Source organism: Anolis sagrei, chromosome 1, assembly GCF_037176765.1.
Source record: "Anolis sagrei isolate rAnoSag1 chromosome 1, rAnoSag1.mat, whole genome shotgun sequence".
Classification (NCBI taxonomy): Eukaryota; Metazoa; Chordata; class Lepidosauria; order Squamata; family Dactyloidae; genus Anolis; species Anolis sagrei.
Window position 1 is genome coordinate 40,514,700 of NC_090021.1, and position 104,850 is coordinate 40,619,549.

At 39.4% G+C, this 104,850-nt stretch overlaps 3 protein-coding genes across 3 annotated transcripts; 1 reads left to right on the plus strand and 2 right to left on the minus strand.

Moving 5' to 3' along the window:
• Nucleotides 1-514: 514 nt before the first annotated feature.
• Nucleotides 515-63,151, plus strand: XDH (xanthine dehydrogenase). The gene is made up of 37 exons (XM_060754145.2): nucleotides 515-745; nucleotides 9,995-10,052; nucleotides 10,846-10,942; nucleotides 12,261-12,369; nucleotides 14,604-14,730; nucleotides 15,441-15,502; nucleotides 16,912-16,989; nucleotides 19,641-19,709; nucleotides 20,723-20,809; nucleotides 24,573-24,714; nucleotides 26,083-26,175; nucleotides 27,771-27,922; nucleotides 30,748-30,841; nucleotides 31,840-31,949; nucleotides 36,308-36,492; nucleotides 36,746-36,920; nucleotides 37,907-37,996; nucleotides 38,817-38,986; nucleotides 40,496-40,619; nucleotides 40,980-41,099; nucleotides 42,194-42,290; nucleotides 43,028-43,152; nucleotides 43,399-43,532; nucleotides 45,376-45,463; nucleotides 46,164-46,250; nucleotides 47,188-47,379; nucleotides 47,507-47,652; nucleotides 48,114-48,195; nucleotides 49,630-49,725; nucleotides 50,604-50,732; nucleotides 52,061-52,135; nucleotides 54,001-54,053; nucleotides 55,254-55,368; nucleotides 55,572-55,637; nucleotides 56,150-56,338; nucleotides 58,237-58,404; nucleotides 59,909-63,151. Exons 1-37 carry the CDS (start codon nucleotides 695-697, stop codon nucleotides 59,957-59,959), a joined length of 4,086 nt encoding a protein of 1,361 aa, XP_060610128.2. The 5' UTR covers nucleotides 515-694; the 3' UTR covers nucleotides 59,960-63,151.
• A 2,563-nt stretch (nucleotides 63,152-65,714) lies between these two features.
• LOC132761356 (carbohydrate sulfotransferase 9-like) lies at nucleotides 65,715-70,097 on the minus strand. Its single transcript, XM_060754146.2, has 2 exons — nucleotides 69,966-70,097; nucleotides 65,715-68,169 (listed from the first exon to the last, which is right to left on the minus strand). The coding sequence occupies exons 1-2, from the start codon at nucleotides 70,054-70,056 to the stop codon at nucleotides 67,358-67,360; spliced, it is 903 nt and encodes a 300-aa protein (XP_060610129.2). The 5' UTR covers nucleotides 70,057-70,097; the 3' UTR covers nucleotides 65,715-67,357.
• A 4,224-nt stretch (nucleotides 70,098-74,321) lies between these two features.
• EHD3 (EH domain containing 3) lies at nucleotides 74,322-94,652 on the minus strand. Its single transcript, XM_060754144.2, has 6 exons — nucleotides 93,842-94,652; nucleotides 86,143-86,319; nucleotides 81,511-81,608; nucleotides 78,980-79,392; nucleotides 76,213-76,377; nucleotides 74,322-75,551 (listed from the first exon to the last, which is right to left on the minus strand). The coding sequence occupies exons 1-6, from the start codon at nucleotides 94,066-94,068 to the stop codon at nucleotides 75,024-75,026; spliced, it is 1,608 nt and encodes a 535-aa protein (XP_060610127.1). The 5' UTR covers nucleotides 94,069-94,652; the 3' UTR covers nucleotides 74,322-75,023.
• Nucleotides 94,653-104,850: the final 10,198 nt, after the last annotated feature.

A 104,850-nucleotide genomic window follows, 5' to 3' on the forward strand; every position in this document is an offset into this window, starting at 1 on the left:
GGAGGGTTTTGAAACAACATACAAATTACATATTCATGAATGGAGAGGACTATTAGACAAGTGTCCATATGCATGATAAAGATGACTATTCACTCTAGAAGAAAGCTGCTGTTTCTCCGTTGCCTTAACTTTATAGGTCCACGAGCCATGAAATCCCACATTTAACATGCTTTTTAGCCTTACAAATCAGTTATGAAGTTAGTGTGAGCTGGACGGATAGTAAATCAAATGATGTACTTTTAATTAATAGTTGTCATGGCAGAAACAAGTGACAGTTGTTTAGAAAATCTACCTGGAATTTGAAAGAACAAGAGCATTGATGGCTAGCGACCCATTTCTTTGCCAAGATTGGACTGTCCCTATCTACAGAAGCAATGCTATCCTTGAAGAATGATTCAGCTTAATCTCATGCCATAGAAAGGGGCGGTGACTTTATTCTTTTCAGTTTCTCCTGTGCTATCATTAGAGCAGGAAGGCACAGCCAAGTTCAGCTGACACGCCTCAGGGTGGCTCTTATATAACCCGGACTCTAGCAGGGCATTAATGTTGAAATAAGGATTCCAAAAGCCTCCTCATATAGCTTGGGCTGGCATCCCTGAGATTCAGACTGCCTGCTGTGCTGAGGATACACAAAACCAGAGCGACCTGGGACTTAGCCCTACTCCTCTTGGGTGAAGTCTAGAAGGTGCACAGGATGGCTTCAGAAACAAAGGATGAACTGGTCTTCTTTGTAAATGGCAAGAAGGTAGGGAACTCCCCCGTATTGATATTTTGTTTGTATTCCAGGTACACAGACTTATATGCTTCAACAGCTTATAAAGTCAAGTAATGTGCTTCCTATAAGAACCATATACATGTTAACATCTGTGAAAGAGATTCCCTCTTATTTATCCAAACTCTTGGTACTTATACAAAATCAAAGAAGGCAGGAATGGTAATATGTTAACCAAGTAGATAGTTGTTCCTACAGCTATTTATAATAGGATGTCTTCAAACATTTTAATTATTATCAGTCTCAATAGTGCTTTCCAGTTTAGAAAATGATGGCTCTTCATTTTGCATTGATGAAACTGGCACATATTTGAGAATTAAATTAAGGCTCAAAGCAGAGTCGAAAAGGAGACATGCCTGGTCAGGGAAATAACATGCATGGGTTTTGATTCCTTGCTGTTTCTTTTGCAACCAGGCGATTCTTAAAACATAAATGAAAAAAAAATATTGCATGCCCGGACTGTGCATTGCAAAGTCAACAAGGAATGAAACTTGAATGTTACCTGTCTGGAAAGCACCAGGCAGCGGCTGCCACGTTGACCCACATTGAATGAAATTATAAAATCAAACAAAGCATCTCCCACCAACCCACAACACATTCCCTCATTTCTCCAAGAGATCAATGTCAACAATTACCTCAGAACTAGCCGCATGCCACAGCTGGGTGACAGGTGGATTATTCAGTTCCTGATGCATTTTTATAAAGGACACATATGCTTGTGTTCAAGTAGTAAGGCTTGCCTGTCTTTGGAGAGATTTTTGTCTTTGGCTTCAGGATTGCAATGCATGAACTGAAACAAATTAGCACCTCCTCTCTGGCTTTGCAATAAAAAGTTTGATTCAGAATGATCAAGCTCAGTTTCCTTGCCTGTGGTTCTGGCTGACACTGGCTAGAAAAAAGATGGGACAACCCAGTGCCACATGACACAGTATTTTCAGACAGTGGGAGCTGTACCTTTGTGTACTGGCAGCGTCGGAGAGTTTCCTTGTGTACGGCAGAGTTGGGAAGGGCTGTGGGTGGAGATGGGGCTAAGTTACGGTAGCAAATCACAAGTCGTTCTTCTGTCACTTTTTTCCCTGATAAGAGACACGTTCTTTGACCCTGAGTAACTCCGGGGATTTACTTAGCAAAGCAGAATACCTGTACTGGTATTTTGTTTATGTGGGAATGGGAAAGGCAAGAATCTTGTCATCTCAGGTTCCTTAGATCTTTGCAGAGCCCACTCTATGTATTTTTCTGGAAAGAAAAGGAAAAGGAAGAAAAGGAAAGCCAGAGCTTGGAAACATTTTTGGGGGGGGGGGGGGGAATGAATCATAACTTTTAGAATCCTCCAACCAGCTTTATTAGAAGCATAGCTGTCTGGGGGATTCTGGAAATTGTAGTCCAAAATGTTACCATTCCACTGAATGCGGGCTTTCCCCCCTGAAGTATAAGATCATTGTTGAGGGCATTTCTTCTTAAAATATGGGACCCAACTGCAAATGGGGTCCCCTTGGCTCAATATTGGGGTCCTGAAAATTTTTCTGAATGTCACCTGTTTTACACAAATCTGTTGTGCATTGTTTACAATGGACTTTGTGGGAGATGTCTCAGTTGTACATCATAAAAAGGGAAATCAACCTGTTTAATAAGCCTTGCACATGCTGATTTATTATAAGTAAATGTTTTGTTTTTATACCCATTTCATATAACTGTATATACACATGAAAATTTCTCAGGCCAAAAGGGCCCCCAAGTCGAAAGGTTTAAGAAGCCCTGACTGATGGCATACTCTTTGCCAGAAATCTACAGGCATTGCTGAAATCCCCATTGTCACATCTTTTTATTTAGATGGATTATATAGGTTCTCAGGCACAAGATTCCCAGCTGAACTCCAGTTTCCAGCTTCTCTGGTTGAAAGGATCAGAGGTGTAAGGGACGTTCTCAAAGAGTTATTACTTGGTTAGTACTAGCATAGATGCAGCAAGATTCTGATCCAAAATGGAACATTAACACAGGTGTGTAGCTATAGGAAACAAAATGAGGCCATTGCATTCTAAATAAGAATTGGGTTGTTGTAGGTTTTTTGAGCTGTATGGCCATGTTCTAGAAGCATTCTCTTCTGATGTTTCATCTGCATCTGTGGCAAGCATCCTCAGAGGTTGTAATTTCGGCCATGAAAGCCTTCGACAATAAATATGAATTACCTTCACCTTGAAATGTTCCTTTAGTCCTCAAATGTCTAGTATTGTGGAGTATGAAACATTGAAAATACTTGTCATAGAACTCATGCTTGTTGTATTCTTGCTGAATTTGCCTGCCACTTTTCCTGGGGTGCTTAAAATGATACCTCTAAGGGTGTATATACATTGTAGAATTAATGCAGTTTGACACCATTTTAATTGCTGTGGCACAATGCTATGGAATCAAGGCAGTTGTACTTTTACGTGTTCTTTAGACCTTTTTACTGGACCATGCTGGTGCCTCTGCAAACTACAAACCCCAAAATTACATAGCATTGAAGGATGACAGTTAAAGTAGTGTCAATCTGAATTAATGCACCCTGAAGTTTTAATTTACTGCTATGCCAGAAATTTAGGAACATAAGGAAAACTTCAAGGGTACAGCAGGTACAGACATTTCATTTTGCAACTTCTGCAGTAACCTATAAAATGTTCAAAAATGTGTCAGCCATTCCTTTGAAAATCTCACATCTGTTAGGCCTGCTTCACACACCCCCTTTTTGAAGGTGTAGACATACTTAAGATGCATTTAGTGCACACCTGCAAATGTAAAGCATGAAGGAGGCATATGCACATGTGGCATCCTTTTCAGAGGTTGGCATTGTATGCATATGATTAGGTGGCAAATGCCCTTCATCAGTCCAAAAGGTAAAACCCCCCATTTTGTTTGCTCCAAAATGCAGAAGAATAACCTCTAGTAGGTATACACATTATTTCTGTATATTTGGCACCCCCCTGAACTCCCTCAGAGGTCGCAATGAAATTTTGCAATCCTTTTGCAAAAACAATGTTTTGTTCAAATGACCCAAATGCCTTCTGGGGTATCTGGTGGCAAAAATAAAATAATGTTTTGAAGAAACAGATGATGGTTTTGAAAGGTCTCCTAAAGCACTAATGCCAGCTCATTTACAGTTGCCCATCCCTGGTCTAGACTCATGATGATGATGATGATGATGATAATGATGATGGTTTTATACCTTTATTTTCCTCCAGTGTTTGGGACTCAAAGTGGCTTGTATGTGTATATATATCAATTCAAGTCACATATCAATTTATAGTGACTCTATGGTTTTCTTAGGTAAGGGATATACAAAGGTAGTTTTGCCAGTTATTTTCTCTGAAAAGTCGCCCACAGCACATGGTTTCCATTGGTGGTCTCCCATCTAAGTACAAACCAGGATTGGCCATGCTTGGTCTCCAAGATCAGACAGGCTTTAGGCCTCCAAAGTGGCTTTCGATAGGTCAAAAACATATATTTAAACTATTGACATTACATTTATTAGGTGGGATAGGTCTACTACAATCTGTCCTCAAAGGTGGAAAGAGAGCAAAGAGGGCACCAATGTATTTCTCTGGAAAGAAAATTTCAGAGCCTGGGGATACTGAGAAGGCTTTTTGCTACAGTATGTTCCCACCAGATGTACCTGTGAAGGTGGTGGGACAGAGAAATACACCATTCCTGTTTTGTTGTATCTTCTAGCTTTTCCAATTAAGGATTTCCCTTTGTAGGACAATTTAGCTTGTGTTTTGCATGATCTACCTGTTCCCTGAAGAGTTTCTTCCAAAGCGGAAAACATTAATTGAACACCCTACTGTCAGGAGACATGTTTAAAAGATAATTTATCTGTCTACTAAAGCAGGACCAACTTTCAACAAAACAGTTTGTTAGTTTTTTCTTGATAACATGGACCTCTCAAGGCTGGCCTCTTGCAAATATTTTTTATTTGGAAAGGGGTCCCTCAGTGAGGGGGAGAGGGTGGGATATAAAACAAAGTAAATAAATAAATAACTTGCCATTGTGCAACTTTGTCGGAAGAAGAAGCTGGAAGTATACATGGAAAGTATGAGTGGAGCATTTCAACACACCTCCTGGGAACTGGAACAGAATGTGATATGTTGCACTGCAGCAGGATGGGAATCGTTTTTTTTATCTGTATTTCTGGCAATTTGACATTGCAATAACCAGAATTGTTTGCTTTTTGTGACTTTTAGTTCTGGAGAGCTCAATGATAGGGAGAAAATGATAAGATATAGCTTTTATAGAGGAATACACGCAGTAGTGATAACCAATCACCTTTGATGTACTTTAAGCACCTGTTGTTTTTTTTTGTAGGAAAATCAGTATGTTTCTTGTTAGTCTGTGATAGCACAGTCATTTCATTTGATTATGGATGGAAATAGCTGATGAATGTGTTTTTGAGAAGTGGGAAAAGTACGTGAGTTTAAGCAGCTAGTATTCTCAAACGATGTTATCACACCAGGGCTTTATCATGGGCCGCTCCGCATTTATGTCACCTGTAAAATTCTGGGAAATGTAGTTTGGGAATGAAGACCTCGGTCGCTGAGAATTCAACCCTCCCAACTACGTTTCCCAGAATTCTGCAAGTAGCAGAAATGTGGTGCTGCCCATTTTAAAGTCCTGGTGTGATAACATTAGAAGAGTCATTGTGGTGTAGTGGTTTGAGTGTAACTATTATGATGTATTGCTACTTCCAGTGGTATCCATGCTCATCTTCCCGATAGTGTCCTAGGATGCTTCCCAGAGAACATGGGGGACCTCCCATGCTCTCATTAACAAGAATGGGGCGAGTGTGGGGGGAAGCCAGGCAGCAATGGTTCACCATGTGGGACGGGTAAGGGGCCAATGCAGGTGATGCAGGGTGCAAGGCAACTGTTTTTCCCACTGCCTGCCAGATTTGCCACAGTGCCTGATGAATCCCCCTGCTATAGCCCACTCTTTGGACCTCAAAGTGATGAGGTCCATTGCCCATTTTATATTGCTGTCAATGCAAAATGAGGAGTACTTTCTAAAAAACAATAATGCTGCGTGAATAAAGTTCTGATTATGCATTATATTAAATATGCAGTAAACTTAGTAAAGTTATTATTTTAACCACAATTCACATACTTCCTAGGGAGCAAGCATGCTGGTTGGGAGACTCTTGGAATTCTAGTCCAAAAAATAATGTTTTCAAGCTCTGATGTCTAATCTGTTGTGACAGATTTTAAAAACTGAAATAGCCATAGGAGGGATCAAGGTCAAAGGTTTTTCCTTTCGCATTGGACAATTGTCAATTAAAGGTGATACAGATAACAGGAGGCAATATTGGCAGCTATGACTGCAAGATCAGGAATATGATAGACTCTAAGATTTCAGAACCAGATTCTGAGACCTTGGGATGACCTCTTCTGATACCCTATTGATGTAAAAAGAATGATACCACAAAGAGTTGGTTTTGATGCTGTCATTAAGCATAAAACATTAAGCATCAATGTCAATTGCAGGAAGTATGTCATTAAAATTAAAAACACCTGGTCAAAGAAAGAGGATTGTGCTTCCACTTTGAGATTTCTGCCCCTTGCACTAAGGACTAGAGAAAAGAGGTCAGGACCTGAGGTTTTGTAGCCCTATGCCACAATTTCAAAGAGTATTTTCATTTTATGGGGATAAAAGGTTAAAATTGTGTCCCTCTTTTGCTGTAACCTCACTTCTAATTGGTCCCTAAGTTGTTTTCATGTGCAAAGATTACAAAAGAAATGGAGCCTAGCATGCTTGATGGATTGCATAGCAGGGCACTCAGTATGTCAGACAATATTTGCATTAGAATTGTAGCCATGCTGTTGAAAATGCCCTCCAAGTTGCATGAAGAGCCCATGTAGACCATCATCTGCCTTCTATTAATGTGTGTATTCAGAAAAGCCCATAATTAAAAACTCAGGAACAGTAACCCCTCAGTAATGAAATGTCGTGTAGGGTAATGACTTTGAGTTTTGGACTAGGACCCCAGGAATGGTTTCCTGGAGTCCTAGTCTAGCACTCAAATACATCTGAGTCCCTGCTTGGCTGTGGAAATCCACCTTGAACAAGCCCCATAGCTCTGCCTAAGTAGAAGGCAATGAGAACCCTCCTCTGACTATGATGATATTGCCATGGATCAGAGCTGATTTGGGGTCACACAACAAGCTTGCTTTTTTCCCCCCTCTGCCCAGTAGAAGGTACTAAAAATAATGCTCCTGAATGCAAGAAGGGAAACTACCTAATCCTGAATCATACCACTAATCCATGCAGCAACAACTCTCCAGGATTTCAGACAGGATTTAAGCCCTACCTAGAGATGATTGAACCTTGGACATTCTTCCTTGAAACCATGTGCTGTGTTTTTGCAGTATGGACTCTTATCCCAAGGGCATTAGCCAACTTGATAGACCTGTTGCCCTTGAATATGTCTTATCCCCTTTTAATAAAATCATCAGAGTCAGTGAGCTGAGTCTTTTGTCTATCCTGCCAACTTAGGCTAAATAAACATTAATGAAAACATTTATCCAATGATAATATGCAGAAGCACATGACCACATCACCAAAGAAATGTACTTATATAATCTGTTAATAACAAAAGAGAACTCAATGCCCTACAGCCAAGAAGACAAGCAGGAAAGAATTTTGTTCATTTAACCTAAGGGCGAAGTTTCAAAATAAAATCCAGTTTCACTGCTCAAGAAAATAGATAAAACTAAACAGAATTAACCAACTTTTATTCTTGGTTGGGTGGAAATATGCAGATTGAGAATCTACAACTCTAAAAATACCTCCATTTCCAGAACTGGAAATGTTCAAATTTTATAGTTTTGCTTTCGCTCCCATTCAAACTGTGGAAATCTTTTTGACATATTTATCGAAAAACTCCAAATTTTGGAAATTTTTATTGCATTCATGTAAAATCTTAGAAATCTTAGAGGTATATTTTAAGAAATAAGTAGTCTCTGTAAACAAAAATAAGCATTAGTTATCTAAGGACCTCATCGCACTAGCGGTGGCTGGCGGGGTGGCATTCTTAATGGTGAGGCATGGAAGTGGTCATTTCACCTCTCCTCATTTGCTGGCCAGCGATCACATAGAAGGAAAAAAGATGGCAACACAGGAAGTCTCTTGTGTTGCCTGGGTAACTACTTTCAGGGCAGATCTGTAGCTGAAGTGCCACCGCCACCAAAAGAATGGTAACAGTGGAAAATGGCAGACTCCTTGTCTTTCCATAAGGAAAGATGGGTCAAGCTGCTGAAAAAATGCTTCTCCCGTGTGATGAGGTAGGGGGGAAGCCATGACAGAAAGGGATGTGGGGCAACAGGTCCCCACGTCCCCCTGCATGACTGCCGCTGGGACGCGGCAATTATCTCCAGTTTTAGCAAGGTCCTTTGTGACTTTCCCAAGGTCAACAGTAGATTTCCATATCTGAGAGGGAATTTGAATACTGCAACGCTCTCTACGTGGGGTTGCCTTTGAAGACGGCCCGGAAGCTCCAATTAGTCCAACGGGCGGCAGCCATGGTATTAACAGGAGCAGGGCGCAGGGAGCATACAACTCTGCTGTACCAGCTCCACTGGCTACCGATTAGCTACCGAGCCCAATTCAAAGTGCTGGCTTTGACCTTTAAAGCCCTAAACGGTTCTGGCCCAACCTACCTATCCGAACGTATCTCGGCCTATCAGCCCACCAGGACCCTAAGATCTTCAGGAGAAGCCCTTCTCTCCATCCCGCCTGCTTCACAAGTGCGGCTTGCGGGAACGAGAGATAGGGCCTTTTCTGTGGTGGCCCCCCGGCTTTGGAATGCCCTCCCTACTGAAATAAGATCAGCCACCTCGCTAATGGCATTTCGGAAAAAACTGAAAACTTGGATGTTCGAGCAAGTTTTCAACTAATTCCGATGTGATGATGTTTTGATCATGGACTAGCAATCAAGGATAACGAATTGGATTACGACTTCAACTATGAGATGTTCCGGTCTGTATTGGTGGCCCAATACTATGTATGTATATGTATGTATTTTTATATTTTATTTTATATTTTTAAAGTGAATATTGTATTTTTAAATATGTTGTAAACCGCAATGAGTCGCCGCACAGGCTGAGATATTAGCGGTATACAAGTGTACTAAATAAATAAATAAATAAATACTGTTTTTCCAGAGTCCTAGTCCAGCATTCAGACCACTATACTGCACTGTCTCTTACATCATACTAGCTTTCTACAGGCTGACAGTTCTCTAGGAATAGTTTTCAGTTAAAAATTATCCACTTACACTTTCTTTGATTCTAGCCAGTCCTCAAGTGAGAATCTCCATAGAAACATCATGCCTTTAAGAGAATTCTTATATATATTTTCCAATAATAGAAACCAACACAAACAAAAATACATATAAGGTAAAATTTCAAAAATACTTAGCAGCCATGGGGCAAGGGTAGATATACATACTTACTCTATAAACCCTAAAAATTTTCGTGGAAAAAAATCAGTGCCAAAAAACAAAAACAAAAACTGGATCGACTTATCCATGAGTCAATGTGAATACTGTACTTTGACTTATAAAAAAGGGAATTATCCTTTTTTCTGAATAAAGTGACAAAATCAAGAGCTTTAGGGAAGCACCTACCTAATCTACTCTCTCTTGTCATTTCTGGCCTCTTTGAATGCCTCAGTGGGAAAACAGCAGTGCTAGTTTGACCTGCCCTCAACTTCTACATGAGGTTGATTAATTTGTTGTTTATTCATTCAGTTGCTTCTGACTCTTCATGACCTCATGGATCAGCCCACGCCAGAGCTCCTTGTCAGCCGGCACCACCCCCAGCTCCTTCAGAGAAGCCAGTCACTTCAAGGATACCATCCATCCCCTCTTGGTTGGCCCCTCTTTCTTTTTCCTTCCATTTTTCCCAGCATCATTGTCTTCTCCGAGCTTTTCTGTCTTCCCATGATGTTGTCAAAGTACTTAATCTTTGCGGTTGATTAATACATGAGCATATATGGTAAATGCCGCTGTACAATAGTAATGCACCAATGGTTTATGCAGGATAGGTCTGTTCATCAATGTACTTGAGGATTTTGACTTTCTGAAATATTACATGCATCATTTCCCTTGTTTCCAACATTAGCTTCCAACATCATTTCCCTTGTTTCCAACATTTCCAACATTTGGACACATTTTCAGAAGTGATATTTCTTGTCTTTCAGGTGGTGGAGAAAAATGTGGATCCAGAAACCACTTTGCTGACTTATCTTCGAAGGAAATGTATCCATTACAAATCAGCAAAGCAGCTAGAGATTACAAATGGTTAAGACAAATCATTATAATTTCATTAATTTTAATATTTGACTGAAATCTGAGCATTTAGCACCTGCACATCTTGTTCCTGAGTTAGTCAGAATTATGTTTAATAATTCAAAATAGTCACAATTATTAAACATAATTATGACTAACTCAGGAACAAAATGTGGAGATTGTGACTATAAATTATTTGCCACAATTTTGGCAAATAAATTCAAACAAGTATTTACAAATATTAGCAAGGATCAAGCAGAATTCCTACCTGACAGACATTTGAGTCAGAATGTCAGAACAATTCTGAACGTGTCGGAGGTGACAGAGAGTGACCCCAATAAAGATCTGGCATTGTTCTTCCTGGATGTGGAAAAAGCATTTGATCAGCTTAGCTGCGGTTATTTGGAGAACATTTTGCAATTATATGGGGTGAGCCACCGTTTTTAAAAAGCGGTGGGGGCAATATATTCTGAACAAATTGCTAAGCTAACAACAAAAGGAAAACTGACTAAGGCTATTGATATACAGAAAGGGACCAGACAAGGCTGTCCGCTTTCCTTTCCCCCTTGCTATTCAATAGACACCAATATGTATACTTTGGGCATCCAAAAGGTTGTCTTGAACAATCCAAATACCTTGTACTATACTGTTGCACTTCTAGTGCCACAATTGGGGTTGTTATGAGGACCATTAGAGCATCTACCTACTTATATGCATTTTGGTAGCCATGACATTGCATTTTCCTTAACCAGAATTCTGTCAGTGGGCTTATGTGGAACCAAGCTGGGCTGTGGAGAAGGTGGATGTGGCGCATGCACAGTTATGATCTCCAGATTTGACAATGTCCAAAAGAAAATAATGTATCCTTTGAACCATGTGTGAGAAATTGGAAGACCATATCTTGAAATGTAGAGCAAGTGTCTGAGGACAAACATATCAAGGATAAAAAAACACTCTTGTGCAAGGTCTGTCCCCTCCCGGACTAGCTACAGATTGCAGAAGGATCCACTAACAAAAAATATTTCCAATGCATTACACAGCTGTGTATTGATAACAACTTTGATGCTATTGACATAAATAACAATTTAGTTTTTCTATCCATGGAAGAAGCTATTAGTTATTCTGATATAAATGTTCATTTGTTGTTATCGTTTTATGTGACTTGTTTTATACTTTTGTATTATTTTCACCAATTGTATGTTATATGTGCACCCTGGAGTGCTTTGTAAGCTGCCTTAAGCCCCTTCGGGGAGATGGTGGTGGGATATAAATAAACTTTTAAACTTTTATTATTTTTATTATTATTCATTTTACAAAACATATAAGTGTTTTGCTCTTTGTTCTATCATAAATCTTTTACAACTTTGGCAAATGTTTGTTATCTCAGATTAATGTTTCCTTTATATGACAATGTTTCGCGCCATTTAGTGTTTAGAATAAGTGAAACATGATTCCCGTTTGGAAAGCGAAAGATATAACTCTGAAGGAATCTCAGTGCCATTTTCATAGCTCATTTCCCCTCTTTTTATTTTTCTACTCTTCCCTTTCCAAACAAAACCCAACAATAAATGTCTTAGGACTGCCAAAAGTTTCACAGACTGATGAAGAAAAGTAGTTCATTTTCCAAATCTTATTCATAGTGTTGTTCAACTAGTTTCAGGTTGACCTGTCTATACAATGTTGTACAATTCACAAGCTGCAGACACTAATAAATTGCTACTGTTTGTATACCTTACGACAAGGGTTTCCACAGTCTTTTGTGTAACAATAATAGTTTTATGTAGTCTTTCACTGGAAACAGGCCTACACTGTTCTTATGAAAAGGAGGTACATATTATTTCAACACGGAGTTCCTTCCAATAATAATATATGTATCTGATATGATCTCAATGTGCAGTGTCTGTTTTTGAGTGTGTTGGTGGGAATGCATCTTGTCATAGTTTTGTAAATGAGTGACATAGGATTTTGCAAACATATCTGGATTGAAGCCATGGTTAATTAGATTTCTGACATCACCTTGCACATTTGACCACAATATTGACATCATCACTTGTGTTGTTCAGTAGGATCGATTCCCATCTAGGTATTGTGTATGTGGTCATAACTATCTTCTTGTTTTCATTTAAGAGTACTGCCTCATGTTACAAAATGAACAACATCCTTAATACATGACTCTAGAAACTATTCTGCAAATGCATGCTTATTCCCTATTTGTGCCCTTCATCATGTGGCGGTAACTACTGTTGAAGGCATTGGAAACACAAAGACAAGGCTGCACCCAGTACAGGTACGCATAGTATTTTATTTTATTTTTAAAATTTGTATTCTGCTTTCCCTCCACCCAAACACTAAAACAACATAGCTAAAATCATTCTGAAATACAATATTTTAAAAATACAAATAACTTTAAACATTAGCTTTACATATTTACATTTACTATCTCAACCAGTTATAAACTGAACCTATCTGAAAACTATCTTAACCAGTTATAAACTGTTTAAATAGAAAGGTCTTTGTCTGCTGATACAAGGAGAACAGGGAGGAGAAAACCAAGCCTCCTATAGAAGAGAGTTTCATAGCTTGGGATCAGCAATCAAGACAGTTTTCTTCTGGGTTCTCACAAGCTATATCAGTAAATTTGATGGAACTGAGGATGCATCTGAGGATAAACTACTAAATAATGTAGTTTAGAAGCGCTGTAGCCTGTATGTGTCTACACATAGGGCCGGCCCTAGGTAATTTTCAATGGTAAGCAAACATTATTTTGCCCCCCCCCAAAAAACCCCCCAATCACTGAAAAATAAAATGTAGAGGCATCTAAACCGAGAGGAGGAGGAAGAGCCCAGAGGAGAAGGAGATGGCCAAGCCTCGCTGCTGCTGCTGCCCTACGCTCCTCTTCTCGCCCCCTTTGAGGCGAGGGTGGCACAGAGCAGCAGCAGCAGTGAGGTCTTTCCCCCCTTCTCCTCCAGGGTCTTCCTCCTCCTCCTCTCCATTTGGAGGTCTTAAACCAAGAGGAGGAGGAAGAAGAGCCCAGAGGAGAAGGAGGTGGCGCGTGCCTTTCCCTTCCCCCTTGCCCCATGCGTGGCTTTTCTGCCTCCTCCCACCGCTGCCCCCACCACCGCCGCTGCGCATGGGGTGAGGCCCAATTGGAGGGGCATTTAGGGAGGTGCCTCAGCGTCCCTGGGAAAAGCAAAGTGTACCGCAGTCGCTTACTTCGTGTAATGGATGAACCGCCACTGTCTACACAACGCAAATAGGAATTTTGCGCTTGTGATGGTTAAATCACTACCAATGTCTGATGATGAAACTTCAGAGAAAGAATATGCAATTTAGGAAAGTCTGGTGTTTACATAGAGTGTAAAATGGTATTACACAAACACCACAAATTTCAGAAGGGTAGCTATTCTAAGACAGTTCTAGACACCAACTAAATTGCATCAGAAATTGAATTAAAAATACCAGGTTCTCTGTGGAGCACCTACACAGGCATCCCAGGAACCAGTTGGAGGCTGAGATGGTGGCCACAAAGATCTGATGATTTTGGACCAATCAGAAAGCAGGAATATATTTATTGCTGTGCCCTGCCTTGCCCCAGCACTGATCCCTATTGGGCATGCTGCTGCCCATCAGGTCATCCCTCCCCAGACAAGAATGGATAATTTTTATCTTGTTTGGGGGAGTGGGGATGAACTGAGTGGTTCCCTCTCCAGGTAGGAGGAATTCATTTACCTTCTGGCAAGTTGTGTTTCTGGTTTCTAACCGTGAATGCTGCAGCACTAGCCCTGTCCTCACAAGCCTACACATTTTATGGCTTGATCTGGAATTTCTGGTACGTTTTTAAAAATATGCTACTTCCAGCTAGACATGTGCTGTGGAGTACATTGGGGGATGTAGACACTCAGACCATGACACCATGAGCTGGCTTTGTACTGGATTTGATTGTTTGTGTAGAACCACCCTTAGTGTCTTGCAGAAGAAAAGACAACATGCTTGAATCATATAGAAGCCTTCTGTTTTAATTAATGTGGGCACAGTACTGAATTATATGTGTTCGACACACACACACAGGTCAAAGGAAATGGAAATGTTGAAAATATAAATTATAATAATTATTCACAGTGGCTGTTCACAAAACAGCCATTGGTGTCTCTACACTCTGTGTTCCTTTTCTTTGTCTCCATCATTGTATACCATGTCTACTTTTATCTGTAACACAAGTGTACACTTTTTGTATTTGGAGAATTAAAATGTAGTCCATAAAAGCATATGCCATAATCAGTTAGTTGATTTTTAAATATGCCACAAGACAGGGTTTTTTTTTTTTTTGCAAACAATGCAGTGGATGTAATTTGTTATTATCACTTATGTAATTAAATCTCAGAACATTATGCCTGCTTCAGGTTACCCGTTTTGAATAAAAATGTATTCATCCTCACAGCATCTAAAGTGATTTAGGAAACTGTTATTATAGGATTATGTAAAACAGGCTGATACAAACTAAAACTTCTTTCATCCCTGAAGGAACGAATAGCAAAAAGTCATGGATCACAGTGTGGCTTCTGCACCCCTGGCATTGTCATGTCCATGTACACCCTTCTTCGCAATCAACCTGAACCCAAAATGGAAGAGATTGAAGATGCTTTTCAAGGTGAAAACTGTTTATATGTAGTTGATATGTCCAGCCCTATTTCTAACCTTCTACTCAAATGACCCGACTAAATTAAGAGAGTAAAATCATCTCCCTTTTGATATATGGTAGGGTATAAAAAGATTAAATAATACATAAAGTCATTGGGCAAGATGGATGGATGGCATCCTTGAAGTGACTGGACTGACCTTGAAGGAGCTGGGGGTGGTGACGGCCGACAGGGAGCTCTGGCGTGTGCTGGTCCATGAGGTCACGAAGAGTCGGAGACGACTGAACGAATGAACAACAACATAGATAGTTATTAAATTATTTGGTGAGATCATTTAGAACAAATCCTGTGATTACATACAAGTTGGGAAAATACGGGATAAAATTTACCAATAGACTCCTTGTCTGCACTGAACCAATAAGGCAAAATGCACTAATTGGCAACAGAAAAAAGTGTGCATATGAAAAATTGTGACACAAACATTCAATTGGATTTTATATTATGTGGTGGTAAGGCATTTTGGTGTGGTGACTTTACAGTGGAGCCCTATCTTCCTAAAATCTCAGAACCTTTGTTATTTTCATGTTGAAATACCTATTTACATGCAAAGCTTGGTATCTTCTGTGGTAGCTCATAGGCAAATAAAAAAACCCAATCCCATATTCCCATTTCCTGTTTCACTTGTGACTCTCAATCTTTACAATCTGTTTGCACAATTCAGGAAATCTCTGCCGCTGTACAGGATACAGGCCTATTTTGGAGGGGTACCGGACATTTGCAAAGGTAAGGATAATTGGAAATGGCCCCAACATAGAAACTATTTGTGTTAGAATCAGTTTCTATTGGGGGCTGTATTATCCCAATTGTATTATCTCACACAATGACTTCTGTGTATGTGTGTGCATATATGTCTAATCTGTTATTAAGGACCACTGTTGTGAAATGGAACATATATAATTGTATAAGTATAATTTGAGCTTCATGCTATTTCTTTCATCTCCAGAACTGAGTTTAAAGATGTAGTCCTGGTGTTTCTACTTAGGCCCCTTCCACACAGCTGAATAAAATCCCACATTCTGCTTTGAACTGGAATATATGGCAGTGTGGACTCAGATAACCCAGTTCAAAGCAAATATTGTAGGATTTTCTGCCTTGATATTATTATTATTATTATTATTATTATTATTATTAAACTTTATTTGTACCCCGCTAGCATCTCCCGAAGGACTCGATGCGGCTTACAAAGGCCAAGGCCTCAATACACAACATAACAATACACTTAAAGCAAATTAAAACAATTAAAGCAGTATTAAAACAACAAAACCACAAGCAATAAACAATACATCAAACAAGATAAAACTTGGCCGAGCCAGAGTAAAGGGTACAGGATTAAAAAGTGCTGATGTGACAGGTGATATGTAAGGATTATAGGGCAAGTGCAGTGTGCAGTGTGCGGCAGTCTTAATTCTAATAAAGTGCGTCTGGGATTTGGTATTGGAGATTTCCTAATCGGGAAAGGTGCATCAGAACAGCCAGGTCTTCAAGTTCTTTCTGAAGACTGCCAATGTAGGGGCCTGTCTAAGATCTTTGGGGAGAGTGTTCCAGAGACCGGGGGGGGGGGGGGCACCACGGAAAAGGCTTCTGGGCTATATGGCTGTGTGGAAATCTTTGGTCTCCATTTGGAGAGAGTGTTACATGTTTCTGATATTATTGTTCTCAAGTATCTACAACACAGCTGTAGAGACAGGTTATCTCTTTGCTATTTTGAGGAACTGAGGGAAATGACAAGATGGGGCTGATAATTTGAACATAAATGGTGAAAGTTTTGGGATGATTAAAACTTTGTTATTTCTTATTTAGAACTTGTCTTTTTACTGTATTCATCTCCTCTCTCCCAATGACTTTGCCTGTCCCTTTTTTCGATGCATAAACCCTATTTCTAAATGCTCAACTGATGCTACATTGCAATGGTAGACTTTTGGAAACTGAAGGAAAACTACATTGGGGATCAGAATTCTTATTTGGGAACAATGCTTCAGTTAACATTATGAGCAATGATGGGAGTTATATTTTATCACCTTCTTGAAGGCCATAAGTTGCTACCCTTGGATCATAAGGTAGTTTTTGTTTAAAAATATTGAAATAAGGTCAATTTGGGAAGCTGATCTTTTGAACCATTTCCTTCTGTCTAGGATTGGGGATGCTGTAGAAGAACTGTTAATGGGCTAGGTTGCTGTATGGCTGGCAAGGAAAATAACATGGGGAATTTGGTAAGTATGTTGCTTGATTCCTAAACAAAATTATGTTGCCTTGAATTAGGCCAGAATTGTCCCAAAATCAACATTTGAGACCTATGGATTGTGATGTTACAATTGGAAATCACCAGTGATGTTGTTAAGCATGATATCTTTAAACATTAGCCATAGTTGCACACAATATGCCATTTAAATAGCAACCCCCCAACTCATCATGTTTCCGAAGTAGGGAAAATATGGACATATCTTTCAAGCCCTGAGATTCCTATTGCCCTGAAATTCCTCCCCTTTGCTCCAATGACTGTCCAGGCTGTGAGAGCTGGTAACTCTAGCTTGGACACAGGATTTGTCTCCTGCCAGTGAAAGAGCTCCATTCATAGAGGTGTGGATAGGGATGCCACAACCCTTGATGGCCAAAGTGTGACAGCTTGCCCATAAAGAAATAATTGGACTTCACCTAAATTTTTCCAGAAATCTTCAAAACAGAGTTCATTTATTTATTTTATTTATTTACAGTATTTATATCCCACCCTTCTCACCCCACGGGGGACTCAGGGCGGATCACAATGCACATATACATAGCAAACATTCAGTGCCATAGACATACAACATATTTAGACAGAGACACAGAGGCTATTTAATTTTCCAGCTTCATGAGGGTATGCTTTTTGAATTCCATCCATTGGGGAGCTGTTGCTTCACCATCCACTTGTGACACCGATTGAGTACTTCTCATTCTTTTGCACGCTGTTGGAGAGTTTTATGGTGTCGTAAATTAGTTAAATTAGCCTCCCCGCATAAGCAGTACCTAAATTTCCTACTTGACAAATGCAACTGTCTTTTGGGCTGCAAAGGTTGACAGCAAGCTCGACAAATGGCTGAAAGCTCACTCCATTCCGGGCTGGCTTGGAACTCATGACCTCTCGGTCAGTAGTGATTTTAATGTAGCTGACTCCCAATAAGCTGTGCCACAATCTGGTCCAAGGATTCTCCTGTGACTGAGAATCAAAATGAAATCAATTTAAGTTTGTAGATAAATTCTGATGTGCTTATGCAAGGCATTAGCAGCTGGACCAGGATTTTCGGAAAATATCATGGTACAATTCTAAGTGTGATCGTTTGGCAGTAAGTACAATTCTCCTGATCGAAGAACTCATAGGGCTTCACACTTAATGTAGTCAAAGTTTAACTGTTATACATATTTGCTCAGCAATTCACATAAAAGTCATGAGAGCAGAGGAGGAAGTCACCTGATGTCTTCTATGAAAAAGGAAGATGATTTTTAATTAAGTGTATCATTTGTCATGCCTTTTGAGTATCTAGACTTTCGGAAATCTAGATCATGCAATACAGCTCTAATTAGCATTTAAATTGTAATCAGCACAGTCCTTGCTTGAAAAGTTCCAGAGCCAGATGACGTCATGTAAGCTTGCTTACACTTTGCACAAGAGCTTTCTGTTGTACTATAGACTGAATACAAGCATTTAAAAGAAAAGGGATGTTTCACAACCTTCACACGAGATTGAGAGGGCAGTAAATAGCCTAAACATGTATGGCGTTGCTTTATTACTGAAGCTAAGCTCGTCTGTGCCTGTCCTGTATGGTAGATATCATGGAATGACCATACTCTGCTTTGAATGATCCGGAGGAAATACATGATATAAAAACAAGATATTAATCTTTTAATATGGGGTGTGGACTGGGTTCTCCTCTCATATCATGTATCTCATTCCTTTGAGGAACCTATCACAGAATGCAGGTCAATTTTCAGACAGATTGAAAATGACAGTCTTTCTCTATTGCTCCTTGTCTTTTTGATGCCCCCCTTTGATGTATCTTTCTCTCTAATTTTTGATGCCCTGTATGAATTTATGTTTCGGGGTCCCTGGTGGCGCAGCAGGTTAAACCACTGAGCTGCTGAACTTGCTGAAAGGATGGCAGTTCAAACCTGGGGAGTGAGATGAGCTCCCGCTGTTAGGCCCAACTTCTGCCAACCTAGCAGTTCAAAACATGCAAATGTGAGTAGATCAATAGGTATCGCCTCTGCAGGATGGTAACTGCACTCCATGCAGTCCTGCTGGCCAGATGACCTTGGAGGTGTCTACGGACAATGCCGGCTCTTCGGCTTAGAAATGGAGATGAGCACCACCCCCCAGAGTTGGACAAAACTAGGCTTAATGTCAGGGAAACCTTTACCTTTACCTTTATGAATTTATTTACTTTCAAAAGGCTTTCTGGTGTTTCTTTGCATGCTTTTAAATCTGTCCTGTTTGTAATATTCCACATGTTCTCTAGATTCTCCATACTGGGGAAAGGCAGGATGTTAAAAATAATTATAATTATAATGAAAGTATTGGATATTTTCTGTAAAAAAAAGCATCTAACTCTTCTCTCACAAGGCTAAAATTTGTGAGATTCCCTTGAAAGAGAGAATGGATTTTGAATTAGTTTAATTCAGTATTGTTGGACATACATAGCCGGAATAAATGAGGAATAAATGAGGAATGTTTTGTGAAAAGCTCACTTGGAATTAACTTCATGAATATTTATTAAAGATGGAGAAAGTAATAACAATTCCAAGTTTATCTAAATGCCTGGGAAATGGTTAATTTTTTTCATAGTACTGTATTAAATATTACTCTTTGTTCTGTTTCTTTCCCCAATAGGATCAGGGGTGTGGTAAAAAATTAGTCAATGGTTCAGGTTGCTGCATGAATGGAAAAGAAGATAGTACAGTAAGTATTGCATTCCAGATAATAGGATAATTACTCTTGTTCTGTGATTTCATAATCAAGCATAGATAAAAACTACCTCCCCAACTATTTAGCTGTTCAATAACTTTATACACTGACATTCTGCATGGTCAACCTGCTGTTAGCTTCAGTCTGTGCTTCATAGGATCTATCAAAAATATTGAATCCCAAGATAGTTTCAGAACCATTAAAGTTCACATTAATAATCATGAATGGGTTTATTTGCTTCTTGATGTGAAAACCATTACATACCACTGTTACCTCAGTGTGATGCAATTTCCCCAATCACCCTGCTTGATAAGAGCAAGAAGCAGGCCTGTGAGAGGCCGGTGACATCTAAGCGCAACATCCCATGGCAAAGGGAAGCCAATCCATCTGGGAATTAAAAAGTAGTTTTTGGATTAGGCAGAGGAACTAGGAAGGAACAAGTCAATCAGTTGTAGTGAATGGTTGTGGTTCTATTTCTAGGGCCATGAAAATGATGCTTTTTCTTCTCATTCATTCTCTTTAAGGTTAGTCATGATGAGATTTTTTTTAAAGAAAGAGTTTTCATGTATGAGTATACCTCAGTTAATAAAATAGAAAAACATTTTGATTTTGTTGTAGATCTCTTGGAAGTTCCTTCCAAACTGGCCATTTACCTTGCCTGTAGTAGACCACTGCTATAGATGCCTTCGACAATACGGTGCATGGATATCTATAGCAATTATTCTCAACCTGTGGGTCCCCAGGTGTTTTGGCTTAAAACTCCCGGGAATCCCAGCCAGTTCACCAGCTGTTAGGATTTCTAGGAGTTGAAGGCCAAAACATCTGGGGACCCACATGTGGAGAACCACTGGTCTTTAGTAAGATTGGTTTGAGAAGAATCCCATTCTTTCCCAGCTCAGGCTTTCTTGATTGTTTACTTCAGACTGGGATATGCCTGTACAAAATAAGGGTCCTCTATGGTAAGGAAGAGAGAGCTGTGTTTACTGATGACAGTTTGTCTTTTATAGGATCTGATATCCACATCTCTGTTCAATCCATCTGGGTTCCAGCCTTTAGACCCTACACAGGAGCCGATATTTCCCCCAGAGTTGTTGGTAGGTGATAACATGGCATAAGAAAAAATTGGCATTGTTCTTTCAACAAAGAATGGGGGGCATTTTGTTGTGAAATTAACTATGCACAAAAGAAGTCTTGTTAACATCCTTGTTTAAGGTAATTTTAGGGCATGTTCGACTGAAGCCTCCCACCAGCAAACCCAGTTATGAAACACACACTGTGTTGGGATACAAATGGCCGTAACTTGTTTATTGCTTACAGAAGAGACACAGGGTTGGCAGCCCTTCATGTGTCCTGGATCTGGGGATCGGGCAGCCCACTGCTGTCCAGTGCCGCTTAACCTCTCTAGGAGTAGCTAACTGACACAATACCGGGATCCCAACACCATTGAACCCCTGGAGGACCACCGGACCTTCCCCCTCCAATGGGGGGGGGGATAAGCAAGCCCGATCCAGGGCCCATGCTTCATGCCATAAAGTTGTGACAAAGAAAAAGCTCATTCAAAACCATACAACTAGAGGTGGGTGGGCTAGGATACTAGAAAGGCATGTTGCTGGGTGCAGCCTTTATTAAGGCTGCCTAGTCTCATGAGGGTGGCTGGCCAGCCAATCAGGGGATGTGCAGGGGCCATCCTCGGTTGGCCACCGGCCCAGATGATGGATGCTTCTCCTGCTGCCAAGGGGGCTTCTGGGAGGAAAAAGCCCCCTTCGAAGCCATGTCAGTAGGGAGGATGCCCTGCCGCCACAAGCTCACTGCCTGGTGAGTTGGGCAGAGCATTAAACAAGGTGCATGTGAATCAGTAGGATTTTAAGGCAGATGGTGTCCTTTACCACTTCTTGTAAGAAAAAGACCAAGTTGTGCAGGGAATTTTCAGCATTGTTTACCACCTGGTAGCCCTTCCTTGAACATTAATCACCTTGAAACCAAACTGTGTGTTCCCTGTATACTTCTTTCTTTCTTTCTTTCTTTAAAAAAATGGGCTGCAATTATGGGGCATCACAAAATAGGATGATTGCCCACTCTTAGTTTGAACAACACCCTTTCTTTAAAAACAGATGATAAAGATTATTTTCACCTCTTCTTGCTTGCTCATTTACGTGCTGAAGTACATATATAGAGAGGGATAGAGTGATAGTGAGGGGGAAAGGGAGACAGACAGACATGGGACCCTTCCACACAGCTCTATATCCCAGAATATCAGGGCAGAAAATCCCACAATATCTGTTTTGAACTGGGTTATCTGGGTCCACGCTGCCATATATTCCAGTTCAAAGCAGATAATTTTGGATTTTATTGAGCTGTGTGGAAGGGGCCATAGAAAAGAGATTATATCAACAACTATAAGAAAATTAAGGACTCTTGATTCATCTTTCTTTAATCTTCCTTGAAATCTTTGCACACAATAGAATGATTGTGTTTGTTGTCAGATTCCAATTAATGTATAACCAAGAATATTAAGCAATGAGGTGTTTCTGAAACACTTTGTTTCAGAGTGAAATAGTTCATGTCTGAAAAAGAATTCACAGAAAATAATCTTAGACACAGGGATTTACATAAATTAATATTAGACACAGGGATTGACTCTTTTTATTGTGCTTGTGGGTTGACTCCTGATTATGAACTTTCAGATACAGTGTGGCATAATCATTACAGTATTTAAATGGGATTTCAGAGATCCGGGATCCGGTCCACACTGAGCCATAAAACTCACTAAATGGCTTTATTGTTTATTTAGTGAATGTATTTTATGGGTTGTTGTAGGTTTTTCCGGGCTATATGGCCATGTTCTGGAGGCAATTTTTCTCAGGAGAAAAATGGCCTCCAGAACATGGCCATATAGCCCGGAAAAACCTACAACAACCCATGCATTCCAGCCATGAAAGCCTTCGACAATACATATCTCAAAGATGGAATTTAAGGAGTCCTTTAAAAGACTATATAAGAATGTAAGAGTAGATCAATTAATTCACTGGGATTTACCTAAGTGTTTATTCAGAATTCAACAATTGATTCAATGGATGTACTGGAATTGGAACTAATACATTGATTCATTATAATTAGCCTAAAAACACATTAATAGAAGAAACTAAAATGCATTATCCATTTGATAAAAACCCCTTTCTCAGCAACAGTCAGTTGCTAAAAGCCTGTCTGAATGAAAGAGTATTGGCTGCTGGCCCATGTTTTTAAAAATCTCATATAAGGGGTGTAGAAACCCATCTAACTTGCTTAAAAGACAAACTATACTTCCTGGAGTATAATTTGCAATGCTTTAACCATTTTTCTCTGAGATCAAGGGGGTGTTTCCAAGGATTTCCCAAAATTGGTGCAGATTGTGCAGATTGTATGTTGCCCATTCCTGGTTTATGTCTTAATGACCTTATCACAACGGCCTATGGATTCACTCCACATCAGGATGAATCCATGGGTTCCTGGTGGGGGGGGGGGGCATGGAGAAGCTGCCGCCTCATGCCCTGCATTGCCTGCCTTACCTCTTCCTTCTTCCCATGGGGAAAGGGTCACTGCTTGGCTTCCCCCGATTGAAGGCAAAGCAACACGGGAAAGCTCCGATCATGCTGAGATGGTGGCGTGCACTGGTTCACCTCCCTTTTTGGTACGGAGCCCAGCTGGAAGTCCTGAGTCACCTGCGGGCTGTGAGGGACGGTATATAAATATAGCAAATAAATAAATAAATAAATAAATTTACAACGTTTGAAGGGCTCCGTGCTGAAAAGGGAGGTGAACCAGCATACGATGAAGGAAAAGCCCCATCAGTTGAGGTGGTTACACATTTTAGGTTAGCTTTTTAAAAAAATCATTTATGTTCACTCACACTTGATAACAAAGAAAATCCTGTATCATGTTATTTGCTTTTCCTGAATTCCATTTTATTTATTTTTATATGTACTTGTCGCCCTTTAATTAAAACTCATATTAATGGTAATATTCCTATTGTTTTTAGCCTTAAGACAAATGTATTATCTTAAATATTATATATCTTATTTGAGATGACAATTCCAATGCAAAAGTCAGAAAAGTAAAAATGCAAAGGGCAATTATGTTTCTCTTCGCATATAGAATCATAGAATCATAGAGTTGGAAGAGACCCCATGGGCCATCCAGTCCAACCCCATGCCAAGAAGCAGGAATATTGCATTCAAAGCACCCCCAACTAATATATGTTTGAGAAGTGCAGATCAAGTAAATTCACACTGGGAGTTAGAAAACCTAAATGTTTCATGAATCTCTACTTCATCTTTGTGGTTTTTATAAATTGCTGTACTTGAAAATTGCTAAGTTACTTAATAAATCTGATGTGCAATTAATTTAAGTTCTTGCTAATCAGTCACAATCATTTAATTGAATAATCCTGTCTTAAAAAGCAACTAAATGGTGCAGCTCTAGTTCTGTAAATGACTTTAGTGGTGTGCCTCTAGAGTACTTTGATTATAGCACCGTGATTCTACTTAGCATGTCATGGTTACATACCGCAGAATCCTGGGGATGCAGTTGATGGGGAGGCATTTAGGCCTGTTCCACACAGCTGAATAAAATCCCACATTTTCTGTTAATCTTTTCACTTAAGATGACATGGTTATTTTATGATTTACCAATGTAAGGTCAAGGAAGCTGGGTGCAACAATGACAATTCATTTCTAGTCTCTCTCTCTCTCTTTTAAAAAACAGTGTTGTTAATTCACCACTGATGGCTTTAGCATTAAAATGTTTCAGTTGTTTGCAACATCAGTGAAAGAAACTGGACAGTCTGAGTGTATATCACCAAATCTATTGTTTCCACAGACTCATAATAATAAACCCACAAAGCAGCTGTGCTTCAAAGGGGAGCGTGTGATGTGGTTTCAGCCCTCAACTCTCAAGGAACTAGTGGCGCTCAAAGCTCAGTACCCTGATGCCAGGCTTGTGGTGGGGAACACGGAAGTGGGTAAGAGGAAACAATCTGTTCCTGTCTGGGGTTTTGTCAGTGTAGTTTAAAAATTGCCTGTTTACCCAAGCTTACAGTTCTTCCTTTTTAAATGTTCACTTTCCCTGTAATAATTAATCTAGTTTTTTCCATTCCATTGCTCCCCACTTCTAGGTTTGACTTGCCTACTCCTTACTGGTTTTACCTTCCTCTGTGTCTTATATGCCTGTAATATTTCCCAAAAATCTGCAAAAATTATTGTTGTGGAATACTGTGGATCAATTAGCTCAGTGGGTTAATCTCTGCTCAATAATAATAATAATCTTTATTTCTACCCTGCCTCTAAAGGGGACTTGGGGTGGCTAACATGAGGCCAAGCCCAAAATTACAGTATAGCAAAATAAAATACAAAGAAGCATAAAATACCATCAAAATAAATACACGAAAAAACAAAATAAAATAAACAATTTCAAAATAACATGATAGAGAAATAGAACACAGTGGGTGGGCCAAATGCACTAGGATAAAATTGGTAAAACCCTGGATGAGATAAGTGGTGGGAGAATGGGTTTCTAAGGGAGGAGCTCAAAAGGAACGAACAATGGGGTTAGACATTCATTAAGAGTGGGGGGAAAGTGCATCATGAGGACGAAACTGTAGTTGAAACAGATAAAATATGGAATATAAGTTCGCTTAGCTATTTGTGTCAGTGGTAGAAGGACTACAAATAGCTTTTTCAAGGAGAAATGGTAAAAAAAGAAAAAAGAAAAGAAAAAAGAGAGTGTTTCAGTAATATACCTCAGGACAATGTGTATGGATACAGCTAGGTAGGAAGAAAGAGTAAAAAATAGACATTTTCCCATCTCTCATAATGTTTACTATTTATTTTATTTTTTTACATGCATGTCCATATACAGCAATTACATTAGTCAGAGCAGTTACATATACTTTAAAATATATATAAAACCACAAATTCTATCAGTGATAACTGTACAGTGGCCACATATCCTGGAAATGCTTGAAAAGAAATCTAGATTTCCAGTTTAATTACATTGAGCACAAGGTTTCTCATTGTTTTTCCTAACTTTATGTTAACTCCAATGTCAGTTAGAAAGAAAACAGCGCGGGTGCAGATCATGGACTAAGGGAGTGTTTGTTGACATTGTCAGACGCAAGAGAAGGCCTTGGCTTGACGTTTTAGTTATAAGCCAGCACAGTATTGCAAAAATGGCTTTGCAAGTTGCTCAGACAATATAAGATACCGTCACTGCAGCTGACTTCAGAAGGCTAGCATTTTTACATAACGCTTCTGCAATTTCACTGGTAAACCTGCTAATTCTGGCTGCCTGCCACGTCTGCTTTGCCCTCACTGGATTGTGTTTCCTTAAGGCATCGAAATGAGGTTAAAGAACATGCTGTACCCTGTGATAATAGCACCAACTTGGATCCCAGAAATGAACTCTGTTCAGCATACAGAGGAGGGTAAGTCGTCACAGCCTGCTTGTTGCCTCAAGAGAATGGCAACAGGTGCCAGGAATCAACAAGAGAAGGCTTGTAAGCAATGCAAAACTTAGAAATTTCCATATGGTGGGCGGACTCATTGGCCTTGTATCTTCTTCTCTGATCCAGGAGATAATATTTATTGATTACAGTTGTATGAACAATATAAATGAACAGATCAAGCTTGATATGCTTCTTCTTATGAAGTCAATAGGCTCCTTTCTCTTTGGTCAAAAACAGTGGGACAATGTTTAGTAATAGGGGATGACCAAGGGAACATATATACAATGAAGAATTAATTCAGCTTGTTACCACTTTAATAGTCATGGTTCAATACTATGGCATGGTAAGAGTTGTAGTTTTCCAAGTTATTTAGCCTTCTTTGCCAAAGAGTTCCCCTACAAGACCATGTCATTGATCTATGGCAACTAACAAGAGGGAGGGGGAGCTTGTCTTTCCCAGGGCCCTTCAACACAACTGAATAAAATCCCACATTCTCTGCTTTGAATTGGAATATATGGCAGTGTGGATTCAGGTCATTCAGGGCTCCTCCACACAGCTCTATATCCCAGAATATCAAGGTAGAAAATCCCACATCATCGGCTTTGAACTGAGCTATATGAGTCCACACTCAGAAAATGTGGGATTTTCTGCCTTGATACTCTGGGTTATAGGGCTGTGTGGGAAGGGCACTCAGTAAATTCCAATAAAACAGTTCTTCAAGATGTTTTATCATCCAACCATATTCTGGGCCCATCCAGACAGCCACTTAGAAGCACAAGCACCTGCTTCTTAACCTGGACGTCAACATAAATGTGACTGCCTTCAGCACAAAGCAGGAGAACTCTGCTTTGTGCTGAGGTAAATTGTTCATGGGAAAGACCCGGGTTTTCTTAAAAGACACGGGTCTTTCCAGCTGTGGGTGGAGTGTGGACAGCCCCTCGGAACTTCTATAATTTCTGAAAGGGCCGTTCACACATCCCTCTTGCATTTTCTGGGTGGATCAGCCCAGAAAATGCACAGAAAAGCACACACTTTCTGGGGTGTGTGTGGACTAGAACCCGGGTGCAATCATGTTTTAAAAATATGATTGCTCTCAGGTTAAAGGGCTGTGTGGAACTGCCTTCTGATGTTGCTCGGCCATACCTGTACTGATCTTTTGCTTTAACGTTGAAGGGTATGACATCTTCAGAGCTTAATATTTATGTTTGAAGAAATAACAAATCATGATGAAGTAAATCTCTTTGAAATAACTCAAAAAATGATCTGAATTAGATTCTAACTTTAAAAAGGTAAACAGCTAAACAATCATGGCCACTAACAGTATGACCAAGGATTTTGTTTCCTATCCAAGTAGTAACATTTTGTGTGTATGCTACCCTTCCTTTAATGCTTATTTCAAATGCCAAGGCCAAATATAATTTAAATAAGAAGAATTCCCTGGTAAACCACAATAGAATATCAGAACAAAAATCTTAAAATTACCTCAGATTCTGCCAGTGCCCTAGAGCAGCTCTTTTATCTTGGAAAGTACGTTAGAGCCATGGGCCAAATCTTTGCTGTCTCTGAATTTTTAGGAATCTGCTTTGGTGCTTCCTGTTCTCTGAGTCACGTGGAAGAAGTTCTGCGAAAAGCTGTGGCTCAGTTCCCTTCTTACAAAACTGAGGTGTTCCAGGCAGTCCTAGAACAACTGAGATGGTTTGCTGGGCCACAAATCCGAAATGTTGCTGTAAGTGCTGTAACTGGATAGTTTTGGCTAACAATTGAAATGAGAACCAGGGTATGATGTACAATTCCTTTGAAACTGTGTTACTTTATTACCTGATTTTGGCACTTTTCAAGAGATAGGATACTCCTTTTATCAAGGAGAATATGAGCCCTACTGGCTCTTCCCTTGGGGTTGTGCAAAGGGAAATCCTATGTATGAATCTTTACATGCATAGACTTTCCTTCTAGAGATCCACTGGGCATATGGACACTAGAGCCCCTTTTACACTGTCATACAATCACCCATATCTGTGGAACTGGTATCTGAAGTTTCATTTATCCACATCTGATAAAATATATCACTTATAGGCATTTTCTGGGGCTTCGAGTGTGACCACATAGTATTCTTCAGTGAGAAGTTCTCAGTTTCAATAGGGTTCATTATTATCCACAATTTTACTCATCCACGTGAAGTCCAGGAATGTACCATCATGGATACAGGGATCATTCTGTATATCTGCTTTGAACTGGATTATATGACAGATGGCAAGCTATTTAACCTCAGCGGACTGAAAGCCAAAATCAAGGTCACAACAACATCTATTATAGAACTCCAATATATTGACGATAATGTGGTCTGGGTGCATTCAGAAGAAGACCTACAAGCCACTCTAAACGCCTTTGCAGAAGCATACGAGAATCTCGGCTTGTCACTGAACATGGAGAAAACAAAGTGTTCTTCTAGCAGCCACCAGCTAATCCTTCCGCAATGCCAGAAATACAGTGTAATGGTGTAACATTAGAAAATGTTGACCATTTCTGCTACCTTGGCAGCCACCTCTCCACAAAAGTCAGCATTGACACTGAAATACAATGCTGCCTGAGCTTTGCGAGCACAGCATGTTCCCAAATGTAGCACAAGAGTGTTTCAGGACCGGGATATCCATAGGGAGACCAAGGTGCTTCTTTATAAAGTTATTGTCTTCCCAACCCTTTTATATGCTCGCGAAACATGGACTGTCTACATACGTCACACTCAACTCCTAGAACAATTCCATCAGAGTTGCCTCTGAAAAATCCTGCAAATCTTTTGGGAATACAGGCAGACAAATGTTAGCTGGAAGAATCAAAGATCACCAGCACTGAAGTGATACTCCTACACCATCATCTCTGCTGGACTGGCCACATTGTCGTAATGCTCGATCACCATCTCCCAAAGCAGTTACTATACTCCAAACTCAAGAACAGGAAACATAACGTTGTTGGACAGGAAAAGACATTTAAAGATGGGCTTAAAGCCAACCTTAAAAACTGTGGCATAAACACTGAGAACTGGGAAGCCCTGGCCCTTAAGTGCTCTAACTGGAGGTCAGTTATGACCAGCAGTGCTGCAGAATTCAAAGAGGCATGAAAGAGAGAAATGTGCCAAGAGGAAGGTGCATCAAGCCAACCCTGACCAGGACTGGCTTCCACCTGAAAACTGATGTCCTCATTGGGGGAGAACATGTGAATCAACAACAGGGCTCCACAGCCACCTAGGAACGCACCCCCAAGACACCAGATTTGGAGGACCATCATCCTAGGGCTATGAGGGATTACCTAAGTGAGTAATAATCTAGTTCAAAGGAGATAATCTGGATTTTATATGGCAGTGTAGAAGGGGTCTAGGCACCTCATCACACTGGAGAATTAATCCATTTTAAATCCAGAGGAGAGGGTTTAAAGTAAGTCATGTGACCTCAGCTACTACCCCTTGACCATGTTGGCAGTCTTCAGATGGGTATATCAGTGTTGCAAAATGAAGTTGGTTGCCTTGGATGGTCTATATCAGAGATCAGTTTTTAATGGGACTTTGGTGTTTAATACAATCATATGAGTTTTCTTGAACCCTTCCACAGTTTTAACAGTTGTGGTGTTCTTCTGTTGGATCTTGGGAGCACTATTTTGCTGGTACTTTTTGTTATCCAAAAGGTTGTGACAGAATATTACAGTTCAGCCCCACAATTCAAAATACCTTTGAATTGGGCATTGACAATGGATTATATGAGGGTGAATGAGGTAAGAATAAATAAAGAAAAGGTGGAAGTGTTTCTCAAAAGAAAATCTAAATTGGAGATTGACATTTAATCTGTTCTTGGAAAGATTTGTTCTTTTTGATCAGGTATTTTGTTTTGAGTACTTCTTGGTCTTATTCTGGTTCAGGTGGCCATGAAGTATATTTGCATAGATATGCCAGCTGCACCCTTTCCTGAGGTTGTCTGGTTTGGCAACAGTCAGTTACCCATGCCTTGGTTACATAAGACTACCTTTGAAGAGTATAAGCTCCAGTTCGTTCAAAATACACCTGGTCTTTTAATCAGTAATGAGATCAAATTATAGCATTAAAACCTGCAGTGGTTGTCAAGTATTTCCTGGCTCAACTTTAGGTGTTGTCCTCACCCTTTAAAGTGCTAAATGGCCAAGGGTTTGGTGGTATCATCATGAACTTTTCCAGTCATGAAGATCTGCAGAAGTATTTAGAGAACACTGTTGCCCATAGATATCCTATAAAAAGGGGCTTGTTTTCTGTTGCTCCCAAATTACAGAATATCCACCTTCAGAATTATATCTGCTCTTGGGTTTTATAAATCGTGTCAAGATAAATCTCTTTAAGCAGGCTGTTTAAGTTATGATTACAGTATTATTGATTTATTGTTTAGTTGTTTTAAATTTGAATGGCTCTATTAATACTTTTACATCTTATTCGCTGTGATTTATTGTGATATATATATTGCTAGCACATGTGGTGGTACTTTTTTTAAGCAGAAAAACCAGTATAGTAATAATAATGTCTGTGTTTCTTTTCAGGCCCTCGGGGGAAATATAATGACAGCAAGTCCAATATCTGACCTTAATCCAGTGTTTATGGCAAGTGGGAGCAAGCTGACCTTGATATCAAATGGTGAGCCTGCCAAAGCTTTGATTGAATACGGTTGATCCATGGTTCTCAACTTGTGGATCCCCAAGATCTTTTGGCCTTCAACTCCCAGAAACCTAGCAGCTGGCAAACTGGCTGGGATTTCTGGTAGTTGTAGGCCAAAACACCTGGGGACACACAGGTTGAGAACCACTGAGGTAGATGATGTACTGTATTATCAACACTCTCTTGATGGTATACCCTCTATTCCTAACTAAAACATGATTTATATCTTTGGTAAGCTCCTTTTAAAGGAAATTACTGATTGAAGACTTTTTTCGAAGTTTTTTTTATTCAAGGATGAATTGGTTGATTTGTGAGTTGTTTTAGTTTTATAAAATAGTTATTTCCCAGAAATAGCACCTTAGATTGCTTGGTGGATAATAACAACTGAAGCAATTTGTGATTATTCTTCCTTGAATGAATCAGGAAATGTTGCAGGACCTGTTATTTTCCGCAGCATCAATGTTTACATAGCTTGGTTACAGACACTCCTTTTACGAATTTGTCTTATGAACTAATAGACAGTCTGCAGTGCAGTGTCATCATTTGGGTGTTGGACTAGGGCCCCTTCACATTATAAATCTATAGCACTATGGTTGCACCATAACTGTAGTGGCTGCATAGCATGAAATCCTAGGATTTGAAGTTTCATGAAGTGACAGAATTTTCTACTTACAAATTCTAAGTGCCATTTATGAAACCTAATCCCAGAGTTCAACAGGATCATAGAATAATAATAGAATATTAGAGACCACATGGGCCATCTAGACCAACCCCCTGTCATGCAGGAAATTCACAATCAAAGTATTCCTGTCAGATTGCCATCCAGCCTTCGTTTAAAAGCCAGGAGTTTCCACCACACTCTGAGGCAGAGCGTCCTACTGCTGAACCAACTATGATCCCAAGAATGAAGAAATACTTGCATGAAATGAGAAATGGTTTGTTACATACTCCATTTGCTGTTTTTTTTTTCTTTACAGAGGGCAGCAGAACTATTAGGATGGATGAAACATTCTTTACTGGTTATAGAAAGACAATCTTAAAATCCCAGGAACTACTGCTCTCCATTGAGATTCCCTTCACCAGGAAGGTGAGGTGACTGTTTTGGTGAATAATAATTACTTTACTGTGAAGGCAAATACAATATCATTTGATTATATAGAGTGATTGTTGAAGGCAAGAATTCAAGGTTGTATGGGTTAATTCCTTAGGAGTTTGGGAAACACAAGAATGTCACAGTGGGTTTAAAGAAGCATGGTTTTCATGCTTTAAAATCAATGTTTCCAGAACTCATGTTTTTATTTGACCCATTGAAATCTCCAAAAACAAGAAGGCTGATTGGATTGTAAGGTAGTCATAGAATCATAGAGTTGAAAGAGACTACAAGGGCCATCTAGTCCAACCTTTGCCATGAAGGAATACACAATCAAAGTAAGCCTAACAGATCAACATCATGTCTCATTTAAAAACCTCAACAACAACAACAACAAACTCCACCATAACCTTAGACAGCTTGGAAGTAGGCCTTTTGTGCCCTGCCATACCCTTTGCAGCTTTCAATTCTTACCAAAACTAGAATACATTCTGTAGAATATTATTTCATGCATTTCTGTTTCATTCAGTACTTGGAGGTGTATTATACAGTACAGAATAAATCATGCAAAATTATTGCATGGTTAAAACCAGAATACCTCATGCAAAATCAGAAAATGTTTACACAATTTGAGTAATTTATGATCCACCTTTTCTTAGCACACATTTAAATTGATACAAATTTAAGTTCTTCCCTTCCCACCCATGGGGGAGAGGATTGAAGACACCCATGAAGGAGGCCAGCATAGGTTGGGGCCAGTTAGTTTAACTGACGCCGACACATGGTAGGGGAAGATTTAAACCTATTTAAGGCTGAACTGTCCCTTTGATGCATATTCCTTCACTCAGATTGTGACCCACCCTCCCATCCTATGGGACCGTATGAGCATAAACTGGTTGCATAAGGGCTGGGTAGGGGTTTTTTATTTTATTTTTTTACCTCCAAGTGTTTCTTGTTTCTTTCTTTCTTTTTTTGGCCTACCCCATACTGTTTTGGCTGGGTGCAGTAATTAGCTTATGGTGGAATCATTTAAATAGGTTGTCACGTCATGTAAAAGGTTACATAGTCCTGGTAGGTACCATGGCACCCATTTTTGTGGGTGAAGCTTGGACATCTGTAATGGTCTCCTTAGGTTTTGTGGCTCAGGGGGCTGTAAGTGGGGGGATCCCATTGAGGCTTGAATGAGGGTTTCCCTCTCCTAAAAAACACGGAAGGGGCACCCACAGGAACTTTGGGAGGGGGCACCTTGCACTTGAGATTGGCTGAAGTACACAAAACTTTTGGGATGCCCCCTGGATCTATGCTGTTAGTATAAGGATGGTCCTTGGGAGTCATCAAAGGAAGTGACACATGGTCAAAGGACATTACCCATCAGATGGCTGACAACACAAGTACTTATTCCCTTACTAGGTCTTTCCCCTTGCAAGTTATCTCAGTTTACAGGTTCTTCCAGAAGTTATAGTAAATAAATAAATAAATAAATAGTTCAATAAACGGCACTTTTAGCTCCAAACCTGTGTGTCTGGTTTTTATTTCATGGTGGGAATTTAAAAATATGCTGATGCTTTGGCTCATTATAGATATAGCAATATATTCAGGTAGCTATTAAGAACGGAAACATGACTTTTGAACCAGGTCGTTAAGTGCTTATCTTGGTCTGATTTGCATTGCAGTCGAAAGTACAGTTATGAATTTCAAAATACTGAGTGGCTCCTGATGAGAAGGTTGTCTATATTAGCAGGAGAAACCTTGATTGCGCTCCTATTGGTGGAAGTGCCTTCAGGTGGAATCCTGCTCACTTTCTTCTTCCTTAACTATCTCCTTGAAACCCTTGAAAATTTGTTCTAGAGAGAGTGCCTTTTTCATAGATCTCTTTCTTGATTGGAAACAGTTCTTCTGCAGGCAGGTTTTTTTTTTGGTTGATATCATACACAAACTTTCTAGGACACCATCTGACCATTAAACCCAACCATAACATCAATCTTAAATTTCTAGACTTCTGTGACCAGTCAGACAAAAAACTGTGTATAGTCGGTTTCATTCAGCAACAGAATTGCCAACTACCGAAACTACTGCCAGGAGTGCTTAACAGAAGATTTAACATTGCAACATCACACAACCTCACCTGAGCTAACCCAATAATATAATGGGTTCAGTGATAATATAGTTTCAGCTTTCCAACACATTGGATTTTCAAAGATATACGTTTGCAGTGGAGCATAGAACCTGTTCACTATCTTGATTCTTGACCTTTAAACTAGACTTGGACTGAATAGCCCCTCAGAGGAGGATGTCCTCAAACAAAGTATTGTTTTTCATAAAGCAGAGCTACTCTAGTCCCTTTTACGAAAGTGACCCACTGAACTTCCTTTTCTTGGTGTCTGGGAACATAAGAAGATGCCTTCTGTGGTTCAGATCATGTGTCCAACTAACCCAGAATTGTCTATGCATACAGTGAGCCCTTGGTATCTGCTGGGGTTTGTATCCAGAACCTGCTGTGGGTACCAATATCCATTATATACAATGGTGTAGCAAAATGGTTGCTTTTTGGAATTTTGGGAAATGTTTCAGCTAGTAAATGGTTGGATCTGTAGATACAGAATCTATGCATTTGAAAGACCAAATGCATCCACAAGAAAGAGGGCAATCAAATTCAAATTCTGGGCTGGTCTATGCTATGCTGACTACCACTGAGAAGATAGCATTATCACCTCATCATACCTCCGGTGGTTGGTGGTGGTGGGGCATGGGAAATCCGGTGCCCCACACCCCACATCACTGGATCCAAGGAAGGCCAATCACGGGGTGGGGGGGGGGGGAAGCATGAGCGTACAGCTTGCCCCCATAGACTGTATGGCAACAAGGGAACTCTCATGTGTTGTGCTGCCAGAGGCATATACCAGCTCTACTCTCATTCACCCATGGAGCTGGCATGGCGTCATGTGATGGGAGCCAGCCAGCTCTGTGGGTGACCTGGGCTAAAATCAGTGTATGTCACTGATTTAGGCCAATGTGATGAGGTCACCCATGCTCTACAGTGAATTTTGCATATATTTGTCAACACAGAGCTATATGAACTACAGAGATGCTGAGTTCCAGAACAGAGCCCTTGTGCCTTTTATACTTGCATAACTCCACATATGAAACTGTTAGCAATCGCTGTTATCTTTAAAGAATTGAAACCCAACATTTAATTTTAATTTATTTAAAATATATTTCCAGCATTTTGGACACTCAGAAAGACCCTGCTTTGCTAGATAGTGTGAATATTTGGTCAAACTATATTGACAAGAATCAATATGTTTTAAACTGTCACAGTGGGATAGTTTAATCTTACCTGTTTCCAAGAGACAATTAATATATTTTGCTTAATACAGGTGTAGCACCCTCTTCTGTGCGTATGTAAAATGACACAAAGTCCTCCTGTTTTCAAGAAGTCAGAGAATCATAGAGTTAGAAGAAACCACCAAGGGCCATCCAGTTCAACCTCCTACTATGCAGACCTGCACAGTCAAAGCACTCCTGACAAATGGCCATCCAGTCCCTTCTTAAAAGCCCTCAGAGACAGAGACTTCACAACACTTCAAGGCAGCATATTCTAGTGCCAAACAGCTCTAACCATCAGCAGTTCTTCCTAATGTTTAGCTAGAAGTTTTCATTTGAAGTAATAGCAGAACTTGCAAGAACTTGGAAAAGGATTAATTACAATTTATTTAACATGCTCAAGAACAAATTTACATATTATTAATTTATTAATTTAGTGCAAACAACATTTTAAAGGAATACTGTTCGACATTAAAAAACCACATATTTTTGACCAGTTGTTAGTAATTTTAAATCTAACAATAAAACCATTTAACAAATTAATTAATGATTCCTTAAATTATTTAATGTTAATACATATTTTTCCAGTTTAATATTAAACCTGCTTCAAAGACTGCATTTTTCTTGCTTTCTTATATGTAGTGCATTTATTTGTAGCATGGTCAAGTGGACATAAAAAACTCTTTAAGAATGCATTGCCGATATCATACAGCAACAAATTTGTTTTCTTTCATTTCTATTCTTGCAAATCCACACCTGCATCCTTATCTTTTTAGACAAGACTATGGACCATGACAATAATACAAATGCTTCCTTTATTTTATTGATCATATCTACAAGCAAGGCAAAGTTTTGTTTCCTGGTTTGTGTGACCTCACAGCCCCTGAGGATGCCTGCCATAGATGTAGATGAAATGCCAGGAGAGAATGCTTCTGGAACATGGCCAAACAGCCTGAAAAACTTACAGCAACCCAGTGCTTCCAGCCACGAAAGCCTTTGACAATAGATTTGTTTCCTTTTCTTCTCCTTAGGGGGAATATTTCTCAGCATTTAAGCAAGCTTCACGACGAGAGGATGACATTGCTATTGTGACCTGTGGCCTGAGAGTCCTGTTTCAAGAGGGATGTGATCGTGTTCAAGAGATTAAGCTGAGCTATGGAGGAATGGCTCCGACAACTGTGATGGCGAGAAAGACCTGTCAGGAACTCATTGGGAGGTATACGAACAGTACCTCAATTTTGGGGAGACAGTCTCACAATGATATAGAGCAAATGATATAGAGGAGAAGGAATGTCAGGTGGGAGAATGTCTTACTGAAGTTTCTATTAGCATGGCTTGTGTTAACCACTGCTTTCCCTGTGATACCTTTTAGTCAGCCAATTCACTGGGTATAAACAAAAGGACTTGTAGCATATGAAAGAGTAGAGTACACAAATGATTTTACTGTTCTTTTATTTATTTCTTGGTAGGGAATGGAAAGAAAACCTGTTGCAAGAAGCCTGCCACATGCTGGCTAGTGAGATGAATTTGTCTCCTTCAGCCCCAGGTGGCATGGTGGATTTCCGACGAACTCTTGTGCTCAGTTTCTTCTTTAAGTTCTATCTCACCGTGCTGCAGAAATTAAATATCGAGCTCAATGGCAATGTGAGTCCTTCCATCATTCATTCTGCTGGGGTGAAGGAATGCATCAGGGCAATGGCACATCTATTGAAATCTAAGGGATGCTTCTAAAATGGGAAATTAGTGAAGGAGTCTTTGTGATATGCATCCTGTTACTGTTTAGGTCCTGGGTATCAGCAGGGCTGATGAGACCTATAGAACCTATTTTCATGGAAACTGTAACAAAAGGCAAATATTTAAAATTACAAAATTCTGACCTCTCATTTGAGTAAGAAGCACATACATATCAAAGAGGGTTGTTACCAAGATTTGTTCAGAAGAGGTTTTCCATTGCCTTCCTTTGAGATTGAAAGTGTGTTATTGGTTCAAATTCATCCAGCTGTGCAGGGATTTGAACTCTGGTCTTCCAAGCCATAGTTCAGTGCTCAAACCACTACATCATGCTGACTGCTATTGTTAATAGCTTACTGATCGATGTGTAACTCAGAGATCTAATATATACCCACAAACACAACAGTATATATAGGTCAATAATCAATAAACATGTATGAAATATACACTTATATTGAATAAACAAGTACAAAAGTACAAGTATAATGTTGATACTCCACACATCAGAATGAATATCAAACTAGACATAAATTTGCTGCTTGTAAATCAGAAATCATTGGGAAAAGAGAAAGACAACATTGCAGGTGGATTGATTCAACCAAGAAGGCTATGACCCTAAGCTTGAAAAGCCTGAGTATAACTGTTGATGGCTGGGATCCCTGGAAGTGTGTCAATTACAGGTTTCTCCTAAATTGAAGCGGACTTCATGGCAAAAATATATATCAGAAATTGTGTGTGTGTTTGCCTTTCCAGTTGTGCGTGCATGTTACATGGTAGAATTATCTTTCGGAATTTTAATAGAATGGAGCATGTACTCCTGAAAATGAAAAATTATATATGAAAAATTACATTTGCCTGGGATAATTAAGTAATATTGGATTTTAAACATGTGTTTGCAGAATAATCTGGGTGAAACAGTACCCCCACAGTATGCAAGTGCCACTGAGTTATTCCACAAGGATCCTGTTGACAATGTACAACTTTTCCAAGTAAGAAGAATGAACAAAACTAAATTCTGTTTCCTAACTACTGCCATGTCTGTGTTGTGCCTTATCACTGTTCCAGTAACCCACCTCGACATTTCCCCCCCCCCAGAATTTCTTTAAATGAAAACATATTCAAAATTATCTTATTTACTTTAAGATTAATTATTTATTGGTTATATAGTCATATACAGTTACAGATTCCATTGATTAAGAACACGAACAATTCTAATGCTAGAAAAAGTGCTGTCCATTGGTGACAATATCTCTTCATTTTAACCTCCTCATACTCTCATATTATTAGGATTTTAAAAACTTATTCATAAATACAGCATTTCAGAGTTATTAGGCTCAACATGCAATTCTTCATTTTTTCGTGGAGGCAATTATTCTTCCTGGTACAATAATGTATTTGAAAACCACACCGTTTTTTAAGCTGATTTGCAATTTAGGACTTATTCTGTACAAAAATTGTATGTGGTGGTTTTGAACAGAAAAAATGTGCACAGAACAGAAAATGATTTTATGTGCAGCTTGAAAGATCTGAAAGACTGTTGTTAACTGAGGTTCCTGGAGGTCTTTTCTTTGCCATAAGTGGAAGCCTGTACAGAATATACTATCACTCACGCAGAAAATACTGTTTTGTGCTCAAAATAAGCATCTGTGAATTTCGTGTAAGCAAGTTTTAAATTCTCAAGATTATAGTCAGTCAAACGTTCTTGTAAGAGGTCATCAACACTTGAAAAAAAAACTGTTTTTCAACTATTTTCCAACTATTTTTGAATATGCTTTCGATCACTAGAGTTAACTTTTCATTTTGTTGCAGGAAGTGCCTCCTGGACAATCAATTGAAGATACAGTGGGACGACCCTTGATGCACCTTTCAGCTGCGAAGCAGGCCAGTGGAGAGGCTGTCTACTGTGATGACATACCTCGCTATGAGAATGAACTCTACCTAACACTAGTTACTAGCACTAAAGCCCATGCTAAGATCCTGTAAGTGTTTCTCCAGTAACAGAAATATTTGCATCTCCAGTTATGATGGTGAAAATGTGGTCTTGGATAGCTTTCCTATTGCAAAGACCCATTGAGGAAACCCAAAGTGGATTTGATCCTTTTTGGGTTTGATTAATATTTTCTCTTTATGAATCTCTAGTCCTCCAGGGTGACTCCACTGTCAATTTCTACTAAAAGTTGACCATAGAATTGACCTGAAGGTCATAGAGATTTTAGAGATAAAACACTATTCTGGGAGTCCTCCAGCATAATTCTATGGTTAATTCCAGTGGATGTTGAGCATGGAGTCGCCATGGAATTTATAGAGGAATATTATGTCAGATTTTCTCATTCTCATGGAAGTTCTACATCTCTAAACATCTGCAAAAGTGGAAATCCTAGTGTGCGTCAAAATATTCAGAGCTGGAAGCATCTATAGAAAAGGCAAACTATAAATTGCATTCTATTCAGAGGCCTTGAGCACTATGAGAAATTGTATGTATGGATGTGTCTGGATTTCTGGCTAAGCTTCATTTAACCAGGAGGCTGAGCAAGATGTAGCACTTCAAATGTTGTTGTTGGGCTACAACTTCCTTTAACTGTAGCCAGCTTAGCTAGTTGTAAGGGATAGTGGAAAATACAATCTGAGGTATACACTTCATAACCATGTAATTGTTTTTGTGTTACAGGGTATCAGAGGTTATATGCAGTCATAAAACTCCTGTTCTTGTGGAAGAAACTCTAGTAGTTCAGGTTAAGGAACTAGGCATTCAAAAACACAGTTGTAGTGGTCTTCTACTCGAACAACAAAACATGCAGAGACTGTTGTTCTTTCCCAAATAAGCAGGAAGGTGTTTATTTTTCCTTTGTTGCTGCAGTATACACGTAATATACAAACTTTATAGCTTCTTCTTCCTCAGCGCTACAGCAGCAATTCTCCAACACACACCCCAAACCACCATTAGCAACTCTCATCAACCCTCATCAAACTTACTCAGTATAACTACAACCAGAGGCGGCCCTAGGTAATTTTCAATGGTAAGCAAACAGTATTTTGCCCCCCCCCCCCCCAACCAATCACTGATATATATTTTCTGTTCATCGTGGGAGTTCTGTGTGTCATATTTGGTTCAATTCCATCATTGGTGGAGTTCAGAATGCTCTTTGATTATAAGTGAACTATACATCCCAGTAACTACAACACGCATATGTCAAGGTCTATTTTCTCCCAAGAGCGCCTCAAGAGCGCCCCTGGGCAAAATCAACTATACTGCAAATGCTTACTTTGCTTAATGGGTTGAGCCGCCCCTGACTACAACCCATATACTATTCCCATTGCATTAATCACCACATCCTCATTACAGTGGCTTAACTCTTTTACAGGTGGTTAGGCAGGAGATATTAACTTAGAAAATGTCAGGTAGTTTCCAAATCCTGACACAGGCCACATGAAGTATATGCCTCAATAACCTGAAATTCTTTTTCTCTCCATATTCCTCTTTTCTTCAGTTCTGTTGACACCACAGAAACCCAGAACGTACCTGGCTTCTTTTGTTTTATCTCTGAGAAGGATGTTCCTGGAAGTAACATCACTGGGATTGCCAATGATGAAACCATCTTCGCAAAAGACACTGTGTGTAGTTTTCTTTCTTTTCTTTTTTTCCATTGGTAAATTGTGCCGTTATCCTTAAATAATTAATTGAGACAATTTTATTTGGTGGTTCATTCTTAGCACCCTTAATAATCTTGTGCATGAAATAAAGTGTATGTACATTGAACAATTAGAAAATAAAGCTATCATTACATCACCCACCTACAAGAAGAGTCTTGGATTTGGGAGGATTTTGTATTTCCGGATAAGGGATATTGTAACTGAAGCTGAGTTCTAAGATCATTTATCCAAAATGAAATACCATAGATTGCAAAACAATGTGTATATAAGATTCAGTGCTTAAACCTAATGAGTTAATAATGAATTTTGTTTGCCTCATAGGTCACCTGTGTTGGCCACATTATTGGAGGGGTTTTAGCAGACACACAAGAGCATTCCCGAAGAGCTGCTAGAGCTGTGAAGATCACATATGAGGATCTTACACCTATTGTCACTATCGAGGTAAGATGATGTCAAAAATGTCACACCTTTCTTAGCACTACACTCCCAAGACCTTAACCTAGTTCCTTTGGGTATGCCTTTGAAAATAGATTTCAATTGTTCTATTAGCATAATACTTCATATATGTGTGTGAATAGATCTTTTGATTTCAATCTCCTTGTGTCTGTGTCACTTTCATTTTTTACACATAAATGCTGTGTACAATATTTACAATCAATGCACAATTGTAGAGCCCTTTCGAAGTCTGGATCTGGATGTTGAACCTTAGATCTGAAAACAAGCATTTGTGAGAAAGTTTATTGTCTGTAGGCACAACCTGCAATTTACCTCCTGAAGCATGTGGTCCAAAATAGTCTCATTCAGATATTAGCTATCCCCAGATTTTCTAAGTTTCAGCAATGTAATTGAGCTCCTGGTGGCACAATGGGTTAAACCCTTGTGACAGCAGGATTGCTGACCAATAGGTCAGCAGTTCAAATCTGGGTAAAGTGGGTTGAGCTCCCTCTGTCAGCTCCAGCTCTTCATGTGGGGACATGAGAGAAGCCTCCCACAAGGATGGTAAAACATCAAACATCTGGGCATCCCCTGGGCAACGTCCTTGTAAACGGGCAATTCTTTCATACCAGAAGCGACTTGCAGTTTCTCAAGTTGCTCCTGACATGAAAAAAGCACTGTAATTACTTGTGATTCTATTTAAAAACTCGGTTATCTGCATTGATCATAATGAACAGGAAATTCAGCAAGGACAATCAATAAAATGCAACAAAGTCTCCTGAAGCTACTAACAGTTGTGAACTCTTGATATTGTGCCATATGCACATTGCCTTCTCTTATAACACTTACACCATGGCAAGTATCACTTGTAAAGGAGTGTTTCCCAAATATAACTATTAAAAGTAAAGAGTTCCTGTTCTTTATTTCACCTAACAATATCACACGAAAAATAGTTAAGATTTTGTTCATTGTTCTGACCTTATTAGTTAGTTACATACATCTGTATCAGATAGAATGAAGATGCAGATATCCCTAAATAACAAATAAATTAAATAAATGTGCAAGTACAAATGTCTGTTACTTTCCTATAATTTACACAGGAGGCTATTGAGAAGCAGTCTTTTTTTAACTGGGTAAGGAAGATCGAGAAGGGAAATATCCAGAAAGGTTTTGAAGAGGCTGATCATATTGTGGAAGGTAAACATCTGTATCTCTTTTTCTTATATAACAACCTTCATTTGACAAATTTATTCTGAACATACACAGTCATCACAGAAATACAATGGGCCCTTGGTATCAACTGAGTTTGGTTACAGGACCCTTCCTCCTCCTCCTCCTCCTCCTCCTCCTCCTCCTCCGTGGATTCAAAAATCTGTGGATGCTGAAATTCCCATTATTTATAACTAGCCATCCCCTGCTATGCGTTGCTGTGGCCCAGTCTGTGTATATGTGTTTTGTGTGTGTATATATGCATATATGTGTGTGTGTGTATTTGTGTATATGTGTATTTGTGTATATATGTGGTTTTGCACATGCATTGTGATGTATTTTTTGTTTTTTTGGCTTTAAGTCTCTTCTGCTTTGTTTTTCAGTGTTTTTATGAGTGATGGTCACTTGCTGGCCTGATAGGTATATTGTGTCCAAATTTGGTGCCAATTCGTCCAGTCTTTGGCATAATTCTTTGAATTATGTTAATCCCACAAATGAACATTGCATTTTATTTATATAGATGGCATAATGAAATGGTGTTTTAAGATTAAATGATGCCAGGATTATCTAAGATTCTACGATTCTAAGCGCCTTGCTGCAGGCAGCTCCTCTAAAACCCCTGCCTCAGACAACCTGGATGTATTCCTAATATTAATCTTTTAAATTTAGTATATTCTATGACATGGGAGATTTATGACCAATGTATTAATTTTCCCCATCCCCAGGGGAGATGTATCTTGGTGGTCAAGAGCATTTTTATCTGGAGACTCATTGCACTATTGCTGTGCCAAAAAAAGAAGATGGCGAAATGGAGCTCTTTGTATCTACTCAGAATCTGACAAAGACACAGGTGAGCCAGTCCCTTGGGGTTGATTTGATTTTGGCCGTTGGGGTTTGCTGCACATTTATATAAATGAAAATTTTATCTATCTATCTATCTATCTATCTATCTATCTATCTATCTATCTATCTATCTATCTATCTGACTGAAGTTAAACCTTAACTGACCATTACATGCTCATGTGTATTTTTTTTTACACAGAGATTTTGTTGTGTATATACTGATCTGTTTTTGTTTTTTGTTTTTTGCCCATAGGAATTTGTTGCCAATGCGTTAGGGGTTCCATCAAATAGAATTGTGGTTCGAGTGAAGAGAATGGGAGGAGGATTCGGAGGGAAAGAGACAAGAAGCACCGTTGTTTCTACAGCTGTGGCAGTGGCTGCGGCTAAGTACGTTCTCAATGGATGGAGCTTCTGTGTAGACACACCATGAGATAATCAAGAGGCCCCAGTCTGTCTGCTTAAGAGGATCAAGAAAACATTTACTTAAAATCTAGAGCTTCTTTGTACACTTTAGAGCAGGCCTGGGCAAACTTGGGCCCTCCAGGTGGTTTGGACTTCAAGTCCTACAATTCCTTGTGGGAGTTAAAGTCCAAAACACCTGGAAGGCTCAAGTTTGCCCAGGCCTGCTTTAGAGGGCTGATTACACTATGTAACATGAACTTTGTTCCTGGTTATAAATGTCATTTCCTAATTATTCTGTCATAAAAACATGGAAAAACTTTATTAAACTTCAAAAACTTTGTTGCAGTCTCCACATTGAAAGGTTAAAAATAGCATATTTTCATTAGGGAAAGTTACAAATGAAGTGCCCCTAGACTGAAGGAAATAATAGTACTACTACCAGTCACAAAACCAAAGTTTCTGGAGTATAACAACTATTTTTTTAAAGTAAGTACCACACAATAAAACAGGTAATAACACTTTCAAACCAGGAACAGAAAAAAATTTCATTACACAGTGGTATACACCTTTCAATGCATATCCGTTCAATCTTTGCTCTGATTCAGAGATTGCAGTAGTCTTCTTCAGTCATGGAAGAGAGACTGTCTTTCCTGGGCCTTCCATCCCAATTTCCACCATGCCTATATATTATACCTGAATGCTCAAATGCATGACCATTCTTTTGCTCATATACCCTCACCTTTTTATAGGGAGAGGAAATGTTGTGAATCAAGCATCTTCATGTGCCCCACACATTGATAGAAAACAAGGTTTTCTGGGTAACTAGCTATGTAATGAGGGGGGGGGGGGTCAGGCATGGATTTACACCAAACACTGCACTTGGTGTCCCACCATTTCACATATCCTCAGTCTGTCTCCAGCCTTATGTCTCTTTCAAGCCTCACAAATTCAATACATATGTACTATGCAACTTATTATATGTATTATGTTGGTTTTATATTGTATAAAATTACCTTTAGGCTGTAAGGTGTATATGAAGCATTAAGGAAATTAATCTTAGACTTGGGTTCCATCTCCAAGATATCTCATTATGTGTATGCAAATATTCCAACACCCAAAATATATCTAAAACACTTCTAGTCTCAATGCATTTTGTATAAGAGTTACTCATTCAGTATATTACAGTGGAAGATTAATAGGTGAAGCAACCTGTAGCTCTGTTGTTTGGTCCATTATAGCTGGTAGATTGAGGTTGACCAGCTGTTTCTGTGCAAAATCATGCTTACCACCAAGCCTTTAGGAGGGGAATCCCATTGACAAGGATGACCAGCAGAGCAAGCTCTCTCCCTTATTGCCACCTTTATTGTTACATTGACAAATAACTGAGAAGATCCTACAAGTACGCATAGCTGGGTGCCTCACCACTGAGAAGCTGTTAAACTCCAGGAAAGCCTTCTGCTGCTGTTCCTTACTTATGTAGAGTAGAGGTATGGGGTATATTATTCAGATCATGGAGAAGTAGCTTATCTAGTTCATTTTGGAGAAACACTTGTAGGTTTGCTCTTGAGTGTATCTGCCTTTCCTTTCCATTGGGAGCACAAAGCAGACAGATCTTCACGATCTGAATCAGCTCCTGGCTCCTGCAGCTCTTTTGGTAAAAAGGATCAGCAATCACCCGTCCTGGCACTTGACAAGTATTGGGCATGGGATTTTTTTAATGGACTGTGAGTGCTAGGGAAGCAACCCACTGTCTTCCTAAAATGGGACTTAAAATGTATGTTATGTCTTCAAAGGCCTTATTCTCCCCCTGATTTTGTTGTTTGTACAGGACCGGCCGTCCAGTACGATGCATGCTGGACCGAGATGAAGATATGCTGATTTCTGGTGGAAGACATCCATTTTTGGGAAGGTATAAGGTAAATGGATTTTTAAAGAAAAACTACAGAATGTATTCCATGCCAGTATTATACTACAATTGCACTGCATTAATACTATCTTTTCCTCAAGCTTATAGCGTGACATTGTGGCTCTTCCATGGCGTGCTATGCTATAATGTTATTGGGGCATTTAGAAATCAATTGTTTTCCATTTGAAACAATCCCTTAATAACCCTCTTTCCTGCTATGGTTAGTTATTACTTTGGGTGTGAATATCAAGTTTGATAAAGCAAACATAGGAACCAACACCAATAAAGTACAAAAGCAGTGATCATGTGAAAGAGTACACTTGCCATCCTGCTGCCTTTCCAAGTACAGGAGATACATTTTTCAAACAGTATAACTCAAAACAACTTAGTGTGATGTGCACTTACAACTTCTCAACAAAGTTTACATTAATACATACAAAAGGAACAAAGTGATGCATTGTTCTTTGTTTATATCAACCTTGATATCATAAATAGAGAGCTGTAGTTCCCATCATAGTCATAGTTCTGGGCAGCCTCACAGTACAATTCTATACATGCCTATTCATAATTAAGTCCAGTTTGTGCTTAGTGGGACTTACTTCCAGGTAGACATGGAGAGGTCAAGAAAACTCAATTTACTGTGTCAAAATGACTATAGTTAGAAAATCTGTAGTCTGCCAAATGATTACTTTGTCCTTTCTCTCTCCAAGGTTGGTTTCAAGAAGAATGGAAGGATCACTAGTCTAGATGTCTCATATTACAGTAATGGAGGAAATTCTTCTGATCTTTCTTTTGGAGTAAGTTGAATAAATATAGTAAAGGTAAAGGTGTTTCCCTGACGTTAAGTCCAATCATGTCTGACTCTGGGGGTTAGTGCTCATCTCTATTTCTAAGCTGAAGAGCTGGCATTGTCAGTAGATACCTCCAAGGTAATGTGGCTAGCATGACTGCATGGAGCACCGTTACCTTCCCGTTGCAGCGGTACCTATTGATCTACTCACATTTGCATGTTTTTGAACTGCTAGGTTGGCAGAAGCTGGGGCTAACAGCAGGAGCTTACCCCACTCCCTGCAAGTTGCAGTCTGGAAGTGTGAACAAAAATTCTGCTGAATAATGTGTAAAACAAGTATTTGTTATTTCAGCTTAGTTTTGAAAATTCTTAGATCAAACAGGAAAAACAAAATATGCAGCGATTTGGAGAAAAATGTATTGTATATGCAGTCAATGCATAAATCTAACCATCTACAAATCTCACTCCTTTTGAAATTCTTTTAAATTGTTAGTGATGTTGGGAATTCAATTCATGGTTTTAGACGCTACAAACTGATCAACTCCAAAATATCCTTGTTAGAATATGTTAATACTTAATACCAAATCTCTGCTCCCATTAAACTTGTTTTAGTTGGGTTTTCTAACAGAATGTTGGTATCATTTCATGATCATTGCAAAATCCATGACCAGTTGGTATATGACTGAAGAAGGTGTGGATGATTATTTGTTGGTGCATTTTGTAGTTTAATTATTATGACTGTTTTAGCATTTTGCATTATTTTAAGTGATGTTTAATTCTATTTTAATATGTTTTTGATTTTAAGTTGTATTTTTAATGTAGAGAGCCTTGTTGCAACTCAATCAGAGAGATAAAAGTGGGATATAAATAGATACCACAACAGCAACAGCAGTGTAGATTAGTCAATAAGTACATTTATTTCATTATTTATTTTTGGTCACCAGGTTATGGACAGAGCTGTGCTTCACATGGACAATTCATACAACATCCCAAACATCAGAGGCATAGGGAAAGTTTGCAAAACTAATTTGTCATCAAACACAGCATTCCGTGGGTTTGGAGGTCCCCAGGGAATGATGGTTGCTGAGTGCTGGATAAGTGACATTGCCCTGAAGTGTGGACTTCCAGCAGAAGAGGTATGCACATATGCTTGGAGTGCTTAGGTTACAGTATGTATTGTAATAAACTTATTTTCCCAGAAGACCAGAGATATTTAAAGTGATACTGAAAGCTATTTTGCATTATGCTGTTTGTTTTGGAAAGGTTCGAAAGCTCAATCTGTATTATGAAGGAGATTTGACTCATTTCAATCAAAAACTTGAAGGATTCACTCTGAGAAGGTGCTGGGAAGAGTGTGTCAAAAATTCAGAATATCAGGCCAGAAGGAAACTCATTGATGAATTTAACAGGTTGGTGATTTTGAATTTCAAATTTAAATTTAAGCTTGGCTTAAATTCGCCTCAAACCTCAGGTGGAAGTGGAGGTGGGAATGGGTTGATGTATTTGATCTTTTGTTGAAGCACTGTTACATTAGGTTAGAACAATATGGATGGGTATATCAGTGGTTCTCAACAACAATTTTATTGATTAGCCAATGGCCTTATCAAAAACAAACAATAACATACAACATACATCTAGTCCTCTTAAAATAAAATACAAATATACAGGTAGCCATATGGTTCTCAACCTTTGGCCTACATCTCCCAGAAATCCCAGCCATTTTTCCAGCTGTTAGGATTTCCAGAAGTTGAAGGTCAAAACATCTGGGGATCCACAGGTTGAGGACCGCTGGGATAGATTAAAGCTGCAACATTGAGAATGAAAGCATGTTAGAAAAGGATGATGTTCTCACACTATTTTGTTTTAACAGGCAGAATCGTTGGAAGAAGAGAGGCATGGCCATTATTCCAACTAAGTTTGGGATCAGCTTCACAATTCCCTTTTTAAATCAGGTTGGCAAGGGCAAATGATTATGTTTTTTATACTAAAATGACAAGAGTATGTTGCTCACAAGCATTACCATTTTTGTGTTCTACTTTCTGTGCTAAAACTCTTCTATCTCTGCCACTGGCAAAGGGAATGTTCAGAATTATACAACTACAGAAGATATTTTATTGTACTTCCCAGCTTGCATTAAAGCATAGTATCATTCATGTCTTGCTTGCTTATGTTGCATACCACTTCAGGTTCACAGTAAATGCTGTGATCTTCATCTGACTAGCTTAGATACTAGTTGTTGAACATGTGAATTGAGAAGAAAGCAGAAACTGAAAGGCTTTTTCTTTCATGCTGAAATGAAAGTTCAGTGTTTTTGCCAAATATTTTTTCAAATAACTTGGTGAACTTTTAAAAACTATTATATTTTTCCCCCATTATAATGTTACTTGTTTGGGAGTTTACTTTTGGGAGTAAAGCAGGTATACAAAGACATTGTATTACATGGAATCAGCTCCCAGGTAGCATAACATTTTAATATGGAATGTAATGTTTTTAAAGGCTAAATATGTATTAATATAATTTAAATTTAAATTTAATTTAAATATTATTGGAATTGTATGTTTTTTAAGGCATTGAATAATTGCCTATATGTAAACCGCCTTGAGTCTCCTTTGGGGTAGAGAAAGGCAGGGTATAAATAGAGTAAATAAATAATAAATAAATAAATTGTGATAATTGTGATAATCATAGCATTGAACCTAAATTTGTCAATTTTGATGGTGAGAATTTTATTTAAGATATTTTGAATTCTTTTGTGTTTAATTGTGCAGTTTTTGCAACATGTTCAGGAACTAAGGTGAGAAAACAGGCTCCCAGATCTCATTGAAGGGGGCTGAAAGCACTTATAGTTTATTCATATATTAAAAAGATAGATAGATAGATAGATAGATAGAGAGATAAAAGGTGTCCACACCAGGATATTTTGTTGCCTAAAGTGGGGAACAAGATGGTTAATCTTTTTGTCCAATTCCACATATGGAAATGATTAGACATGCAGTTAAATATTTGGTATTGGCAACAAATCAAGAGTTTTCTTCATAATTCAGGGTCATAGGACAGGCTGCATGGCATGCTCAAATTTGTATCCTGGCCTATATAGCACCTTCTCCTTATGCTTAACAATATGAGATTTGCTTCCTACATTTGTTGACTCGATTTGTGAACTGAGCTAAAAACTATAATCTTTGTTTTAGGACTGAAAGACCCACACATTAATAGTGTATTGTATTGTAATAAAAACTATAATTTTGAGATGTGAGTAATATGATAACAAAAACTTGTGTTGCTCAATTGCTGGTAATAGAATTCTTGGGCAATGGGAAACAAGGTTTTGACTGTAAAAGGATACCAAATAGACGACAACCTACATTCTTTGTTTGCTGTACTAGGCTGGCGCACTGATACATGTGTACACTGATGGGGCAGTTTTGCTGACACATGGTGGGACTGAAATGGGTCAAGGCCTGCACACCAAGATGATTCAGGTAAATTATAATTTGATATGTGCCTCCTACTGATTTAATGATACCAAATTTGCTCCATTAGGTTTTATGAGGGATGATTCTGCAGCCTGGCAGACTCCTTTATATTAATGGAAGGTGTTGCCTATTTAAATCTAGTCCCTTTTGAAGCAAATGCCACCATCACTGCTCCTTTCCTGTGCAACATTATTATTTTGATGGTTATTGTTTTGGGATACTTTCAGAAAAAAAAGAAAGAAGAAAGAATCAATCTATGCCATTCTGTCTTCTGGGGCTTCTCTAAACTGTGATAAATATATCATCTAAAAACTTCTAAATATAACAAAGAAATCATAAAAATGAGAATAGGAAGAGGGTTGGACTGGATGGCCCGTGAGGTCTCTTCCAACTCTTTGATTCAATGATTCTAGGAAGAGAATTCTTGCCATTGTTTTAACTTTGGAAAATGGGGCATATGAATTAAAATGAATTTTTCTTTGTTTTCTGAAACACTTAGTTTCAGAAAACAAATCAAAAAGCTATCTTAAAGATATTGCAGTCCATTTCACATCCATCCAGCTTTAAATGCAAAGAAATGGGGTTTTTTTTCAACTGACAAGGGAATTATAAAGAAGCAGGAATGTGTTCTGTGAGTTTTGCTTTGAGTCACAGCTATAAATGAAGAAAGAGCACAGCTGTAAGAAGCAGGATAGTCTATAAACTATGTAACTGAAGACTACGCCTTCCATAATGGAGTGGAAGGTGGTGTGATTCAGAACAAAAGTCTTCAATGTTTGTGGATATGGGACATGAAGAACTATTGAAATCATACAAGTGTATAAATATTGAATGAGCAATAAAAGCTGCAAAGAAGATCTTTATGTGTCCTCGTCTCTTTGCAGGTTGCCAGCAGAACTCTGGGGATACCCACCTCCAAGATCTATATCAGTGAGACCAGCACCAACACAGTGCCAAATACATCTCCAACAGCTGCGTCTGTCAGCGCTGATATCAATGGGATGGCTGTTTTAGTAAGGGATATTATCTTGAATTGATTATTGATCTACAGTAATGCACAATATATCTGTAGCTCCCAAAAGGCCGTATGACCAGTATCCCTAGTAACAGTTCAATTGAAATGAATGTGTGGAAACTGTAGTTATATTTGGAGGGTGTTAACTACATCTGGTTTTTTTTAAAAACATGTAACACTGGCAGGAAAAGCCACTGCATGTGCGCACCGTTAGATCAGTGTTGTAGGTGTTGCTCATGTGTCTGCATGTTCTGAGAACCTTTTATCAGTTATAGGCCCCAGTTTTGAAACTCTTTAAGCTTTAAGGCTGGTCTTGGCAATTGGATATCGAATTGCAGCTGTCATTAGTCCTATCTAGAATCACTATTAATGAGGGATAATGAGAGCTGCAGTCCAACAACATCTTGGAGTGCCACAAGTCACCTACCTCTGCCCTCAAGGCTTGTTTAAGATGGCCTTAAATTGTGTTAGGACTCTACTGGGGCCACTGGGCATCAGATCTTAACTTTTAGTTTTCATGTTATCATTATTTTATCAATTTTAAATATAGTTTTTAATTATATATTGCCTCATATGGGTTTACCCTAATATGTGGCTGCTATGTTTTTAAAACAGTAAATTCATTAACAAATAAAACAACTGTAGGCTTTCTAGAGTCATGATATCACTGGAAAAGAAATATCACATAATGTACCACCCAGACTCTAACCTCCCCTTCCTGGGCAAGGTCCTAGAGCATGTGGTGGCCTCGCTCCTCCTGGGATTCCTAGAGGAAAATAATTCGGCTAGAGGTCTGAGATGGCTTTGGTCACCTTGGTAGATGTTTTATAGCCTTGGCTGTTGAATATCAGAAGATTTTAAATTGATCCATCCATATATTGCAGGCTATTTTTATAGCATATCATTGATGACCTGGATTCTGAACTTTGTAGGAAATCACCATTTTGTCTTGCAGGAAGGAGGTACACTTGGTTTATGTAAGCTATCCAAGGTGCTGGGGATCCCTTGTAAAACCCAATGTGGATTTACTGTCCCAAAGTAATGTAGCCAGAAGCCACCTATTGTCCTAGCTGACATTGTTTAGGATACCTGGTGAACAGTGTCATGCCTCCAAAAGAAGGAATGTAGCCAACTTAAAGAACATATTAATTTCTGTCTGGAGCTTTCATAAGTAGGCAAATCTGAAGTGATGGCTATGTGACAGGCCCTCTGGCCTCACTTTAGGAGGAATGAAAATAAGTATATATGATTATGATCTTTACACATGGAAGACGATGTGTTTCTAATGCATTGCTGTTTCCTTTGGATTCTTCCCTCCTCCCTTAGAATGCTTGTCAGACTATCGTAAAGAGATTGGAGCCAATCAGATCTGCTAATCCAAAAGGATCTTGGGAAGACTGGGTATGTTGACATCCCATTTCATTTAGAATTCAAAAAGCATGGCATGGATTTGCAAACATCTGTAGATCATCAACAGTTTGTCCATTTGTTCTACTATGGAATGAATGAAAGGAATTGGTGTGGCTGACATTCCACATTGTATGTCAACAGGTTGCATGGTCTATGTCCAACATGTAAACATTCTGGGATTTCCAAGAGAAAGCTGATATTCTGTGTATATAAACATAGTGCAGTTTCTTCAGATTTCAACTGTAATGATTTGTAGAATTGTTCATCTTCAAAAATTCTAATTTCCATTATTTTTAATCAGTTTGTGCCCCTATTATAATGAGACTTCAGAGGATTTACATAGGCGATCTTGCTTCCTCTGCACTGTGCAATGGCATGTTACCTTAAAGAAACCACTATGTTCCCCAGCAAGCACAATTCAGTCTGTTTGCCCTTAGCATCCTACTATTCACTTTTCCCCAGAATAAGAAATAGATTGCCAAACAATTGCTATCAAAAAAGGCATGAAGAGATTATTCCATATGCAATCCTTTCCCACTACTATCAGGTTTTTGCTTCTTTTTAATACTTGGGAGTTGAATAGTATTGAAAAGAAGGTGAACAGGGAATTACCGCTACTTGCCTGCATCCAGAATTTTGAAAATGGCTGCAGCACTGGGCACCAAGGGCACATTGTGCAGGCTGCCTTCAAGGGTATCCTTTCAATCACAAGTTGGTGGAGGAAATTTAGACTGTAAAGCAGTGGTTCTCAACCTTCCTAATGCTGCAACCCCTTAATGCAGTTCCTCATGTTGTGGTGACCCTGAACCATAAAATTATTTTTGTTGCTACTTCATAACCACAGTTTTGCTACTGTTATGAATTGTAATGTAAATATCTGATATGTAGGATTTATTTTCATTTACTAGATCAAATTTGACACAAAGACCTAATACGTCCCAATCCGAATACTGGTGGGAATGGAGTGGTGGTGTTGATTTGGTCATTTGAAGTTGTAGTTGCTGGGATGTATAGTTAACCTACAATCAAAGAGAACTCTGAACTCTACCAACCAAATTGTACCAAACTTGGCACACAGAACTCCAATGACCGACAGAAAATACTGGAAGGATTTGGTTGGGCACTGACCTTGCATTTGGGAGTTGTAGTTCACCTATATCCAGAGAGCACTGTGGACTCAAATAATGATACATCTGGACCAAACTTGGCACGAATACTCAATATGCCCAAATGTGAACACTGGTGGAATTTGGGGAGAAATAGACTTGACATTTGGGAGTTGTAGTTGCTGGGATTTATAGTTCACCTACAATCAAAGAGCATTCATAACCCCACCAATGATAGAATTGGGCAAAACTTCACACACAGAACCCTCATGCCTTGAAGGGACTTGCTGGTGTGAACCTCCCTCCGGCATCACCTGCTCTCCCTTGCCCGCACATGCACACCATGCTACCATGCGCCGAGCATACCTGCTCTCCCCTCCCCACTTGGAGTCTCAGAAACAACTCTTCCCTTGGCTGAGAGGCCAGCCAATCAAGCAAAAGAAGGCTTTTGGTGGGAGGATTCGCCATCTGTTTCCAAAAGGAAGAGAAGGACAGGCGGAGAGATCTTCAGCCTTCTTTGCCAAAGGGGTTCCTGAGACCCCTCTGAAACCCCATCACAACCCCCCAGGGGTCCTGACCTCCAGGTTGAGAAACATTGCTCTAGTCTAATGTAAGATTCCACTGATAACAGTACTTTCCTTTTGAATATGGAAAGGGTTTCTTTGTTTGTATTTTGTTAAATAATACCATTATTGTAGGTATTGTAAAGAAAAGTAACTTTGAAACTTAAATCTGTTTTTTTACCATCAGGTCTTAGCAGCCTACCAGAACTGCGTGAGTCTCTCAGCTACAGGATTTTATAGGTCAGTTTATAATGCAATGAGGTTATAACTAACATTATAAATTCTCTTTATATTTAGTGTCCTTTCTGCTGGTCTGGATGACTGGGTGAAATAATAGTGATGCGATGTTCCCCAGTAAAAAGGCATGATTCATAATCTCTTGTATGAGAACCATATTCTCTCCTTAGCTTTAAAATCTGCAATCTCTATAGTGACATGTGATCAAACATATAAAGTTATTCCAGTAACTCATGATATCTAAAATTTAAAAATAATTGACTATAATTTCAATTGGAAAAACAAGGGAAGTTACTTTAGAGAGTAAGGTTGTGAGCAGATGACCTGCATGTTTATTTCAGCTTCCTCTCTAGATGTTAACTATTGATGGACAGGTGACTGATCTCCATTCTTTTTGTTCTTTATGCTTACTATGGGTTTTACTTAGGATCAACTATAATAGACCTATTGAATAAATTGTTGAATTGTGGGTAAATGGACAGATAAATTACACTGATAGTCTACCCTAGTTGGGACTTATTGGGATTCAGATCATTGTCACCCTTTAACAAGTAATATTCTATTTTCAGGAATCTCTTTCTTGACCTAAAATTACATCTGGCATAGAAAAAAGCATAAACCTTCAGGCAGAACTGAAGAATGCCTTTTCTCATATCTTGAATTGCAGTCTGTAGCTGTGCTGCCTCCTATTGTTTTAGTTCCATTGCACTGCAAACAGTCCAGTATTATTATTTGGAGTGATGTGAGGAAGAGTCGTGGAACTATAACAGCTTCTCCCAAAGTGGGATGTCTCTTCAGATATGATGGTCTATAACGTCAATCAAATGATGACCACTGGTTAGGGTGACCTCTATTGTATGAGATATGAAGGGATCCAGAATGATGAGCACTGCACAAAGAGGAATGGTGACAAAAAGTCAGATGAACAGCTAAGATCTGTTGTAACTGAGGCATAAAAGGAAAAGAGGGACAGCTGAGGATGAAAACTGGTACAACATATTTTATGTAATAATAAAAATTATTTTCACACCATGTAACATTAGTTAGTGAAAGTTATTTCCTTGATCCTCAGAGCTCTCTGAGCTGTTTGATTCTAGTATTTTTCTTTTTTTAAAACAAAAAAACAGACTGTGTTAGTAAATTGGAGTAAAGAGTTCAATTAAATGTCTGATTAATTTTTTTCCTGTCATTTTTCCCCTTAAGAATTCCTGACCTTGACTATGACCCTGAGAAGAATGAGGGAAGGGCTTTTGCTTATTTCTCCTATGGTGTTGCTTGTTCTGAGGTTGAGATAGACTGTCTTACAGGTGATCACAAGGTAAACATGCTAAACAAATAATTAAGGGTATTTTGGTGGTGCATTTGAGTCTGGGCTGAGATTTGACCTAAAAATCTTCAGGTGATAACTAATACATTTTGCAACACCCATTACAAAATATGTGAATAGGCAAAATCAAAAGGGACCGTATTTTATGTAATTTGTCCATTCTTTGTCCTGTCTTTGCTCCTGTCCATATTTAGAATCTTCGCACAGACATTGTGATGGATGTTGGCACCAGCTTGAACCCTGCCATAGACATTGGGCAGGTAAGTAATGCAACAATCCCATGCTCTCTTGAGCTGAAAAGAATGCGAGTGCAAACAAACAAAATATATTCAACAATGAACAGAAACAGGGCTTATAAACAGTGGATGTCACATGAACTAGTTGACATGGGAGATTGTTAATTGTCAGGTTTTTTTTAGTTGCATTTGTTTATCAAGGTTTAGAGACATAATACAATTCACATGCTAGATCAAAAAACGAAAAACATGGGTAGGGCATTCACAAGATAACTCAAAGTTGTTTTAACATATAGACTATGTGAACTTTGAACCTGCATCTAAGGCAGAGTAGGATTGTTTTTCTTTAAGCACTAAATAACTACAGCCCTTTTCTGTATTTCTTGGATTGAGTACTTCACCCATGACAGTGGCATGACTTCTGCATATCTTTGGTTTTTTTAAGAAAGTTAGAATATTAAGGGAGTCAGAAACCTATTTTGTATCCAGATGATGTCCAAATAAGAATGCCAGCTGTGCTTTATATACTTTTGTAGATAGAAGGAGCGTTTGTGCAAGGAGTTGGGCTTTTTACTCTAGAAGAGTTGCGCTATTCCCCAGAAGGCAATTTGTACACCCGAGGGCCTGGAATGTACAAAATCCCTGCATTTGGTGACATCCCCACAGAGTTCCATGTGTCTCTTCTCCGGGACTGCCCGAACAGCAAGGCCATTTATTCGTCCAAGGTAAGTGTATATAAGAAGGCATTTGGTGAATGACAGAAACATGGAAATATGGAAGTAGTTGAAGATATCCAGGGGATTATGTAAGGCCTAAATGTTTTATGTATTGCGTGTGACTGTTGTTTCGTGGTTTTATAATTTTAATGGTTTTAATTTATTGTTGTTGTTTTGATATGTGCTGTTTTATACATGTAAGGCACTGAATTTTTCCATTGATTATGTTGGGAATTGCTTTGAGTCTCCCTAGGGTGAGAAAAGTATATAAGTGCAATAATTAAATAAATAAATAAATAAATGTAATATGGAGAAATTCCTGCTCTTCCACATAGGTGGTGTGTTCAAACTTCGAGCAGACAGTAACACTGAAATGATAACTTGCAAATAAAGTTTTTATCTTTATGTATTTTTTCTTTGCTTTATATCAAAATCTCTACTGATAGCAAATCTTGCACACTAACAAAGCCAAACCTTAATCTTTCGCATTCTGACTGATGGTTGTTCTCAGACTTTGGAGCTTCTACTTTAATGAGCTCAGGGTGACTCCTTCATTCCTCTTATTCCATTTGAAAATGAATTTGTGCCACCAGCATTTTAGAAATTGAATTGGATTGGGTTTTATTGATGTCTTGTGCTGTTTTATGTTTGCATTGCCTTTTAATGAATTTTAATATTTTGAATATTTCAAATATTTTGAATGTTAAATGTTTTTACTCTATGCATTATTTTTAAATTAACATTTACATGTATATTTGAATTAATGTTATTTTGAACCTATATGTTGCACTCCAGGTCAGGAAGAAGCCCTCTGACTTTAAAACACACCATACGATGAGTGAAGAAACAAATCCTCTTTTATTGAGGCTTAGTAAATATCCAGTAAAAATAAATGCTTGTAAGGAAATAAGAAGGTTCCAAAAAGCAATAAGTCAGTAAAATGCAGTAACACAAAGCAATGTCCGCACAAGATATAAAAGCAGTTCCAAGGCAGTGTTTATCCAGGCAGGAATCAACAGGAAGCAAAGACAATCCAAAAGGCTAAAATTCTCCACATGAACAAGACCCCATGAACAGGATTTCCATGGCACATGAACTTGATTTCCAAACGATGCCTGATCTAACAGGTTTTCCATAGAAGCAAACCTTATATCCCAAACCCAGAAACTGGTTTAACTTTTCCCCACACTTGTCCCTTATCTGACGAAGCCTTTTGGAGCGACATAAACACTGAGTTTGCTGTTGATACTGGCTGATCTCCAGCCGCCTATCCTTCAACTCCCTATCTGGCTGCTCATTAAAATTTCTAGGTGTCAGATTGTTTTCCAAACCCAAATCTTGAGAGCTCACAGAAAAAGGGAGTAACCCATCATCCCTAGGCTCAGCAGGAATATTCTCATGAGAAACTGCTTTTTGCACTGGGGCCTCTCTGTCATTGTCTGTATGAAAATCATTGACCAAACAATCTCCATCTTGCACTTCAGCGTCAGCCTTGGCACCATCATTACTCTCATCATAAGCATCATGATCCTGGAACACAAACACAGGTTGATTCCCAACACTATATTATTTTTAAATATATTGTTAGCCAAATTGAGTCCTATTATTGGAAGATGACGACAACAATAATAATATATCCTTTGTTGCTTTCTCTCAATGTATACTTTTTAAACTTAGCATGGTACTAAACAGGATGCTGAATATATTTGATCTCATATCCAGATTGATATGATCTCATAATCTCATATCCAGATTGATACGAGTCATGATCTTATATCCAGATTAAATACATATTGACATTATGAATGAATAAAGGCTATTCTCCAGATAGACTATGTAAGCATTTTCCCTTTAAGATGTGAATACGAAATGATTGGTGCAATGCCTAATTCTTTTTTATCTTGTAGGCTGTGGGTGAGCCTCCCTTATTCCTATCGGCATCTGTGTTTTATGCCATTAAAGATGCAATCATTGCTGCCAGGCAAGAATCAGGACTAAAAGAGCCCTTCAGATTAGACAGCCCTGCCACTCCAGAGAGAATTCGCAATGCTTGTGTTGATGTCTTCACCAAAATGGTAGGTTAATATACCTCCTTTTTAGTTTCTTAATCTCTTGTAATATAATCAAGTTACCATATATGTTCATGTATATGTTGATCTCCTGCATAAATTGAAGGCAGTTTAAGGCCCAAATTATGGGTTTTGCTATGACTTTTGGATAAGCTGGGGATTATTCCATGCAGAGGGGAAGCATCAATGCTGCTGGAGCCTAGCCACACTAGGTCACTGCAACCATTTTCCCATGCAGGCATTCAAAAAGGCCAGAAGCAGTGCCACAGTGGAGTGAGTAGAGCGGGGTTGTGCTTCTTTTAGATTCTCCCAAGATGGACTAAGCTCTTGCCTTTTGACAATCTATTCAGAGGAGGGGATGGTTTTTCTTGTAAGAATTATAGTACAGCACTCGCACTGACCCATGAACAGGTAAACCTGGCTTTTTGGGTTGATTTTTTAAACTAATATTTTTTGTCTTATCCATGAGTATATAAAGTGGAGGAAGGCCTTGTCCCACAATATCAAGCTAAGGTAGTCATTACACACAACCCTTCACCACATGTAGTCTATGACTTTCCACTGAATATAGATCATTCCAGTTTTTCTCAAGCCGGCGTGGTCTCGTAGATCCTCTGGGGAGGCCTTTCTCTTGCTCCTACCACCTTCTCAAGTGCAGTTGGTGGGGACAAGGGAGAGAGCCTTCTTGGTGGTGGCCCCCTGCCTTTGGGACACTCTCCCCAAAAGGACCTAAAAACCTGGTGGTTCCAGCAGGCTTTTGGAAATGACTAGCTCCAGGTCCTATCATGGCCACTGTTTAGGTCTCCTCTCTGCACTACCCACTTCTCCTGCCCCCAGCTGCCTCATTGTACCAGTCCTGGTCCAGCCATATTATCGTCTGCAGCAGGCCCTGGTAATGAATAATGAAGGAATAGCCAGGACCCGTAGTTAGGGTTTGGTCTCTGCACTTTATCCACTCCCCTGACTCTATGCTTTCCCATTGGCCCAGCCCTCATAGAAATAATACCAGACCTCACCCTGATGATCAGGTAGGACTATGCTTGCACCTTACCCATTTCCCGGGCCCTGGTCCACTTATGCTGCCAGCCCAACCCTGCCACAGTTATCAAGGCCCACTCTAGAACTCTAGCTCACTGATAGCTGAACTTGCCCGATGGAAATTAGCACTGAACTGCTCTCTACTTTAAATATGTATGTTTATTATATAGTATGATGTCTTATTTTTAATTGTTTTAATGAATATTTCATATGTTTGTATGCAACTATGTTGGAAACTGCCTTGAGTCCCCTTGGGGAAATAGAGTGGTATACAAATAAAGTTTTATTATTATTTATTATTATTTATATTATTTATTATTATTTATATTCTCTCTTTGGGTTTTTGGGTGGAGAATCAGTCAGTCAGAAGTGGGCTATATTCTGTTGTCACCTGGCAACTGGAACATGACCAGTCTCAGACTTGATCTTTTTCATTTATATTAATTTTATCTATCTATTTATTTTTGTGCAGTGTCCATCTGCTAAACCAGGTACTTTTAAACCATGGTCCGTGAGAGTATGAATGAAGGACTTACAAGGAAGCATCTTTACTCATTAAGCTGGTTTCACCTCAGAGGACCAAAAAACAAAACAGAACAGTAAAGCTCACAGCTGAAAACAGATCTGTCACTGATTCATGAAGCTTTATAATTCAATTATGGTTTTTTAAAAACTCAATCAGTTGCCTAAGAAAGGGATTACTGTTGCAAGGTTATTTCTGGAATGTAAATGTTAAGAGGAGAAAAAATGTCTGTCTTTTGTCTGTGAATCTGACATTACTGCAAATTTGCAAGAATCCAAACTGGCAACTAAGTTCATTCAAACTTGCAACCAAGATTGGAGCAGCACTTACAAGTGTATTCTGTTTGTATGTTCATTTTTGAAGTATAATCACACAATTCAACAAATTCTAACTCAGCCATTTTTCTTCTTCCATATTCTCCTTAATGGGATGATTGCAAGCACCGAGGAGGGCGGGCCCCCATTGCAGTCATTCTTTGCATCAGAAAGATGTGAAAACTTTACTGAAAAGATTTCAACTTGTGCCTCCAACATATTCTTCTTTTTTGTTGCTACATTGAGAATTCTAAATATGTTAGCAGTTTTGCACCAGTATAAGTTAATGTTCTGATCCCAATAATTTTACTTGGAAGAAGGAGGCGCTGATTTCAGCAGAGCTCACAAAATGAGGCTGTAATCTAGAGTGAGATTAGCGCCCAGGAGATCTTGGAAGACTGCACCACACTCTCTTAGGAAAAAAAACACAATTTCTTTGAAATACATTATATGGTGGGCATGGAGGCATTTCAACTATATGTTTCTAGTTCTTCTGGGCCATTTGAAGCTCAGAAGAGGTCTTTAAAAGAGGTTTTTAAAATGCTTTTGCTGGACCTAAAATGGCATAATGGAACAAACATATGGTGAAAACACCCTAATGCTCCTTAGAGGGCATTTGTGGTTTTTTAAAAATTCATTTCTGACTCTTGGGGGCCCAATACTGATGTACACTCTTTCCATCTTGGATGCAATCCTCCACTCCAAGGAATAAGCTACATTTTGACTTGTCAAGTATAGGAATGTGAAAGGTTTATGAAAAATCCCACAATGTAAGTACTGTTAAGTTATAGAAAGTCAAATTCTTGTCTCTTATGGTACATTTTCCCATTCCTTTTCTGGTACTAAATTGAGATTATTGGGTTCCATGAACAACTGTAATTTGTCAAAAAGTTGCAAGCAAGGTTGGCACTCACCTACTTTTGCCAGAATGCTCCATTCTTTGTGATCTCTGTGATTCACACAGTCAGGTTATCTGCAGTGTGCAGTATATTATGGTGAGCTCATTCAGACATCATTAAAGTGAACCATGTCCAGTCAACTAAGAGGATCAGAATGGTTGTTTTGAAAAAATCTGATAGATTGAGCTATTGCTTTTCTGAATTAAACAATATATAGCCCCAAAGGATGGCAAAATGAGGAGAATCCTTGACGGCTGGACAGATTTAGTCTCTGACTGTTGGAGAAATGAGAATTGTTGGCCAAGATCTCTTTCCTGAAGATGTGTCAATTTCTACTGATGCTAGAGATGCTTGAATGCAATTTTGATAACCATGTATGCCTCTTGCATGGTTCACACTCCATTTCCCCAAATTATATCACATTGCACTCCTTATACTATATTCATACCTTATTTAATAACATACAAATACCTTATGGGGAAAGATGCTGAGTTAAATGAACTGCAGAATCTGCCACAAAATGTTGCGAAAGATAGAGATTTTGTAATTTCCCCATGATTTATAATATATTGGGGAGCCAACATGATGTAGTGGTTTGGACTATTATTCTGGAGACCAGGGTTTGAATCCCTGCTCAGCCATTGAGGCACATTGGGTGACCTTGGAGAAATCACACTCCCTTGGCCTCAGAAGAAGGGAAAAATAACTCCTCCCAAACAAACCTTGCGTAGAAAACTCCATGATAGATTCACCTTAGGATATGACTTGAAAGCACACAACAAAAATAATATAATTTATGGTTGATTGCAGAAAATATGAAGCAGGATATTTTATCTTCCAGAACAAAAACATGTCCAACATTCATTGTTGCTTTATTGTCTTGATTGCCACTACTAATGAATGGTGCTCCTATTTTATCGGATAAATATGTTAATATGCATATGCCTCATAATACTAACAGTCAAAACAGTTAATTTGGAGGAGATCTAGATAAACTGACTGTGAAACTGTTAACCTTGAACCACTAGCTAAGCTCCCGTTGATTTCAGAAGGTCAGCTTTGAGGAAGTCTTGCTCTAACCCTTTGTTTTTCTAAAAAATTATTTTGGCTGGAATCCTTTTGGTACATTGTGTAAGGAGTTCCACTTTTCTCCAGATTTATACAGCATTAGTGAAGGAAGGCAGACAAAATCTGGTAGTTGTGAGCAGCCTCCTTCTCCAATGCCTATGCCCTTTTCTTCCTGCTGCCATTGCCGACAATGTTGTAGAAACAACCAGCATAGTGTGCCAATAGGATTTTGGCCAAAGTATGCTAACTCACCATCCTAGTCAAAGATCACTGAATGTTACCATAGTACTACTTAATAATAGAGTATGTCTGCTACTATTGTTTGATTATTTTCAAAAATGAAATGTAGCATTCTATACTGATAGTTGACATTTCCGTTGGAACAAAAGAAGTGGACTGATCATGTCTCCCATCTTGTGGTTATTGTATGGATGTTTGTGGTGTGTATACATTTTGTAGTACATGGAACTGGCATGTTTTTATCATGCTGAGTAGAGCTATTTTTCTTCAATCTGATATATGCTATCCATAAACACAATTTATAGTTGTTCCAATTCTCAAAGTGTTCCTTTTTCAAGTGCTTGTTGATACCTGTTCCATCCATTAAATCTTATGATTAATAAGGGCAAACTAACATAACTGTTGAACAAGTTACACAAATCAAATATAACTGCAGCGTACATTTCTTAAAAAGAAAGGCAAATTACAAAAGGAGGAAGATTAATTATGCCTTTCATTGTTAATAATCTCTCATAGGAATGAGTGGTTTTGAAGAAACACTTACCATTAGTTTAACTGAATACTTTACAGAATCATATTAAGAACTTTCTCGTTGATTGATATGGTGTTGATCTGAAGAAATTCTGCTTGAAACGAACAATTTTGCACAAATAAACATGTTGTAAAATGTTTTGCAAGTTTGCTTATTGATAAATATTACCTTCACATATTCATGGTGTAGTGTGCATGTGATTCCACTCCACCTCACCCCGTATCTAAAGCATTTGTTAGCAGTGATTATGCAAAAAGGTACAGTGTAGGGAGAACAAGTGGATTTATTCTCTACAGAAGTTATTCCTGAATGCAACATTTCACCCTCTCAATCTAGTCTCAAATAGTTCTATGAAAATCAGCAGTGCGCTTTCATAGGAGAATGTAAAATAATGCATTTGAAAGTGATACATATTGAGGGCTGAACTTCTTCTCCACTCCTGATTATAGCCATCAGTAATCCAGCCTGTTCCTACTTGCATAACTCCACCCTTTCATCTGCAGAGCCCCGCGCTGTGGTTTATTTCTTGACCATATTTCCAAATCTAAGGAAGAACAAACGTGGTTTCTTTTTCTTGGCTGTCCAACTTCAAATCGACCATGGTCCTTGAGAGTATGAATGAAGGACTCACAAGGAAGCATCTCTACTCATTAAGCTGATTTTACCTCAGATGATAAAAAAACACCCCCAAAAAACCAAAAGAAAACACTAAAGCTTAGAGCTTAATAATAATAATAATAATCACCATCATCATCTTTATTTACATTCCACTCTATCTCCCCAAGGGGACTCTGAGCAGATTACAGAATACATATATGGCCAACATTCAATGTTGTTATACAATTAACAAAAACAGACAATACATAGAGGCAAGGCTTCCCTCTTTTGCATGTCTGGCATCTGAAGGCTGTGCTCAACTCGGCCACGAAGAGCCTGTTGTCCATGGATGCCTTCCTGATCGAATTGCTGGCATGTCTTCAAGAGTGCCTTTCAAGTCCCCACCAATGCGGCACCTATTTATCTACTCTCATTGCTATTTTCGAACTGCTAGGTAAGCTGAAGCTAGGGCTGATGGTGGGAGCTCACTCTGACCTGTGGCTTGAACTGCCAACCTCCAAGTAGCCATGATTTTCTGTAGCTGATGGTTTAACCCGCTGTGCTAACCGCAGCCCCTTTGTCACTGATATCTCACTGATTCATGAAGCTTTATCATTCGATTATGTTTTTAAAAATAACTAAATCAGTTGCCTAAGAAAGGGATTACTGTTGAGAGGTTATTTCTGGAATGTAAATGTTAAGAGGAGAAAAAAATGATGGTTCTTCTGTCTCTGAATCTGAAATTCTTGCAAACTTGCAAGAATTCAGACTTGCAACCAAGTTCATTCGAACTTGCAACCAATGTTGGAACAGCACTTACAAGTGCATTCTGTTTGTATGTCCACTTTTGAAGTATAAACACACAATTCAACACATTCCAATTCAGCAATTTTTCTCCTTCTATATTCTTCTTAATGGAATAAATGCAAGCACCGATGAGGGCAGATCCCTACTGCAGTCATTTTTTGCATCAGAAAGATGTGGATACTTTACTGAGGAGCTTTCAACCTGTGTCACCAACATATTATTCTTTTTTCTGTTGCTACATTGAGCAGTTTGACACCAGTAAATATGTCCTGTTCTTCCACATACCATCCCAAGAAAACCTGTGAATTTTGTGTTCTGGTGGTCTGATCAAAAATGGTTGCATTTGGGAGAGGCTAGTGGTGGAAGGGGTTGGCATTGCAAAGATAACAATAAATAATAATAATAATAATAATTATAATTATTATTATTATTATTATTATTATATTCTGCCCTCTCCCCTCAGAGAGACCCAGGGCAGATTCAATTCACAAAAAAGGCAAACATTCAGTGCCTGAATACAACAACATATGCTGAAACAACCCCTAGTTGCATAGGTATGAGATATCTACAGGCAATGAGTTGCTTTCTTAATAGGGTGATGACTAACTGGAATGAATTACTTTCCAACCCCTGTAACAAGTATCTATTATTTTCAAAAGCTTTACAATCTCTGATCATAGAACTGGAAAGGATCATGATGGCCATCTAGTACAACACTTTGTAAAGAAAGACATTCACTGTATCCCTGAGAAGTACTGCTCTCTGCCAGCTTAATATTTTCAAGAACAAGAATTATTTTCACTTTTATAAACATAGCTCTGTAGCCTCAACATTGTTCTTGAACAAATATATCACATTAAATAAAAACGAGCATGGCATCATGTGCTCCTCACAGGATATGTCTTGTACAAATGAAATAAGCAACATTACATTTTATTCATCACTGCAAATGTTAGCATCTGGCACCCCCTGACTGAAAGTGGAGAAAGAGCCACTTGTGATAAAAGAATTTTGTGATAAAAGAAATATTTTTTTTTGCAGATTACTCGAGAGACCGAGGCTGGATAAAGAAGCCATATGGAAAATATATATTGCTTGCATGAGTTGTGATGGAAATGTCAGATCTTTGCCATTGACACTCCCATTGTTGGTCATTGTGGAGGCTGGAATTCTGTTCTGACCACACAATGGTCCAAATCTCCTTCTCAACCCACCTTGTAAGCAACATAGCACATCTCAGTGTTTCATTTCAACATTATAAGTGAATAGCAGATGGGGATCAGTGGAAATGCAATTAGTTTTCATTTAGTTGGCTGCATTGCAAGGACATCACCAGCAGCGATCATCCAAAGAACCTTGTAGGGTTCTGTAGATGTCTATCATGATGCATTCAGTTTACAGCAATGGTTCTCAACCTGTGAGTCCCCAGGTGTTTTGGCCTACAACTCCCAGAAATCCCAGTCAGTTTACCAGCTTTTCGGATTTCTGGGGGTTGAAGACCAAAGCACCTAGGGACCCCAGGTTGAGAACCACTGAGTTACAGGAACATAACTGATGTTACCACTAACTCCACTACTCTTGATAATACTTAAATGGTTATTTTGGGGAAACTGTGCTGTTTACAAGCTGGCTTTTGGAGTGGTAGCATTGTGAATGATAACTGGCAAATAGAGGGAGAAAACATGGAGGCAGACTTTGTATTTTCAGGTACAAACATTACTGCAGACACAGACTGCAGCCAGAAATCAGAAGATGTTTACTTCTTGGGAGGAAAGCAATGACCAATCTCGATAAAATAGTGAAGAGTAGAGACATCATATTGGAAACGAAGCTCCGCATAGTCAAAGCAATGGCATTCCCAGTAGTAACCTATGAACATGAGAGCTGGACCATAAGGAAAGCTGAGCGAAGGAAGATAGATGCTTTTGAACTGTGGTGCTGGAGGAAAATTCGGAGAGTGCCTTGGATCGTGAGAAGATCCAACCAGCCCATACTTCAGGAAATAAAGCCAGACTTCTCATTGGAGGGAAGGATATTAGAGGCAAAGATGAAGTACTTTAGCCACATAATGAGAAGAAAGTTAAAATGGAAGGAAAAAGAAAGAGGGGCTGATCAAGGGCAAGATGAATGGATGGTATCCTTGAAATGACTGGCTTGACTCTGAAGGAACTGGGGATGGTGATGGCTGACAGGGAGCTCCAGCGTGAGCAAGCCCATGAAGTCACGAAGAGTCGGAAGCAACTGAATGAATAAACAACAAGCACTTAAATGTATCTCTGGGGTTCAAATATAGCACTATAATTCCACTTCAGATACCATGGCTGCTTCCTCAAGAACCATGGTATTTATATTCTGATAAAGTACTACAGTGCTCTGGCTGAGAATTTGGAATCCTGCCTCCCAGGATATCCACAGTCATTACAGTTAAAGTGGAAGCATAGTATATAGTAACAGTGCAAAGACTTCTTAAGAGACTCACCATACTTTGTCTTAAAATGGGGATGGGGTGGGGTTGCAGCGTTGCACCAAATAGAGACAGCCTAGATCTCAAAGAAAAGTGCCTTGATGAGTCCCAAAGCAATCAGGAATTTTCTCAGTTGGATTTTATGGACTTAGTCCTCAGTCATAGAATCAGACAACTGCAGAGTTTGAAGGATCTCCCATAGGTCATTGAGTTCAATTCTCCCATTACCTCTCTGTGTAATTGGTGCCAAGAAGAAATGGAGTCATTACTCCACCAATTCTTCTACCGATCATCTTAAACAATATCTTAAGCTTTCATCTCAAACAGATGCAGATATTAACACTCTTGCCCGATAAAGAAGCCAGTGAGCCTTGAAACCTTGTATGGTGTAATATAACTCAGTGAGCCTAATAAAGGTTATTATTGTGATATGTATTTTGAATGTTGCTTCATTAGAGAGTCTGGTCTCATTTTTTCCTAACTGCTTTCTGAAATGCAAGTGAAGTCCCAGAGTAAGCTGTGGGGGAAACGAAAAGCAGCGAAGTCAAACCGAAAAAAATGGCAAAGCTGTTTCTTCTGTGCAAGAGTGAGTTCTTTGAACATTTGATCTTCCAGCCAGCTGTAGGTCCACCGAATTTTTGAGTCTATGAATTCAGGAACCTGGATGCTTTCTGGAACCCCTGCCCGGAGGATTAAATGGCGCACCTCACTGCCAAGCAACCCAAATATCACTATGTAGTCATATAGGATGATGCATGGATGGCACAGGTTAACTAATGGTGTCCATTCAACACTGGTATTCTTGGATCCACCCTCTAAGATGTACTGAATAAACTCCTGAAAGGTTAAACCTTCTGCTAAGCCATGCATGTAAGCATAAATGAGTCTCTGGAAGGGCTCCCTGATAAAAATAACTTTTGTGTAGGATTTCATCATGGCCTTCATTGATGTCACATTGTAATCACTCAGCATCTTAGAGGTTCCAAATTGTTGCTGGTAGGGGACTGGCATAGGCGGTGTAACATCTCTCTCCACCAGCATCTCCAATAGCTTCTCCCAATCTTCCACCCCAGTGCCTGGTGTTTTGCAATACAGGAAATTCAGCTTGTTATTCACTATAATGGAAGATAGTGTCTGGGAAGCCTTTTGCTGGGTATGAGGAAGTTGGTTGGTTTTGCCATGTTTATTGCAGAAGGACCTCAGTGTCTTTTTCCTGAGCTGCTGAACATGCAAAAAAGTGTCAAATGTCAGTGCTGAGTTTGCTCTTTCCTCCTTCATACTCAGGTTATCTGGAAAACATAATATGGAGCATGGAGTTAATCCATGCAAATGACTTGTAAAAAATGTTATTCCTCCAGCCGGGAAATCAGCATCAATATTATCCATTTATATTATTAGTTTTTGGTTTCAGTAAATATTACTTAGTGATATCAATTACTAACAAATGATAAACTATTGATGTTGCTGGATGTGCTGCTTTTCAAAAAAAAATTTCAAAAAAAGACTGTAAAAAGTTTTTGTACAATGCATATGAAAAATGTGAAGGAAAAAAAGTGGTAAATCTAAGAAATTCTATTAATGGTGTTTGCTTGTTATTTGTTTCCTGGTCAGCTAAAGTAGAACTCTATATTAAGGAGTTACAATCTGTCATCACAGTTAATAGAATAGTGTAATAGAAAAATAATATACAATATAATTTAACTTTTGGCTAAAAGGAATCACTTTTATAGTTAAGCAGAATGTGGTGAATTTAGCTCTAGACAGAAGAGTGAAAAACACCTGTCCATTATCTTATGTAACACTCTAATATATGTTAGAAAGGTTTCCACAACACAATGAGACACCCACTGCACTTATGCAGAGGCAACCTGGGCACAAGTGGCATGATATTATCACTGCACTACACTGCTGGTAGACATCTACTGAGGAGGACCTTCTCTCTGTCCCACCACCCGCTCCAGTGCACTTGGTGGGAACATGGAGAGAGGGCCTTTTTGGATGCTGCTCCCAGACTGTGGAAATCTCTCTCAAGGAAAACCAGGATGGCACCATCCCTGCTGGTCTTCTGCAAGCTGGTCAAGACCTTCTTCTACGAGCAGGCATTTGGTGAAGAATAAGGGGAATGCTGCTGGAGAAGTTTGTGTGTGTGTGAGTTTTAAAGGCGATTTTAAGTGTATTTATTATATATATTATTTAATTGTTGTTTTAATCTTTTTATTATGCTTTTAAAACTATGACTAAATTGTGGGATTGTTAACCCCATGGGTCCCCACACGGAAAAAGGCGGGGTATAAATAAAGTTAATAATAATAATAATAATAATAATAATAATACATCATGCACATGTTTTGTATTACCTGCCATGTAATGTGCCACTCCAGATAAATAATAAGAGATAAATGAATCTAACGGAAGTCTTTTCCTTCCCTAAGTCCTTTGTTGCATTGCAAGTCCCAACTGCTTTAGTCATCACACCAGCAGTAAAGAAATTTGGCTACCTGATGCCTACTGTTTGAAGATGAGAATACTACATTGCATGAATTCATCTGGAATTACTTTCCATATTGTAACCAGAATATTATTTGTGACATGCATATGTTTAAGTGTGCCTTATCATGTATGCCTCTTTTGGGGTTAAAGGTGCTATCCTATAGACTTTTGAGCAATGCCCCAAACCTCTTACCTGTAGCTGTCAAACCTTATGGAGATAGCTATTGATTGGCAATGGGAGGGAAGGGAGCAGGGAAGTAATTCAGATGATGTAGTTTTGAAGGGATGGGATAGGAGTGTGTATACAATCTATGAGCACACTCCTATTTCCCTCCTGCTGAGCCAAGTTGAACCAGCTCTCTACTGTCTGATAAACAGCAGCAGAAGTCCTTTCCAGAGTATAGTAACTGTTGGGAGGGGATTGGGTGAGGTGCAAAAAATTAAATATAGTTCTTTGTTCCTTGTTCAAAAGAATATAGTTCTTTGTTCCCTGTCCAAAAGAACTGGATGAGCATTGTGCTCTACTTGCTTAAGATAATTCTGTTGACTGGGGCATGGGGGGGGGGGGGGGGATGGGACGGGATGACAGTCCTACCTTGGATCAATGGTGTGCGTCTCCAGAGAAACCACAGGAGAGAAATGCACCCAAAGGAAAGTAAAATGAAGACTCGGATGAGGAAGCGCATTGTATTGTCTGGCTGATCAATGTGAACACTACCAATGAAAGGACTCAAAGTAACCTAAGACAATGTCAACAAAAGTACTACTGCATATTTACTTTGGGAAGATACAAATGTCAGGGCTGAAGGTTAAAGTACTGTTTATACAGGCATGAGCTGTGCTGGCTGAAATAACTATGACCAGCACTCAGATAAACCCAAGAATAACCAGATCTCGGATCATAGCTTCATGTATGAATGGAGTCGTGGACATTAGAAACAGGTTTACCATCTTTGCATAATATTGTGATGGCTTACCAGAATACAGAACAGTTACGTCTTGGACTAAAGCTGTTAGAATCCTCCAGTTAGGATGACAGCACTGATTGGAGTTTCAAGGTGCTCTATATCAAAAGAAGTATCTTGCCTAAACTTGTATTGTCACTGTGTAGTGAACATCTGTGAGTTGTTCCTTTCATTGTCATGTTTCCACCAGAGGGTGCCATATTCATGAAAAATGATAGCAAATTCCTATGTGTGTATAGCAGGAATACAGGAAAGTGACAGGTAATGGGGAATAAATAAATCAAACATGTGTTTGAATTGCAGAGGTGTAACTGATCTATATTTAAAAACACTATGTATGCTCCTGAATTGTAGTTACTGCTGTGGCACTATTGCCACATTAATGACTGCCTTGCTAAACCCACTTTAAGGTACTTGCCAAATTGGGTGAAGATAGTTTGTTGAACTCTTGATCAGGACGCAGGGCACATTTCCACCCACTTCCCACCAGCCAGCAAGGCTGCCACAGTCAAAAGCAGGAGCCTGGTTACAAGTCTCACTGGCTGGAAGTAAAACATAATTGTCTTCACACCCTGATTGCAAACTGAGTGGGCCTCCGTTGCCTGGTCTGTCAGGTGTTTCGTAAAATAGGCTTGGGAAGGTCAGACCGAAAGGTGCTAGTTAGTTATATATAGGTAGAATGAGTGAGATAGAAAGCCAATTATTGTCTGCAGTAGCAGTGCTGGGACCTTGTTGATTTCACTCATGAAGTTAGTCCTGTGTATATTACCATATTGGTTATGATTTTATGCAACCTTTTGATTTTTGCAAGCTTTATTTGATGTGAGCCCACGAGGGCCTTGAGATCATCCGGGGAGGCCCTTCTCTCGGTCCCGCCTGCCTCACAGGCACGTCTGGCGGGGACGAGAGAGCGGGCCTTCTCGGTGGTGGCCCCCCGGCTGTGGAACACCCTCCCTGCTGAGGTTAGACAGGCGCCCTCCTTGATGTCCTTTCGTAGGGGCCTGAAAACATGGCTCTTCGAGCAGGCCTTCAACTGAGTGTATCTTGAAACGACACTGGAATGAACTAGGACTATGAATTTTGGCTATGACCCCAGGACTTGACGAAGCGGATTTTTAGTATAAGTATATGTTATGTTGTATTTGTCTGGTTTGTATTGTCGTGATTTATTGTACACTGTCTTTTTGTTGCTGTTCACCGCCCCGAGTCGCCCTCGGGCTGAGAGGGGCGGTCAATAAATGCAAGAAATAAATAAATAAATAAATAATAAGAATACATCAATTTCCTTATATAGTATTAACACAAAGATATTGAATAAGTTTGTCCTAGTTCTTTGTTCTTTCCAGCTCAACAAGTCATAGTAGAAGCTTAGCATATACAAAGTGGAGGACTATGGTCTCATTTGAGATGTTGATACCAAAGGGGTGGTGATGATGAATAAGAGGTATAATTTGAAATGAAGCAGAGGAACAACATCTGGAAGTAGCATGACCCAGAACCATGAACTTTCAGGGGTAATACTCATGGTTTCACCTATCCACATCCAACAAAACAAGTCCTCTGTAAAGATTTTCTAGGGTCTCCAAGAGATTCTATTCTTCCACTGGAAGTTATCATTGACTCATTGTAGAGGACATAGAAAATTCCTTCTCTAGTAAGTTTTAGGTCCCTTCAAGGCAACTGTATGGTAGAAATTAATGATTTCATTATGTTTTGCTATGATCCATGGTTTAATGTTTCCAAAGTAGACTCAAGAACGTATCTCCTGTGGACATGGGGGGTTGTACTGTATTGCAGAAACATAACAGGTGAGTTGGGAAGAGGAGGTGGAGGATGTGATCTATGTGTAGGTGCATGCTGACCGAGAGGACTGATGTGTTACAAGCTGTATCCCCTCCTCTCAGCAATGGACAAAACAGAAAATGAATGAAAAACAAAATGTATCTATATGAATAAATAATACTAATGAGTAGTCATGTGTTCCTTCACAAATCTGTGGTGTTAAAGACAAGTATAGTGTGACTGAATACTATTATCCCTCCCATGGGATGGAACCTAAATTCAAAATTTGAAAATAACAGCTCTTATCTTTAGGGGATAGGGATATACTAGGAAGATTATTGATTCTTGGTACTCATCTCTGACAAAGTATCATAATTTCCACAGATGGGAAATGGCTCCTTTGAGCAAACTGAGCTCTGTTTTCTGAGCACTGTTATTTCCAACATACATTGGTCTCCTAAACATAGGTCTGTGAATGCCAGCAGTATTTGCTGCATTAACTAGGAAAAGGTGTGTGGCTTTAAAGTTGAATACCATATTCCAAAGCACAAGAAACATGTTCTAATAATGTGCTATTTGCAGTGGAGGGTTTCCTTAATCTCATGACCATAAACTTCCTGTGGCTAAAATGGCCTAGAATTGGGTCTAGAGTTGTTTTGTAAATAAACATGTATCACAAATATTCTATAAACACTGTATTTCTCAATGTGGTACCATAATCAACACAGCTCCAAGAAAAATGCAGGGAACAAAATCAAGCTCTTTACATGGTATTCATTGACCTTGCAAAGGCATTCGACACAGTGAATCACAGTGCTCTCTGGACCATCCTCCTGACAAATTTGTGAACATCCTGCAACTCTTACTTGATGACATGATGGCAATGGTCTTGAACAGCAATGGCTCCCAAAGTGACCCATTTAAGGTGGAATCAGGTATCACACAGAGATGTGTTATTGCTCCAACCTTATTTTCCATCTTCATTGCTATGATACTTCATCTTGTTGATGGGTAGCTTCCCATTGGAGTGGAAATCATCTATCGGACAGATGGCAAGCTATTTAACCTCAGCAGACTGAAAGCCAAAAACAAGGTTATAATAATATCTGTTATAGAACTACAATATGCTGATGACAATGTCATCTCTGCGCATTCAGAAAGAGACCTACAAGCCACTCTAAACACCTTTTCAGAAGCATACGAGAAGCTCGGCCTGTCATTGAACATCGAGAAAGCCAAAGTGCTTTTCTGGCAGTCACCAACCAATTCCTCTCCAATGCCAGAAATACAGATTAATGATGTAATATTAAAAATGTTGACCATCTCTGCTACCTTGGCAGCCACCTCTCCACAAAAGTCACATTGACACTGAAATACAACACTACCTAAGCTCTGCGACTGTAGCATTCTTTCAAATGAAGCAAAGAGTGTTTGAGGACTGGGACATCTGTAGGGATACCAAGGTGTTTGTTTATAAAGCCATTGTCCTCCCAACCCTGCCATATGCCTGCGAAACGGGGACTGTCTACAGATGTCATACACAACTCCTGGAACGATTCCATCAGCGCTGCCTCTGAAAAATCCTGAAAATCTCTTGGGAAGACAAGCGGACAAATGTCAGCGTGCTGGAAGAAGCAAAGACCACCAGCATTGAAGTGATGCTCCTCTGCCATCAACTCCGCTGGATTAACCATGTAGTCCAAATGCCCAGTTACCATCTCCTAAAGTAATTACTCTACTCTGAACTCAAGAATGGGAAATGGAATGTTGGTGGTCAGGAAAAGAAATTTAAAGATGGGCTTAAAGCCAACCTTAAAAACTGTGGTATAGACACCGAGAACTGGGAAGCCCTGGCCCTTGAGCGATCTAACTGGAGGTAAGCTGTGGTCAGCAGTGCTGCAGAATTCAAAGAGGCACGAATGGAGGGTGAAAGGGAGAAACATGCCAAGAGAAAGGCATGTCAAGCCAACGCTGACTGGGACCACCTTCCATCTGGAAACCGATGTCTTAACTGTGGGAGAACATGCGGATCAAGAATAGGGCACCACAACCACCTACGGACTCACTGCCAGGACACCACATCTGGAAGACAATCATCCTTGAGCTACGAGGGATCACCTAAGTAAGTAAGTAAGTAGGTACCATAATCACCATTCATATTTCTGTCGGGAAGCATGAAGCCTATAATAATGAACGATAATATGTGTCTTTCTGTCTATTTGTCTTTATTGTAACTTCCAGACTGTGACAACCGACAGTGGACTTAGAAATCCGTAGAACATTCAGATCAGATTTAATTTGTTTTAAAGAATGATTTATTCAGTTTAATTAATTCCTCCTGAAAGAGGGAAAGGAAGCAGGAGACATTTCGACTGCTTGGTAATGGGGAAGGAGGAAGTACACAGGTAAAGGCTGAGAAGCACTAGAGCAAGGGTCCTCAAACTAAGGCCCGGGGGCAGGATATGGCCCTCCAAGGTCATTTACCTGGCCTTTGCTCAGAGTCAACCTACTTCTGAAATGACTTGAAAGCACACAACAAGAACAACAATGACCTTGGAGGGCCTTCGTTTGAGGACCCCTGCTCTAGAGGTATGTTTCATACAAGACCTTTTGGGGGAGGAAGGGGGCATGGGTTCAATTACACTTCCCCCAGAAAAAAACCAATAAGAGGTTCAAACAGTACTGAACAATTTATAGATCACAGCCAATTTCATTCCCTTAATTCCTGCCATCACTTTCTGTTATTAACATGTATCAGGAAAGAGGAGCTACAAAAGTGAAGCTAATTGGAAATCATAAAGAAAAGCTATTCAATTTAGATATTATTTCTTGTTCCTCTACACACCAGATAATTGCTGCAATCCAACAGATATCACTCCCTTCCCAAATTTCGGTCTTGTGGCTTCTCACTCTGCTAGTTTCCTTTTAGATGGTGGAACAAGATGAACTGGGAGTTCACTGGGGAGCTCATGGCCCTCTAGCTTAACTTTTACAAGATGATTGGCCAAAGCAAACTCTTCATCATCCAGCATCCCATCCCTATCAATATCGGACAGTTTCCATATTTTGCCTAACACTGTGTTAGGAAGCTTGGATTTCACCAGTTCCTTCTTAGCATTAGCACCAGTTATTTTCCCATTAATGGGTGACAACGTGTAGAAGATCTCATCATATATGGGCTTATCTCTGGATACCACCCAGTTTATGTCATCAATTCCTTCTCCTGCTCCTTCACCATAGCCATGTCCAAATGGGCCTTGTAGAGTGCCTTCAAAAGCTCCACCTTTCACTGTTTGGATAGGCTTGTGGGACTCCTCCTTGCGTACCAGCACCATGAGTTTTGCAATGTCTTTGGATAGCATATCTTCTACTGCATCCAACAACTTGCTTTTTATTGGCTGGAACTTGCTGAAATCTTGAGCCTGAAGCAGCTCCTGAAAGGCAGTCAATAAGACAGAGATGTGTATTTTGTTACCATTTAGTGCAGTGTTGGTCAACTGCACCTACTCCTAACAAATACCCCAGTGAATGAATTCATATTTTTGTATCTTTCAAAGCTTCTCGAGGGCAATTATTTTGAGATCAAAATGGAGTGTAAATGCTCTTTCCACCTCCTACTGATCATTTTGGGCATTTTTCAACAAAAAAGAACACTATGGAAACTACTGCACTGTGACTATCTTTGATTTTGTGTTACAATGATAATCCAGGTGTCTGCAAATCTGATCACTCAGCAACTATGGGTCTCAGTTTGCAATCCCACAAATGTAGTCAATGAGTGCACATGGGTTGGTCAACAGACTGAAACCATAACTGTGATTTAATTGCAAGGTTTGGGCATGAATACATGAAGTCTAATTCCACCCTCTTGTTCTGATACAATGTGTGCACTACAGTTTAAAGGATTTGTGAGAGCTGGCTGTTTCATTTGGCAGAATGAGACTCATCTGGTGTCAAGAAAAAGAAGCAAACTGTTAGTTACCTTGTTTGTAAGGGAATAAGCCAGAATTATGAAACAGTTTTGAAACTCTCCAACATAGTTTTGGCCAATGTTTCCCCACCATCCTCAGATGCTGTATTGTTTCTGGAACTCACCTGCATCTTTTTCAGATTGGGAAAGTCTCCTGGTGAAATCTGATACTCCCGTTCAATTCGTCCATAAATCACTCTCAAATTCTTCACAAGTTCTTTCTTCTTATTGTCTTTGCCAAACACTGATGGCATTTCTTTCTTAAGTGAGCTAATGATGTAAGCATGAACCTGCATCAAAGCACAACCATGGGATATTCAGAATATTCCTAGAATGCTCATGTTTTCACAAAACCTTGTTTCATTTGCATTTTTTCTCTCTTTTAAAATATGCATTCTCCTTTTCTACAGTATGTTATTTTTTACATTCTTGCTTCCTTAGTCCTCTCTATAGGTTTGAGATACTGAATTGTGGATTGACAGACTGTAAAGTGGTCAAAGTCACACATAAAGCTTCATGTCTGAAGATGATGTAAAATTAGAAAACTACAAGATACCAGCTTCATGTCCATCATGTTTTTTTAAATAATCAATTTCCAATAAAATAAAATAAAATAAATAATAAGACAAATATACCTATGAGTGCTAGTATGATAAATGCAATGTATGTATCAGAATGTGATGAGGAATTTAGGAGTTGAATCTCTACTCAGCCTTCGTTAGACAGTCTTCTGACATTTCTATGTAATCAAATCTCCTAGCAATTTTGTCAGAATGGAATTACTGTAACACTCTACATCTTGGCTCTATTTTTAGTCCTTACTCAATTCTTCTCAGGGTGGTTATAGAGTGTCTTCTTTTTGAAACCCAATAATTTTAAGGAAAACATAAGAAAAGCCCTTTTGGATCATTTAACAAACCAGAGCTGGCTAAAGTGCATGCTAGTGCTCTCAATTCATCCTCAGTGGTCTCTCATTTTGCATTGTTTTAGATCTGAAATAATCCTTGTACGTTCTATGTGATATGAGGGAAACGTTCTACTCCCTTGAGTTGTTTTAGCCGTAGAAAATGGATGATCTCCCCCCTCAACGAAAAATGATTTCCTTGTCACTTCTGGTTTTGAAAACAAACAAACCCAAGGCCACAAATAATGTTAATAATTTATTTATTTATTTATTTATTTACTTTGCTTCTATACCGCTGTTCTCAGCCCGAGGGCGACTCACAGCGGTTCACAAGACACAGGACACAGCAAAATTCAGCATATTACATAATAACATATTACACACACATAATGGGAAAGTGAGACCATGGGAAAAACCCTCAAAATCCCAGGAAATAAATATGTACCCCTCAATTCCTGGTGTATGTAATTCAGCATCCATTTTCCAAGCCAGTCTTTTGACTTCATCACACAACTATTTTTCATTGCTGTAGGATGTTTCTGCCCCCGTTGAGCCACGGAGCCCCACGCTGCCCATCAGACAATGTAGGCTCACTTCTACCGGGGCTCCATAGCTCAGCAAGGGTGCAAGCATCCAATGACACTGTGCCAGGGACACGGAAGGCTTCCTGTGTTCCATTTGAAACCATGGGGCCAGCACAGGGGGAAGCCATCTGGCAATGCTTCATGTGTGATGGGGAAGTGTTTCTGCCAGAAAAGTGGGATATGGGGCACTGGGATTACCCTGGTGCCCGCCAATTTGCCACAGAAGCTAGCAAATTGTTGTGGGGGACCTCATCAATGTGAAGATGTCCTTGATCTCCTCATAAATCCCTTGTTGATTGCAACTCTAGAATTACTGTTGAAGGAAGAAGGAAACCCATGACAAATGCAAATAACAATTCTGTTTCATATTCATATGTAGGCATGGATATTTGTTTGCTTATCTTATGCTTTCACAATTATCTCCTTTTACCAAATCTAGCTTCATAGGAGTTTAACTAGGAATCCACATACACTGATATGTCCTGTATGGCAGCTGAGTGTACACAATTATGACACACCTATGATTGGACAAGTAGGATTCCATTAAGCTTTAGAATTTATGTTCACATTTTTGTAAGATTAGGTCTGACCTAATGTCCAGGAAATAGCCATCCCTTTGTGTTTGATTTTATACACATGTGTGCGTATGTAGTATGAATTTTAAAAACTATGTTTTCCTATGTAAAGAATTAAAAGGTTTTGCAATAGAAAAACAGTTTAAGTCAACAAAATTGATGAGTACATTAAACAAGCAATAAAGTAGTAAATTGTTTAATTAAAAATAATCAGGGGTGACAGGCAGTGTTAGAGGGAGTTGATGGTGTTGTTTGTTTGTTTATTTAATATCCCACTTTTCTCCTTTAAGAGGTCCTAGGCAGCTTGCATCCTACATTGAAGCAATATAATTATAAACATTTTGAAATACATGTTTTTTTTAAAAAAAGCATTAAATAAAGCCACATAAAATACTAGTTTAAAACAATTAAAAGCACAGTAAAATTTACTGATTGTACTATCCAAACTGGTTAAAAATGGAAAGCTTGATAAAGAAAGGAGAACAGGGATGGGGGGCAACCGAGCCTCCTTTGGGATGGAGTTCCATAATCTGGGAGCAGCTACTCCCAGGTCCTCATTTACCATACCTGTTCGGGTGATGGGACTAATAGAAAGTCCTCCCTTGGAGATATTAAAAATCGGGGACACCTTCTTTCATATAACTTGGTAGAAACATCACCCACTGAGAACCACATTATCGAAATGAGGTCATTCTACTTGGAAGGTGTTATAACCACGGGCAAGTAAACCTCATTAGACTGTACAGTAAGCAGAACTGCTTCCTCAGAATATAAAGTAATGTAGGAGTCAATAATAATCCATCAAGGGAAAGCCACCAGAGAGACTCACCTTAGCTAGCCGTGCTCGTTTAATGAGATCATTTAATTTCCGAAGGGCTGCATTGCGAGGCAAGCTTTGGATATCTCTGAAGAGGTCCTGCGCCTCAGCCTCAAAGAGCTTCCGATTATCCGGGATAAGCAATGGGTGTGACCAGAAGGACCCAATGTAGACCCTGAGCACCTCAGGTGTATTGACAATCTTCCCTAGAGACCACATGAGAGCACCATAAACTCTCATGAGCTGTTGGGTCTCAATTTGGTCTGCTTTGTTGAGTACTACCCTCATTTTATCTTCATGGTTTTTCAGAGCTTTGATGACCTCTGAAAATTCATCTGAAATATCTAACTTGTGAGCATCAAAAAGAAGAATGATGCGGTCAACCCTCTCTGCAAACCATTCCAGGACAGCAGCAAAATCATAACCTATTGGGAAAAGAAATGTGAGATGTCCGTAACAGCAGAGACAATACTCATGACAATGTATGCTCACACAAAGATCTGGACCCAAAATTGCTGAGCTATTGTAGCTTGGGGAAACATAACTACCGTAAGTGCTATATGCAATAATTAGAAATCTAAATAGTATTTTCATAGAGCTAGAATAGTGTGAATGTTCTACCTAACACAAGCATTTTCAAATTCATCAACTTTCGCCAGCATTGCATTTGTATTCTTTCTGGAGCCAACAATTATATGTTGGTGTTAAACAGTGTGGTTTCCTCTCTCTGGGGTGGTGGTGGTGCTTTTACTGTTCGTCTAGCTTTCTTTCCAGCTTTCTAAAACGAGTCAATGCTAGCCCTGTCCCGACAAGTTCTGCACATTTTCGGGTCCCAGATTGCAGTCCTGCAGGATTGGCTGCAGCTTTTTGTGGTTTATTCTAGACTTCCCAGATTTTTTTTTATTGCACTGCTTTAGACTTAATGTGTGCTACATAACACTGAGAGTGTATGCTTTGTAGACTCCATATTCTTGAGCTGGCTTCAAAATGCATTATAGTGTCTGTGTAGAACAGCTGGCTTTGAGTTGCATTATAGTGCCTGCTTCTATCAATTTTTAAAGCAAAGTACAGAACTTATTATATATCTCATTTTTATTAGACAACACAAATTGTTTGCATAAATTGCCCCATTCTATAAAACAAACCTGAGCTTTGAAATGTGCAGATTTTTCTATTTGTGTTATTGAAATCTGTGTCAAATTGTCACATCAGGTTTATTTTAGGCTCTGAAATATCTGGGCCAGGACTCATGACCCAGAGATGATTCCATGTGAATGTCACAAGGGAGGATCCTGGTAATATTAGAAGGGTGATGTAGCAAAGGACAGCCTTAAGTGATGTCATTAACCATAGTATATTAAGCATCAACATCAGTTGCTCAAAGTACACATTTCAATTTATTTTAACAGCCATCAAATCTAACAAATGAGAAACACATGCATTTCCTTTCAGAGCTACACTCTCAACTTGACATTTCTTTACTCACTTTCAGAAGATGGACTAGGCCCTGAAATATGGCAACCCTAAATGTATGTATTTTATCACATATAGCTGCAAATAATTGTAAGCACAGTAATGTACAATTCCAGAAATGCAGTATATTTGGTCTAAATCCAGCCCTGGAATTGTAGGTCGGAATGGTTGCTGCTGTGTGCCCTCAAACCCTTTCTGATCTATGGTGACCCTAAGGTGAACCTGAAATGAGGGGGTTTTTTGGGCAAGGTTTATTCAGAGGAGCTTTTGCCTTTGTTTTTCTCTGAGGCTGAGATAATGTGAATAGTATGGAGTAGTCTTCATAAATAGTCCACGTGGGTAGACTTCTTGCATATCTTTGTTAGCAGCCAATATAGCAATCAGACCTATAGAGCATGTTCAGCCTACAAGCATGCTCAGCCTACAAATACTTGAGAGCCAGTGTAGTGTAGTGGGTTGCACATTGGACTATGCAGGCTAGGCTTTGAATTCCTATTTGGCCATGGGAACCCACTAAGGACCTCATTTCAAAGGACACAGGAATTGCCATGCATCATGGCAATTCTGGTAGTGCACGTCGCCCCATGTCCCACATCGCCTGACTTACCCAAGTCACTATTCCAAGGGGGAAAGTGTCAACCACCCAGCTCTCCTGCCCCTTGTTCCTGGCGGAAGACAGGAAACCTCTATGTTGCTACAGCAGTGGCATGCTCCACTTGCCCTTCCCTTTAAGCATGGAACACTGCTGGAAAGTACCTGTGCATCATGTGAGCCAGCTGGCTCTGTGCTTAAAGGGAAGATAAAGTGGAGCATGCCACTGATTCTACCACCATCTGATATGGTTGTAGGTGACCCTGAGGAAGTCACATTCTCTCATTTCAGAGGAAATAAAAAACCTCTCTGAACATCTCTTGCCAAGAAAATCCCATAATGAGTTCATTTTAGGGTCACCATAAGTTGGAAATGACTAGAAACCAGGCAACAATGAAACAAATATCTGTCTGACTTGCTATAACTTTTGAAACAAGATTTAAGTCAAGTAATTATGAGAAACAGCTCCTTGACTTTACCTCGGCTAGTTCTTTGTTTCTCCCCAGAAAGGATTCCTGGAGTATCAATAATGCTGATGCTCTCCAGTACTGGGTTCGGCAGTTGAGCACATATTAATCTATAAAGCAACCACAAAAAACAAAAAACAAAACAAAACAAAACAAAAAACAAAGGATAATGTTAGAGTCCAAAAAGTAATGCTTCCAAATTTCAGAAGTAGATGGAAAATGGCAGGGGGTGGATGGACAATTATCCATATGAATGGGCAATTTCCGATTTTCAGATTTTAAATAAAGGGTACTTCACCTGTATCATGCTGTACTGAGTTGAGTTGTATAGGATTGCTGCAGCTGTGTTCAATCACACTTGTCTCTTCACTTAGTTGGCCACTCAGTATAAAAGCAACAGAACATTTCTATAATAGTGACCTGTGCATTTTTCCCTTGCTTTGATCATATTATCTTGAATAGTTTAGAAAGAAGGTAACAATTATTTCGTTGTCCAAAAACAACTATTAAATATAGGCCTCATGTTAGGGTCAAGGGAATGCCACTTTCTACATCCATAGCTCTAGTGATTCAAGTTGTTGTGGAGAGAAATATTTTCATGTGTCAGTTTAGGCCAAACATGTTTGTTTTTCTTTTAATGTTCCCCTGCAGGAGCCTGACCTTCAGTCATCTCAGCTAGTGAACATCTGAGAGAGAACACCATGCTAATTAAATGCTAGAAAGGTCAGAAAGCAGTTTGGGCCATAATGAAGCAATACACACAGAGAGAGATGGTTTTCTCTGGTCTGTCTGGGTAAACAAAACATCTAGGCAGCTATTAGATAAACTCGTGACTGCTTAGATCATGACTTCTTAGATCAGTGGTTCTCAACCTGTGGGTCCCCAGGTGTTTTGGCCTACAACTCCCAGAAATCCCAGTCAGTTTACCAGCTGATAGAATTTCTGGGAGTTGAAGGCCAAACCATCTGGGGACCCACAGGTTGAGAACCACAGTTGTAGATGGTCTGAACTACTGAACTCAAACACTTATGTAGAAGAGTCAGGAACTGTCTTGAGTCACTCTACCAAGGAGTATCACATTTATAAGAGAGGGATGTAGGCCCATGTCAAGGATAATACCTGGAACTCTGACCTCAGACTTTGGTAGTTCCCTTTAAAGTTGCTTGAGATGGGTGTGTGTGAGGGGGGTGTCACCTAATTTGGTTGCTGTTTGTGGGTCACGTTGTTTCCTGATGTGTTGTCCCACAACTCCTGTAATCTTGAACATGTTGGAATTACAGGCCAAGAATCTGATTGGGGAGGACTAGCATAAACAGGGTTATATTATTGGTATGGATTTGGGAATTGTAGATACTTAGGATTTTCCTCATGTAGGGTGCACTCAAGAATAAAAAAGAGTCTTTGATATCTGTTCCATTCTTGTTTGTCTTCTTCAGTCTATACTGTCTCTCATGTTTCCTGAGCTGCAGTTTATTTATGGGGATTTTGGAAATGAATTCCCAAATAGGTGCTGTTTATTTATTTTATTTATTTATTTGATGCACTTATTAACCGCCATTCTCAGCCCTTACGGGCGACTCATGGCGGTGTACAGTACACATAAAAAGACAGTTACAAAGACCAGTATCAACAACATATAACTATACGACAAATACAAACTACATAAAAATCCGCTTCGTCTCTTAGTAGAATCATAGCCAGTCTCATCTTCCTTATACCATTCCAGTTCTCATTACCGTAATGTTGTTGCTTAGCACTTAATTAAATGCCCTCTCGAACAGCCAGGTCTTAAGGCTTTTTCGAAAGGACATGAGGGAGGGCGCCTGTCTGATGTGTGCCGGGAGAGTGTTCCACAGCCGGGGGGCCACCACCGAGAAGGCCCTCTCCCTCGTCCCCGCCAGCCGTGCCTGTGACGCAGGCGGGATCGAGAGAAGGGCCTCCCCAGACGATCTCAAGGTCCTCGTGGGCTCGTAGGCCAAGATGCGGTCCGAAAGGTATTTTGGGCCGGAACCGTTTAGGGCTTTGTAGGCCAAGACCAGCACCTTGAATTGGGTCCGGTAGCAAATCGGCAGCCAGTGGAGCTGGGACAACAAGGGCATTGTGTGCTCCCTGCTACCCGCTCCAGATGTTTACAGATGTTTTCCTCTTTTTAATCATGTTCAATGCATTAATTACCCCCAACACAAACAAGCCATTTTGTAAATAAGCACATTTAGAGTCTGGTAAGTCTTATATTACTAAGAATGTTCTATCAACTGTGAATTTAATAACATCAAGCTTGTTTATTTTCATTTGTTAATGTATGTGCCTTGGCAATAACACAGAAGCAGGAAGGATGTGAATGTATGGAAGGTCTGTAAGCAGTACAATGACCAGATCAAGTATTTTGGACAAAGCTCAGGAGGAAATGCTAAAAATTCAAAATTTGTAATGCTATCCAAAACTATTATGTATATATATTTGACTGGAGTTACAATTAAAAATGTTCCTGTCCTGACTTACATACAAATTCAACATAAGAACAAATCTACAGAACCCATCTTGTTCATAACTTGGGGATTTTTTTTGCTAAATGACTAAACTGAATATATTGAGATTTGGAAATATCATGGGATGACACCACACTTTAGAAAAGATGATAATGATTGGTAGATTAGGAGGCAGTTGAAAAGAGGACTGCATGACAGGCAGATTGATTCAATGACACTAGGCTTGTGCAATTCAGCTGGAGGGCAATCCATATTTGGTAATCAAAATTTTTGGGGTACCCAGATCTGTTTTCAGGAGCCTCCTGAAAATTGATTAGTAGGAAAATGTTTTTGGTTAGGCAGCCGAAAGATCCAGGAAGATCCGGCCAATTGGCAGCAATGGGGTATTTACAAGACTCCCCTTTCAGGTCCTGGGATTCCTTCCTTTCTTCCTTTCAAGGGGGTCTGGGTATGAGGAATGGAATTAAGGAAGCACTCTTCCTGGGACCCTTTCCTTTCTTCCTTTCAAGGGAATCTGGTTTTGAGCAACTAGGTTAAGGAAGCACCCTTCCTGTGGGTCAAGTAATGCAGTTTGGCACCACTTTCTTCCCTTCAAGGAAGCATGGGGCACAGCGTTCTTCTATTCTCACCAGGCAGGGCTCACAGGGAAACCTTGTGCGAGCATGCATGTTGGGGTTCAGTCTGATCCTGATCTGTGTGAACAGGATTCTCTGATAGTTTTTCAAACTGAGCAAGCTCTCCCTGACTCTGACAGTGTGGAATGTGTTGCTGATGCAGAGGTCAGTGGGAATGAAAATGAAACCCAACAGTTAGAAGAGAATGTTTTGGAAGTTAGCCGTGATATCTCCCCACCTGGGCTTGATAATGAGGTCCGAAGAGAACAGATAGTGAGAGATAGATTTGTTTCCCAGTCTGTACAAAGGTCACAGCGTCTTCAGCAGAAAGAGTCCCAAACAGAAAAGTCAAGGGACGTTTCTAAGAATAGCTTCTTTGGTTTAAGAGCATCCCTGCCGGGTGCTTCTTTAGGTCAAGCAACGTTCGGGACTGTGGCTGGTCTTGGCAGAATTCCTGTGTTCCATGGCCAGTAATCCCAGAGGCTTGTAGTTTCCAAGTTCATGGTTAGTAAAAGGCTAACAGACTCCTGGTTATTGTTTTGTGGCTTTTGAAGTTTTGCTCAAGTTCAGAGATCCTATTGACTACTGTGTTTTTCTGTGGCTTTTTTACTCTGCATTCACCTTTCTTTTGTAACCAATTTTTCATCAATAAACAAGGATTGCTTTTACTACAGTCCAGAGTGGTGGATTTAATCTTATGGTCTTGTTTCTTGAACTGGGCTGCAACAATGCAGCAGCCTTTTCATGTGCTGCGTGATGCCAAATAGAAAAGGAGGGGCTGTAACCAGCTGCCGTGTAGCACATTTCAGCTTGAAAAAAACATGGCGGCTGAGCCCTTACCATTACAGCCAGCCGAAAAAGCCGAAAAAGCCAGATTGCCTGAGGGAACTGACCACATTGAATCCGTACAGAAGACACACCTCAGACTTGCAATATTAGAATAAGGCTGTTATTGACATGGTATTTCATCCACACAGTTGCTATAAGACAAAGCCAACTTGGTGGAAATTAACAACAGCAACACATTCTATAGCAAGAGATCTCAGGATGGGGTCACTTTAAAACAATCTAATGCAATGTCAAGTATGTTAAAACAATATGAATAATAATTTGACAGATTGAATTTCCAAGTCTTATGCCGAACAGCCAGGTTTTAATGTGATGTTCAGGATATAAACAGTATTTGCAAAGTTTTTCTTCTTTAGCAAGAAATATTGTCTTCACTAATTGAGACATTGCCCTTAGAATAATATTTGCTGTTGATATTTTTTCATCCTAAATTAAAGTACAAATGCTTATTCAATTTGGTTTTTGTCTTCATTTGCAGATTTTGTATAAAATCAATTTTTTTTATAGATGAAGACTTTCACAATTTTTTGCAAAAGAGTAACATAATTGAAATGGGGGACAAAAATATAACGAAATAAAATGCAACAGAGGAACATATTGTTTTATCACATCTGCCATAAAACTTAGCATGGACATGATTGAAACTCAAGGGACCAGATTCACAATTACTTTGCAAAGACCTCCATGCTGACCTGTTCAAGAAGGCATTGCCAAAGGCATTCAGCTTCCTAAAAGGCTTTTTGGGATCTACTACCAATGCATTTCCAGGAATGATGCCCTCCACATCTCCCTTCATCACAGCAGTGAAGGAATCTGTGGTGGGCTCAGGCCCAATCCGCATCCCAGGAAAATCTTGTTCAAGAAGGTACCTAAGAATGAAAGACAAAGATAAAACACAGTACATATTCAATTATATGATAGAGAAATTCCATGCAAAAGTATAAACATAAAGTTGGACAATTATCCTTCCCTTGAATGCAAACATTTCCAGAACTTGGAGGGCAAAAATAAAGTTGAACTAAGAATTTATACTATCTACCATTAAAACACAACATCACTTCTTCAGTCAGATAGCGCTTGTCATTTTTTCCATTATTTCCAGGGGACAACAAGGGTGCATCTATATTGTAGAATTAATGCAATTGGTCACCACCTTAACTACTATGACTCTGTAGTATGCTATGAAATCATGTGTGTTTTGTATTTTTCTTTGCCCTTCTTTGCCAGAGAGTGCTGGTACTCTCTCCAACTACTACTCCCAGGTTTCCATAGCACTGAGTATTGGCAATATCAAACTGCCCTAATTCTATCCTTAGAGTAGAGTAGAGTAGACAGAGCTCAGAAACATTACATTTTACACTACAAATCCTATAATCACCATCTAGTATGACCAGCACCTGGCCTGTACATACATGCTTTACAACAGCTCAGGCAGCATTTTCTGGGAACAACTGCAGATCCCACCCCCCTTTTTAAGGTGTTCCCTCTGAAAACCTTGGCTGTTACCCTCTGTTGCAAAGGACTTGAATGTCGACCAACCTCTAACAGTGAGGTGAATTTGCAGGGGGGGAAATGTGTGACTAGTATTGGTGACCTCATCACAATATGTGTGATATGTGCAGCATTAATGTGGTAACTGCAGGGTCACTGTGAACCAGGAAAATATCATACAAAACAGACAGCTCCTAAGTTGACTAGATCAGTACTGGATCTCTTGCTGGGGTCACCCAGCCATGTGACCAGGAAAAGCAATGTTGCCAGCTATCTAGATCAGTACTGTGAGCTGCTTGCCCTCCAAGGACCTCATCCCACTGAAGTCCTCAAACCGAGGGACAGTGGGGGCATCCGTGGGGCAATGGGGTAAATCTGGTAGACAGCGGGGGAAGCCATTGTCCCATATCCTGCACCACCCACACTGCTGCCATCTCCATCACACAGGGGAAAGCGTCACCCCCCGGCAGGCATGTAGCCGGGGGGGGGGGGGGCTTTGGGGGCTTCAGCCCCCCCCCAAATTCTCATGGTGGTCCGCGAGAAGGCCTTACTGGTACATTATTTAAACTGTTATGTTTATTCATATCATGATGGGGGTATTGGGGTAACGATACAAAAGGTTTGCTAGGGTAGACCCTCTTTCACTCAGACTAAGCCCCCCCTGAACCAACCCCCCCCCCCCAAAAAAAAACAAAATCCTGGCTACGGGCCTGCCACCCGGCTTTCCCCTGTGTTCTCCCTAGCTAACCTAATGAGAACACAAGAAGCCTCCTGTGATCTCAGGGCTATCCACCCTCTGTTTAAAAGCCTCCAAAGAAGGAGCTTCCACTACACTCCAAGGCAGAGAATTTCACTAGTAAACAGTTCTTCCTATGAACCCATTGCTCTGGGTCCTTTTTTCTGCCCAGTTAAGACACACACCAAAAAGAGTTCACAGAGGAGCGCATCTCTCTGGTGGCAATGAGCCATGGTTCCATATGAAGGGCAAACTCATGCCCTTAGGGTTGAAAATATAAACATTATTACCAACCATTTTTGCATATGCAGAAGGCAGTGCCACTGGAATCCTAGTATTAGTCACTGATTTTTGGGAGCTCAGTCAAAAAATAAACCTTTTAAAACTCTGCCTGGGACCAGTAATAATGATCAAAAGCACTGAACCTAATTTCTTTGATATTGCATGGGCAGATAAAACTTCACACTGCTCTTTTTTCTAGGAAGACAGGATTTTTCTATATTGCATGCTCATCTTCCTTCTTCATGCTGATAAAGCAGCTGTGAGAAAGGACGGAAACAGCAGCTACACTTAGTGGCAGGTTACAGAATGCTGCTGTGAAAACAGTTCCTACTTTAACCACTTCCATAAGAACAAGTCCTTGGAGATTTTTGCGCTCAACACAAACTTGTTCAGCTGTACAGGATATGAGCCATTGTGCCACTTTCAGGAAAAGAAACCTGAGCACAACATTGATGGCTATCGATCTGATTACTTCACATTAAACAATGTTGCTTTTAGCAATGCTGACTTCAGTTATAGCCCTCTGGCTCTCAATAGGAGGCAACTCGCCCTTTGTTGACCTCTAAGTAAAATGCCTTTTTGTATTTATATACTGCCTTACTTTGCAAAGGAGATGAGAATCATATTTGCCAGCAATATGAGGCTATTTCTGGCTATAACATTTAGAGGAGGAAAATAATCTCTTTTCTTTGGCCTTATCTCGATTTCCTAAATTTAAACTAGCAAGAAATAGGTGCCAATGGTTACATGTCAGTAAAACAGATTTTATGTTTCTTCAAGACATTTCTAACTTGTAGTGACCCTAAGACCCCATCTACACTGCTGTATAATGCACTTTGAACTCATATAATGTAGATTGAACTGTATTATATGAGTCTACCACTCATATAGTTTGGAAGAAGTCAGCAATGCCATCAGCCAACAAAAAAATAGCAAAGCCAGTGGACCTGATGGGATCCCTGCTGAAATCTTTAAAGAGGGAGAACCTGAGCTGACACACAAACTCTACCAACTCATTGAAAAAGTGTGGGTGACCGAGAAAATCCCAGCAGATTTCAAGGATGCCACCATCATCCCCCTCTTCAAAAAAGGGGAAAGAACAGACTGCGGAAATTATCGAGGTATCTTGCTTCTAACCTCAGCTGGGAAAATCCTCGCAAGAATCCTTGCAAACCGCCTACTACCCCTCTCAGAAGACACCCTCCCAGAATGGCTTCTGCCCCTCCAGAGGAACAGTAGACATGATCTTCACTGCACGACAGCTCCAAGAAAAATGCAGGGAACAAAATCAACCACTCTACATGGCATTCATTGACCTTGCAAAGGCATTTGACACAGTGAATCGCAGCACTCTCTGGACCATCCTCCAATAAATTGGGTGCCGCAACAAATTTGTGAACATCCTGCAGCTCCTCCGTGATGACATCAGTCTTGGACTGCAATGGCTCCCAAAGTGACCCATTTAAGGCGGAATCGGGTGTCAAACAGGGATGTGTTATTGCCCCAACCTTATTTTCCATCTTCATTGCTATGATACTTCACCTTGTTGATGGGAAGCTTCCCACCAGAGTAGAAATTATCTATTGGACAGATGGAAAACGGAATGTTGGAGGACAGGAAAAGAGATTTAAAGATGGGCTCAAAGACAACCTTAAAAACTCTGGCATAGACACTGAGAACTGGGAAGCCCTGGCACTTGAGTTCTCCAGTTGGATGTCAGCTGTGACCAGCAGTGCTGCAGAATTTGAAGAGGCACAAGTGGAGGGTGAAAGAGAGAAACGTGCCAAGAGGAAGGCATGTCAAGCCAACCCTGACCAGGCTCGCCTTCCACCTGGAAACCAATTCCCTCACTGCGGGAGAAGATGCAGATCAAGAATAGGGCTCCACAGTCACCTATTGACCCACTGCCAGGACACCGATCTTGGAGGACCATCATCCTCAGACAATGAGGGATTGCCTAAGTAAGTAATATGAAACTACACTACCATACAATCCAGTTCATTCTACATTATACTAGCAGTCTAGATGAGGCCAAAAATGATCCTGTCACAGGATTTTCTTGGCAAGATCTGTTCAGAGGGGGGCTTGCCATTGCCTTCCTCTGAGAAAGTGCGACTTGCTTAAAGTCTACTATAAACTCAGGGCCTGGATGTCCTCTCAGTTGGTTCTCTTGTCCAAGACCAGCAGTTAATTCAGTACTATAGTAATTTCTTAAGAGCACAAAATGACATTATGGGGCACAAAATGTTGGAAACTAATATGGGCATATTCAATATTGGTGGAAGACTCACATACAGGGAAGTAGGTATTCTTCTCTGTGTTGCTTTGAACACCAGGAAGATAAGCATAAATGAATCATTACTGCAATACACTCAGGGCAGATTTGCCCCTCAGTGATACCATATTTCAACCCTCTCTACCTTATACAAGCAATATAGGATAAAGTTATATAGGGTACTGTGTTAAATACAGTTACGGTCCTCCTTAAAATACAAGTCAGTTCATTACCTTGAGCTACCTACTCTGTTTCAGCCTTGCCTATTTAATGGAGTTGCTGTGAGGATAAGGAAAGTCCTGTTTGTCACCTTAAGATCATTAGAGGGGTGATGGAATGGAAAAAAAATACTAAAGAAATAGATTAACTAATGGGCATAGATATAATTAAATTTAGGAGATGCTGTATTCCATGCAGAAAAGCTAAACTCCTACACCAACATATACTCTTTGGAGATCAGGCAGGTCAAGCTGAGGTAAGAAAAGGAGAACACAATGGGAAGGATAGACACAGAGAAGCCAGCAAAGTTAAAGGAATACCCTTTAGTTGACAAAGAGGCTCTCTTTTAGGAAGAAAACACAGTTGGATTTCTCTGGAACAGGACAGCCATACTTCAGTCTTGCTTCAATGATTTCAATCACAGCAGGCTTCTTTTCTTGTCAGCTTCAAAGCCCCAGGAGGGCATCTTTTTTGGTCATGTCTCTGTAGTTTCGTATGTCTTCCAGAAGTGTAATAATTTGACTGTTTAGATAATGACCATTTCATTCAATTCTTCTCAGCTCAAGCTAAGCCAGATTCCAGAAGCTTTTAGACAGAGGTAAAGTCTGGCATATGATGCAAGATTCCACTTATCAAAGTAATAATTTGAACCCAATGCGGCACCAAATACAAGCACACCACTATCCCTGCTCTTCTGGATAACACAGTTTTCCCCAATTCGAGACCTTCCATATACCCATATTTATTTACTTGTCTAATGCACCTTTGAATCTAATGTGTACCTCAATTTTCAAAACCCTGAAACCAAAAAGGTATTTGCTGCTGAATGTAAGGAGCAGTGGCAAAAAGTGTGCTCTTTGTAATTTGGCTTTTAAAAAGGTACACGTTACTGTTTGAAGCTTCTAGCAATGGAAAATAAAACCTTAGGGTGCATGTATGTTGCAGAATGAATCCACTTTAACTGCCTTGGTTAAATGCTATGGAGTCCTAGGGGGCACTAGAGAGATGTGCTCCTCTGTGAACTAGTTTGACAAGGTTTTGAGTCTTTTCTGTCAAAGAATTCGGGTGCTTCACTAAACTACAAATCCCAGAATCACATAACATTGAACTCTGGTAATTTAATTAGAGATGACGTCCCTCAAAGAGGAGTTCCAGGTGCCGCTCCTGAAGCACCTTCCCCTTTTGCTTTGGCTCAGCACTAGGAACCTTATCAAATGAGGTTTTTTTTATAAAGGAAAATAACTCTGGGCTCTGCTTTTAAAATCTTATTTTACGGCCTTGTATGCTGCCCATCAGATGATGCAGACCATGGACACATCCTTTTCACAAAGCCCTGGCATCGAAAGGAAAGGAAGCATGGACCTGTGGAAATTTGGTCATCACGGGCAGTAGCCATGATATAGGTAAGCTTTGTGCTATTTAATTTCTCTTTAGCACAATTTTGATGCTTTCCCCATCTGATGAGGGGGGAGGGACAATGAGGTACCCCACAACCCATAGTGATTACTCTACCCTTCCCTTCCCATCACACAGCAAAGCGGGGGGTAGGTTACTCGAGTCACCCCATGGCCTTTCTCTCCCTGTGGTAAGATTAGGGGGGAACAACATGTCTGATAAGGTCATAAGATTACTGTATGAAGCAAATCTAATGTGCATCTCAATTTTAGCAAGGTTTATTATCCAAAAAAGGTGAACATTAGATTCGAGCAAATAGTAAATTTGAAGGTGTGTTGGACGGTGCCTCCCAACACACTTTCTGGAGATGGCCAAATTGAGGGAAGCTGGGATAGTACAACCAGAGTGTTTAGTCAGAGTTTCCACGTCTTTAAGCCCACTGTAAAAATGTGCTTACTGGAACTTTGCCAGTTTATGTTTTAAATAACTTCCTTTGGTAAGAAAAAAAAATCTATCTATTGAACTGTTTGCTAAATTTGTTACCTGGCTCTTTGATATATAAGCATTAGGTTTCAGCCACATTAGAGCAGGTAAAAAGCCATGGATTGCCCAAGGTCAGTGACACACTTGGCCTAATACACTCTACTGCCTGAGAACAATAGCATATTCCATTTATTTCTCTATTTACTTATTTATATATAGTATTTGTACCCCACTTTTCAGCTGCAAAAGCTCTCAGAAGAATGAAATTTTATCAGGGGATACCATCAACCTGTTTTCATTATATTTGTGCATCCAGTATTCCAGAAACTCCTCAAAAACTCTGTAGGGTGAACACGAGACTATCAGTCATTAGTTCTGTAATGGAATGAGCAAGAGTAATATGTGTTTTCTTAGGCTTAAGTGGTTTCACAACTTTCTGCTCACATTGCAAAGATTACAGAAACATAAATGTGTGTTTCCTCCAGAAAAACCGCCACAGCTTATTTTCCAACAAAGATGCCAACATTTTGATAGCTTCCCATTCTAGCATAGATTAATGAAAGCACATTCCATCTCACCAGCTTTATATATTTTATTGGAATGGGATTTACAAAGCATATTTAAAAACAAGCAATTTTGCTAAACAAACAATAATAAAAAATCAGTAGACTCAAGAAATTGTGCTCCTTGAGAGAAAAATAAAATTCAACCCCAGGTCCCAACCTCAAAACTGGGAGCTGGATCTTACTGGAGACTGAAGAAGAGAAGGCTGAGAGGAGATATGATAGCCATGCATAAATATGTGAGAGGAAGCCACAGGGAGGAGGGAGCAAGCTTGTTTTCTGCTTCCCTGGAGACTAGGACGCGGAACAATGGCTTCAAACTACAAGAGAGGAGATTCCATCTGAACATGAGGAAGAACTTCCTGACTGTGAGAGCCATTCAGCAGTGGAACTCTCTGTCCCGGCGTGTGGTGGAGGTTCCTTCTTTGGAAGCTTTTAAACAGAGGCTGGATGGCCATCTGTCTGGGGAGATTTGAATGCAATATTCCTGCTTCTTGGCAGGGGGTTGGGCTGGATGGTCCATGAGGTCTCTTCCAACTCTTTGATTCTATGACTAATGGTGGAACAGCATCCTTCATTCATCTGAGGGCAGCAGGCTTATGGAAGGAAGGAGTGACAGTTTGAGTGGAACACATAGTTATGTACTCCAAAACAAGGGCTGACATTGTTGATGTCTTCCATATTACCAAGTGTTTTTCATCAGAGGCAGGTGCCTCACTGTGGATAGTGGTAGGACCAGTCTTGCAGGAAGCACAATGTGGAAGACTAATGACTGAGCATTCTATCCTCAACATAATAAACTAGAAGAAAGTACACAAATTAAGATCTTAATAGTGATACTCAGCCTTGAAAAGAGAATATTTTTCATGCACACATATGCACACTTCAAGCAATATAACCTTCTCACCATCCGTTCCCCAAGGAATTTAGCAGTCAACTGGTCTTACCTTATGAAGGTGGTCTTCCCGGTGGAATACTGCCCCACAAGAAGGACCATGGGCTTATTGTCAAAATCTGCATTTTCCAAGGCAGGTGAATGAAACTCATGGAATTTATAGTGTTCTTCCAGAGGCAGAAGCTTGGTGCGGTAAAGCCTTTTGAGACCCTCACTCACAGTCTGGAATACTTCAGGGTCTTTCCTTTGCCTTTCATCAAGTCCCAGCCAAGTGAACATACTGCAGCCGGAGAAGTGATGTTATTGAATGCTCATTTTCCTTTGAAGAGTTTGACACAGTCACTCATGAATAGGAGGGAAGAAAAAGAAAAGAAAAAGCTTTCTGTTTCAGTCTGCTCTATAGCAATCTTGTGAAATCTTTCAGGCTCTCAAAATAAATATATTGTCTCTTTGTATCAGTTCTAAATGTTCCGATTATAGAAATCGAATAACAACTTTATTGCTTGCTAGCTGCCCTGAGCTGTAATAAAAAGCCAACAAGAAGATGTCTCAGGAAACGGCAGGCATAGAAATATCTCTCCAGCAACTGTGCTGCAGCAACATCTTCATGTTTTCTTGATACAGTGTTTCTTGAACTGCTGAGTGGTAGTTGAAGTCAAAGAAAAAGAAAGGCTAAGTAGGCAGCCTTAAGAAAAAAGAAACCGAATGCTCTGAAACAAAACAACCCTGGGCTTTGCTCTGATAATTCAGAACTGAGAAGGATGAAATAAACGAAGGGCAAGGAGCCAATCTCCTTCTCAAACATAAATTATCCAGCCACAAGGAAAAACAGCTGAATCACTGCATCCGCCTCCCTAAGGAGACTGCTGGTGGTTAAATGCCAGATATTTAAGGAATTGGCAAGGAAATTGAAACGGCATGACTACAGGTGGCAATATCCAAACCCATGGGGCAAGGCAAGTTAGAATAATCAATAATCTAGTAAAATTGGACCAAGATTACTGAATATTTCTGAACCACCTCAGGAATGAACAGTCAAAAGTCATATATCTATATCTATTAGAAACGGTTAAGAGCATTACTATGGTTGTGTCCTCTTTACATACATTGGGGTTAGGGTGCGAAAACACCAATGAAAATGGGAAGACTGTGAATAAAACTCCCACCATTTTTAAACCTTAGATAATACATCTCTAGAAATCTCTAGGTCCTCCAGTGTAATTCTATGGGTAACTTACACTGGAGGTTGACCACAGAGTGATACTGGAGGACCTGGAGATATCTAGTGATGTATTATCAGCAGTGTGCAGTCATCTGGAGTTTTGGTGTTCAGTGCCATCTCTACACAGATGATACTGAACTCTACTACTCTTTTCCACCAGCTTCCAAAGAAGCCCCCCAGATCCTGGCCGCTGTGATGGACTAGATGAGGGCTAACAAACTGAAGCAAAATCCAGACAAGACAGAGGTCCTCCTAGTTAGTTGCTAGGCTGATCAGGGTATAGGGTGGCAACCTATGCTCAATGGGGTTACATTTACCCTGAGAATGCGGGTCCACAGTCTGGGGGTCCTCCTGAATTCAGTGCTGATGCTTGATGCTCAGGTGGCTGGAAGGGCCTTTGCCCAGTTAAAACTTTTGCGCCAGTTGTGACCATACTTCAAGAAGGCTGGCTTGGTCACAGTGGTCCATGGCTTGGTTACATTCAGGTTGGATTACTGCAACACACTCTAAGTGGGGCTGCCTTTGAAGACAGCCTGGAAACTACAACTGGTGCAAAAGTTGGCAGCCAGGTTGCTAACTGAAGCTAATTATAGGGAGCGGACGATGCCCCTGTTAAAACAGCTCCACTGACTGCCGATAAGTTTCCGGTCCCAATTCAAAGTGCAGGTCACCTATAAAGCCATAAATGATAATGATGCTAATAGTAATAGTAATAATAATAACAACAATAATAATTTATTTATTTATTTGAACAGTCATATGACCATTCCAAAATACAACACAAATAAAAGACAAGGCAAAAAGGAGAGGACAGCAGCTGACCTTCTATTTACAGTCAGAATCTTATTTTCCTGGTTCTTCTTTCAGGAAAAATTGTCTTTTCTTGATAGCTTTCAGAATAAAAAGGCTTACTCTGATTGTGGTGGATCTTTCCTGACCTTGCAAGAGGAATGTCAGAAGATCATTTCTGTTGGGGGATCTAAAGTTGGATAATATTTGATGTAAATATCTGTATCACAGTTCAGTATATGCTGAAATGTTTTATATCTTCCACAGTTTGTTCTCCCCATACTCAGAATCTCTCACTTCTTGGGGTGTTACAGTAATGCCCAGTTTGCATCATAATACCGAGTTGTTCAAACCTAGCTCTAGTATATATTCTTCTTAGGGATAATGGAAGCCCTAAATGGTTCGGGCCTTGCCTATCTTCATGACTGCATCCCCCACTATGTACCTGCATGAGTGTTAAGGTCTGCTGGGGAGGTCCTCCTCATGGTCCCACCACTGTCACAAGCACAATTGTGGGGATGAGGGAGAGGGCCTTCTTGGTGGTGGCCCCCAGCTTTGGAACGCCCCTCCCCCCCACAGAGATAAGGCAGGCTCCCACTCTGTACTCCATCCAGAGGGAGTTGAAGACTTGGATGTTTAGACAAGCCTTTCAAAGTGTCTAGCCCAATGGTCCGCAATTATGATACAGCACAGCACTTTCATCCTATGCCCTTGTACCTTAGCTACAACTTGCACCATCCCTTTTTCTTTTTTACAGTTGGCCATGTTTTTACAACAGTTGACACCATAGGTTATTGGGCACTGTTTTGAGTTCAAATTATTGTTTTATATACTACTGGTTTATCTTGTATTGTACTGTGTGTTTATTTTATTTTATGTGTGGTTTAGGCACTTTGTGTCATGTGCCATGTGTAAGTCACCCCAAGTCCCTTTGGGGAGATGGAGGTGGGGTACAAAAATAAAGTTATTGTTATTATTATTATGAAGATGGGGACAGTATGAATGTGCAGTAAAGTTGCACTTGCAGCTTTCTAAAATCATGTTCAAAAATTATTTATGTTAAGAAGGGAGGTTAGTCAGGCCTGCTCCCATCTCAGGCAAGATGGGTTTACCATTGAAGAAGCTATTTTAGTAGACACATATGAAAAAATCTTCAGTCACTAAAATATTCAGCCTGTTTTCCGAAATGCTGCTATCAGTTCACCCATACTTGCCAGGCGCTCCATGGGCTCCAGATTAATCAGGAAGTGGGTCAGTTTGGCACCCCACAGGCATCACTGTACTTCCTGGGGGAAAGTCTGTGGTTGAGAAACAAAAGCAACAGGTGGCAGGTTGATCAATATCACATTATTTTAAAGAACTGTGACCTTTTATCTCAAATGAGAATCACTCAAAGAACATGCTGTATGATTAACTCCTATATGTGCTGCATATGTGCCTCATATATTTTCTGTTATGCCTTTGTTTATATGAGCTCGGCTCATCAGAGTGAGTTATGTTCTTCTAGTTACTGAGTTGTTTTTGTGTCAGGTGATGATAGTATTGCACAAGAAGAAGGTCAGATTGCGATGACTGGGATACTGGAACTGTTGTAAAAGCAAGGCCCGTTTGTACTATGTGTGGAAACTAAAAGAAATGAAATGACAATAGCAACAACAACTTAGAAAGCATAGTATAAAACAGCACAAATAATTTCACATGTGAATAGGAAGTTCCTCTTCAATGAAGTAACAAATCATTTTAGCAGTTTCCTAACCAGTATGAAAATGTTTTTGAAAATCATGTATTTGTGCTTATTTTGCACAAAATTCACACATAACCCCATCCACAATTTTCTGTGTAGCTGACCTTTTTTGAACAGGAAATAATATTTCTGCATAGAAATATCACTCGTCATGCAGAAAATACTGTTTTCTGTGCAAAACAACAATGACAAATTTTGCCTGTACAGGGTTCTTCTTGTTAGGGACCTTCAACACTTGAAAAATATTTTTGACAGGTTTTTCACATATTTTTGCAACATTTTTTCCCTAGCTAGTGGGGGTACTGGAGCAATTGCATTTACTAAACAATCAATTATCCACCCCCTGCAAGAATGATCGATACTGGCTTGGCAGTGGTCAGAATTAGTGCTTGGCAGCTTGGAAGCTCTCAAACCATAGTTCAGCACTTCAGACTGTACATTTAGGCATTTCCAGACATGGCTTAAACCCATGCCAAAGTGGGTTTTATAAAACCCCTTTCAGCATGGGTTTATGTCTACACGCCCTTCCTAAAAACCCAGGCTTTCCCCGGGGGAGGACACCATGTCATCCTGGTAATTATTGGAAGGACATGGGGCCACCCTTAAACCCCTTAAAAGTCCTTAAAAGAAGAAATAACTTACCCAGATGTCATTAAAGTAGTCCTGCTTTGTACTGAATTAATTTGCTTTTACCAGAGATGTCATTTGGATGTCTCTGTTAAAAGCCTGGCAGGCCCCACATTTTGGAAGCACCTTTAGACTTCAAACTACAAGAGAGGAGATTCCATCTGAACATGAGGAAGAACTTCCTGACTTTGAGAGCCGTTCAGCAGTGGAACTCTCTGCCCCGGAGTGTGGTGGAGGCTCCTTCTTTGGAAGCTTTTAAACAGAGGCTGGATGGCCATCTGTCAGGGGTGATTTGAATGCAATATTCCTGCTTCTTGGCAGGGGGTTGGACTGGATGGCCCATGAGGTCTCTTCCAACTCTTTGATTCTATGATTCTATGACTCTATGATTCATGTAGCCCTTAAACCAGGTCTGTGCCACCTGTCAGTAGCACGGGGCCAAAATTAAATAGGCTTAGCCTCATAGGGCCTCAAATAGGTTTTTAGCATCTCACTTTCCAAGTAAGGTATAATTAATGATTAATCTGGATTGTTGTTGTTGTGTGCAAGTTGTTTCAGACTTAGGGTGACCCTAAGGTGACCCCATCACAAGGTTTTCTTGTCCATATTTACATAAAGGGGATTTGCCTTTGACTTCCTCTAAAACAGCGAGATTGCCTAAAGTCATTCAGTGGGGTCATAATCCAAGGGTCTAACCACTACACAAGTGCTTTCTAAATTCTGAATTTTTTTCCTCTCTTTTTTTCTACTTTCCCATCTTTCTCCCTTTTCTTCTTCCTTCCTTCTTGGGGTGGACAGTGGCAGTGGTGGGCAAAAACAGTGGTGATGTGAGCGGTGTAAGCAGAGGTGGCAGAGTATGGCGCACTACACCAAAAACTTGTGCAGGATGCATATGGCCTAGGGCCATATGTTGTGAGGGCCTGCCTTAGACCAAGTTTGTGTTTATATAATCAGTGATTTTCCAATGATCAGTTCTGATGTGTGGCAAGAGTGATTGGCCCTTACCCTGGAAGTCCACCAGCTTCAAAGACCAGCAAGAAGTATGAGAGAGAGAGAGAGAGAGAGAGAGAGAGAGAGTAAGAGTAAGCAAGAGCAGTAAGTGGTTAAAATAATATGAAACAACGTCTTCAAGAATTAGTAATTCTTCTACCCATATTTCCTTCTTGTCACACCATACCTGCAGACACAACATGCTGGGCACTTCAGTGCAATCTTGGTTTAGCAACAGGCGATTTTGACGCAATCCTTATTAATAAAATGTAAATGAGATTTATGTACCATATATATTATTTGTATATATTTTCTCAAAAAGCTGATGGTGACTTAACTGGTGATTCATTGTTTGCTTGAATAGGAAGATGTCTGTTTTTATGAGTACCTTGGATGTAGTCATTTCTCCTCAATACAGAAGGAAACAACTGTTTTAAACAATTGAGTTTGGTATTAAAAGTTCTACATCCAGTTTCACATTCTACAAATGTAATTCGAATAGGTCTATTAGTATTAGTATTACTAATAATTTCTACCCAACATTATAAAGCTGGTCCCCACAAGACACCTTGCTTTAAAAATGTTTAGTGTAATACAACTTTGGAACAAATAACATATAATAAAAATAGGGCCAGATATGAGTATAGAGTCTATAAATATATTAAACCCATCAAAACTTGACGAAATAATAATAATAATAATAATAATAATGTATTGCCGAAGGTTTTCATGGCTGGAATCACTGGGTTGTTGTAAGTTTTTCAGGCTGTATGGCCATGTTCCAGAAGCGTTCTTTCCTGATGTTTCACCTGCGTCTGTAGCAGGCATCCTCAGATGTTGTGAGGCCCTCTGAGGATGCCTGCCATAGATGCAGGCCAAATGTCAGGAGATAATGATTCTGGAACATGGCCATACAGCCCGAAAAACTTACAAATCCAACAACAATAACAACAACATTCTCGAGGCACTGTTTAAATAAACAGAACCAAACCAAGTTCTTGGAAAGGGGCATTCACACATGTGAGGCCATAAATGAAAATGATTCTAACACCTACACATCTGGTTGACTATAAAACCTTTTCCATTTTCTCCAAATAATGGAAAATAATTTTTGAAATATTTGAAATACTGAAAATATAAATATTATTCAGTCATAGTTTTCCAAAGCACACCATTTGGGTTCCATCCTTGCAACCTATTCTTATCTGCCTTGAGCTTTTTGGAGGGTTTGTGCTACAACATAAATAAAAATGACATGTAAGTTGGCATTATTTAACGAACTGCTATAAAAGCAACAAACACAATACAGTGAAGTGAGTCTAAAAAGAAAGAAGAATGAAATTGAGTTAAATAATATCTGTATCACTTATCCAGGCCCTAATATTTAAAGTAACAAATGTATTAGACTAGCATATGCACCTGGTGTTGACTGAGAATGCATTTTATGAATACAGGATACTGTAAATAACTGATTTAATTCCAGGTTTTGCAATCTTAAGGACTCCTCTCCTCCATTCCATTTCATCCTTACTTGGCCCTTTGAAAAGGCTTTCCTTGGAACACCTCAATTGTAACACTCTGGCCCTTTGTGGGGCACTCCTAAAGTGTCGCTCTGCTGGTATTTTTTCCTCTGCAGTAGGCTTTCTACTTATATACTGCTTTCAAGTGGTTTCATATGAGTGCTGCATACATACAAACATACAAAGCATATATACAAAATGACATTTAGTCATTTTTGTTCCCATACTCCTAAACAAGGTAGATTTTTAGTTGAAATTCCACCAGTATTTTAAGTTGGATAAAGAATATTATGTGTATTAAGTTTGGTCCAGAGCCATCAAATAATGTAGGAGCCTTTGTGGAATAAACATACATACTTTCACATACAAGCATCTAAACTGAGAACTCAAGGTACTTCAAACAGGCTGCAAAAGCTACAATTAAAATACCCCAAAACTAACAAAGGAACTAATAAAATGGGGAAAAAACAAAAGAAGTTAGATAATAAAGTCTGTATCTCTGCATGCCCCCACTGTGGTGCATGGAAATGAAACAGCAGATCTGAAGTGCTGTGGTTTCATTGCCACTGGACAGCTGAAGATGGAGTTATTGGCGAGAAATCTTGTGGCTTTGGAGAATATTTTTAATTCCAGGATTCATTTTAATGGCCTTGGATTGAGATGCATGTTATCCTCTGATCAGAGCATTTGGAGTTTGGGAGGTTTTATAGACTAGCAAAGCCTTCAGTGGCCACAAAAATGGATTCTAGCTGTTAGCAAGACAGATTTGCTCTACCACAGCTTCAATAAATGAATAAAATTTTATTTATAGCCTACCATAGCTCCCCGAAGGGACTCAGGGCGGTTTACAACAAAATACAGAGTGGCAAACATTCAATGTCAACAATCTTCTATATATAAAAAAAATGCTCTGTGCATAATGAGTACCTTAAAAACAAAAGAACCAATGAACGAAATCACACCAAATTTGGCAACACAATGTCTCACAACACAAGGAGTGACCACCACTCAAAAAATTATGATTTTGTAATTTGGGAGTTGTAGTTGCTAGGCTTTATAGTTCACTTACAATCAAAGAGCATTCTGAACTCCATCAATGATGGAATTGAACCAAACTTGGCACACAGGACTCCCCTGACCAACAGAAAACACTAGAAGGGTTTGGTGGGCATTGACCTAGAGTTTTGGAGTTGTAGTTCACTTACATCTAGAGAACACTATGGACTCAAACAATGATGGACCTGGACCAAACTTGGCACAAATACTCAATATGCCCAAATATGAGTGCAGGTGGAGTTTGGAGGAAATAGACCTTGACATTTGCGAGTTGTAGCTACTGGGATTTATAGTTCACCTACAATCAGAACATTCAAAACCCCACCAACGATAGAATTGGGGCAAACGTCCCACACAGAACCCCATGACCATCAGAAAATACTTAAGGCCACCCAGTCCAACTCCCTTCATCAGGGAAATAAAACGTAATCAAAGCGCTCCTGACAAAGAGCCATCCAGTCCATAATGACGGATCTATAAAATGGAAAAAAGAAATATTGAAATTTATATGGGCCGGAGGAAGACCAAGAATAAAGTATGATAATTTGATTGATAAGAAGAATAGAGGGGGTCTGGGCCTCCCAGATTTTAAAGCATACCATGACGCATGTGCGTTGATATGGATAAAGGATTGGATATTGTTGAACAAAGAAGACTTCTTAAATATAGAAGGAAATGACTTAAGAGTAGGATGGCATGCTTATTTATGGTACGAAAGGGAAAAGAAAGAAAAGAGTTTTGGTAACCACTTTGTGAGAGCATCCCTATTAAGAGTATGGCAAAAATATAAAAGACATCTTTATTCTAAAACACCTTTATGGGTCTCTCCTATGGAGGCAAATCAGCGAAGACTTTTAGGATGGAGAAAATGGCCAACCTACAAAGATTTGTTAAATAAAGATACAAACAATGTTAAGACTTATGAGGAATTAAAACAAAAATTTTCTAATATTACTTGGTTACATTATATGCAAATTAAAGAATATTACAATCAAGATACAAAAATTGGCTTCTCTTGGGAGGAAACAGCATGGGATAAAATTTTAAAATTAGAAAAGAAAGTGATATCGAATATTTATAACATATTACTTACCTGGCTGACTGAAAAAGAACAGGTTAAAAACTGTATGATAAAGTGGGCTCAAAATTTAAGAAGACCAATTCAAATGAGGGAGTGGGAACAGATGTGGAACAAAAAATTAAAATATACATACGCAATGGATTTAAAAGAAAATTGGATAAAAATGTTCCACAGATGGTACACCACACCGAAACAATTGGCTAAAATGTATAAAACAGTTTCTGATAAATGCCTGGAACAGGTTGGCTCCTTCTACCATATGTGGTGGACTTGCAAAGAAGCAGTAAAGTTTTGGAGGGGAATTCATGAAGAGACACAAAAGATTTTAAAAAGAACATTTATAAGAAAACCGGAGTATTATTTGTTAGGTTTTACAGATTTAGATCTACAACTGACGGAACAAGAGGATAAACTTTTTACATATATGACGACTGCCGCTAGAATTGTTTTTGCTAGAGAATGGAAGAAAGACTCAGCACCACCCGTACAGGAATGGGTGGAAAAAATCAGAGAAATAAAGGACATGGATGAATTGACTTTTTTGTTGAAGAAAAATACAGGTATGATACTAAGAAGAACGAATTGGGATAATCTCCATGAATATCTGGACAATTTGGGAAAATAAGAAACAAGAGAGACAATTTCTTTTTGAACTTATTTTATATTTTTGAATAATAAGAAGATATGATCCAAGAAGATGGAATGGAAGTCAGTTTTTTTTCTTTTTTTGTGTGTTTTTTGTGTAATTTTGTTGATTTTTTTATTTTTTTATTTTTTTAATTTTATTTTTTTTAGGGGTTGTTTGGGATTTTAGTATATTTTTTTGTTTCTTCTTTTTTCTCCTTTTTTTCTTTATTTCCTCACTTTCCTATACTTTATTGTTCTCACTCTTTCGTTGTAATCTATATAAAAATTAATAAAAAATTCTAATTAAAAAAAAAAAGAGCCATCCAGTCATAGAGATAGATAGATAGATAAATAGATATGATTCACACACAGAGAGATATAGTATCATAGATTTGAAAGGGACCCCTAAAGAAGGACAATTATGAGTAGGCAAACCAGACAATCTCCACATCAACACTGACAAAGAAACAGCAAGAAATACTGTTTACCCACACACATAAAGGCATTGCATAGATTACAAACCAACACTTTCTCATTACTTAATTTTCCAGATCACCAGGCTTGGCCACAGCAATGCGTGACAGGGGGGCAGCTAGTAATATATAAACAAATAAAAAACAACCCAATAAATTATAAAACAACACATAATACACATAATTAAAAACATATTAAGTTCTTAAAATCTCAATTAAAATTCTAAAATTAAGCTAAAATTGTTGAACGGGGGATAGCAAACTGCAGATCAACAGGACTTATATTCAAATGCATGATAGACAGACAGACAGGCAGATCAATAGATAGATAGATGCCCTGAGACACTGCAGCTCAAAAAATGTGTTCCTGGAGACCACGTTCCATTGTATTTACAAAATTCTTTATTCTTGACAAGTCACTTAATACTTCATGACATCCTATTGGGAAACACATCACACTGATTTTTTTCTGTTATGTACACTTAATTTCTACCAAAATATTATGTAAACTACACTTTTTGTGCATTAATTATTTCCAAATGGATTGCAACAAAAAAGGCAAAAGTGCAAAAAGAATTAATCAAAAATGTACAAAATGTCTCATATTCTCACCCAGTCAATAGTATTTATTCTTGCATGGGAGAATAAACATTTAAAATTATTTATATACCTACTGTACCCAAGGCCAAACTAGGAATGGAGGACAGCCATAGATCCCCTCAAAAAATCTCCAAAGAATTCAGTCGAATATTATACACAGCTTAAATTTATTCTCACTCCATGTAATTTTCACTTTATTGGAGATGGTTCTTGGTGCCCCACATGTTATTCCCCCATACTTTGATTTTGGCAACTGACATTGGCATGTTTGTGCAAGAACCTGGACTTCGCTAACTTGCAGAGAGGACAGGCATTTGGCTAATTCGGTGCAA

Bases quoted from the DNA above. Each gene is read 5' to 3' on its own strand.
- EHD3 (XM_060754144.2), bottom strand. From the start codon at position 94,068: ATGTTCACTTGGCTGGGACTTGATGAAAGGCAAAGGAAAGACCCTGAA. The intron at 86,320-93,841 runs GTAAGACCAGTT...TTTCATTCTTAG, and splicing joins GGGAAGACCACCTTCATAAG to GTACCTTCTTGAACAAGATT. The intron at 79,393-81,510 runs GTAAAGTCAAGG...TTTTCCCAATAG, and splicing joins GAAACAAAGAACTAGCCGAG to GTTATGATTTTGCTGCTGTC.
- XDH (XM_060754145.2), top strand. From the start codon at position 695: ATGGCTTCAGAAACAAAGGATGAACTGGTCTTCTTTGTAAATGGCAAG. The intron at 48,196-49,629 runs GTTGGCAAGGGC...TTGCTGTACTAG, and splicing joins CAATTCCCTTTTTAAATCAG to GCTGGCGCACTGATACATGT. The intron at 49,726-50,603 runs GTAAATTATAAT...GTCTCTTTGCAG, and splicing joins TGCACACCAAGATGATTCAG to GTTGCCAGCAGAACTCTGGG.
- LOC132761356 (XM_060754146.2), bottom strand. From the start codon at position 70,056: ATGCGCTTCCTCATCCGAGTCTTCATTTTACTTTCCTTTGGGTGCATT. The intron at 68,170-69,965 runs GTAGGACTGTCA...TATGTTTTCCAG, and splicing joins ACGCACACCATTGATCCAAG to ATAACCTGAGTATGAAGGAG.